Source organism: Kryptolebias marmoratus, linkage group LG12, assembly GCF_001649575.2.
Source record: "Kryptolebias marmoratus isolate JLee-2015 linkage group LG12, ASM164957v2, whole genome shotgun sequence".
Classification (NCBI taxonomy): domain Eukaryota; kingdom Metazoa; phylum Chordata; class Actinopteri; order Cyprinodontiformes; family Rivulidae; genus Kryptolebias; species Kryptolebias marmoratus.
In genome coordinates, this window is record NC_051441.1 from 6,377,056 (window position 1) to 6,520,634 (window position 143,579).

At 38.4% G+C, this 143,579-nt stretch overlaps 6 protein-coding genes and 1 long non-coding RNA gene across 12 annotated transcripts; 5 read left to right on the forward strand and 2 right to left on the reverse strand.

Moving 5' to 3' along the window:
* Positions 1-26,257: 26,257 nt before the first annotated feature.
* Positions 26,258-26,488, reverse strand: LOC112451245. The gene is made up of 2 exons (XR_003040028.2): positions 26,407-26,488; positions 26,258-26,330 (listed from the first exon to the last, which is right to left on the reverse strand). It is a non-coding gene; the product is annotated as an uncharacterized LOC112451245 (long non-coding RNA).
* Positions 26,489-35,478: 8,990 nt separating this feature from the next.
* Positions 35,479-38,112, forward strand: psmg3 (proteasome (prosome, macropain) assembly chaperone 3). Its single transcript, XM_017433511.3, has 3 exons — positions 35,479-35,614; positions 36,403-36,625; positions 37,428-38,112. The coding sequence occupies exons 2-3, from the start codon at positions 36,413-36,415 to the stop codon at positions 37,578-37,580; spliced, it is 366 nt and encodes a 121-aa protein (XP_017289000.1). The 5' UTR covers positions 35,479-35,614; positions 36,403-36,412; the 3' UTR covers positions 37,581-38,112.
* Positions 38,113-39,069: 957 nt separating this feature from the next.
* tmem184a (transmembrane protein 184a) lies at positions 39,070-58,360 on the forward strand. Its single transcript, XM_017433540.3, has 9 exons — positions 39,070-39,468; positions 39,632-39,820; positions 45,139-45,304; positions 46,139-46,229; positions 46,574-46,649; positions 50,030-50,121; positions 51,206-51,375; positions 51,475-51,672; positions 55,862-58,360. Exons 2-9 carry the CDS (start codon positions 39,632-39,634, stop codon positions 56,089-56,091), a joined length of 1,212 nt encoding a protein of 403 aa, XP_017289029.1. The 5' UTR covers positions 39,070-39,468; the 3' UTR covers positions 56,092-58,360.
* mafk (v-maf avian musculoaponeurotic fibrosarcoma oncogene homolog K) lies at positions 57,389-67,443 on the reverse strand. The gene is made up of 3 exons (XM_017433542.2): positions 67,211-67,443; positions 61,400-61,478; positions 57,389-61,317 (listed from the first exon to the last, which is right to left on the reverse strand). The coding sequence occupies exons 1-3, from the start codon at positions 67,255-67,257 to the stop codon at positions 60,880-60,882; spliced, it is 564 nt and encodes a 187-aa protein (XP_017289031.1). The 5' UTR covers positions 67,258-67,443; the 3' UTR covers positions 57,389-60,879.
* Positions 67,444-74,626: 7,183 nt separating this feature from the next.
* Positions 74,627-90,591, forward strand: ints1 (integrator complex subunit 1). 5 transcript variants are annotated; one of them, XM_017433549.3, is made up of 48 exons: positions 74,627-74,713; positions 75,074-75,187; positions 75,275-75,565; positions 75,655-75,851; positions 76,119-76,256; positions 76,351-76,510; positions 76,602-76,707; positions 76,830-77,016; positions 77,791-77,936; positions 78,020-78,161; positions 78,275-78,451; positions 78,552-78,660; positions 78,740-78,860; positions 78,945-79,022; positions 79,100-79,257; positions 79,447-79,543; positions 79,628-79,719; positions 79,817-79,877; positions 79,963-80,160; positions 80,271-80,400; positions 80,686-80,865; positions 81,012-81,161; positions 81,248-81,427; positions 81,517-81,621; positions 81,713-81,880; positions 82,029-82,140; positions 82,216-82,374; positions 82,463-82,609; positions 82,698-82,796; positions 82,947-83,071; positions 83,175-83,429; positions 83,594-83,753; positions 83,839-83,970; positions 84,360-84,528; positions 85,017-85,143; positions 85,230-85,345; positions 85,435-85,522; positions 85,652-85,902; positions 87,731-87,860; positions 88,165-88,298; positions 88,415-88,607; positions 88,729-88,853; positions 88,935-89,044; positions 89,291-89,404; positions 89,498-89,568; positions 89,660-89,751; positions 89,858-89,967; positions 90,082-90,591. In XM_017433549.3, the coding sequence occupies exons 2-48, from the start codon at positions 75,133-75,135 to the stop codon at positions 90,195-90,197; spliced, it is 6,561 nt and encodes a 2,186-aa protein (XP_017289038.1). In that variant the 5' UTR covers positions 74,627-74,713; positions 75,074-75,132; the 3' UTR covers positions 90,198-90,591. The 5 variants fall into 5 exon arrangements, with proteins under 5 accessions (XP_017289038.1, XP_017289040.1, XP_017289041.1 ...); XM_017433551.3 differs by having other exon boundaries at positions 85,020-85,143; XM_017433552.3 differs by having other exon boundaries at positions 75,290-75,565.
* Positions 90,592-97,764: 7,173 nt separating this feature from the next.
* si:dkey-43p13.5 (visual system homeobox 2) lies at positions 97,765-100,005 on the forward strand. The gene is made up of 3 exons (XM_017433513.3): positions 97,765-98,529; positions 98,798-98,955; positions 99,520-100,005. Exons 1-3 carry the CDS (start codon positions 98,295-98,297, stop codon positions 99,919-99,921), a joined length of 795 nt encoding a protein of 264 aa, XP_017289002.1. The 5' UTR covers positions 97,765-98,294; the 3' UTR covers positions 99,922-100,005.
* A 3,272-nt stretch (positions 100,006-103,277) lies between these two features.
* micall2a (mical-like 2a) lies at positions 103,278-114,731 on the forward strand. Of its 2 annotated transcripts, none has more exons than XM_025009926.2 (17): positions 103,278-104,014; positions 104,747-104,795; positions 105,695-105,836; positions 105,918-106,084; positions 106,570-106,700; positions 106,783-107,280; positions 107,364-107,545; positions 108,191-108,251; positions 108,707-108,894; positions 109,569-109,676; positions 109,827-109,891; positions 110,041-110,182; positions 112,110-112,212; positions 112,520-112,593; positions 113,266-113,380; positions 113,492-113,538; positions 113,626-114,731. In XM_025009926.2, the coding sequence occupies exons 1-17, from the start codon at positions 103,872-103,874 to the stop codon at positions 113,703-113,705; spliced, it is 2,295 nt and encodes a 764-aa protein (XP_024865694.1). In that variant the 5' UTR covers positions 103,278-103,871; the 3' UTR covers positions 113,706-114,731. The 2 variants fall into 2 exon arrangements, with proteins under 2 accessions (XP_024865694.1, XP_017288997.1); XM_017433508.3 differs by having other exon boundaries at positions 110,059-110,182.
* Positions 114,732-143,579: the final 28,848 nt, after the last annotated feature.

A 143,579-nucleotide genomic window follows, 5' to 3' on the forward strand; every position in this document is an offset into this window, starting at 1 on the left:
CTTCACCTACCATTGGCTTGGAAAAGCAGGAAACAAACCATTTCTGTAGAATATTTTAGACAATGTAAAGAAAAAATGCACAAAGATTCAAAGGTGGACTCTACCTTGTGGCTTTGTTTATTCATAAACTAACAAGTACAATAATTTGACTTGAAATTGAAGTTTGTGACCAGAAAGTAATGTCAGTTTTCCAAAACCAAGTTCTAAGTTTGCTATCTTCTCCACAACCATAAGTTTGCCTTTGATGCTACTGGTTTCACTGAAAACAGTGTAACCAGAAACCTTTTAGATGCCTCCTCAGTGTTTATAATGACTCTATATGAAAGAACAGCATCACAACATCTCGCATAAACTTACAACATCTCCATATGTGAATTATTCAAATTAGAAGCTTTGAATTCACCACAGCCCCCTCTTAAAGCTTTTTATTAACAAGCTTGGCTGCATGCCCATGAAGCCATGAGATCCTCTGACTCAATGCCATCGTTTATACAGTCAGCAATCCTCTCACCTGTCTGCACACATACTGGCAGCCACTTCATGCCCCAGAGGGGTAAAAATAACCGCTTAATTATTCATCTTGTGGAACTGATGCCTTCTTTCATCATACAAAATGTCTTTAGAAACATTTCAACTTGACAGCACAGACACACACACCGATGGAGCCATAGCAGAGAGGAAAACCTCTCAGTCGTGAAGGATGTGCTGCCCATTTAGGCTATTCAGTAGTTATTATAGTTAATGTAAGGAGAGCCAGGTAATATTAGCTGATACTTTACGTCAGACACAGAGCTTCCAAGAAAATGCTGCCTTTGTGCAAAATAAAAAAATGCTGACACTTTCACATTAACTTTCTGAGGTTAAAATACATTCAGAATACATGAGTGATATTCCCTGAACAACTGTGGCACATTCATTAGAACTCCATCCATCCATCCATCCATCCATCCATCCATCCATCCATCCATCCATCCATCCATCCATCCATCCATCCATCCATCCATCTATTCATATTGTAACGCTTTCTCTGGTTATGCGTGGTAACTCACCTAAATGGTGACACTCAGTAAAGTTGAACAGTTTTTTATTACACTAGCTGTTGTCGGCCACAGCCATGCCGTACCAACCAACACAGAGGTTTTTTCTTCCCCCTCCCTTTTCTTCCCCAGCCTTCTCTACCTCAGTGGAAGCACTGTTCATTTGCACAATTTACTTCCTGTTTCTGTCTCACAATAGTTTTCAGTTTCTAATTAGCTCTTATTATGTTGTTATCAAATACAGTATCTAAACATTTACAGGGTGTCAGTTGCACCTTTGCAAGATCATTCTTTACTTTACCTGTCTGGGCCTGGTTGAGCTGGAGGTACACCACAGACACGTCAGAATCGTTACTTTTAATACAGGATGGAGAATTTGCAGTTAACTTAAAATGCATGTATCTGGACCGAGACTGCAACAGAGCAAATCCTACTCAGGGGAGATCATATAAATCTACCCAGAAACACCCCATCAAATTGACAAGTTTGAATCCGATAAGGTCCAGCTGTGCAGCGTATGCACCACTGTGCCGCCTTTATTTGCATACCACTGATTTGATTGAACTAAGAAATAAATAAATGCTGACATTTACAGCAGCAAAGCTCATCAGGTCAGGTCTTATTGATGCAAAATGTCAAACAATTAGAAATTAGCTAAAATTTGTAAAATATTCACTTTCCTGATGAGATGACTGATCGCATGTTCTTGTGATATGCCACTTGCACCAATAGGAATATTGTTTCCTTACCTAATCTGCACATTTTGACCTTTATAAGTGTCATTATGTGTTAAATAAGGTTCTGTCACACTGTCAGAGTTTATTTTTTAATAAAAACAAGGATGTATGTGCAATTCTTGTTTAGCTCTATTTCTCTACTAAACTTTGTGACTGGTGCCAAGAGTTTTCTGTTTAACAGAAAATGACCAAAATTCTGTAATTTTAGATAATGACGCTATTCCAAAAAACAAACAAAAATCTAAAGGCAACAATCTATATGATTATGCTTTTATTTAGCTTCCTATGTATCTTACAGTAGGGTGATGTGTTTTTTCACACTAAACAAAGCAAAGAATTTCTCTAAGTAATGAGGTGTTCCTTTAAAAGAAAGAATCTGGTCATGTAAATCTGCAAAAGAAAGAAAAACTGTTATGGCAATAATGTATGCATAAAAACTAATGAGATATTCCTCAGCCTACACAGTATTGTTTGTTCATTCATAACATATGACTCATGATGTAAACAGACTGATAGCAGATCAGAGGTCAAAGAAGTGGACTGAGGCATGAATGTGCAGAATATGCGCTTCACTAAATGACCATGGTTTTAAATGGGAGGCCCCTTAGAACGAAAAAAACTATTCTTCCTCTCACATACACCATCAAACCCTCTTATATACACTATCAAACCCTTTTTACATACAATATCAAACCCTCTCATAGGATATTATGTATGTAATTCATAATTTAAAAGTCACAAGCATAAAGGAGGACACCACACCAACTTCATTTTTCTTCTGTATTCCAGAACTATTTACATCAAACATGGGTACAGGCACATGGGGAGCATTTCTTGTGTATGTGTGGGAATGTGTGGTTTCCTGTAAATAATAAACAAAAATCAAATATAAGTAAACTATCCCAGTGTGTCCCATAGACTGCACACTATGCTACATTACCATCCATTATATAAACATCTAACAATATGCAAGTAACATTATATCACATAAGTGATTAATATTAACAAGGAGAATAATGTGCAGCTGAGTTAACTACAGCAATTATCTATGTAAAAACACCAACAAGTTTCCTGAACTAAACATAAACAGCATAGTGACTCACAGTACACTTCAATGTAGAAAATAGTTGTAGATTAGCTGCCAATAAAAGGTAATGTCACACTGTGAATAAATCATTAAACTATACATGATGATTTAATATGTGATGGACTTGCAACCTGTCCAGGGTGTCCCATGCCTCTCGCACAGTGACTGCTGGAGATAGACACCAGTTCCTCCCCAGAAAGAAGACGTAGGTAAAAAGGATGGATGGATGTTGATTTAATGGTGCATGGGAGAGGGTTTGATAGTGTATGTGTTTTTTGTCCTAAGGGGCCTCCCATAGTTTCATGCTGAAAGTTGGTTCCCTGCCGCTGCTGTTTTTGCGTCTGTCTGCAGGCAGTTAGCAATGTGGCGCCCACCAGTCTGCATCTGTCAGACTGCAGCCGGGGAGCCTGTGTCTTCCAGTGCTCCATCCATAAGAGAGCTGAGGCCAGCAGGCAGCCCACACAGATGCTGTGCGTACCGACAAAAGGACATCCGCCCACACCGTGTTGTTGAAACGATTCCCCAGCTCACGTAATCATGAGAAAAAAGCCCCGGCATACTGTGAAGAGTATGATCAGTGGAGGTTGGAAAGTGTTTAGAGAAATGCTTGCCTGAGTTCATCTAGAACTTTTCATTACTGTACTGTAGAGCAGCTTCTATAGAGCAGAGGGGGTTAAAGGTCATGAGCTGGTCTGTGATTTCTGACAGTGGAGCACAGAAAAGGATTGTTCTGATAAACCCAAGCCAAGAACGTGTCATTCTTTTGAACAGTGTTGCTCTTGTGAAGGTGAGAAGAGGGTAAGTGAAGTGGGCTTGCACTCGCAGCAGGCACATGTTCAGCTCTTATTGCAGGTGGTGCTATTGAAGTTATAAAGCAATAAAAGAATGACATTCGCACACAAAAACATGCAGGAAAATATAGAAATAAACGCATAGAATTCTGTTAGGCTAACAGACAATGTTGTCAGCCTCTGAAGGAATTTATTTTACAAGATTTTGATCCCTCATAAGCTTGTTAGCTTGGCATGATGATCACAGCTCATTAGTGCTGGAATTTATTCATGAACTTATATTAGTCTGTGCATTATTTGTAATAACTTGGCTCAATTAGCAATTTGTAATATTACTAAAAGAATGATCCTGGGAGCTACGCTGTCAGGGGCAAATGGCCCCAATAGTGTCTCACAAGGCAGAGTAGTCTTGGGTGATAGGAACTATATATCCCTTGTCCGGATGTGGGGTCTTGGGGTCTTGTTCAAAAGTAAGGAAAGAATTAAGCATGAGATTGACAGGTGGATCAGTGCAGCTTCCGCAGTGTTGAGTACTCTGTTTTGGTCCCTTGTGGTGAAGTGGGGGCAGAGCTGCAAGGCAAATTTCTCTGTTTACCAGTCAGTCTATGTTCCTACCCTCACCTATGGATATGAACTTTGGGTAATGACCGAAAGAATGAGATTGTGGATACAGGCAGACAAAATGAGTTTTCTCCGCAGTGTAACTAGGCTCTTCCTTAGAGATAGCCTGAGAAGTTCCATTATCTGGGAGAGACTCGATGTAGATCCACTGTCCCTGGACATTAAGAGAGGAGCCAGTTGAGGTGGTTCTGACATTTGGTAAGGATGCCCACTTAGGTAGGTGTTCTGAGCATATTTAACTGGGAAGAGACCCAGGACTCGCTGAAGAGACTATGTCTCTCGGCTGGGCTTGTAAAGCCATGGAATCGTCCTGGAAGAGGTGGCTATGAAATGAGATGTCTGAACCTCTCTGCTCAAGCTGCTGCCCCTCTGGAATAAGCGGTAAATAATGGGAGGATGGATGGAAAAAGAAGTCAAACCTGACTCATGTTGTCTAGTACAGACGTGCATCTTGCATAATTCTGTCACATCTGAACTTTATTTTGAATAAAGTTGTGGGTGGTGGAAATAATCATGTATCATTGTGTGAAAAAGCTGCTCTCAGAGGAGCTCGTTTTGAATCAGAAGACTACTTCAATGTTGGGTCCCTTAAAGGAGAGGGCTGTGAAGGTACAAGTAAAATAGATCAGAGAGTCTCTTCTGCAGATGTAAGATTTTAATAATTACTGCACATTTTATAAAAAATGCTTCAGTTCTCTGGTACCATTCAGTGTGCCAGGAAGAGCTGTGAATCATTCCACATGCAGTATTTACAAAAGCATCAAAAGCACAAATCTGCTCAGGGCAGCAGCTGCTGTTGCTACATGATGTCATTACAATCCTCTGTCAGCAAAACATGGTTCTAAAACGTACTTTTCCCAAGCAAACCTCTGAAAGTACTCTTCTGGAAGGGTGGAAAATTAGGAACAGTTTTAAAGCCATGTGTAATATTGGTATTGGGAGACCTAACTGACAGAGGTAATACTGTATAAGTTTGGTCTCATACACACAAACGTAGGAGACTGAGAAGCACAGCAGCTCGTCTGAGGGACCGCTGAGAACAGCTCCTGGCTTGTTTCCGGCCTGCAGCTCTTATGTGTGAGGCATGCAGCATATGGGGGCAGCCATCTGAAAAGCCCATTGGCTTTCTCAGCAAAGCCAGCATGAGACACCACTCTGCTCTGCATGCATGGAACTAAACCTTCAACTCAAGTCTTCATGATTTAAATAGAAGCTAATAGTTTATGGGGAATTATGTTCATTCACCTTTTCTGTGTCCAAAAAAACCCACTAACACCCAAGTCATGTTTGGATTTCTTTTAACGCCCACCACCAAAAAATAAGGAGGAGTGATAATGCTTTTGCCCATGTCTGTGTGTGTATTCGAATAAACTCTGTCTGTCTGTTAGCAAAATATTTCATGAACCATGTAACTGGTTTTAATGAAATCTTCAGAAACTAATTATTTGGTTGTCATTCACAACTATTTAACTTTTGGATTCAATCTAATTAAAGATGGTTGCCACAGCCAACTGACCATTAAAAACACAAACAAATGGCTATTTCTCAGCCAATATTACAGTTATTGAGCTAAAACTTGTGGAAGTAGCTAATCATTTTTAACTAATTCAAAATGACCACTATTGCTAATCATCGTTAGTCTTTACAAAAATGGCTATACCCCGATGAATTTTAGAAACATTATGCACATGGTGTGGTAGCAGCTGACAATCAGTCACAAAACATTCTTCTAAGCTAACAGAATATGCTAAATGGTGTGAGATATTGCAATATTGCATGAAACTGCAAACAATATTACGTTCAAGATTTGACCAAAATGGCCATAGTTCTCTCAACATAAGAAGATTTCAGTCTAAAATTCTGGCAAAAAAGGTGACAGGCAATATACTTTCCTTCAAGGAATGCTAGACCTTTATATTTACTGCAATAATAATTAATAATTGACAGACTTGAATTTGAGTTTTTAGAGGGATATATCAGAATTAGATGTTATAACAACAGCACACAATTACAGTTTTTAAACAAATATAATCTCAGCTTGTTAAACCATTAGTTGGATGCCTTAAGTTTAAAAACATGAAACTGTTTCTCAGTTTGTTTCCTTATGAAGGAGAAAAAAAAAGTTAAAATGACATCTCAAATGCCAAAGAGACTCCTCTCCCAATAGACTTAATTTTTGTTGCTGCTTTGTCAGATCCCACTGTGGCTTCCTCAGCCACAGACTTCTCTGACCCCATGATGCCCCCACACAGACAGACATCAGAGGACTGAGACAGATGCAATCTCAGTGATCTTTCCTTGTACGTCTGAGCCTCCACACGATGAAACTATTAAAATGATTCAGACTTCAAGTAGCTCGGAGCGGGTCAGAGCGGAGCAATGACAACCCAGATGACTGACTGCTTGAGATGAAGACGTCGACTCATTTCCAACCCCAAACCAACACCTGCATGGGTTTCACAAGCTCACCATGTGTGGGTGTGTCTGTGGGAATACGTGTGTAATTCAGGTCAAGGGCAAAAATATCAGTTGGTTGCCAACACAATGAAGAACAGATTGCTAATGGTAGCCATATGGCCAGGAAAAACTGGCACTGTATTGATGAATTGTAAAACTGGTTTAATTTAAACATTTTTGGCATGTTTTCTAAAGATAAGGTATCCTTTTGGTGTACTGACTGAGTACACAAAAAAGTCTATTTTATTTATAAATAAAGGTCAAGTGATTCTTGAAGGAATGATTAAGGCTGATCATACCATCATTTTAGACTACGATTAAATTTAAATTATGTTAAAAAATGAGAGTTGTAGCTTTTTTGGTCAAACAGGAAAAGAGGTGCTGTGAATGACTCTCAGCTACTACCACACCAACCTTTAGTTATATATCTCTAAAATGCACTAAGGTATAGTCATTTTTCAGTTTTCTAAGGTTGATTAGCGCTGGCACCCATCTTAAATTGAGTTGACTCCAAAGGTTAATCAGTTGTAGATGTACATCCAATAATTACTTTCTGAGAGTTATATTGAAATACATCCTGTGGTTCATAGGATGTTTTGCTAACAGACAAACAAGGCTGACTGCAACAGTTATGGCCAAGGTTTTAAGTAAATATATTGTGCATTGTATTGTGCTCTGAGTATGTGCTGGGGATGATGCTCATCTACTACCACATTAAAGTTTACCACAATATCTGTAAAATTGACTGAGTTATAATAATTTTTCTATGGGTATGTGTGTTATATTTAGGTCAAGGGCAAAAAAACACTTGTTTGCCAACAGTGAGGAGCAGACTACTAATGGCAGGCATATGGCTTTCAACAATATGTTTTTTTTAATAGAAAAATTACAAAACTTGTTTATATTCAACATTTCTGGTACATTTTCTAAAGATAGGGTCTCATTTCAGGCGTCCCTTGAGCAGAAAAGGTGACTGAGTACACAAACAAGGCCATTTTATTTAGAAATAAATGGTGGCTGATGGGTAATGTTAGCCATTTGTGCTCTTACCCATTAACAGATGATGCCTCCACATTTTCCAGCTGCATCGCTTGATGACACTCCAGGGGAACAGATGTGTTCAAATGAATTCACAGAGAACTCCAGTGTGAGGGACATGGCTTTTCATTATTTCCCTGTCATTTTGCTGAGAGCAAAGTCATCAGCTGTACAGCGAGAGGTTCAAAGCCCAGGAACAGAGCATTTCCAGGTCTTCACGTGGTTAAACAGCTTGTACCAGACTGCACAATAACACATGCTTATTCATTATTATGCAAATGACCGGGTCTCCTTGGTCGCTTCTTGATTTCATTTTCAATTATACAGTTTCCTCTGACACCTACAAGTTTTCTTTCCTCTCTCATTGTTTTTGAACATCAAATCTGTAACAGCCTCAGTATTAAATTAAAGTCCAAATGAAAAAAAAAAAATTGCAGAGGATCCCTGGGAGTGTTCAGTTGTGCAATGTCACACCAAATGAAAGACTTCTCATTAAAGGATTTGTATACATTTGTAATAAATTTGCAAATCAGCAAGTTACTTGTTAAAAAATCGGAATGAAAAAGCTTACAAGCATTAAAAGGGACGTTTTAGAATAAATAAATAATTTAAAGCTTTGTTTTACACTGTTATTGCCCACTGATGAAGGCAGACTAGTAATGTTTTTGCCTGTGCTTTTGTGCATGTGCTGGTTTGCCTGTAGCATTAGTAAAATATCTCTTGATCCACTGGACAGGTTAGAATGAAACTCATCTACAACTGATTATCTTTTGGAGGAAACCACATTCAAGTTGGGTTTCTCAACATAAGATGATCGTAGTCTAAAACTCATGAAAGGCGATAGTCAAAATGCATCATTTCAGCCTATGCTAGGCCTTTAATTTTGAGGTGTAATAAACTGCTTCTTCAGTCCCAAATATGAACATCTTCTAAAGAAAGGCAAGCAGCAGCACAAACATCATTAATACTTTCAAAGCAGTGGCTGCTCTTTACTGAGGCAACAAGCTGTTATCATGCAAGCAAACCTGACTGTCACTGTCGCTGTCTCCTGTGTTATCTGTGAAATTGGGCTGACATGAGGTAAATACAACTGTTTAGTTAGCTGACTATACAATAAGTGCCAAGATAATTATTTCAAGCAGACTGTTGGCTGCATCACCTGGCAAACGTGTTTGCAGTTTATTATGCTGCTGTGAGGCAAACTAAAGGCATCTGGTATGGATTAAAATTCATAAAAATAGTATAAAAATTAGAATTTTCTCCTTCTTCTAAAGCGCAAGGAGCTGCATCAAAAGCACATCTTGCAACTTAAGCAGGATTAGGAATGATTGCTACTTTCTTGGCACTAATGTTGTAAATGAAAAGTCTTATTGTAATTATGTTGATAAAAGCAAATCAAAATCTAAACTTTAAATGCTTAGGACAACTTTTGATAAAGCAATGTTTTGTATGTTTTGACCTTAAATTCAAACGTGTCTGTGTTACAGCTGCATCAGTGTTGGGTTCACCTTCAATTCAGTGTCCAGTGTTTTGATTTATGAGTCCTAGAACAACGCCGCTTCGGATATTACACACGTCTTCTCTAGGTTGTCTGCATTTACTGAATTCTTATAAAATTGATTGAATGCAACATGTTTTGGAGTTTTATTTCACTAAACATGTATCTATTTATTGTGTCAAAAAAGAAAAACAATAAAACTAAAAATTAGAAAATACTACATAATGCTTTTTTTAAGATCTGAGGTTAAATGTACCTTTTCAAATGAGAAAACTTTCAAAAAGGATGTTTCAATTGAGAGATCACAGCACTCAACCTTCCTGGGTATTAAAAAGGAGGCTCTGAACGATTGTTAAACCTCGGATTCAGGAGGTGCAGTGTGACTTTTGTCCTTGTTGTGAATCAGTGTACCAGATTCTTGTGGAGTTGTTAAGGGAGTCATGAGAGTTTATTGTTCAGTCTACGTAATGTTTTGTGGACCTGGCCAAGACTTAAGACTGTGTTCCCCAAAGGATTCTGAGAATGGGGTACCAGAGTAACTTCAAAGGGCTAACCGGTCCTTGAATCAAAGCAAGAGCTGTGTACGTATCCTAAGCACAAAGTCAAATGTGTACCCAGGGTGGGTTGAACCCTGCCATGGCTGTCTCTAATTCTGTTTGTGGTCTTTATGAATGGGATCTTAAGCTGCAGTTATGGAGAGGAGAGTGTCTGGTTTGGGAGCCTCAGGTTCTTGTCTCTGCTTTTTACACATGATGTGGTTCTGTTGGTGTCTTCAGACCATGATCTTCAACATGCACTGGGGCGATTCCCAGCCGCTGGGATGAGAGTCAGTAATGAGGACTTTGCTTCAGTTTGTTGTGTTGAAGAGAGTTGAGATGAAATGCAAAGCCCTCGATTTACTGGTCCATCCATGTTCCAGCTCTCACCTATGGTCATGAGATATGGATCATGACTGAAAGAATAAGACCCCAGATACAAATGGCTAAAAATGAGCTTCCTTTGTAGAGTGACCGAGCTCAGCCTTAGAGATAAGGTAAGGAGCGCCATCATCTGTTGGGGAGTCCTGCTCCTCCACATCAAAAGGTGTCAGCTGATGTTCAGGCAGTTGATTAGGATGCCTTTAGGCACCTTACTCTGGAGGCTTTCTGGGCACGTCTCACTGGAAGAGACCCTGTGGCAAACCAAGCTGGAGGGATCTTATACTCTCTCTGGCCTGTGAACACAACCAAATGGCAGCAGTTTGGGGGAATGAAAACATATTAAAACATGCTTGATTGTATTGAAATAATACAAAAAATTAAATTTTCAAGGTCAGAGATTAAAAACTACTTAGTTGATGTTAAGAAAACAACCTGTTTTGCATCAAGACATCCCTTTTTCAGATTACTGACTGACAAAGTTCTGTTCCACAGCAAAGTAACAGAAAACATCCTAAAAAACAGAAATGTTACTAAAATGTGCTTTTTTTAAACGTCATCCTGGATGACAGCAAAAAGAAAAAAAATATCTTCTAACACAAATTTATCTTATTTTAAATTCTTTGAAAACAGGCTGGACATAAAACTTGTTAGGTGGGTGCGAAGTGTTACTTTTTTAGTTAACAAATCCTGACACTTTTTTGATTTTTAAGAATAAAAAATGGGAAAACTGACTTTGACAACTGTTTTGTCAGTCCTCTCTTGTCAGCTGTTGAAACAAGCTGACACATGTAGTAGAATGTGAAAACAAGAATCCACTCCTTTGCCTTGATGCATGCATCAGTCAGTTAAAGCCATGCTAATTGTTCATGTCTTTCTGACAGCCCCATCTGGATGGTGAAATGTAAAAAATACCTGAAGTTTAGGTATTGTCTCGTGACCAGGAAAGTCATTTTACTTTTGATTTGACATAATTTATCTCAGAACTTGATACAGAGAATAAAAGAGTGAAGTGTTGAGAGTTGGCATTACTTGTAAAAGGCAACATAAGACAAGCTGGAGCAACAGATGGTTTCACAAATAATCACATTAGAAGCTCTGAGCCCTCTGTATCAACATAACTGTCACAAATGAAACATGCTCAGTAAAACTGTCGCTGAAAAGCTGGTCAGTGCTTTTGTTATGTCTTGGCTAGATTACTGCATTTCCATACTTGCTCGCCTACAAAAAAAAAAAGTCTATTGCAAATTTGCAAAGAGTTCAGAACACTGCTGCCACAGTTTTAACACAACCCAAGAGGGAGGGAGCACTTTGCTCCAGTACTTAACTCCCTCCACTGGCTTTGTGTAACTTTTTGAATTGATTTTACAATTTTATTATTACTTTTTAAAGGTCTACATGGTCTTGCCTCCCCATATCCTGGTGATATGATTGTCAGGTATGCTCCAGCCAGGTCATTAAGATGATATATTATTGATTCCTAAGACTCAGCTGCTTTTAGTTATGGTCCCATGATTTGGATGAACAAAGCTGAGAGCTGTTGATTTAAAAAAAGGGTCTTAAAACTGCTGCTTTCTGCTAATATGGCATATTCTGGTATTTTTAAAGCATTTATCTTTTTGTTGTTGCTTTTAGTTAGATTGCAGTTTATTACAATGTGCTATACAAATAAAGATACATTTATTTATTATAAATGTAATATTTGTTGGCCAATAAATTTTAAAAAATGTTCCTTTGCAAAAACTAGGATTTGTTAGCACTCTAATGTGCTATGGTGGAGGATGTGGTTAAGATTACGTTTGACCAACAATCATATTTGGCACACAGTAGCATGCTGACTAACATTTAGTTCAGATCCTTGAGAAAAATGTTAACATGGCTGTAGGAGGTCAGTATTTGCTTGATGTTAAGACTACAGCCATGAAAGCAGCCTCCCAGAAATCATTTAAGGCCGCTTGCTATTTAAATAGTTCTGCTCAAAATGTCCACTAGTTCACCATATAGTGCCCACATAGTGAGTCAAACATTTTGTGGTGGTATTTGAAATTTTAACTGCAGTATTTCAACTACTAGAAACTGGTCATGTGGTTCAGTAAAAATAGTGTACAGAAGTTGTATCAAGATGTAGACCACAATGCTTTGCAACCTGAGCCTACACAGCAGGCTAATTGAGGCTAATGCTGACATCTGCAGCTTATTATTGTGATTTACAGACTCGCTGAAAAGGCTTTTAATTATCTAGACATCTCTAATATAAAGTGTTTTGTTTCCTCCTCTGTCTGAGCTTCAGGGCTAAATAAATTATTTTTAAAAATGTGAACTAAAACTATATTTAAAGTCTTAAATCTAAATATGAAACATGTTAAAGATGTGTTGTAAAAAATCACTGTAAAGCAAAGCACATTTCAACCATTACAATGCTGTGAGGCTCAGTTTTATTCAGACCTTCTACAGAAATATTTTGGAGGTGATATTACTTTATAATTTTAACATAAAGGTTCATATATAGTAACAACTATAGTCCATGGTTGCTTAAAAAGATACAATACAACTAAAAAGTGTAAGAGATAGCCTGTGTAAATCAATTTTATGTCAGTGTTACGGACACAGATGGTGTTAAAGGCATTCATTGCAAAGTCATGAGGTCCGAACCAAAAAAAGTCAACATAATAAACTGAAATCACACATATTTTTTACTTATATTGATGATTAATGTGATCTAAAATTATTATTCTGTATGCAAACTTTGTGACCAGACACCAGTGACCATGTGCGTTTGTTTACCTGACAACAATAGTCATAATCAGGGAAAAAAAGATTACAACATAAGTTTATTTTATTTGTGTTATGATTATTTCCTTTATCGTTTACTTTTTAGCAGTGTTTGAGTAGTTACACCAAGGATACTTTGGGATTGCAAGTCTTTGACTTTGTTATTTCTGAGGGTAAGAAACTAAAACGTTTGGTTACCCCTGGTCTAATATAAAATGGCCCTGATGTAGTGAGTGAACAAGTTAACATCTCTAACGCAGGCATTATTTGACCTACACTGCCTCAACTGTTTACCTTTGTATTTTTTTATGTACCATTAGAATTGATTTCTGAGGACGTGCACACAAATGCTCTAAATAAACAGAAGATTTGTGAGGCAACCATCATATCTTTTTTAACCTAAAGGTTCAAATTGTGTTTTGTAGCATCAAGGAAATCGCAAGTTAATTTGGGAAGAAAGCAGATATTGATTAGAGACACAAAACAAAAAGACCTAATTAGAAACTGGATACATTCCCTTTCTGATTTACTACAAGCAGATGCAATTACATTAAATCTGCTATTCAATACAACCACTGAATGGCTATTATTCAGTCTCATGCACCATGCCAGAAGGCCCTTTTATTTAAAACCCAGCAAGGGCTTCAGTCTGACCATTCGCTCCAGCCCTCCTCTAGACAGCAAAAATAAAATACCTATTAACCTTTTATATTGCTCGGTGCATATGTAAGAGTTGGAGTCCCAGAAATCATTAATAAGTTGCACTCGAGTGGCAGATCTAAGACCCTGCAGTTATGCATGTGCACAAAAACTGACCTCATCAGGTTCCCTCATCTGCATACAATCAAACTGTGCGGTGAACCATTAAGAAAAATGAAGACAAGGAGGGGCACTTATGAAGAGGTCTCCAGAGTCCTGACCAACAAAGGCAGGCTTCACCGCAGCTCAGGGTGCCCGTTGGTGCTAAAAGCTTCCCCTTTCTCCTTTCAGGCGGCTGACAATCTTACTCAGGTCCTGAAAACCTCAGGCTGTATTGTCAGGAAACGGCATATCAGTGAAAAGAAACTGAGGCAGAGCTTTCAGCATCCGAATAAGATGGATAATTTTCATCATAATAGAAAAACAGACTCATTATTTTGATGAGAAACAGCTGGTGTGCAGCCAATTAGGAGCTGAATTTACATTATTAGGGAAATTTGCTGTTGGCAGGGATTCTTTTATATATATATAATTTCATGAAGAAGGTTGGCTCTCGACAGGCAGTCTTCTTTGTCCACTTTGAGTCACAAAAAGAAATTATTTTGGCAAAAGTTTGAATTTGCAGGATAATGTGTTTGCGCAAAGGAAAGAAAAAAAAAACAAGCCAGTGTATAAAAGCTGGCAACACAACATGGCAGATGGAGTGAAAAAAATATAGGATGTGATTGTTCTCTTCAAAGACTTGGGAATGTTTTATTTCCTTTTTTTTAAATCAATAAATCATTAAAGTTTTTTTGCACAGATGGCATTTTCATCCCATTCTAAAAAAAAGAAAAAATCATGAATTTCAATGAATATTTAAAATGACACTCAAAAGTTTAATGTCATCAGATGCATTGAGACAGACAGTGGTCCGGGCTGAGAGTTAGTCTGCTAATGATTTTGTAACGTGGTAGTCAGTGACAGTCTCAGAGGCTAAATGAAAAATGAGACCTCGTGACCTTTTCGCGGTAAGAATCGTTCTATCTCTGATTTAAAATTCAAGGGGGCATCTTTGCTCGTGGAGGAGGTCATGAAGGCGAGAGGGGTACTGAATAGGAAGACATTTAAAATGATAATTTTTATCCAGCAAACAGCGTTGTTGTCATTCAAATTCATCACTGTGATAAACTTTGCTCAATTAGCATTCACCTCGTGCTCCAGAGCGATAAGTGCGTTTTTCAACATGCTTCTTGTGTCAGAATGGGATTGTCACAACTCATTGTGCAGATCTCTTATCAGATGCTCAGTGGGGAGAAAAATGTTCGCATGTCTCTTCAAGACCTTTTAAAGGTGAGTGTGAAAAAATACTGAGTCAAAGTTATCAGTTAAATTAAACAAAATAACAATCATCAGTTTTTGGTTTTGTAAACAAAAAGTTAATAGTTTAGAATGAAAAAGGACCTTTCTGTAGCCTTTAAAAATATATATATTTTTCTAATTCTTGTGATGTTTAACAGCTAAAAGTGGAATCTTCTTTGCAGGGTGGTATAAAATCAGGTATTCTCACAAAACAATATATATATTTAGACTCTTTCTGAAGTGACATACCTTTACAGACCAGGCTCTCTGTGAGAAATATTTCTCACCAACCGCAGAATATGAAAACAAACAAATATGTCTTTACCTTTGTTTATGTCTGTGCATGCATGTGTGTCTGTTACCAAAATATCTCATGAACCACTAGAGAGATTAAACTTACAGAAAGTAATCATTTATTTACATCTAAAACAGATAAACTTCTGGAGTCTAACCAATTCAAGATGGTCATCATTTCCAACTGAACTTAAAAACACAGAAGTGTCTGTAACTGTTTTACAGATATTGAGCTGACATTTGATGTGGATGTAGCCTCTGATTCATTCACAACACATATAAGATCTTGCAAGATCTCACAATATTGCATGAGATCGTGCATAATGTCATTTGAGAAAAACAACTATAATTCTATATGCATTCTTTCAAGAAATGCTAAGCCTTTAATTATGTATCATTTCTGCTACAATGTGGGATTATAGAAGTTTAAGCATACATTCCAGCAAAACAAAAATACTAAATGTAATTATTTGAAAAAAATTATTACAGAGCTACCGAGTTAGGCATTAGAAGAACAGGGAACATTTTGGGGAACGTGATCTCTTGATAATAGCTGGATTTATTAGCTTGTATCAAAGTAAGTTAACATGATTTTCTGAAGATTAAAATTCAAGAAAAGCTCTGCTGACCAGCATTTGTGCACTTACTAACTGTACTGGGTCTTGTTTCTGTAATCCATCGAAAGGACTATTTGTAAAGATGCATTTTTAATGTTCTTATTTCTTGATGACATATGCACTTGTTCATACATACAGGACAAACTGCTGTTTTTGAAACGTAAATGCAGGTTGCATGTTGAAAAAACGGCTCAGTGTTGTTGTATCATGACATCTTTTTGTGTTTTTTTATTTGTACCTTATCTGCATGAGCCTCATGACCTTCTTGGTTGTTTCTTTCTGCAAAGATCAGCCACAAGGACATTAATATTTTTATTTCTTTCTGCTCATTTACACATTCGACAATGCCTGATAATTTCAGTTATTAAAGTTTTACACAAAAGAAACTCATTATGTGTCAACAGCATGCAATAGGGCAAATGTTTGTCAGTATAAATTGTAATTAGTCACTCTGTGGTAGATATATTCTTAAGGTTTTGCAGCCAGGAAAGAGCAGAAAAGGCTTCTAACATAAAGAAGAGATGCAGACTTGGCTGCTGCACTATGTGCCATGGGAGGCTTTATGGATATCAAACAGTGGAGTCCTTGTTTTGAGAAATAATAGAAACAACTTCCAATCTCCCGTTCTGGTGTCTCTGTCCTACTAAATCACTTTCTGCACAAAATTGAAGGTCTATTCGCAGGTTGTTGCTCAGGATAGTCACTTGCTTACTTGAATATCAATTGGCAGGTTGATAAACTTGAATGCTGAAACTCCCTCTTACCTTATATGACTCTTTACTGTGAGCCCTCTTACAACATTTGCTCCAGAAAACAGTGTAACAAAACATATTGTTCCTAAAAATCTAAGTGCCTGAGGCCTTGAGCATGTTTTGCCATATTTAGACCTTCACCATGTGCCCTACTTCAACATGGAAAATCAAGCACAGGCTTCTCAGATTGTCCTCAAATCTCTCTTAGACCTGCCAAATTCCCTGACCTCCCCCAACCTTACCCACTTCATTCCTCTCACACTCGTCTTCGATCTGCCCTCTTTGATCAATTGTGTTCCTTTTTGGTCAAAGGCCTCCAGGTTTTTCAGACCTCAGCGTTAAATGTGTCTCTTGAACATTTTATATCTATCCTTTATGTCCTTTCTTTTTAAACTTTTAAATAGCTTCCCACTCTGCAGCCCCTTCAAAAAGTACCATGCTCAATTAGGACCTTTCTTTTTTGATCTGAAGACTTGGTGACATTTTGTGACTTCGATGTGATACTTCAGAGGTTCAGCTTTTGTTAGATATAAGAAAGAAAACCATTAAGGTTCAATGAATTATTATAGTTTGGACTGGAGAAAACTTAGTGAAGTATTGTTAGATTTTAAATGACAACCTCACAAAAGAAAAAATTGTTTTTTGGTTTTGTAATCATGATAAAAACATATTTTTAAAGTCACAAAATGTGGTCATTTTTGGAAATATTTGAGCAATCAGTTTGATATTGTCAAAGTTCAAGGCTTAGCTGAGCTTCTTGTTCAGTCTTTTAACATCTTGTTACTTTATACAAATACCCACCCATCTACTCCATTGTTTGCTTTGCAACCATAATAGGATTTTTTCATCTGAAGTGAAACACACTCTGAGATCTTTTTTACTATTTAAAGCTTGAAGTCTCCCAAAAAAGATTTAATAAATTCTCTAATTTTGCTCTTAAATTCTAACTTTAGCCAATTGTTCATTTATTGTGGTTTTTGCTTAGAATGATGCCATTTATAGACCATGTGCTCTGCAGTATCCATCCATCCATTTTCTTTACCTACTTTTTCCTCTTCATTGGGCTCTGTAGGACACACACACACACACACACACACACACACACACACACATATATATATATATATATATATATATATATATATATATACATATTCTTAACTATGATTTTGGTTGAATATGCAAAATGCAAGCCATATCCCAAACTAAATATTTAACAAAATGTTAGGTTTCCAAAAATAAATATTTAACTAAATCTTGCAAATTGCCAAACTAAATTTTTAACTAAATCATAATCCAGTGGAAGCTGAACTAAATATTTAATGAATGTTAAATGTAGAAATTACTAAGCTAAATATTTTATTAAATGTTAAATGTAGAAATTGCTTTTGATTTTTCAATTCTCCCTTGTTATTTACATGTTTTTAAATCGGGTTTTACAATTTTTTAATTGAAATAGTCGAATTACTTTTACTTTTCAAGAAATGTTTCCTGCCTCCTGGACTTCTGTGTGGAGTCTTCATGTTCTCCCCGTATTTGAGTGGGTTTTCTCTCCTCCTGCAGACCAAAATCATTTATGTTAGGTTCACTGGTAACTCTTAATTGTCCCTGGTTGGGAGTGAGAGTGTGTTTGTTTCGTTTGTGTCTCTATGTCCTTGTGATGGACTTGTGATCTGTCCAAGGTGTCCCCTTCCTCTCACGCAATGACTGTTGGAGACAGACATCAGCTTCTTCACGACCCGGAAAAAAGAAGCGGGTAAAGAAAATGGAGAGATGGAAGAACCCAAATAAAGGTTAAAAACAAAAACAACTGGACTTCTAGTTTGTAGCTGAAGGCGTTTTGCTTCTCATCCGAGTAGCTGTCTCAATTCAAACGTCTTCATCCACAGAATAGAAGTCCAGTTGTTTCTGTTTTTAACCTTTTTTTGGATTTACCATGTCCTGGTGAAGCTACTCCAGCACAAGGATGGAAGAAATGTTGCAGGTCTGAATAAAACTGTTTGAGAGACTGAATAAAGCTGTTCTAACAAAACACCAAACAAGATTTTTTTTCATATCTAACAAATATAATCAGTTTAAAACAAAAACAAGTAATGCAGTTTTTACAATTGGGATATAAACCTTAACAGAAAATATAAATTTGACCTAAGGACATTAGCAGGATACTTTAATTGAAACTTTTTATGAGCTGTGTTTCTTCTTCTGATTCAATTCTGTTCATTTTCCTTTGTTAACCAAAGAAGAACAGATGCAAAATATTAAATACAAGTATGAAAACCCAATGTAAGACCAGCTGAAGTATTGTTTAAGGCTGGTTTGCTATATAAAATCCCCATGAAATGCTTTTTTTTAAAAATGAAAATGAAAAAGCAGGATTTTTTGCATAGTTTTATGCAACTGATCCTCCTTTGAAAATCAGAAATTATGTTATTTCATATTTCCTGATGTGTTCTCTAAGTGACAATAATGCACCCTTTGAAAGTCTCCACTCTGCTGTTTCACAAAATGTAAATGAGCTCTTAAATACTTTGAGTTTAAATGATAGCTCACCTTTGAAAAATGTCATTTTGTTCTTGAAGCTGGGATGGCAGCGCTGTAATTCTACAAGTAGCTGCAGCATTAAAGCTTTTTGTTTTGTGAAATGAGTGTGCTTGTTCTGATGTGGCGGCACAGATGGTGCCACAGCGTTTTAATATTTATGCTCAGACTCTGTCCATCAGCTCAGGCCCGAACTTTATCCAGCACAGCAGGTCAGTCAGGGCTTTCCCAGAGGAAAACAGCACTCGTACACATTGCTTCATTCATCCGTTTGTGACCACACAGCACATTTTCAGTCTATTATAATTAAACTGATGGGACAATAGACTAAAAACAGAGTTTTCATTGGCTTAAAAAACTTAAGCCAGACTAAGAGCAGCAGCCTTTTCTTTCGGAGTTTTTCTAGTATTTTATGTGCAAAAGTTTTATAGTCGGTAGTTTAATGGAGTTTTTAAAGATGAATGAAGTCAGTTGTTTTTGAGCCCTGAGGGCATATTGGAGTCAGATTTCTGAGGAAGTCTGTTCCAGCTTTAAATCAGCAATTGGACATTAGTTGTCGAATGAAAGCTCAGTGTAAGAAATACATGTTTGTTTGTTGTTGTCTTTTTTTACAGGTCACTTTCTTCACATTCTTTCATCGTCAGATGTTTTCAGCTGCTCTCCTATGAATGATCATTGATAAAAAATTGTGACACAGATGCTTTGCAGCAGATGCAGAAAAAGTAAAAAATGCAACAAATTCGTCTTACCCCAAATAATTTGTGCTTTTTAAATGAACTGAAATCTAATCAAGAGTCTGCTGTTTTTTGTGTAATGGTGATTTTTTTTTTTCAGTATCAGCCCACACTGTGGACACACAACTCACTTATCATGAGCACAACAGAATCACAGCGTATAAAGCAACACTCAGCGGTCCTCCTAAAAGAAACATCCGGTTCACTTGGTCACCATGTAACCACTGAAAGCTGTTTCCTGATACACCTGTGGTTAGGATTACAGGTAGGATGTATTTTCTGCTGTAACAAACTGCTTTAATTGACTTCCATGGGTGGAATGGTATCTTGACAGCTTATTGTGGCTCCAGTAATTCTCCTAAATTGTTCTTTTGGACAACAGCCCGAGCCCAGTGATGCCCAAACTTCATTAAAACTGGGCTCTAACCCTGGCACTGTTTCAGGTTATGCAATAGCTAATCATCCTGAGTGCTTAAGAGTGCTTAAAATAACATGACAAGGCCACACTGGCTCGCACAGCTGGTTTACCAGTTGGGTGTGCGAGAGAACTCTCAGCATCTAACAAAAAAGGTGGCTTGAAAGACCTTATTAAATCCTTGTTAACAAGCTTTTTGTGGTTTTAAAAAAACTCAGAGACAAATCAGATCATGTAAAAGGAACTGAGAGACAGTTTGAGAATGAGATCTCTGCGAATGACTGACATTTCAGACAAATGTGTGTAATTATATCACTGTCTCTGGATAGTGAAAGGAGAGTCAAGACAGGTGAAAATCATTTTAATTTAGACCCTGTCATGATCCTGTCTCACTCTGTGGAAATGCAGGAGAATAAAGGCATTGTGGGAAGAACTTTTATAGGTTGCAGCCATGAAAGTTAGAATGAAACTACAGCTTGAGCTGCACTGTATCAAGTTTATGTAATTAACTTTTTTTGTATTTATCCTCAAATGTGTTCTGCGTCTGTTAAAACAGGCTTTTTACCTCTATTACTTCTTACTTTACTGTGCAGCCTAAAATACAGTATGTCCTTAGTTTTGCATGAATATAAAGCATATATTAAAACTAAAGGTCTAGCATTCCTTGAAGGAACGCACACAGCCCTGTTCAGTGTTTCAAAAGATATTTTGCCAGCAGACTGATGGAGCTGACACCAAATAGGTAATGGTAATGTTTTTTACAAAGACCTGAATTCTGTTTGTGCTCAAAATACGGAAACCTCTTATTTTACTGATAAAGTAAATCTAACAGACATAAAATGTATTTAGTTTGGCTTAAGTGCTTAATTCTTTCTTTCTTTTTGTGGCAGAGCTTACCAGCTTCATATTTTTGCACATAGATTCTCCTCATTTGTATTTTACTCATCAGATTCAAATACCACAGCATCTTAGAAAATATTCAGTGAATTTGATCCATTTTCACTCCTTTATCAGGGCCCACTGCTCTGATTTATCTCAAGACATTATATTGGAGATCAAATGGAGCACAGAGAAATGTGACATGAGCTGGGAGGTCGGAAGGATGACAACTGCACAGACTTTGCCCACGCAAGTCTGATATCTTGAAACACTTTGAAATCCAACGCCATAGCAACACACTCCTGCTTCTGCTTACCTGTTCTACCCACACATGACTCAGGCTTTCTTGTCCACAGCATTATTCTTCGTGGAATATTGGTGCTTTCAAACGAAACAATGTAAACACAACAGACTAACAAAACAAGATTTGAAAAAAAAGAAAGTTCACTGTGTTTATATATTTGAAGTGACTGTTAGTTGATCTCGTCAGTGTTTGCCTTCAGCACTGAAATCAGTCTATAACAATCAGATTTTATAAGATTTGTATAAGTTTTATGCAAGGGTTGGTAAATGAATACATAAAATAGGAAAGCAATAAGCTTGCTTTCTAATCTCCATGAAGGTTGCACTTACCCCTGTGGTTTGAGACATGATGATTCATAAGCATATTTATAATATCAGAAACCACTTATTTGTTATTAAGAAACTCTAGAGCCTGAAGCCACTTTCAGCAGAGGAAAAGTAAATATTTTCCCCCAGCTTCCTATGGATGAAATGCTTTAAAGATGAGTTGGAAGAATTATTGGCATTTACCTTTTGGCAGTTTTAAATTAATCATAAATTCAAATTTCATTGCCAGACCTTTTATTGTTTTACACAGATAATGTTTCCAGCGTACAGATTGTCTGGAAATTGCTGAATACTGACTTTATTGCAATTAAAATGGTTAGGTCTCCTGGCAAACATAAAACTGACAGTGAATCATTCAGAACTGTGATTTACATATAGTTTTATACTTATTCTTACAGTTTCATGACAAACTGCAGTTCAGTTAAGTGTTGCAAAATGACAGCATGAATCTTGTGCAAAATGTCAAATAGGCTATAACTAAAGACGTTTTCATTTTCTGCACAAATAGCTAAAGCTAAAGGCTTTAATTTGCTAACTAGAAGCCAGAAGGTAAAATCAGCAAAGCAGTAGCTAAAAACTAAAACTAACACAACCATAGCTGAAAGCTAAAAGTAGCCAAACAGAAGGTAAAAACTAAAATTAGTAAAACTGTTGTTAAATGAAAAAGAAAAGAATTGAAGAGCTCTAAGTGTATTTATGTGGGTAAATATTTTGTAAATAAAGTTTATTAAGTCAGTAAGTATCAACTTTACAAATACTAAAAGTCATAGCGCACTATTCCTGATTGAGCCAAACATTATGGATGATTAAAATAGCACAAAGTGTAGAAGTATTTTGATTTAAAAACACGTATAGAAGAAACTAACAGGAACATAATAGTGCAGAATCATCATTCACACAAAAGAGATTCCATAAAAAAATCAGTATATATATATATTCTTTGTCCTTTTATGTCGCAGGTGTTGCAATAACCTGTCAAAAGGTCTGCTTTGTTGTTGTGCTTTTATGTTTTTTGGCTCAGGACAGCGCAGAACTTCACACTTCAAAATGACAGCAGGTACCTGGTTATAAAAAGCCCAACTGTACCTTCACATGATGTGATGCTCTGTTCTGTCACTTTCTACGAAAGAGATTGAAATTCTCTGCACTGGTCCAGTCCAGATGTTAGCTTTTGGCGAGCTACGCATTTAGACTGAAGCAAATTTATTGCATCATTACCCTGCATGAATCAATATCAAGGTGTCTGGTCCACTAAGTATTTAAGATGATAATATCCTTTGTGCCTTTAAGTAACACTCCACTAATAATGTATTCCTGTAGCTGAATCCTGACCTCGTGTTGAGAAATTACTTCAAAGTTTGGTTCAATTTTCATGTCTTATTCAAAGCTCTGCAGTATCAACAAGAAAAAAAAGTAAAAAGTAAAACTATTTTATTTATTTTTGTTGCTCCCTATCATGCTGTTATTTCTGAACATATTAGTGACCAAGTGTAGCTGTAGAAAAATATGCCTTTCTCCACATCGAGAGGAGCCAGCTGAGGTGGTTCAGACATCTGGTAAGGATGCCCCTTGAAGGCCTTCCTAGGGAGATGATCCTAGCATGTCCAACTGGGAGGAGACCTGAGGGAAGACCCAGGACACCCAGGTCCTGTCTCTCAGCTGGCCTGGGAGCATCTTGGAATCCTCCTGAAGAGGTGACGGTAGAGAAAGATGTCTGGGCTTCGCTGCTCAAGCTGCTGCCCTCATGACCAGATAATGGATGGATGGATGGATGGATGGATGGATGGATGGATGGATGGATGGATGGATGGATGTTGATCTTTTATTGGAAAATAAGAAGCTACCATTATTCCTTGAAGTAAACTTTTAACCCATGTTTTTTTAAGTTTATTCCATACAATGTGATTTTCTTAAAGCATGAATCCCCCACAGTATGAACTAAATGCCAACAGCTCTTTCATTTCTCAAAATAAGATGATCTTACTGTAAAATTCAGGCATCAAAGGTGGAAGGAATGCTAATCCTTTAATTCGTGTTTGTATTTGTCATAAAAAGGTCTGGTGCTATTTAATCCAATTAATTGTGAGTTCTTTGACAATATTGTGCCACAGTGGTTAGCTCTGTCACCTCACAGTTTGAAACCTCTGCCTCAGCTTCACTGTGTGGCGTTTGCATGTTCTTCTTGGGTTCAGCTTTCTGTCTTTACAGGAAATCAGAACAATTGCTGCAGCAGCCAGTCATTACACAGATATTCATCCCAAATCAGAAAAAAATGAACCCCAAACATAATTACTTTTTGTAGAAGGGAGAAAAACAAAAACAGCCTTAAAGTTCCTGAAGTAAATTTAAGTTCCCAGTCTTCACTCATTTCTGTGAATATCACCTCATATATTTTAAAGTTCTAATCATTAATGTAATCATACGGTAATGTTTGGTAATCAAAAATTTTAAATGGGGAATTAATAATTTATTTAGCCTATTTTATTTCTCATCCCCTTGAGGAGATGAAACAAATAATTTGTCTGAGAGTTGAAAAGACCTAAACAAAATTCACATAGTAAAAGTATATTCCTTAAATACAGCTCACATTGTTCTCTTGGTTTGGTGCAAGGGGTAACAAATAGCAACAAAGACCAGTAATGTGGTGGAGAGGCAATTTGCTGCAGTTATCCATCTTTCTGTGTGACCTTTTCTCAGGTGTGTGTGTGTGTGTGGTGTATGTAACTGTAAGCCTTTTGCTGTTCTAAATAATGCCAGCGCCAAATCACAGGCGTGCCACCACACCTGCAGTCAGTCCCAACCAAATGCCAGCCAGTCATAAAACACAGGGACTCTGATTGATGATTGAATTTAGGGAGGCCCGCCTACAAAGACAGTGCCATGTCACCATAAAATATTGTGCCCATTAAGTCTCATGAAAAAAAAGGGAAAAAAAAAGCGGTTTCTTATATTTATCAAACAAAAACTGAATACCAGCCAAATGGGAGATTGATACTTCTTCTGAAATTAGTGATGGTTGGCAAAATGTAAAGGCTGGTGTTTCATAATGACCATCTTCATTTCAAATTAGATAAATGTCATAAGCTGAAGACGTAAGCCCATTTTGGTTTGTTTCCTTCCTGACACAGCTTTCACTGGATGTGAAAAGTCAATGCAAAGGTGATAAATCATACAAAAAGGGCCACACAAACAGCACAACAGCTCGAACAGAAGGTTTGTGCTAAAATAAAGAATGTTTTATCTGACTGCTCACGGCTAACTGATTTTATTTCCTTTGCTCTGTCTGAAAACTGCCAACCAGGTTTTTCCACCTTTAAGAATTTCAGATGAGGATCTTCAACACTGCGCATGTTGTGAACCTGCTTCTGTCTTCTGAGACCACGTCAGATTAAAAAGTTTCCTCGTCTGCTGACAAAACCATTTCCAGATGCTCCGCCATCTCACACAAGGACAGGCGACAGACAGAGGAGCCTGTGAAAAGATTCCTCCCAGGCAGCAATAATGATAGACTCCTGAAAAATTGAGTGCTATGCAGAGGCTGTTCTGGGCAGAAAAATTAAGGCACCAATTTTCATAGAAGCCACGAGTGTTGTTTTATTCATTGATTGTTATGAGGTTCAGCTCAAGGAAGCAGAACTTCAGACTGCCAGTGCATGTGTGATCAATCCGTTGTTTCAAATCAGCTTTTAAAACCATTGAATGAGTGACAGTTCACAGATCTTATGCACCATATGCATATAGTCTTATTTGACAAAAAAAAAATGAATTTAAACTGTTCTCCTGTTTGGATTTGAAAAATCTTCAGATTAACTCTGTTTGGAATAATGTAAACCATTAACTCACATAATTATAGTTTGTTTATGTGATGTGGAGTTAATTCATCTCAGCAAATTACTCCTCTACACTTTAAAGCCCTTTCTTTTAGGTAGCCAAAAACTCTTTAAGTTCAAAGAAAGGCCTAGCTGTTAAAAAAAAAAAAAAAAAAAAAAACCCTGCTTTTAAAATATACACAAACAAATGTTACTACATTAATTGTTCAGGCTGAAAATTTCCAGCAGCATGTGAAAATATTTTAGCCTTTGGGAGTTGGAGCCCAAAGTGGGAAAATGGAGACTAATTAGAATATAAAAATCCTAAATGAATCAAACCAAAAATTAAAGCTGAGTGAAAGTGAGACTACTGTGATTTACCTAAATCACAAAAAGATAAGGATTGTAATCAATGAATTTCATGATAAATGTGGAAAAAAATTATATACTGTATAACAAACGGGCAGTACATAATGAAATGATTTCAGTCAAGAGAAGCAGATCAGCTCCTCCTTGTGTGAAGCACCTGATATAAAGCAACAACATTGACAAGAGTCGGATTGCGAACCCGAAATTTCAACCCAAACACAGGAGTCGACAGTTAACTTGTCTTTATTGAACAGCGTGGAGAATGCTAAGCGTAGCAGGAGGGCCTCTGATCGCCGCACTGAGAAGAGACAAGATGGATTTGTTATCCTCACGTAAACCAGGAAGTAACCACAGACTGAGAAGGTTACACTGACCTGGATGATGGTGTGGGGAGAACCGAGACACGATCCTTGCAGGGTAGCGGCAGAACGAAGCCCAGGAACGGATGTGAGAACTGGTGTCTCCGAAAGGTAGGCCGCGGGAGCAGAACTTAACTCTTGGTCAGACAGGCGGGGGNGTCACAGGCAGGGGTCGATGTCCAGAAATCCGAAAACCAGCAAGTATCCGACAGGGGCAAGGCGTGGGGAAAAATCCGAAGGGCAAGAGCAGGGTCGAGGCACAAGAAGTCAGTCCGTGAACGCTGGAGAATTACTTGCTGATAGGCTTTTCTTAATCTGGCACTGGAGAAGAGCAGAGAAGGAGAATATATAGGGCCCAGCCCAGGTGTAGGGGAGGTAATTAGCAGAGGACACAGGTGACGAGAATGATGATGATTGGCAAGAGGCATGGCATGGCAAAACACAGGCAAGATTATCACAAACATACAACATTTTATATAAATAGGAATATTTTCTGAGTTATGTGCTGTGTGCACATGTGGGTTTCTCCCTGGGTTTTTTCTGGGTTTCCTCTAACAGTCCACAAACATTATTTAGAATGTACTTAATTCTTTTTTTTTATATATAGATTGCTAATTCACAACAAAAGTCATCTCAAGTCACTGTACAAAAACATCCCCTTACATCATAAAATGCCAATTAGTAAAAGCGATCTATCTAAGGAAGCCAGCAGATTGTGTAGAATCTTCCCTTTGTTACATTTTCCCATCCCGAGCAGCACATTGGTGACAGCGGAAAGGAACGACTACCTTCAAACAGAAAGAAACATCCAGCAAGACCAGGACCAGGCTCAGGATGAGCGGCCATCAGCCTCGACTGACTGGGGTTTGAGAGAACAGGAAAGGGACGCAGACAAACATAGGTGCCCTGGTCCTGTAAAAAAGTAGGTTTCTGATGTTTCAAGTTGAAAACTAAAGTTTTAAAACTAAACTTTCATTGGGTACAGTTTTTTTCTTATTCATGGCTCTTGCTGAAAGTAACCTTTGGAGTGTTATAAATTGTGTACACACTTGGAAGCAGAATTTGTTTCACAAACTGAGGACATACCTGGAAGAAACAGACTCTATTGTGTCTCTGTCTACTGTTTCTGCAGGAGGGCTTGAGTTTCCTGGTATCTCTATGGGTTTAAAGGTGTGGGGTGATTTCTCCATGGGACTACACAACAACAACAAAGAAAAATAATGGAGGCCAGTTGAGACCAGTTCCTAAGGCACTGAGGAAAAAATAACTCTTCTCCATTCCCATCTGTGAAAATACATGAAATGTACTTTTTTATACTTTGTCCTCTGCAATTTATCTAGTGTCCTTTAGAAAAAGTCAAGAACATTTCATCACTTCAGCAAAGTTGGCTCGACCGTCAAACATGTGCATCAGTGCAGATTCAACAAATGCATACTTTATTTATTGCTGCACATCATTCTTTTGAATATCAAAATTAATTGTTTGGAAATTTCAATTTCTTATGGAACCTGCTATGAATGCCTTTGGGGCCCTTCTGATCTAATGAGGTGCTGCATCACAGACTGGGCAGATAATCTGTAGCACAAATTAACACAGTTATTTGAATTAAACAGCTAATACATTTGAGTGGAAATTTAAACAACACTATAGGGCACGCTAGTTATGTTTCATTTTGATATACGTGTCAAAAGCCAATGGAAACTGATTACCATTAATGAACTCATCAACTAAATATGTTCAACTATTTATACAGCCTCACTGAAACCCATCGATATCTCCTGCCTTCAATTCTATCTTCTATTAGCCATTATATTTTCTTAATTAGCCAAGACTGGCTCTCAGTTGGTACAATAAACATGCGTGGACATAGACAAACTAAGTTAAAACCTAATGAAGGTCATTAGTAATGATTAATGACCACAAACACAGCACGAAGAACTGAGTACTAAGGCTTAATATGTGAGAACAAAGAAAATGTGGAGAGCCTAATACGTTAAGTACCCTAGAGATGAGAGCAATTAGTGAGAAGCAGAGCTTCTAAGCAGCTAAATATCCACGTAATCTTGTTCAAAAGTGACTTCATGGTCTTCTGTTTTAGATGTTTGTAAAATGATGTAGGTGCAACAAAGTAAGTTTGTGGATGTGATCTCCAGACAAGAACAAGCACTGTGCCTCAGAGTTTTAAATACAGAGGTATCTGGAAGTTCATAAGAAGAGGTGCCAGTTATGTAACGTCTTGAGGCTTTTAATCGAAAGTTGAAGCTGGAATTTCTTGTCCAGGTCATGTTTGTAAATGAGAACTGGTTCTCAAACAGTTTACCTCGTAAAATAAAGATCAGATAAAGAAGTAAAAAACATCAAAAGTTCAAGTTTCACATTGATGGTCCACAACAGGCCTGCAGGTTATGGCATTTAAGGTCTCTATAAATCACAGTTTTCCAGTTATTTCCACATTGTCTAAAATCAGAGAAATCAGCAGCATTTCTGAAACTTGTGTTTATGTATTTTGTATATAGGTGGGTCTTTTTTTAAAATTTAGGTAAGTGATACAATAAATCATTTGCAATAGCTGAACTCTTTTTGAGTCTATGCAGTAATTTCCCCACAGGATTGCGAGTGTTGCAGGCTTGAAGATCACAATCATTTGCTGTTGGTTTGGTCATTCAATAATCCTTTGCCTCATCCCTTGTGTGCAGAGATTTTTTCTGGATTAAATGATTAAATTATTGAACCATTTGCTTTTGCAGTCTTTCATGCATTGGCCAGACCATTCCTGTACAGTAGTCTGTGGTATTTTTTGATTCCAATCACAGAGATGCTTCTCAGATACTTTGCAATTGCAAAACACTTTCAGTCTTTTGTTGCAACTGTTACAGCTTTTTTTTTAAAAAAAAGACTAATTATTGCATCAATAATAACTAGGGAAACTGAACTTGGATATGCAGTGTGAGTGCTGAGAGCTGAACGCCTTTGCTGAAATTTGCAGAGCAAGCTAAACCTGAGTTGTTAAAATTAAACCAAGTAGAAAAGAGGCTAAAATTAAGGAAAACATGAGCTAAAAGCATTAGAACAGTATGAAGAAGCTGAAAACAGCAAAACAGGAGCAAAACGCATCAATAAACTAGCTAAAAGCTATAACAGCAAAACCATAGCTATGAGCTCAAGAAAGCAGAACAGTGGCAATAATGAGCAAAATGGGTGCTATAATTAGCAAAACAGTCACAAAAATAAGTGAAATAGATACTAAAAGCAAAACAGAGGCTAAAGCTAAAATAAGCAACAACAAAAAAAGCAGCTAAAAGTAGTACAACAAATGCTAAAACCACAATCAGCAAAACAGTAGGTAAAGGTCACATAACAGCTAAAAAGGTAAAAGTAGGACAGTAGTAGCTAAATAAAAATACACCAAGTGAAATGTTTACAAAAGGAAAAGGAAAAAGAACTACAAAGATTAGATTTCTGTGACACTAAAAGTAGCAGAACGGTTGCTGAAAGTTAAAAGTAACCGAGGAAGACAGAAAGGAGCAAATATGCTAAAGCAGATTTCAAAGAGAACAATGTTTTTGAAGGAATTAAAGAGAGTTCAATGTATATCTATCTTTTATTTTTAATAAAGTAAAATATTTGGAAACAAAAGGAAAACCTGTTTATTATCACGATGAGGAACTCTTGTGATAAAGATCAACACTTTAATAACACTTAAATCCGCCATAAAACAGGTCGTTTTGCTATTGTTGGAAATGTAAGTTTCTCATGTCACCTCTGCTTCTGTGTCGATATGATTTGATGAGTGTGCAGACATTTGAGAGCAATCAAACATGGAGTCAAAACCGTTTACTGGCTGAAAGATGTTCCTGTCAGAATTTGATGTGTGCATTTCTGGAGCAGAGTCAGGAGCTGTGATGAGACTGTGAGTATCTCTGATTTCTGTTTTCCTCTTGAAAGTATTTGAATCTCACCTCTGTCAGCCACAAAGAGGAAACATGGAGTCTTTGACAAGAACATGTGAAAGATAAAAAATGAGTAACCTCTTTTACAGTCATGACTTTGTCGTGATGTTTTTGTCACGTTGCCGCATTGCTGAATTACTGAGCAGTTGGTGTATTGCATTCCACAGTCTCCCGTCCACTTTCTATTTATAGAAAGTGGACGGGAGACTGGTCAAGCATAGGATTGCTACCACAGAATCACCAGTTTTTTAATATATTTTTTATTTATTTAGTTATTTTAAAGTAAAGCTTCTGGGGAAAAAATGTTTAAAAGTTTCAAGAAATCATGAGTTGGTGAAGAAATAGTTAATTATTTATGAGCATTTCCCAGTCTGGTAAATATGGCCATTTTCTGCTGCTCATACAAATTTGAAAAAGGTCGATTTTTCAAATAATTTAAATCAAAAGGAAATTGCAAGAACAAAACCATAATGCTGAGGTCTTCAAAAAGAAATGTAAAATTTAATTCATTGTCACACCTTGCTAAGCATAATTGTTTTTTTTTATTATTATTTCTACCTTTGGTTTCTATGCCTGCATTATAGGCACACTTAATGGAAACTATGAGCTCAACCTTAAGCTGTCACGGTGAAGTCACTTTTGAGCTCTATCTGTAATGCAGCACAGCACTCTAGTGGCCACCAGGGTAATATCTGTGTGTGTTTTATAGCTATCTTTGTGAGGACCAGTCTGAGTTACAGAACACTGGAGTAAGAACATTTTGACACTTTTATTCCAGTACCTAATTTTGGAGCTGTTTGAAGATTTAGAATAGATTTATGTTGCACTTTAAGATGAGTTTTAGGGTAAGACTTTTACCAGGTGTGATTTAGGGCTGAAGAATGCAAAAGAGCAATGTGTCCTCACAAAGATAGATAAAGAAACTAACAATGTAAGTGTGTAAATTTGAGAATTGGTGACTTGGTGCTATGAGAGAATATGTTGTTTTTCTGTTTAAGTGATCTTACTGGTGAATTATTGTTAAACAAAACAAAAGTCTTACTGAAACTTGAGGAGTTGATGAGCTATGACTCATCAACTTTTGGAGTTCAAGATGGCTGCTACTCCAAATTGACCTTAGCAAACATATAAATAGCTAAAATTCTGTCTATTTTTGAGCTAATACTTGATGAGGTAGCAGTGGAGAGTCATTACAATACATATTCGGAGAGTTAGAGCTTGACCAGAATTTTAACTCCTCTAAAATTCTAGCATGGAAAGCAGCAGGCGATGTGCATTCCTTAAGAAAGAAAGCCTTTAATTAACTCTGTCTTGCTCTGACAAACATATGCAGCTTATCTGAATGTAAAAATGAAAGAAGGATCATCCATCTTCTTTATCCGCCTCTCCATTCCAGGTCGCAGGGAGCTGGTGCCTATCTCCAGGTCACTGTGCGAGAGGGGGAGAACACCCTGGACAGGTCACAAGTCCATCACAGGGACACATATAGAGACAAACAACCACTCACATGCTGTCTAATGGACAATTTAGAGTTTTCAGTTAACCTAACGTGCATGTTTTGGGTCTGTGGGAGAAAACCAGGGTATCTGGAGAAAACCCACACATGCACAGAGAGAACTCCATCCAGAAAGGCCCCAGGCCAGGAGGCAATCCTGCGACCCTCTCGCTGGGAGGTGACAGCTCTAACTACTGCACCGCGGTGGCTAATAACGTCTTCATGCTGCAAATGAGTGATTTCATGTTCATCTTGACTGAAAAAAAAGAAAAGCCAAACAGACAGATTGCTGTAAAAGTCATAGTTGGAAATGTTTATTGAACCCTTATGTGTCATCAGCTCTTTTCAAATATGTCACAGTGATTTCTTTTTTCTCTGCAAGCTAAACTTTTAGGTAACACCTGGTGCTTATCCCATCACAAGTATGTCTTTAAAACAAATGCATCCAGTTTTTCCTTTTAACATGCCCACATACGTATCTTTTTTTGGTGCAATTACTGCAGGTGCAAGGTAACTTCAGCTGAGATGTGAAATACCCAAAGCAGTAAACAAAAAACATGGACAGAAAATGACTGAAATCTCCAGACTGGAACAAAAAAAAATCTATAACTAGTGCTATCTTCACAAAAATCATAATGAATTAAAGTTCTCCACATTTTCTCTGGAAACAGCAAGCACCCCTGAAGCCCTGCAGCCGCTCCACATAGTCATTAGTGTGAGTCTACATCTATTCATTATGCAAAGCAAAGCCTAAGTAATTCACAATTTAACATTACACGGACTAAGTGATTTGAGACCAGAACTCCTTTCAAAGTCTCAGTGGTATTTTCTACCACAAAAATTTCCATATGAACAGCTAGATGCCTTGTGTCGGCTGCTGTTCTCCGCTCCCTGGGCAGCAGCTAACATTTGGAAATGTTAAGCCAAAATCAATGAGTTTAGAAATAACAAATTTTAAAGATCTTAGGAAAATTGACAAATCTTATCTGTGCTGTCATGCATAGGCTTGATTCAATAAACTCCACTGACACTGCTGAGTTTAAAAACTAAATGAATTAAAGGTCACTGGCATTCTCACACACATACACACAGTAACACAAACAAAAACGTTTTCACCATTTCACTATTGGCGGTGGGCAATCAAGATACAAATAGTTAAAACATCAGTGCAAAAACAAAATGGCCGTTCATTATCATTTTTGATAAGAACTGTTGCCAGAGCCTTTTAGATTAATGGAAGACTTTTCAAACCTTGATTACACAGAATTTCAGTAGTCCAAATTGTAAGTAAAAAAATCCATTTAACAGTTTTTTTTCTGCATTTTGGCAACATTTTGCAGGTGGAAATTGGAACTCCTGAAACATCTCTCAGTCATGAATAAAGTAATTTCACAATCTTCATTGTAGTTTTGGAGGCCAGGCTAATGTCAACAAGAGTAACTAACTGAGGTGTCCATAAGGTCCAAAACAAACAATTTTCTAAACCTGGCTAAAATAAAAATACAAAAAAAGAAGAAGTCACACAGGCTTTAACAGTTTGAAGACATGTATTTTTCCATCTTAGTTATGGAAAAATATACAGCAGCAGATGAAATTGCTGTGTTGTCAAATAATGTTACCAAATGGCAGCATGCATAACATGAAAAGAACTGGTTCAAGAACAGAACCCTTAAGAACACCATGATTAAATCTGGTGCTTAAAAATGGAATCAAAATACAATCTAAACTTATAGAACAATTCTTTCAATCCCAATGAAGAACCTGTGTGCTGTCTGTCTTTTTAAAAATGTGAATATGTTAAGTCTTATGGTGATGGAAGATGTTATTTTGTTGATATTAACATATTCCTCTGCCTTTCTGTTTTGTTTTTAAATCTTAAGTATCACATTTAAGGCTCAGCCATTTAACCTTTAATGAGTGATTTTGCTGAGACAGTGTAGAAAGTTCCTTTCAAGTCAAAGAGATTTTAAGCCAGGCATTTTTCCCCCCATTAATGCAAAACTCCTACTTATTGATATTTGCATTACAATTTTGTTTAGTTCAGAATGGTAATTCAAGGACAGACATGACAGTAAGTAAAAGGAGTGGTTCAACCAATTTCAGCTCTTCTGCTGCCTGCTCAGAATGAATAACAAATCAGCTGAGCCCATTTTATTTGACATTGTGAAAGTGCCATGTTCATATGGATGGCATTTTATTTTTTTATTTATTTAATGAAATCCTAATGCAAAACTCACAGACTTCAGTGGAGCTTCACAATCTCATGGAAAAAAATAAAATAAAATAAAGTAATGCAAGCATTTTTGCCAAACAGGGAAAAATTCTCAACTGCCCATCCTAAAAAGTCAGCTAAATCTTTGCATGCACGATTTATTTTAGTTTCTATCAGGATATGTTGTTTGACTGCCACATTAAAAATGTTACAGAACCTACTTCTTCCATCAGTATGACTAAAAGTAGAAACATCTTGTCCCAAAATGATGCATAAAAACTGATCCATGCATTTCACTTCTAGGCTGGACCGCTGTAATTCTTTATTGTTAGGCTTTTCAAACAAATAAAAAATGTAAAGGCTTCAGTTGGTCCAAAATGTTGAGTTCTGCTGAGTGTTTGAAGAGAACGTCTGTCTCTCATTCAGCTTTTGTCCCTGTAAAATAAAGAATAGAAGAAAAAAAATTTACTGATTTTCTTGCTCAATATCTTAATTTGATTTTCATATCATAGTAAAGAATTAGACATATGTTCTGTTTTACTATGTCATTTCATTTTCAAGTCTCACTTTGACAGGGATTTCTGAGGAATTTACAAGCTAAATTATGCATAATAGCAGATAACAATGATGGATGCTTAAGTAGTCTTTGTCAAAAGAGCTCAGGGGAAATTTAAAGTGACAAATCAAAAACAGTTTTCTGCTCCATTTTTGTACTTAAAAAAATAAAGACATTTAGGAGCAACTGTATAATAAAAGAGAGAGTGAATATTCTATAAATGTAAAAAAAAATGAAAACAGTTTTCCTGTCATACTTTTTGCATTTTTATTTTTACAAATGTGTTAAAAGCCTTATTTAGAAAAAAAAAAAAACTCCTCCTTTTTTGTTTAAAGGTCCTCAGTCTTTGGAATAAAAGCACTAAAAAAGCATTAACTGATTAAAAAGTTTCTAATTCCTGACTGAAACAATCATTTAAACAAAAACAAAATTACATGCAACAGTTTATGTATTCCATATTGTTTCACACTTTACTTATTTTTCTAAAGTTCTTATTTGTATCTAATGCTGTATATGTGTGTATTCCTAATCATTACTTTAAAAAATTAGTCAGTTTGTATTAGTTGTTTTAGACATTTTAGAAATAAATAAACACAAAACCGTAAGACTCAAGCTTTTATTGTGAAAGTCGTGAATACTCTTTGCTATTAACTTTTTGAGAATACAAAATTTTCCTCAACTTTAACATTATAACTGTTTACATATTTAATACATTATTAGGCTGGATGTTCAATTATAAAGAGAGTTTAGAAGAAATAAATAAATAGTTGTTTTAATTAAATTTTTCCAGTAATATAATATAACTCAATAATATATTCATACTGTCTGGAAAAAAACAAGAGCTGTTTCAGACGTCACGCAGCGTCTTAGCCTGAACGTTTAGTCTGACGTCACTACGCAGCGTACGTCCCTTCGACAAAGTGACGGTGGAGGAAGGTTAGCGAAGCTGTACGGAAGTTATCGAAAGTCTGTTAATTTAAGATTACACTTCGGAACGACTAGGATATATGGTAAGTAGAATTTATATGAAAGTGCAGAACAAACTTTTGCGCTATTTCTATCATTAATTTAACTGTCCTTAAAGCCAGAGTTTACTGTTAGCTATGAGGCTGAGGCTAACGTTAGCCTCCACGCTGCAGCGTCACTTTAGTGGAGTTGCTGGAGAAAATGAAACAAAACGAGATATTTTACTTTTACTTTGCCTGTGGTGGCATGTTGAGTTTGCTGAGGACACAATGCACAACGCTGTCTTTCGTCTGCTCTCCAGTTAGTCGTCATTAATGTGTAGAGTTTCGTAATTTTACTCAATTTTAGTCATTTTGTAATAATTTGGGTTTAAACTCTGCCTTGTTTTTCATCGCAGTGGTTCAACACAATACAAACCTTGTTTTGTTTTAGTCACAAAGTTGGCACAAAGCTTCTAGCAATGAATGTGAATGATAATTGTAGTAATTGTTGCAGAATATCAGCAAATTTCAGACTTTAAATACGCAGTGCTTGAACCTATAATCTTAAATTTTTGATTCTTAAATAATTACTAGTTGCCCAAGTAAAAAAGTTATTTGTTACAAGCGTGTTTTCTGTGTCGGTAAATATTATTTCTTGAGAAGCCTAATCTTCAAAAGTGTTGTTTTTATGACTGATAAGATGAAATGGTAAACAAAATGAATGGCAAAAATCACAATAAACTAATTTTTGCCAAGTTCAGTATTCTTTCTAAGATAAAAAACAAGTCAGAATAGTGTCTTTTTGAATTGTCTTCATTTACTACATTGTGTCCTTCTGCTTTCTCCCCCAGGATTAACAAAATGGCTGAGCCTATCATTAAATCAAAACAAGCCCAGAAAGAAGTCAATGGAATTTCAACAGAAATCGTCTGCACAGAGTTCAGTAATTACATATTTGTGCTTCTCACTCAGTATGGCAAAATCGGGACTCTGATTTCAGTCACACCTGACTCCAGATCTAACGATATCAGCACCCCAGCGTTCTCCACTAAAGTACTGCTGGGCAAAGACGAGGTAGGCAGGATGAAACTGTTCAGATTAATATTGTATCAGCGTGATTATACACTTCTTGTCACTTGGGGTAACTCGTTTCATGCGGAGAATGGGCAGATGAGATTGGCTCTGAACTACTTTGGCAGGTCGTGGAAAAAAATTAGATCTGTGCTGCTGGCTTGGAGTTCAGTGATCTTTTAAAATTTACACAAGAAAACTCATTTCGTCTCTGCGTGGGGTTGTCACTGTTACAGGCACATGGAGCAGGAGATGTCATTAACGGAAAAGTGAATTAATACAAAGTTTGCTGCGAAGCCTGTGAGACTTAATTTAAAGAACATTCGTTGTTTAGTCAATTATAAAGGTTTTTTCATTGTCACCGTGTTCTGCATTGCTTAGCATTCACATGATCAACAACCTCCATGATTCATTTAACTGAAACTGAATCAAGTTATGTTATAATCACATTCGAATTTAAAATTTCAGATTGTTTCTGGAAAAGTTCAGAGTTGTGTATGTTTGACAAGATGCACGAGAAAAAGAAATTGTTTAATCCAATCACTGCTGAATGGCAAAGAACATGAATAAATTATTTATGTGCTGTATATTATAGCTGGTGAGTAATTTGATTTTAAAAAAGTATGTTTCAGGTTCTGGTTCTACCCAAACACAGTGAATTTTAACCGTCTCTGTTTAAAGTGGTTACTGTTTTTATGCCCAGATTTTAGAGGGTTGTTTATTGATTGATCTCCTGACGTAGAACTTTTATTTGCAGCACTTTGCTTTTCATAACTTCATACCTGATTTGTGTTTCTATTTGCAGCCTCTGACTCACGTCTGTGCCAAAAACCTGGCTTTGTTCGTGTCACAGGAAGCTGGAAACAGGCCTGTTTTACTGGGGCTGGCTCTGAAGGATTCCTCCTTAGATACAATCAAACAAATTAAGGAGCTGGTCAAAGACTGTAAGGTGTGGTGAGAAGTCAACATGAAGACTTGTCAACATGAATATGTTGAGGGTTACTTCTGTCACATTTTCACTTCATTTTTTCAAATTAGAGCTCCTATGTGTGATCTACTATTCTTTTATATATTTATCTGTTTCTGTATTTTAATTTAGAAACGTATAAATTCCAAACCTGTTTTTTGTTAGTTTGATCTTTGCTCACAATAATAATGGGAGATATTTTCTAGTTTATTATGAGTGAAAGATGTACCATTACACTGTATATAACTGTGTTTTGTATTTCAGAATGCATATAGTTAAACTTGTGTCAAATAAATTTCTCAAAATGCACTTTGGAGAGGCCATTTTAAGTCTTTGTTCTGCTTTATTTGTCCTTTTATAGTTCTGTAACACAAGCAACAATGTATATGAGTGATTCCTTCTGCACTTTATAGAATTGTGTAATGATTGTGTTTTTGTTTTCCATGACATTCCTTTATTACTGACCTTTTCTGTGTTTGTCAGCAAACAAAATAAAAGGTTAGCAGGTCTCTGTATGTCCAGATTTGAAGATTTGCACCTGCTCCCTTTGATATTTCTTTTTTATTATCCCAAAGTTTGTAGTTTTGTAAAAATTAGGCACAATAGGTTGGTGGTTCCCAATTATTTTTAAGCTATCAACCCACAAAACAACATTGGAAGCGATTTATGACCCCAATTATCACAGTCTGAAGCATATCAGCATCTCTAAGCCAATTAAACAAAAACTGCAGATTGATATATCAATATAATGTGTCCATGTGGTGTAATGATTCAAACAGCAAACAGCTCCTATTTAGTCATGACTGTTTTTTTATTTTTTTATTTTAAATGTTGTAAGTTTATTTTTATTACTAAAGATAATCTCAAGAGCCCTGCTTGGCATTTTGCAGACCCCAGATCTGGGAACCTTGTAAATATTATGCATAAATATTTTCATTAGCTTGGTGAAACGTGGTGTGAAGTAGATTTTGTTTTGGTTTTTGTTTCCTGTAATCATCTTTTATTATTACACTTACAAGAAAAGTTGAGTTTAGAAGTTGTTGCTGTTTTGTCTATTTTATAAAATGCAAAAACGTGCTGAAAATAACGCGCGATGACGTCAGATCTGTCAACATGAGTTTTCTGTTCATATAGAAACAAGAAGCCAGAATTAACATTTAGATCCTAATCTCATAACCAAAAGTTACGTAAAAATTACTAATACAGCTGCAGCTGGTTATGTTGTGGCAGTTGCATGTATTAGTCAGAGAGGACAGGTAAAATGACGTGAAGCAGGTGCTGAAGCTGCCTGCTGGCTGTTCCTGCTCCTGCAGCTGATTTCTGATTCACCTTGCTGTCTTACCTCAGTAAAACTAGGACATGGGAGGCTTTAGGAGTGGGACGAACCCTGATTTTCAGCGTTCGTGTCACGCCAAACGCTGAAACACGTTTGCGCATCGTGAGGAGGAAACGCGGTGACGTCACCAGCGCACCCGAAGCCACGTGACGTCTTTACCTGTGCCCAACCTATATTCATACCGGAGGTTCGAGCCGTCGAAGGATAAATTAAATCTTTGTTGTTTATAAACAGGATTTTAAGTTTTTTTTTTTTTAGTTTTGCAGAATAAATGCAGCGTTCAGCTGGTTTACTCTGACTGTTCAGTTTTCTTTCGTTTACTTTTCGGACTGCGTGGACTTCGACCTCCAGGCACCTGTTTCGAACGAGGAAGTCGAATCCCGTCGCTTGATGTAGAGAAAATACCTTTCCTGGTGTCTTTCGGACGTAAATGCTGAATTCCCGCGGCTCGGTGTCCTGAAAGCGGGGATTTTATTCTCGATGCTGATCCTTTTGTTGACAGCCAGAGACATCTAAACTGGGTAAAGCTGTTCTCAGAACAAGGTGAGCCTTTTGTTGACAGCAGAGAAGAGGCTCCACACAGGAAGTGGCTCATTTCTTTGACGTATTATAAGTTTTTTAATCTGTTGTCCATCTTGCATTAAATAAATAACACAAATCATAACCCGGCTTTATTTGACCTGTAGTGTTTTGTGTTTTGTTTCAGATGAACTCTACTGAGAATATCTCAATCGTCCACCTGGACGCCCCGATATTGCCCGACCAGGACAACATGACGATCATTCGGACGAGAAACGGCTCGATCATCGAGGGCCAGATGTTCCTGAACACCACGGTCGCCCAGGCCCTGTCGGGGTTCTTCGTCTGGTCTGCCCTGCTCATCACATGCCACCAGGTGCGTTCACGACAAGCCCCAGACGAAGGAATTTGAATGCCAGTGCCAGAAAAAAAGAATGAAACAAAGAGAGATCGCATCATTGAGTCACACCTGTGGGTAACACCCTTTAAAGCACTGCAGCCACTGTTATGGAAATGTGCTGTTCCAAGATGTGGCAGATCTCTGTGCTCCTCCCATGCCTGGGGTCAGAAACACATTGTTAGAAAGCCTCACGCCGCTTACTTTCACACTCCCAAACTTTCCTATCTGCTCTGAAAGCATTAATTTGCTTTCAGGCAGGTATTCGTGCATCTGGCTCCCTCGCGAGCCGTTACTGCATTGTGTGAAAGTTTTGCTTACTTTATGGGCACCAGGGAGCTGAGATTAAAGTGGGCAAACCCCCCCACCACCCGGCTGATTGCGGTGGAAAACCCAGCGAGCCCTGTATCTACATGATGGCCAAGAGGAGGAAACGGCTCAACGCAGACCACCTTTTATCCACAACTGTTTCACCACTGTTGTAGAAATGAGCATTTCCTCCCCGTGTGCAGGAGTTGCCTGCTGTGCAGAGATGATAGCTTATCATTACAGTTTTATCATTTGCAGAGACTGCAGAGAAGTGCTGTTTTATCAGCAGGGAAATCAGTTGATAGAGAGATAATACGTTCAGCTTTGTAATGGATGAGGTTGTTATTTTCTTGTTCTGCTATAATAGTCTCCCTTTATTTAAAAAATGTTGCATCAATATTATTGATTATACATCCATGCTGCATCATTTAAAGGCCGACTAATATTTATATGAACATGTATTTGTATGCTATGTGGTGGAAATAATTATTGAGTAATCTGTACATCGGAGGGAAAACAACAACAGCAGCCCCCGTTTAGGGATTTGTAACTCAATATGCAGCAAATTGGTTTCTATCTTTTTAATATAGTACGTGTTTGGTCAAACGTTTGCCAGCAAGACATTTTAATTAAACAAATAAATAGCGGGTTTTCCGCTGGGAGGGTGGAGCAGGTTTGCAACAGGCATCTTTTGTGTCACACTTGGGGAATATAACTGTCTGCAGGATTCGTGTTATAATGCTGCTAGTGTTTCATCGGACTTTTGCTCAGGAGAATTGCTATAGACTCTTAAATGCACTTTCTGAATACTAAGCACAGATAAAGAATGACCTTAGATCTTTTTTTGCTGTGATGTTGCCAATGCTTTTCGAACTTGTAGTCCACGGAGGGTTGCTTAGTTTTCATGATGGTCTTATTAGTCTTTTTGCAACTTGAAGCATTGTGGATGAGAAGCATTAGATCAGTTTTAGTCTCTCCCAGATGACTGCACGTTGTTTGCACATGGCACGCATCTTTAGTGACTATATGCAGATAAATTTCAGTTTTAGATTGCCTGCGACGTGTTTTTGCTTTTTTTGTTTCCCTTTAATCTACCGTCACTGCAGAAACTGTAGAAACAAGTCATAGCTGGAAGCAGTCGTTCAGTCGTCTTCAGAGGTTAGTCTTACAGACGCAGCAAGAACATTGATTTTTATTTCATTTTATTTATTTATTTTTTTGTATTTTCAACCATATAGAGGACATCAATCTGCTTGAAGAAATGCATTACACCCCCCTCCTCATAGTAAGCAGGATTTATTGTGAATTCTCTACTGCACAATTATTCTTGCTGTATGTGCTGAGGGGAGAGTCTGGATGTGACTTTTAGTTTACTCCAACTAAAAGACAAGTTTTACTTTAAAGTCAGCCAAAACATAACAAAAATGTTTGATTTTCCAGATCTGATTGAGTTAATTGAGTCCTAATTAATACAATGAATGTGGGTTTTTTTGGCACATTTTTACAAATTCTTTTTCAAATTCGTATTAAATGCATATTGCACCGACACCTTTCATGTCAGACTTTTAAACTAAACCTTGTGAATGACGTCACGCGAGATGTCATCTACAACCACGCCAACAATAAGCTCGTTTTCTGTAAAACTGACTGACTTGCAGCCATCTTTGTGTTGGTTGATATTGATCAGCGGTGGCAGCCTTTTTGAATCGAGTTGACTCTAAAAGTTAAGAAGTTGTAGACGATAATGCCAAAGTTTTAAGCGAAAATATTTTGCAATGTGTAGAGCTGACATAAAATATACTGCTTTACATGACAGTACAAGGGTAGACTTTATGTTTTTAATATAGTGATTACAGTTAGGCATTTATGTGGTCATTGTTTAAATATCGAAATGAGTTTTTGATATTTTTTTGTTTGTTTTTTTCATGACAGATAGTTGTTAGTCTAAAGTGACTGTAATTATTTTGATTGCCCGACCAAAACAGTTAAATAATTAACATTTTGCATCAAACTCGGAGCCTTTTTCTTGGTTCTTTTAAATTAGTTTATTTTTTCCTTTCATGCCGAATGAGCCATCATTCATCATAAGAATGTGATGCAATGATCTCCGGCGCCACAATAATCCTCTCAAATATGTTGTAATCTCTAAGAAAAAACACAATTTTAAGAGGGTTTTATTCACAGCTTTATTCATCTTTAGAGTGAAAGCACTGCTAAAGCTAAATTAAATTTCTTCGTTGAAAAGATCCTAGTATCTGTCCAATAAGAATGTTATTTATTTGATCATAGATTTAATTTGCGATTACAACACGCAGTGAGGCACCTCTCTTCAATATATATTTCTTTTAACACTAGCATTGCTCCTTTGTCAACTTTGATTGCATTAAACAATCTCATTGTCACATTTTATTACCTGCGAGCCCTGAAAGGAACAATTTACCTGAACTCTTTTCTCTCTGCTTATCAATTTTTTCCTTCCTTCTAAGAAACGCATTGTTCCGTGTTCTATTTGCGTGAAACCAGGATCGAAAAGCTGTCACCTTTTAGGAACAGTTTCTTATTCTCACCACATCTTTATGTAACTGATATAGAAAACCGTTTTCCCCAAATGTTAACCATCTGAAGTTGTGTCTACAGCCTAAAGGTCACTGTAAAGTCTTGTGACTGGATTTCCTGCCATGCGGTGTGTGTGTATTTCCCAAAGTTCTCCGATTCACGACGCTCCCTTTATGGGGGCCATGTGGGAGAGCTGTGTATCTGTAAAGGGTGGAGACATTTATCAGCTCCAGGAAGCAACTCGAACCCGCTGTTAATATCTGCTTCTGCATGAACAGAAAGCCAGCTGTGCGTTACACAAGGTGTGGTCTCTAAGTTTAAAGCAGGGATGTTCTGGGAGGTTATTAAGTGGACGTTGGGCAATATCTCTTTATTTGAGACAGTCCTGTGGCTGTGTTTCATAATGGCAGACTAAACGGTCGGTGCAAGATAAAATGGCTGTAAAGTATTTCAGATGTAAAGAAAATGGATCTCCTGGAGAGGATTTTTTTTCATTAAGGTCACAGTCTTATGATGTATATAACTTTAGAGCTGCTGTACCGAAGAACTGCTAACTTAGTTACTATTTGTATTTTTTCTCTTGCGTAACCAAGAGTGTTTGGGGAAAAGTAGTTAACGCTTAAGTAGACTAAATGTCATATAATAATTGAGAATTACAGTTGTAATATGTTCAATATTCCTACACATTTGCAAGAAAATATATTGTAAACCCTCAGGAAAAAGCAGATTGTGGCAATAAGTGGTCATAAAATGTGATCTGTGATCGTCATACAAGTCAGTAATAGACAGCCATAATGTCAGCTGAATCAGCAGTACCTGTGGAGGGATATTTATTTACGGACTGAATCTGGATAGAGAGGCATTGATGGGAAAACAACTCCCAAGTGCAGCCGGTAATTTTTAGTAGGGAGCTGCTCACTTTTTCTTCATAAAAACATGGACTTTTAAACCAATAGGAACCAATCACAGACAAAAAGAATCCGAATCTGGTGGTTTTTGTTGTGTTAGGATGCACCAAACATTTGAGTCGTCCACTTTTTGTTCTTTATGGTGCAAAAAAATGTATGTGAAGTTTAATAAATGAAAAAGCAACAGCTTTATGTTCACAAAAACAGAAGTAAATACAGGAATAATAAAATATTGATTCCTGTGTGCACATGGAAGTGTTCACAAATTGATATTTTCAAAAGTTATACACAGAAATTAAACAAGACTTGCACTCTCCCGGCTGGACGCCTATACATACTCTGTATGACATGATTTGTTTTCCTTTAATGACGCTGGCTGACACTCAGGTTTAACAGCCTGTAAAGCTTCACTTTTCCATGACTGCTTACAAACACAACAATGAAACCTGGCCTCTGCCTTCCAGCTCTGCTGGTCGTCATGTTCAAACACTGCACTGCGCAACTCAACTTGACCAGAAAATAGGAGAAATATACCGTGTTTTTTTTTTGTCCCTCGACTGATTCACAGCTCTTATGTTCTAAAATGAGAGCAACAACTGATCCACCTAATTATTTTTCTCAGACACACAGAGGGAGAACATGATACATGAAAGCTGACCAGACAGCTAAGTAACAATAAGAGGTGGGGTGGAAATGCATGGTGTTCGAACAGATTGGAAATTAAATGCGATATCTGAGGCAGGATTGTCTTTTCTGTATTAATGTAGAGTCAGTACTCTGTTATGGTAAATTTATATCACTTTTAGTTCATTCAAATAAATAAAAAAATAATCTTGAGAGCTTTGAATTACAATGACTTTTAAAATAGTTTTGAACAAACATTTTGTTATGCTTAATATCTATGCAATAAACCAATCCAAATTAAAAAAAAAAAATCCTATTTAATGTGGATTTTATTTATATTAACCCGACCGTGGCCTTTGGGTCAAATGGACCTGAAGTTCCGAGGGCTTCTCTTCCTCTTCAGTTACAAGGACTCCAATACAGGCCAAAAAGTTAAAAAGGAAATATTTTCCTACAGAACTGAATGAATATTGTCATTGTGCTTGCATATGTGTGACTCACATCACACAGAACTTTACTCTAACATTAGGATGGCTGATGAGCTCAAATTCCAAATAAACTGTAAACCAAACATGTATGAGTCAGGATGCTGGTGGGTTCAGCACATTATCAGTTAATTACACCACTACTGTTGATGGTGCCATCATGAATAATTTTTGTCCGCTAATTGGAGCCAATTCTAGTTGAGATTAGTGGACCAGATTTATATATTTATAAAGCACGGCGTTTAGAGTGCTTTTCACAATTTGTTTTCTACTCTCACAAACACACAAATCGCCCCAGTTTTAATCTTGTACAAGACTCACAACATGTATTATTCAGAACTGTGTTTTACAAATCTGCTCACCAGGATTGTTCTTGTTGACTTATGTTTTCTTATTCTTTGTGTTTTGGTTACAGATCTATACACACCTCCGTTCCTACACTGTCCCCAATGAGCAGCGTTACATTATCCGCATCCTGTTCATCGTCCCAGTTTATGCCTTTGATTCCTGGCTCAGTCTCCTTTTCATCAGCAACGACCAGTACTACGTGTATTTTGATTCCATTCGGGACTGCTACGAAGGTACGTGTCACAAGCGGTAAACAATCCGCGTCTCTTTCGTAGACAGCCATTGTTCTTCCGTAGGCAGCCTTAGCTGTTATCCTGCCCTCATATTTCAGGTGGCTGCTACGAACAGAAAGACGAGAAAGTGACCAAACACGTTTCTCATTCCAGTCTTTGTTCTCATGAACGTAGACTTCATTATCTGAGGCATTTTCATTTCTAGGAGTAATTTTAGTAGCATTCTTTCTGTGTACTTGCAAACGCACATAATGTTTTGCACAATTTGTCAACTTCCACAATGATTTCTCCACATTCTGCTATAATGTAAACCCTGTTCTTCAGAAAGTATTTCACCAATTGCAAGGGTGAATCATATGCAAATTGGATTATAAGCAATTTGTACAATTAAATTGGACCGATTACAGTATGTTTGCAGGTTTGTAGCTGATTGATAGTGCAGAGCATCAGGAGTCAGGGTAACTGGAAAACCATTAGCAGCTGAGGCTAAAGCATAATGAACCTTCTCTTGACTGGACACCATCTGCATTTGCTTCATTTAATCCTCCCTTAAATAGCAACAAAGGATTAGGAAGGGATTTCTGAGACACAGAACCCTTGGAAGCTTCTTAATGTAAGGACTAAAACATTCACTGTTCCAAAATGTTGGGCTAATTATTATTTTTTTGATCATGGGGAAGTTGATTTCCTTCTAAAAGTATTTGACCTTCACAGTAAAGGAAGACTTATTATTGAGAAAAAGAAAAAAAATAATAATTTAGCAGTTGAAATCCTGCACTGAAACATGTTTGATGTGAAATAAAAATGAAAAAATAACTTTTTTTTTTGTTACAGCTTTTGTCATTTACAATTTCCTGAGCCTTTCCTTTGAGTATCTTGGAGGAGAGAGTGCAATCATGTCAGAGATTCGAGGGAAATCCATACAGTGAGTGGACTTTATCCACATTACACATGTTTACAGTGTATTCAAAGAGGTTTATTATGCACATGTAACACAACACACATTTCCTTGATTTGGACTAATTTCTGGCCCACCAATCACAACTTAGTTCCTTGACTTGGTTAACTTAGACTGGTCATAATGTTATGGCAGGTCGTTTTCTGTATTTGCATATCATAGAATAAGATTCTCATGTAGCTATGACACGTGTGTTTCCGTTTCGTTAGACTCTTAGTTTATGCATGTCGTGTCCCTGCCTCTGCTGTCTAGTAAACATGTTTCAGCTTTGGCGTGACAACATGACTCATTACTTCCTGCTGCCTGCACAGGTCAAGTTGTCTGTATGGAACGTGCTGCCTTGTTGGAATGAGCTACTCCATCGGCTTTTTAAGATTCTGCAAACAGGTGAGCTTCGAGCCATTTTTCTCTGCTCCAGAGATTATTTCTCTGATCTCTGAAATTAACTGTCGCTCGCACACACACACACACACACACACACATCCACACACACTGACAACACACAGTGCAGAGAAAAGTAAATTTAATTTGTCATTAAAAAAAATAATAATTAAGTTGTAAATTAGCTTTCGTACAGGTTTCCAGATTGCTCACAGATGACAGTAGCTGTAATTGGATGCACACTTTTCCGCGGATGACATGCATTGGTTAAAAACAAAACAGGAAAGCAAAAGAAGCAAGGGCAGGTGAAAGCAGCTCGATAATATACGCCGAGACATGATATAAACTGTCAGCACAGAGCTCTTTTTCGGTGTCTTGGGATGCTGCGCAACCTTCCACTGTAACGTTGATGGATATTGAATCTGAGCGTTATGTCTTTACAACAAAATGGATAGTGAAAAGCTTTTTTTTTTTAGAGGCAGGTGATAAGCTTTGTGCTTTGATAAGAATATTTGGTGAACTATTTTAAAAGAAGCCTCTAAACGTAGCTGGAGGCTTTAATAATTTTGTCCTAATTAGTTTTTTTTTGTTTTTTTTTAATTTGCAATCTCAATGATTTTTATCAGGTAAAACTATATGTCAAGTTTTCATATTACTAATTAAGGATTGTTTTGGTGGTCAGGACCAAAGTGAAGTGCAGGACAAAGATTTTCATATTGATTTCCTCTGACTGAGTACTCCATATATTTGCATTTATTGATCACATGCTGAGTCTTCAGCAGCTCCTTGAAACAAACTACTTGCCAGAGAGCAAGATCTGATGGGCCTTCCTGCCTCTTTTCGAAGAGGATTAAAATCATTATAATTCTTTTCACATTTTGCGGAAGCTTTAGCGTCATTAGAGTAAGGTTTAACGAATCAATCACTGATATGGAAAAGCAGGTTGGAGTTACGGTGGTGTTTGACGATAAGGTTAGGAGGATAAACTGCTCTTGCACCCTAACCTGTTTTTGACGTGTCACTGTGAAGTCATTCATCATGGTGTTGGTTGCTTGCGGGAAATTTTTATGCTCAGAAGTGAGAACAGCAACACCAGGGTTTACTCGATCCAAGTTGGTGTATTATTCATAAAGATCTTTGTTGCTTAAACCAGTTTAACACTTTATTCTATTTATACATATAGTTGGATATATAATAACTAAAATTCACTCTTCATGCCAGTGTTTTAAACTAAGATCATCTTACGTTTAGAATTGAGTTATAGCCATTTTGGTCAAACCTTGAAAATAACATTATGCACAGTTTAAATGTGCATAAAGGTTTTCCTGCTCAGGCTGCTGCCCCCTCGACCCGACTCCGGAACAAACGGCAGATGATGAATGGGTGGGTGAATAAGTGGACAATATAAAAGTGACACCTCACATGTTGGAGTATAAACGAGAAATGTAAATGATTACTTCCTGAAATTTTCATTAATATTTATTCAGTGATTCCAGATATAAGTTTGATTCCAATAATTAGTGGTATAAAAAGCTTAAACAGTTTAATCAGTAAGTGCCATTTTTGACTCCAAAATCTAATTAGTTGTAGATGACTGCTTTTTGGAAGTTTGATTAAAATCCATTCAGTGATTCATGTGTTATTTCGCAAACGGTGCGGACAAACAAACACATGCACACACGCGCACACACACACGCACACACACAAAGACACGGGTAAAAACCATTATCGCTCCGACTTCGACTCCGATGATCCTGTAATGTCACTGAAGCCACAATGGAAAATATTTGTGATAATAAACCAGCTGAGAAATAAAAGAAATCTGCAGCTTTACTTGGAGACGTACTTGGTGCATAACTCAGTGTTTTCTCTTATGAATGCTGTAAAAGTGATCAGCCCCCGACAAGTAACATGTCAGTCAGTGAGCAGCTGGTTTGGCTGGTTGGGCAGTTGTCATTTAAAACACATGGTCTTCTCCTCAGGTGTTTGTTCTTCAGTATTCACTTTGATAAGATGAGACTTTGTTTTTTATTTCCATGTTTGGAAATTTACAGTTTACAGCGGCACTGAAGGCAAACAATAAAAACCTAATATAGTTTTAAATTATGCATTCACATTCTAGAAGTAAACACTGAAAAATAATAAATGTAGATTGTGATCTGGACGAGTTGGAACGACTCGAATGGTTGCACTTGCATACAGATATAATCTGCGATTTGGTACAAACTGTAACAGAGGAACAAAAAGCCTCAGGATATGTCTTCTTATCACAAATTTGAATCATGCAGTGTACTTTGATACATAACTTAGCTTTGCGTTACAATTTGTTGCTTGATCTGTAAAGAGTTTAAACTGCTGCCTTAACTTGAGGCAGAGAACTGCTGTCGACTTTTACCTCTCTGCCAGGAACCTGTAATTGTGTTTTGAATATCAAATAATGTCAGGTAGTATGTTAAATTGTTTGCTTTGAGGATATTCAGAGTGACAAACTCATAGTAGAACAATAAAAACTGTCAGTGCTGGAACCTTCAAAGTAAATCAGTTAAATAGTATTATAAATACTGATGCCAGTTTGACAAACTTGTCACCACCTCCAGTCCTTTCAGAGCCTTGAACGCTGCTGGCCTGTTGCTTTAATGCGTGGCAGCCTTTAACAGATCGGTTGGTTCAAGCATCATTGCACCACTCAGACACCTGTCCAGCCGTTTCTCCATCCTCAGCATCTTCCTTTGTACTGCATCAGCATCCCAGAGGTTCCTTTAATGGTTTGAAGGAGAGTCTTTAATAAAGGTTACATCTGTTTTAAGTTGGGGATTAGCTTTTTAATTAAAGGACACATCTAACATATAAAGAAATGCACTTTTTTAAATGTAAGGCTACGGCCAGAATGGTGTCCTGAAATTGAAGTTTAAGAAAGATGGATTCGTACAGAAATCTGACTTTAATGAAACAATTTTTCACCTCTTGGCAATTGTCAGTTTACCAGAGAGACCACCAGGTTGCTGCTCGGTGCCAAGAGGTGATCAAACACAGAACCTCACAACAAAACAAGCTATCTTTTACCCGGTAGTTGTTCCAGTAAATGGATTTGTTTTCTTTTTCCTTAATCAATAAAATGGAGATGTTAATTGTGTGTATTTTGTAGCTCAGCTTAATGCAAAATGCTGCATTGTTTTGATAATCCGTATGCGTGTGTAGACAGAAAATTAAACGCATTAGCTCTTACGAAAGCGGAATCATCTGAAAACAGAGACACCTTGTTGTCAATGAGCAGTTTCTCCATCTCATTTAATGTACACACTGACTCTGATGTCCTCGTCCTCCTCTGTGGTGTCCTTTCTTGTTGTCACTTGGTGTCTCATTCTGGGCTGTCATGTATCCTGCAGGCGACTCTCCAGTTCTGTGTTGTTAAACCCATCATGGCAGTCATCACCATCATCCTGCAGGCCTTTGGCAAATATCATGACGGAGATTTTAAGTGAGCGGCATTTTTTTTTTCCATTTTGCTCTTTGTGTATTTTACTCATGCATGTTGTTCCCAGGGGGCTCGGATGCTGTTTAGGTGCACATGAAAACTGTGGAAATGGAGATAATCATATCACCCTTTCACAGGAGACATAATGAAAATGTTTAAAATAAGTTCTGGGTTTGAATTTTGCAGCTGTGTCTTTTTTCACAGCCACTTTAACAGCTTCTTCCACATTTTTGATATTATAATGTTACAGAAGTTTATAAGTTTGAACTAAATATAGTAGATTGCTGCTTTTCATCTGAATAATAGTGCTTTCTTATAAAAGTTTGTAATTGTCACCACATGTGACACTTGAAAACGAACAGTATTGTCAGATGAGTTCCTCTACTTCATTTAATACTTTGTTTCAAGTGATTTAAAGGTTGGAGATCCGTTGCACACTTAGTTTAATTAAACTGCATTTTAGAACTTCAGAGGAACCTCTAAGAGTCTCAGTGGAGTAAGGAGAGTTAATGTGCTCAATAAAATTGTCTTTAGCGTATAATCGGAGTTATGAAATCTGCAGCTCTTAAATTCTCCTTGAATTATTTTCCTGTGCCTCTCCAGCTCTGTCTGTCTGAAGAGTCAGCTGTGGCAATGCTTGTTTCAGAGGGAAACAGACCTCAATGAGGGCTTCATGCCGAAGTTTCCAGCGAGCTTCTTATCATCGCCCTCTTACTGCCACATAAAAGGACAATCTCGACTCGTATCTTCATCTTAGTCCTCCATTTACTTCAATAACAAAATGATGGAGAAGAAAGAGCCGTCTTTAAGCTCTGCTACGAGTCCAAGATGACTTACAGATTGTTTACTGATGTGCTTTCAGTCAACCATGCACTCTACTGCATGGGAGTAATTAGCGTAGTCACATCTGAGTCCTCAGAGAGGCTCTCTATAATGGAGAATGGATGATAAAATGTTGAAATGTGCCTGTTTTTTTGATAAGTTTATGAATTGGAAAGGCTAAGTAGAAACGATGGGTACGTCATGGTGTTTGCAAATGCTGGTGAGATTTGTAAATGGAATAAATAATTCCTCTTTTCCTGTTCAGTGTGAATGGAGGATACCTGTACATCACAATCATCTACAACCTCTCAGTGAGCCTGGCCCTCTACGCGCTCTTCCTCTTCTTCTTTGCCACCAGCGACCTGCTCCGGCCGTATGAACCTGTGCTCAAGTTTCTCACAATTAAATCTGTCATCTTCTTGTCCTTCTGGCAAGGTGAGTTCATCCCTCCTGTTGATTGATTTTTATTTATTTTGAGTGACCCCCAACACAAAGAAGTGTAAATCAACAGAGATATTTATGCTGCATTTGTAGGAATGGTCCTAGCCATCCTGGAACGATGCGGCGTCATTCCCAATGCCCTTTTCATCAATGGACACGAAGTCGGTGCCGGCACGGTCGCAGCAGGCTGGCAGAACTTCATCATCTGCATAGAAATGTTCTTTGCTGCCATCGCTCTCCGATACGCCTTCACCTGCACCGTCTATCAGGAGAAGAAAAGTGAAGTGCCAGGTGAGATTGGTTTGTACAGGAAGCTGGGAAAATAACGTGGACTGTTACATCTTGCCCTTTTCTCTAAAATATGTTGACATGTTCTCAGGCTAATTGCCCTTCTCACTTGCACAATAATGACAGTCTTGAAAGTGTTCAAAGTTACATGGCTGTAGCTGCAGCCGCCCTGTTCTGTTGAACCAGCATACTGACATTTAACTCATCAAGTCCTGCAGTGCCCTTTAAGAAGTGTTGTAAAGCCACAGCTTTCTCTAAAACCTGACTAAGTTTTGACAGTAACTGATGATATAGATAGAAACATAATATCATACGAATGATTAAATCTTTTTGTATTTAGTTATAAATTATTACCTTTGCTCCAACATCCATCAAGAATGTAAAAGATTAAATTCTCATTTGTTCTGAAAAAGACGTAGAAACTCCCTTTTTTTTCTAGAGCAACAGGTGAGGGTGCCGGGATTAAAAATGAAAAGAAAATCGACCAAAGGCTTAATCTGTCCAAGAAAATAATGGATCACTACTCAGTACTTTTCACTAAACTCTGTCTGAGAACCATTGATCATTTCATTATTTCAAACATCTTAATGTAAGACTTAAAAAAATATATATGATCATTTAATATTTACTGATGTTAAAATATTTAGATCTTGCAGAATTGTCATTAAATGAAAGTCAAAGTGGTTTGATGTAAGTGACCTTCAAGTCCTCAAGTGTCACTGAAGGAGAAACTGTTATGCATCATGATTTATATGGTGACAAAGGTTCAAGATTACCTCAGACAACCACTGTCACTTATAGTTTTCTGCTGCAGCCAGAGATGTCAGCTAACACTTTTCTGCACACAGATAAAAGCTAGTTAACACAGAAACACTGCTTCAGTGCCCAAACTCCTCTAAAATAAACAGAAAAACAGTGGAAATCTGGCCTGTGGTTGTATAAAATCACATTTCAGCTTAATTTTGGTTTAAAAAAAAAAAAAAAAAGTAATTTTCTAGGAACCAAAGATAAGAAAGACCATCCAGGCCGTTATCACCAAATTGTTGGAAAGCTGGTGTTTCTCATGGTAGAGGGGTTCATCAGTGCTCAAGGATTGAGTGTTTTAAGGCTTGGTTGGTTTGTTTGTTTAAATTGGAACTGTGCTTCACACTTGTATGCCTTTTTTTTATTTTAAAGTTCTACTAACCAATTTACAAAGTTTTTCTCATTCACCCAGATGCAAGACTTTGCTGTTGTAAAATTTGACTATATTTGTGTAGTTTTTTTTGTTTAGTTTTTTTTTAAATCCTCAGTATATCATAAGCAGTGGTTTGCGGGGAGGTTGCAGGGCTGGGAATCTAATTACCAAGTTTATCGCTGAACTCTGTCACTTCCTCTGAACGCACCCAGCTGAGCTGAAATTGTGTTGGATACCAGAAACTGGATGAACAATGGCCTGACTCGAAACAAACATTGTTTGGTTTGCATTATTTAACAATAAAAACAAGTCAGTACATTCTGCAAAGCAAAGTTGAAGCTTTTTTTTGTACAGATAACGCTTCTCTTTGTGCCGTGCGTGTTTTCCCTCCTGATACTGGTGATGGGAGGATAGACATTGCAGAAGTCTAAAGAGGAATTTTTAGAAACTATGTCAGTAATGATGGTTCTGCACCAGGTTTTGGTTATTGACAAAGGAGTTGAGGCTAGTTGGTTCATCTACGTCGGAGTCTCATCTAGGATTTGTGTCACGATTGAGAGAACCGAATCCCCGATAAAACAGCTGAAACGAGTTTCCTTTGGAGGATGTCTGGACCTCAGATTGCAAATGAACATGGACGGACATCAAAGCAATGTATTCCTTTAAGGTCCGTGGATTGTGTGCAACTTGATTTGTTGCCTAATAGCCTTTACTTAACAGTGGGAAGTAGACAGGAGAGAGAGGGCCGAGATGTGCAGCAGCGAATCGAACCTGGGATGATTGAAGCGAGGGCTTCAGCCGTGGGGAGGACGCTCAACTGGCTGCACAGTCAACTAAAAACAAGCTCAGAAATGAACGAGCAATAATAGGTAACACAAACCCAGTAAAGCAAACGGAATTGTTTAAATTTTCTCTACAAGCTGCCAGAGCCTGACTCCCTCGGAGCAATCACACCGAGGTGACAGTAACAAGGAAGAAGCTCTAATTTAACTTCCTCTATCTAGTCAAAACCTTGATTAGAAACGGGTTTATAGGCTAGAACCTTTTTCCCTGAGGAGAGGGGGAGGAAAGAGATAAAGCAAATTACCATCTAAACTGTGCACTGCCAAGACGGTGTGTGAAAGTGAGAAATGGTGCATACAAGATTAACAGTGGATAAAATGGAAGAAAATCTTGTATTTAAGGTAGTAATTATAGAAAAGCTTTGAAGGTGTTCTCATAAGGATTACTGTTTTAATCCTGAAAATAGTCGTTATTACTGTCTGTGCTAATTGTCAGTTATATTACAGCTGAGTGGGCTGGCATGACAATGAAAATAGGATGTGTCAAAGCAGAGAGGGATATTGCATGTGACAGTTTTTGGAAGTAATGGTCCGTTGAGACAGATGAATGATGGAAAGGCTGGATGGGCTGTCAGTCACAGATCAGGAACAAGCAGCTCCAGGGCCAGAAATGACCAGCAACTGCAGACCGGAACATAAAGGTTCAGCTTTCAACGTACACTCGGAAAAGCACTGAGGGAAAAGGGGGTGAAAGAGAGTCAGAAACTAAAGAAAAGCACAGACGAAGGGGAAGGAAAGTTAATGATGAGCAAAAAATATACGTAAGAATCCTTTAAGGGAATGTCATGGCTTACAAAAAGATCTTAATGCACAAAATAATATCAACACAAATATTTTTTTTTCTTTCTACAGTGAGACACTGTCTAATATTTTAACTAATTGTTAAAGTTGAGTTAGGGAGGAATAAAAGTCCTTACCAAGAGTATGTTTTGAAGATTAATTAAAAGTATGCAAGTTTTCTAACCCAACTTCTTCTAATAAAGATTTCCACTGCCTACGGGGCTAATTTGCCTTCGTGGCAAGAAGGTCTGAGGGGACGTTGGAAAGGTTTCACCTCAGGAGCAAAGGAAGGAGCTCAGCTCAAGGTGCAAGGAAATCAATAATGTAGACGAGCACAGAGCACTTTAGAGCTGTAAAGGTAATTAATAAGTTTAAACTCACTTCTTTATGTAACAAGCAGCCAGAGTAGTGCTTTTATATTTCCTTTTATCCCTTTTTAACCAAAACAAAGTAAAAATGACAAATTTGTGCGTGTGCTGGTAAGAGCCCTGTACGCATCAGGAAGCTGACTGAAAGGCACACATTGATACAAATGGCTCACAGGGCAATTATCATTAAAGAGAAGAGAAGGAAGATGGAACGATTAAAAGCTACAATATGTTACTGAGCACAGAAGAGGTGTCACGGTCTGACATCGGGGCTCTTTGCGAGAAAGATTCAAAGGAAATCAGAGGCAAATGAGTTATTTCATTTTCTTTTCCACATTCTTTTCACTGAGTACCATACAGGAGTGCTTTACTTTACTTTTATTCAGTCAAGATGACACTAAAGAGTGTGGAGATGAATAAATTGTTCCAATCTTCAGCCTTTTTAGTAGCTACACAGAATAAGTCACTTCAGTTTTATTGTTTTTCATCCTCGTCTTTGCTCTGTGGAAGAATATCAGGTTTTACTTCTGCTTGTTTCAATATTCCCTTTAGTCGTGGGTGAAATGATTGGGTTTGGTGCTCAGGGACCATGAGTGCACACCGTAACTAAACGGTTTGTGATCAAGCTGAATGTTAAAATACGGATGGTTACAAAAGCACAAAGTATATGGAAGTAGTTGGATTGCAAAAACTGTGGAAGAAACTATAAACAGGAAAATGATCATGTATATGCTGACTCAGCATTCCCACAAATAATTGGCTTTCAGATTAATTCATTTTTTAAAACCAGTGTGCTGTGAGGATTTAGACAAGCATTTTTTAAGATTTGTCTTGAGATTTTTAATAAGTGACACTCTGTAGAAAAACAGGGCTTCTGTTGAAACTCATTTTCATGTCCTTCATATTCTCATGACCTAATTTGAACCCTGCATAAAGTGTTGCTTTCGTTTGGTGTTTCAAAGCTGCAGCATCTCCGTCACCGTCTGACCGTTAAAGCACCGACTCCCCTTTTTTTGTTTTTGCAGAAATCATCCCCCCAATGCACAGCATCTCCAGCGGTTTGAAGGAAACCATAAACCCAGGGGATATGGTGCAGGATGCGATCCACAACTTCTCCCCAGCCTATCAGCAGTACACTCAGCAATCCACTCAGGAGGTCACCCAGCCCAGCACTAACGGAAAAGTGGCCACCAGCAACAAGAGCTCTCGCAAGGCTGACAAAATCATGCTGATTACATCTGATGATGAGTTGTAGGCATTTTCCCGGCAAGATCCAGGTGCTGGTGCCCTTTCCACCCGTACCTCCGACCTTCTTTCATCTCTCACAGAGCTGGTTTGATTCCAGGTGTTTAATTTTCATCATCCCAGTATTTAAAATGGACTGCCTGCTTCTGCCTCGTCTCAGTGATAATTTAAGCCGAAGATGTGGATGAAATTTTTTTTTTTGTTTAATTTGTAGCTGAGTAGTCAGAGGGCTGATGTGTCTCCATCTTGCTGTGATAATCTGGAAAATGACATGTCATCTTCACTTCATCACAGAAGTCTGGGGCCGTGCGTTCGCTTTAAATCAAGCCGCCAGATTTTCAGCTGCGTCCCCCGTGCCGATTTTTGTTTTGTCAGGGCGCCACGGCGGCTCTCTGGCTGTCTGAAGTGCATTTTCTCTGAGTCACGTCAGTTTCAAAGAGGAGATGATTAATGTTCGGCTCCAGGTGGGAGGCAGGGAAGCCAGCGATGGCGGAGAATGGCACTTCATGGACCGTTTCTCACATCTGCTCGTTTGAAGTATTTGCTGAGCATTCCTCTGCATGGTTTCCTGACAAATGAAAGGATTTGTTCAAAGACACATTAGTTTTGAAGCAGGCAATTCAAACTGCAGACTGCACTTCACAATCCTTTGTATCCACCTGAACTGGGACAAATTAGATAAAACCCGTCTCCTACAGAGTGGGAGTTTTGGACATTCTCATTATTTTTTTCCTCCATGCAAAAAAGTAAATTTAGTCAAACTAAATGTTTATTTAACAGACGCTAGGAATTATATTTCTTTCAAAATATTCATTATGGTGTTTTTTTAATTTAGTTTTATGTGATAACTTTGTATCACCACCCCAGGGATTATAAAACATGTAAAAAAAAATGTTTAGTGTTAATTGTGCTTAATATTTTGCATTTGTGTTTAAAATGTTAAAATTGTGAATGTATTTATTGTGTGAAGTCCGGAATTTTCAGAGATGAGAAACGCCAACTTTACTTTGTACTTTCAGGTCTGTAGCTTTATACAAACACGTTATCAGGGGCCTGTTTTTGTCTAATAAATCCAAACTGTTTCCATTTTATACCCTTTGGTGCCAATGATAGTTGTCTTTCTGGAAGGGCAGGCAGTTGGGTACAAAAATGTCACAGTAGTTTATTCTTGTTTTAATTTTGCTCAGCTTGAATTCAAAATAAAAAATATGTACAAGTACTGAGCTTAGCTGACTTTTTAATGAAATAGTGTATATTTAAAGGTACAAAAACAGATGTGGCAATAAATAACTATACCATACTCAAAATCAGAGCAGAAAAATACAGCTTTATTTGTACATGAGGGTAGTTCATTGAGGAAAAATGTAAATAAAAGAATGGAAAATAAAAATAATTTAGGTGGTTTATTTCATAATCTTCCACAAATCCATAAAATAATAAATAGAAACTATATGTGAGCAGAGTAATGACATGTTGCAAGAATACTCAGTTTCTAAGTCACTTTTTAGGCCTCTACATGTTACAATAAAACTGGGAAAAGTAAATTCTCTTTTACATACAGACTCTATGCAGCTATTAACCTAACATTCAGTTTATTTAATCTTTTATTCAACACTCCGTCCCTTCTACAATAACAGGAGACGTTTTACTCAGCTGAAGTGGAACACAGTAGCTTGTAGGACTGGCAAAGCTTGTGTGTGACAGCTTATTTATTTTTTTAAAAAAAGGAAAATTCTTGACAAAGAATTAAGTTTTTTCTTCACATATTTACATTTTTTGTGACTCATGAAAGTATTAACTTAACATATTCTCATACAAGTCCGTCACAGCTCCCGGATATATAAAAAGAAACTGTAGGAGGAAAAAAGAAGTGTCTGGACCAGATTGAATAAAGATTTATGACAGGAAATTCTTGTCTACATGTTTGTGGAACACCTCCTGAAAGTATTTTTGTTGATTTGCCTAAAAGGAAAGTTTCCGAGCATCAACGGACCTCTGCATATTTTTTTTTCACCCAGAGAAAAGGTTTGTCATTCATTTGGCACTATACAGACAGATTTAATTTACATTTTAATAAAGAGAATTATTATTTAGGTGTGCTTTTAGAAATCAATCACCTCAGTCTTAAATTTAGTAGTAAGTGCTTAAAAAATGTACTTTTTTTTGCCAGAAGAGGTCACTGTGGTGCTTTGCAGAAAACACTTGTAGACATTATCTGTTACCTGAATGTTTGAAGTTAAATTATGTAAACAAACACATGTTCTGATCTGGTTAACAAATTTGAATACGTAAAAAAGTTCTCAGGTAACAGTTGCAGAAACATAAAAAGGCTTAAAAGTTTAAATGTGTCAGGTAAATGTCAGGCTCTGCAGGCCGAACATTTGGTCCACAATAGACTTAAAGCCTTTGGACACCACTTTTTTCTGTGAAAAAGTAAATGATTCAAAAAGGATTTTTACATTTCATTGCTGCTTTTCATTTGATCACATTCCAGTCGATTTTCTTACTACATTACAAACCTAACAGTTGTCGCTCATCACTGACACTGTTAACTGTTTACAACAGTACAGATAATTAGCTGCAGCCTGCATGTAAGCCCAGTCACCGTTTGTCCAATTTGACTAACAATTCTGCAAAGATTAACCATTTACTGGACTTAAATACTCAAAATAAAAGACTTAAGTTATGAAATTAGTTGTCCCATTGTAAATGTGAATACAACTTTTGTCACTTGAAATACATGTTTAGACTTCAAAGACTGATTACATAATCACACCGGTTCAAGGATAGTACAAGACATAAATATAGAAAAATATGTAACATTTATATGCCGTATATGCAGACTGTATAAAACTAATATTTGAAAAGGAACGAGGGACATATCGACAGAAATCAGGTGAAAATACAAAACGAGAGTAAGAACACAGCAACGCCCCTGCTTTAAAACGTCACAGCAGGTTGTACAGCAGCAAAGTTCCCCAAACTGTAATTTATTTGCAGCTATGGAACAGGGGAAGAACAGTCATGTCCTCTTTAGCCAAGAGAAAAATCCTGACATGAACGATCTCCGCTGACTTCACTCCAAATTAGGAATGGATCCTCTGCAAGAAGAGCTTCAAGTTCATCTCAAATTTAAATATTACAAAAACAAGAGTTAAATATTTACTGCATTTAGTTGTCATGACACCACTTTTTTTATTTTTTTCATTTTTTCTTTTAAGGAGACGGGTGTCAGGAGTTCTCTTGTAGAAGAGTGTGTCAAAAGCAAGGCTGTTTGTGAAACACCAACACCAGCGGCGGCAGTGACCCGGCAGAAGGAATGACTTCTTTAAGGACGGAGTTTATCAACACAATCTGTAATATACAGGAAGTGGATGGACTATTTGTTTAAAAAACTGCTCTTATTATGTTATCCAATATGGATTACCCACCAAACATCAGGTGCTACAGTACAAAACGCTTTATTCCATCCTTAGTTGCATTAGGTCTAACGCAGTCGCACCACATTTAATCAGAACGCTAATAACTCCCAGCAGCTTCAGAAACACAAGAACAGCTTCCGTCATCTTTATCAGTTTCTACAAATAAGTTGCTGTGGGAATTATGTTCCTTTATACTGTATCTTTACAGTTTTAAGTGCTTTAAGATGAATCCCCAAAAGCCAAACTAATCCCGCTCCATCTCTTCCTTAATCACGTTCCAATTTTTTTACATTTAAGTTAATCCAAAATCATGAAACCAGTTTTATCTTTAGATAAAACAAAGGAACACACTAACAGAATCACATTAACACCTCCCAAACAGCCCTCTTTGTCTGACAGAAACACGTTTCTGCCACACTGAACAGTTCCACAAATACCTCAGCTCAAATTGCCCTCATGATGAATCTGTGAAATGGATCTAAAGTACCTGATGCAGACAACCTGTAGCTGAGAGACCTGTCCTAATCTTTGTGCAAGTGTCAACTGAAAAAAGGCAATTTTATCTTGAGTGCAAGTCATTTCAGTCCAGCAAAGGCCTGCAAACAAGTTCTGTTCTAATGACGGAATTTAAAACATTTCAAGCTACGAAGTTACCTCTAAAAATCTAAATTAAACCACCTCCAAGAGTTATATGAAACCTTTACTGAAGCGTATTGACTGCTATTTTCAGGCAACTTTTGTAAACATTGTATAACCATAAAGGTCCATTACTATTAAACCTCTCATTTTTCTCTCTTGAAGGCAGAGCTCTGGTTGGAGAACAGCTCTAACCATGAAAAACAATCCTCCTGACCTTAAACCTAGCAATTATAAAACCTCAGTGTGCTTAACCACATGTCAGATATAGGTCACTTTAAAGCAATAGCTTCAAAAGTTTTATGTAAATTTATACAAAAAAACAAAGATTTGACAATGACTCAACAAATCACTGTCCCGTGGTTAAACCACTCAGATTTGATGTCCTGTAGCATTAAGGATCAGAGCGGTCCTAGACTGTGTTTTTGCTTCTTAAAAGGACGTCACAGTGGAGTAAAAGCAAGTTTCTGCCATCAGTCATGGGTCAGAGAGGTCTGAACCCTGCCGGTGCTGGGGGGGTGTCGGGGACGGGGTGTGAACAGTGTGCAGACAGTGTAGGTTGTGTTAGAGACAGAAGGAGGAAGACATAACTGTGAATGCAGCATAACGTCACATAGAGCTTGCCATCCCACCCCATCCCTCAGTCTAACGAACTACTGAGCGTCCTCTCAGTACAGGATGAGTGGGTCAGAACCAGGAAGGACCAGGCAGGAGACAGAGGAGCCCAGTCCTGTCAGGCACTAGGAGGGAGCCGAGAACGGGGTTGGGCTGGTGTTGTTGTGGTTAGCCGACTTGACGATGGTGATGACACTGGTGGTGGCCACCTTCCCCGGTGACATTGGCCCTCGGGTCACAGTTCTGGCGAAACACTGCAAGGCCTCATACTTGGCTCGCAGGGCGTCCAGCTCCAACCTCATGCTGGCGTTCTCCCGAGCCAGCTTCTCCACCTCCTGCTGCAGCTCTATCTTTTGTCTTTCCAGCTCCTCCTTCTGGGTGACGCGCTTGATGCGACAGCTGGCGGCGTAGCCTCGGTTTTTGAGGGTCCGTCGCCGCTGCTTCAACCGTACTACATCTTCCTTGGTCAGCCCACGCAGGTGCTGGTTGAGCTCCCGCACAGACATGGCCACCAGCTCATCGTCGCTGAGAGCCGGTGCATTCTCGCCCACCTCCTTCTTGACCTGCAGGGCGTGAGGAATAAATGAGGAACAACTCCACGTGGAAACACCGGTCTATGAAACGTCTGAGACTCCTCACACTTACCTTTAAAGCTTTGTGTGGCTTGAAAGGAGTCGTCATTCCCTGCATGCAGAAAACTGACCAGAATCTCACAGAAGAAGCACTGAGAATAAAACAGAAAAAAGACAATTTAATAAAAGCATGTCATTCATTGGTGAGAAAACATTTCCCCAAACATGGCACTTAGTTTCCCACTTCAACTTATTTATTGTGCGTCTTATTACACTAAGGAAGAAATTCATAAAAAATGACTTTGTTTAATAAATAATAAAGGTGTCAGAGGTTCTCTTGACCATGCTGCTCAAACATGACTGTATCATGAATAGTAATCCAAAAATGTGTCATAACAATATAATTCAGGAAAAAAAAAAATTGTTGGACAATTATTTCAGATGAAGGACTCAAACTAGTGAATATTTTTGGCATTAATATTTATACTCAGTCTTAATATCTAATTACTTCTTCTAGTACTTATGAATCTGTGCATGTGGTAAATATAAAGTAAAACAGATCAGCAAAAATTACTTCCTCTCTCTCTCTCTATCTAAGGGTTACTTACATCAGACACATTATGTCAGTGTTTTGGAGAGCGAGTCCCACAGACACCAGCAGATGGCAGTGTAAAATCATTAAACACAAACTGAACAGTGTTTGTATTTATCTAACAGAAGAAGGTGGGCCAAAATAGTTCACTAGACCACTAGACTAAAAATACAAATGTGTGATCCTTCTCATATTTATTATAGAGCAGCTTTCTGCCAGGGCAGTTTTTTTCATTAAACAATCCTCTTGGTGCTCACCATCACAGTGAGACACATGCTTCTCAGGCTGCTGCTATGACCATACAAAAAAAAAGAAAGAAAGATGAAACAAAAACAAACACCCAGAGCTCTAAGCTGTGATTCAATGTGCGGCAAACATCCCTCAAGCTTGACTTGTAGTCCACTGTTCCGTGCTGAACAGCTACCATGGAAACGCCCTGAAAATGGGCGTGGGAGCATGAGTCACATGGTCACTAAAAGGGTAAACAAGTCTCATTCATAACAGCAGCACAGCCCTTATATAGTACAAAGAAGAAAACCTTATTTGCTGATAACTTTCCTGTTGTTTATGTGCTCCCTCCCTACCTTCTGCCTGTTATCTTGAATCCAGCGTTATGTAGCGTTTGATCCTCTAATCTGACACAGACACCCCTCTCTGCCTCCCCATCACGCATTAAAACATCACTACAACATTTACAGTTATGTTGAACTTTACAGAGCAGGATGCCTGTGGAAAATTCCAGGAGCTGCAGTGTCAAAGGGAAATAGTTTCCTTTATAGTCACGGATGTATTTTCACTGTTAGACAATGCAGACCATCGATTTAAGGCCGTCTCTCTCCGCTCGGATCCTCTTACGCTGGGCTTCCCTGAGCTGCTCAATGCCCTTATTTAACTCTGCTGGATATATTTAGCTCACGCTGACGACAAATTTCTGCCAACTAATCAATTTAGGTGAGAGTGCGACAAGTGATACCACAGTGAGAGGACAAATATTCTCTCTGAGCTGAAAGCTTTCGTGGACAACTCTGGGTGTGGCCGTCCAATTTGTGATTTTTATCATGTTTTTCACTTTTTAGGCTCTATACATAGCTCTGTGCTCATTCAGGACTTTGTAGAATTTGTCTGAAAGTGAAAAAAAGAACCATGTTACGCTCAAGTATCAGGAACTGCCCGTAAAATAGCTCAAATGGAAAATAAACAGAGGCAAAACACGTGAAAGGTGCTAAACCAGCGATGCATAAAGTTCTGGTTAGACATTTAAAGGACATCTGGTGCACTCCGGTGTCTTTACTCATGTGTGCTGCAGAGAACTGCATAAGATTTCAGAAGCTTTAAATAAATATGAAGAAGTGAAATAAAAGCATTTCCTGACAGCAAGTTGGCCCCCAAAAAAGGCTATTTTTGAGTGGCTTTTGCATCAGAGGGGGTCCCTGGGTATGTTCTTTGAGAAAAAGTGGTGTGAGGCCTCCTCCTCTTCATACATGGGGGCCTCCGGCCGGAATCAAGAGGCCAGGTTGTTTCCTTTAAATTCTTTAAGCATGTGCTTATGTTTTGGCAGCTCGCACAAACGCAAGGTTTTCATGATCGAGATTCGACCGTTTCAAAAAGTTTTAAGTCCTCTCACACAGACGAGACGAGACAGTCGGGATTTCTCAACACAGCCAAGAAAACAACTCGGGCTGATTTTTTCACTGGGGTAAGAAAGGCAGTCTGGGTGAGTACTTCAAAGACAAGCCGCAGATGGCGGGTAAAAGAACAAAACCACATTCCTGAGTGAACACATGTGCAGAGACTCACGTGGACGCGAGCAAGTCTTCTGAGGGCAGAAGACGTGCGTTCTGAGCATGTCCATTCTACCAGCTGTGGGGGTGGGATTCAGATTATCCCCTCTTGCAAAAAAAATGGACGCAAAAGTTACAAAATGTCTGGAATTCAGAAGCGTCTGACATCCACTGCTTGTCCAATCAAATCTAAAGCAGCTTGTGTGCACGTGTGTAAGTAAGGAATTCACCATCAGTCTTTAAGGGAGGAATCATAAACAACATATAACACTTCTACTCTGTGTTCTGGGTTTTATTTGTATGGTAAAATACTGTTTCTGTATTAAGGATGATGATGAATAACTGAAACCGAAAGCTATTTTGGAGTGAACCTTTGATTCCCATTTTAATGGATGTGCAAAAAGCTTTGAAGACGACTTGTAGCTCAGTATCTGTGAGGTAAACTCAGGTATCACCGTGTTTGTGTTATGATCATGGCTGCACCTCCGTTCCAGCAGGTTACTGAGAGTCCCAGTCTTCTAAAATAAACAGCTTATCAAAGACTTGTGTGTTCCTGCTTCAGGCGAAACACAGAGCCGACTTGTCTTTGTTTTCCTTTTTTTGTACGTGTGCGTCAGCTTGAAAGTATGAGTTCAGCAATAAAGCAGACTCGTAGGTACTTTGGCAGCCCGCTACATTCTTCTGAGAAAGCTTTTCTTGCACTTTTTTTAAAGAGGTGAGGAGATTTTTTTTCTCTCCTGACTGAGTTGTGCTTTTAGGCTGCTCTTTCTCCAGCACAGCACATTTGGTGGGATACTTTGCAGAGGAAATGGAGAGCATTTCTGTGGCGTGAGTCACGCTGTTTACGGGTAAAAGCGACGACCAGCGGCAGGGAATCACACCCTCCTGATCTGATGTTTCCTGGAAAATCCCGTTGTTTCACAGGAGAGGAAGGAAAAGTACAGAGAACCTTGGAAATGTTTGGCGTGATCAGCCGGAACCTTCGAACGGGAAGGGAGGAGGACCCACCAAAAAGATATTCTCCCAGTAGCCGGGAGTCACAAAAATGTCAAGAATGCGGGGAGTACATTAAAAAAAAAACATTACAGTTCACCTCTTACATTCAACATTAATAGCGACTGAATCAGAGGTGAAATGTCGACTGTTTCCTAAAACCCTGAATTATAGTTGGAGGTAACTGCATCAGTGTGAAAAACAAGCACTGCTGGCACAGTTACAGGCCGGGTGGAACAGCGTGACATGTTTGTTTGTCCTACTGATCACATTCAATTTGAGTCACACGGATTTGCCAAACTCCCATCAGCCCCACATTTCAAATCAAAGGCCTGGCAGTCCTGAAAGGAATGCATATCACCCGCTGCCTTTCATGCTGCAGTTTCAGACCAAGAACCTCCAATCTCACAGGATGCCTGTGCTCAGAGTGCGTGTTGAGAATGACTCTCAGCTACTACCATGTCAAGTTTGAGCTCTAGATTTTGGCTTAGAAGCATTTTTGTGTTGGTTAATGCCAATTAACTATGGCGGCCATCTTGAATTGAACTGACTCCAAACATTAATCAGGTGTAGATGTACATCCATTGATTAGTTTCAACACAATACATCCAGTGAGCCATGTGATATTTTGCCAACAGACAAACAAGCTTGACTTCAACAGTTAATGATAAAGTTTTAGGCAAATATCTTAAATGATTCTCAGCTACACACCAAATCTTAGCACAATATCTTTACAGTTGACTGAGTTATAGCCATTTTTGTGATTATTAGATCCAGTTGGCTATGGCGGCCATCTTAATCTGGGTTTGCTCCAAACAATAATCAGTTGTAGAGGTGCATTCAATGAATATTTCCTAAAGGTTTCATTAAAACGCATGTGGTTGTTAATGAGATATTTTGCTAACAGACAGATAAAGTCGCCTCCAAATTGTTAATGGCAAAATTCTAAACAAATATCTTTCACAAGCTACTGTAATGTGTTGAGGATCACTCTCAGCTACAACCACACCGCATTTTAGGTCAATAGCTGTGTGGTTGCCTGCAGTAGGCTATAACTATTTTCGTAGTTTTTTTTTTTTTTAGGGTCAGTTGGCTGCAACAGCCATCTTGAATCGAAGTGACTCCAAAAGTTAATGAGTTGTAGATGTACATCCAGTGATTTCTTTCGACATATTTTGTTCAAATCCGTCCAGTGGTTCATGAGATATTTTGCTAACAGACACACAATCAAATGGAGCTGTCTCAGACAGGAAGTAACCGAGGATGCAGAATCTGGTCACACACAAGCCTCCGACTGCCTGTTTACTCTCTCCGCATGCCAAATAAAATCACAGGTTTCCAAAGTCAATAATCAACACTTGACATCTTTTCTTTTTTCTTTTTTCCAGTAAGAACAAAAACTCATCACAGGGAACATGAGTCATCCAATCAGCAACCACAGCTATTTCACTTTCACAACATTTCACCACAAAATACTTTCTACCCCATGCTGTTTGCATATATCCACCAGAGCCCCGCAAAAAAATGGACAAACCAAACAAACGTGTTTCCTTTTGTTTGCTCGTTTGTTTGTTTGTTTGTTTGTTTGCAGAGGAGGGGGTTTCTCCCTGCGAGCTCTGGTGGTAGAATAATGAGTCAGCTGCTGCAACTTCTCCATCCAAAGAAGACATCATCACTTTGGTGACTGAGCCACATGTTAACCTCATGACAGAGGCGCACACGCTCCCTCCTCCGCGCGCCCACCAGGGACAAAACCTAATCAGACTCTAATCTGTGGCACCTCTAAATGGAACAAGTTGCTCAGAACCTAATATTTTCCACTGGCATTAAAAAAATAAAAAAAAAAGGAGCCACAAGATGAAGATCACCAGAGACTTTTCAGGACATGGCTTCCTTATCTTTAGCCCAGAGTCCTGTTGATTTAGAGGCGAACAAAGCGCGGAGATAAAGAGGCTTTCTTCCATCGGAGTGATTTATAGTTTAATGTGCTCCTTCCGAGCAGGCAGCCCCGGTGGTCTCTGCGGTGCCCTTTGTCCCACATGTCTAAAATGCAGACCACGTGTTGGTCCCAGTGTCAGCAGCAGGGCTGGGAGGTTTTTGCATAACAGCTATATCGAATGGAAGGTGACAGAATGAGCCTACAGGGATGCGAAAAGGACCGCTTCGCATTAATTAGTTTCAACAGAGAAAGCAGGAAATTCTTGGATTATTTCACTTCCATTTTTTACCCCCTCACCTCCCAAAAGCTCAATAAAAAAAAACTTATTACAATAAATAAATAAAACCCTTTTTGGTTCCAAGGCGCCAAAATGATGCGTTCAAATGCAATCTATACAGAGCCCTTGGCGCAAACTATAATTTATTTAATATTTTTATGACTTCTTAGCTGTCTAACAAATCAAATTAACACTAAAGTGCTTTAAAATTGCTGGATTTTGAAAAAATAAAATCTTAATAAAGAAACTCTAGCATTCTGTAGCTAATTATATATTGATTTAAAAAGAAAATAGCTACTCACTTTAAATCCGCGACAACTCCGTGGGTCTGAGCCACATTTTTGGACATTGTGTTATGTTTCTCCAGCACAACACGTGTCCGCACGAGCAAAACAAGATCTAAAAGTGAACTTTAAACCCCACCAAAACGCGCTAAAATCAACTTCATTAAAAAGGTCATGTGTGGCCCCAGCCTGCCTCCTGCTCGCCCGCCCGCCTGCGCCAATATGTCACCGTGAGAAACTCGAGCAATTCAGAGAGGAATGTCAAAACATCTTCCAGAGAGAGAAAAAAAAAGGCAAAAAAAAAAAAAAAGGAAAAGGAACCTCACCTCAGTGAACGCGGGTATTTGTGTTAAAGCCAGAAGCAAAGAAAGTGTCGGAGTATGTCCCCGGTCCGGGCGCGGAGGAGACAGAGTTGGTCAAAAGGCGGCAGGCGCGCAGCGGCCGATCCTCGTACTAAATTAACTACAAAACAACAACAATGTACCAACATTCCACGCTCTGCTTCCGCAAGCGCTGACGTCACCGATTCCTCGTGACCGCCCCCTCCATTCATGAAAATAACTTTCTGCTGACGTCAGTCTGGGACGGAGGAGGGGGGCGCGCGGGGGGCCATAAATAGAAGCGGCTTCTGCTTACTTTACAAAACTAATCGGTTCATGTTGGGAAAAACTGCGCGTTTCTAAATGTCTTCAGTTGTGACACTCCTGGTTTCCTGTTTTTACTTTTCCACACTTTTGTTTTTTGTTTTGTTTTTTTGCAGTCTACCTTCTGAACACTTTGTTGCCTTCATGTCTGCAAAATGTCCAGCTCATTTAGGAGACAGGAGCTGTGACTTCTGGTTTTTGTAACTTCTATATTTCCTAAAATATTTAACTTTATTTACACATATTTCCCCACAGAAATACACCCAGATCATACACTTGGTCCCTTTAGCAATTCTCTAATTTTCTCTGATGCTTTTTAATCAACCTTTTGCTAATTTTAGCTTTTGGGTAGCATTTCAGAGGATTTAGCTGTTGACATTTTTGTTTTAGCTTTGAGCTAATGTTTGGCTCCTTTTTAACTACTGTTCTGCTTTTCTTACTTAGACACATTTAGCTTTAGGCTACTTTTTGGCTCCTTCTTAGCTTTAAACTAGTGTTTGCTTCTTTCAATTACCATTTGCTACTATTAGCTTTTAGCTAGCATTTAGCTTTTTACCCTTTAGACAATATTTTGCTCCTTTTTAGCTTTTAGCTAGCCTTTTGCTGCTTATAGCTTATAGCTACTGCTTTGCTATTACCGAGTGTTTTGCTTCATTTTAGCTTTTAGCTTATGTTGTGTTTCTTTTACCTTTTAGTTAGTTTTTTTGGTTTTAGCTTTTTTTCCTGCCTTTTTAGTTTTTAGCTACTTTTCAGCTTTTTTTTTTTTTTTGCTATTGCTTTGCTAGACCCTTTTTTAGCTTTTAGCTACTGTTTTGCTTCTGTCGGCTTTAACAACTCAGTTGCAGCTTCGTCATCAGTTTTCAGCTCAGTCACTCAGCCCTCAGACAGCTAGTCCTTCGTTACTTTTAGCTGATGTTTTGCTCATGACTAGAACCACTCAGTTTTAGCTTCTTCAGCAGAGTCAGTCTCGCTGCGCTTTGACAGAAAATGTAATTTCTCTCGTTGTTTTTGCTCTCTCTGTCGGCTCACCCCCTCCCCCTCCTGTGAGTGGACCCTTTTATAGCCAGGTCTGCACTGTAAGGTATTCAGAAATCTGCACCAACAGAAGGAAAACACAGACTTTCCTCCCCCTCCTCCTCTTCCTCCGTCTGACTTTGGAAGCAACAGCAACATTCCATTCCTGAGAAAAGTATGCAGAGTAGTAGCCCAGCAGTCACAGGATTTCTCCCATTTTAACTGCAGTTAGGAATGTCACAAGTTATTCTGGGTAATTAAGTGCTGGAGGAGAATCTTTTCAGCCTTATAAGGCCTCCGCTTTTATTGATTTCAGTTCAGAGTTTTAGTATGAGTAGTTTCAGAACAGCTGAACTTTAAAACTCAGGGTCACAGCAGTTCAAACAAGAAGTTTCCCTCTTAAAAAAGATCACAAACTAATATATTCCACAGGTCTGTTAATGGATTTTACAGAAATGTAAAATACATTCAGAATAGGATTCTGTGGAGGATTGTGTATCACCTGCCGCCTTTCATGCCAGAGTTTTAGACTAAAATCATCTTAAAATGAGAAATGACAGAGTGTAGCCGTTTTGTTTAAATCATGAAAATGTGTTTGTGCAATGTCATGATATCACAAGATGCTCCGCTCAGAGTATATGTTGTCAGTAACCCTCAGCCAGTATTGCATCAAATTAGCTGTTACAGCCTTCCTGAACTGGATCGACCAACATATTGACAGATTAATCTCAACTGGTTTGTGCTGACAAACCGAACACCATAAAGACAAATGTCAAATATATTTATCAAAACTCCAAACATAAACTTTATTTGAACTTTTGCTAAATAGTTCAGTTCACTCTAAGTCAGAGTGAATAGTCACTGTTTTTGTCATTGTCCATGTTAGGTCAAAAGTAGCCTCATTACTGAATCACTTTTGCTTTGTGATGCTTTATCTTTATGGTGCTATTTTTGGTTTGAATAGAGATTAGAAAAAAAAAAAAAGAAAACAGCATGAGAGGCGAAAGAGGAAGCCCACACACAGAAAAGCCCTCTCACTGTGTCAGATGATCTTTACATACTCCATTACTCGTGGTTGATTAGTAAGGTAATGATGACGTGGATTCTCTCACTGCAATGTTTTTGGATAATTAGAAATAAAACTTGTGTTGCAAGGAGGGTCTGCTTCGCTCAGAGCATGACATCAGATCAAACCACTGCTTACTGGAGACAGTGAGTCACTTTTATTCTCTTATGCAATTCATAAAGACCTCCTAGGAAAACCTACTACTCCTCAGATTTGTCTTTTTTTTTTACTCAGGTTTTGCACCGTTTTAGCAGGCTGTTAGGTTTGATGGTTCCGCTCAGGCAGCACTGGTGGAAAGTGACTCAGGAGATGAGCCTGTGAATCACATGTGGAACCAGTTGTTTACAAAAGATGGTGGGCCTGATTGTTTCATGTGCATTGCACCATGCTCTTGACCAAAAGAGCAAATAAACCCGATGAGTAAGTGGCTTTGGGTTCTGAGCTCATATCACTTCCACGGTGACCACAAACAGCAACACAGAATTTCTTCTGAACAATGATGCATGCAGCCTTCGGTGAACCCAAAGCTGTTTTCAAACAAAATCAAATGTGATGACATCAATCCAGAAAGAAGAGACGAGACTTTTATTGTCTTAGATTAAAATGATATCTGGATGATCAAGTTTTGATATGATTAAATGATGAATTGAGTCCATTTAGATTAAGATATGGATGATTTGATGAAATTAGCTTTTTTTTTTGAAGATGAGATAACATCAAATTAGAATAATTCAAAGTAAATTACCATTAGTAAAGCTGAGATTCCATAAAACGTGACTGCATTTAATTTGAAAGGAGCTGACTCAGAAAAAGATGGGATTCCATGTTTTTAAATTAAAGACCTAGAATTTATTATATTCCAGAGTTTTAGACTAAGATCATCTTATGGAGAGAACTGACATCTTCTGGATGTCGCACGATGTCAAGCTCAGAGCGTGTGCTGTGAATCACTCGCAGCTATTACCAAATTTTAGGTAATTTTAGCAGATTATCTGTAAATTTGACTGAATTGTAGCCGTTTTTTGTGTTTTTATGAGGTCGATTGACTGAGGTGGCCTCCAGAAGTTAATCAGTTTTAGACGTACAGCCACAGATTACTTTCTGAGTTTCATTAAAACTAGTCAGGTGGTTCAGGAAGTAGTTTGCTAACAGACAAACAGATTTGAGTCCAAATAGGTAATGGCAAATTTTGAAACAAAGATCCTGTAATCTGTTAGTGCTCCAAATATGGATGACTCTCAGCTACTACCACAACAAAAACATACAGTCAATATCTTTAAAACTGACAGAGTTCTAGCTATTTTTGTGGAGACAGGTTGGCTGTGGTAGCCATATTGAGTTCTTCTGTTTCGCAAATTTCATTAAAAGTGGTTCATGAGATATTGCTAACAGACATGCACACTCATACACAGACACGAGTTAAATATTTATCCTCACCGTTGGGCTTTTGGCGGCAGGTGATAAACGTGTTTCATTCTGTTTCCTGCACAGTCAGACTGACTAAGAAAAAGATGACACCCAACCTCTGCAGGGGCATCACTGATATTCTGAATTAGTCAGAGATCCAGCTGTTTCTACATTACCTCCAGTAATTACTGTCTCTCTGCCTGCAGCAGACTCACCACAGATTCTCTGATACCAACCTGTTGTGTCCAACACAACAGATCCTGCAGACAGCGTGCACCAGATTCACTGAGGTCTCTGTTAGATCCTCCTGCTGTGGGGTCTGCACTCTCTGCAGGCGGGCTTGGATTACAGGAAGTAACACTGAGTCACTCATCTTTTTTTTTTTTTTTTTTTTTTTCTTTCTGAGTCAGACTGTTGAATGCAGAAATCTGATCTGGCACAAAGAGGCCCCCTGTTGTAAGGGCATCGGTTTTTCTTCCAACTGCTTTCAGTTATTAGTGAGCAAAGTGCTGACACCGACGACACACGATGTCTAAAACCGATCTAAGAGCATTAAAGGCCTAGCATTCCTTGAAGGGATGCATATCACCCGCCATTTTTCATACCAGAGTTTTAAACTAAGATCATTTTAATGATGCAGCTGGCAGAGGGTGATAATGTTCACACAGAAAGTAAAAATACTCAACTCTAAATCAAGTTGTTTTCAGAAATAACTCCCAGCAGGCATCGCTGGGAGCCGTACGTCATCCTGAAAGTCCAAGAATTGTTTTTGCACATTTGTAGACTTCCCATGTGACACAGGATTTAATTCAGAGCTTTCACTGGACATTCCACTGACTTCACCAAAATGTGAAAACACTTTATGTAAGCAGCTGGCAGCTCTGAGCTGCATGGAGAGGCAACATGGAGGAGTTACAGCAGCAGCTGGAGCAGGTTACCCTGCAGCTGCACTAAACTAGATCCCTCTGACTGGGAAAACAAAAGTTAAAGAAACCAGTGATGAAAGTGGATTTGAGCTCTTTCTGTACTCGATCATCTCCTCACTGCTGAGTAATGTCCAAGGAATGAGCGGTTCACTGACACCAAGCAGGGTGGGACTAAATATGGACAGGATTAAAGCAAAAGAGGCTCAGAAGCTTTGATTTTCTTTGATTTTTGTTCAGAAATGGAAATCCTTTAAAAAGAACACACTTTGGTTGGAATCACTGCTGTTTCAATGTAACATGTACAGATAATAACAAAATGAACAGCACAGGTTTTCTTTAGCATCAGGGGTGGAAATCTTTAAGGGAAAATCAACATTTGAATTCATGAGGGCAACGATGTTTCTGGATGTTTGAAAGGAATTTTTCTTGTTGTCGTAGCATAATATCGTAGAGATTTTTACTTTCTTATGTGGAGCCTTGTTTGCTAAACGCTGAATGCATGTTTTTTACACAGTTCTGCCTGAGGACCATTCAGAAAACATTTTCAGCTTTGTCCCTTAATTACAGAGATTAGCTTAGATTCTCTGAATTATTTTCAGCGTGATTTATGAGCAGAATTCCTTCCTGTTATCTCCAAAAGTCTCCATGTGATGCTCTTTTTACTTGTGAAATGTTATACCCATTGTTTTTTGTCTTTAAGCATTTTATAACTTTTTGAGTTTTTCATTCCGTCAAATAAAGACATTCCTCATATAAATGTTATTCATTTGATTCATCCATTGTTTTCTAATACTGTTTTTAATAAAATAGGATTTAGATGAGTTGGCAATGTTTGGCATGAGATTTTCTGAGTTAAATTATGATCGTAGTAATCCTGTTGAGACACATCGCTCAGTCCTAATGTTGTGATTGTCAGTAATGCTGCTTGTAATACATCACACAAACATTATTGCAACAGCAAAGGTCAAGAATGTGCGCAGTGGCATTAGATCAGGGAGTTGTGACGTTCACAAAGGGGTGAGAAAATAAAACAAAAGATTTAGTTTAATAAAAAAAAATCCCACAGTATCAGCACAAACTGAAACCAGAGATGAGTAAAAAGCTTTCCCAAGCACTCAATGAACCTTTTAAACAATACTTTTTCTTTGTTTTTTTTAAATAATGAGGGTTTTAAGTGCAGATGCCTCCAAAATGATAAAAAGCATTTCTACATAATAGTAATAAAAACTATGTAACAATGTCCTGAGTCAATTTATGATTCAGTCAGTCATCATAAATTGTGTTTAGTTTTGTGCAATTAATTTTATTTGACTCCAAACATTAATCAGGAAAAAAAGAAGAAAAAAGTGAGATTCTTACATTGCATATTTTATTTAAGGCAGTGTAAACCCGAGATATTCCCCAATTTTTTCCCCTTATAATACATAAATACTTGTGCTTCAGTCCTAGAAGGAATTTCCAAAAGGTTGAGATGGTAAACCACAAAGCATGTTTCCACTGTGTGTCAGTTCACGCCAGATGCCTTCAAGCCCAAAGAAGTCACCTCAAAATAACATTAACATTCTTCAGAGCAAAGCTGGGTTTTAGATGGCATTTGTGATAGTACCTCTGTCTTGACAAAAGTTTCACAAACTAATCGCCTGCCTGTCTGCTTATATCAGGTACTGTTAAATTATCTTTTTTTTCACTCTGAAATCGGTCTTCTGTGGTTTGATGAAATTTCCTTACTATTTCATGTGCAACACTTTAGCCAACGGTAGTTGTTTTAAAATATTTAAATGTATTTTATATTTGAATTTGACTTCGAACCTAATATTTCTTAATTTTTAAAAACTAGTTTACATATATATTTTTACCAATCCAATTAAATAAAATACATACTGTACATATATAAAATAAAATTAGGTTTTATTGTCCTCTAGCGGCTGAAACAAGTACTTCCTGTATGAATCATATTTTGAAGTCAGTGACCGGAAATAAGATTACAATTCAAGTTTAACTTGACAAAGGCGTCAAAACATCGCAAGCACAAAGCTGCCTTTAAGATTGTAAATACGTACAAAAGTATAGAATAAGTTATCGGTAACATGGTAAAAATTTCATCAGATTTTGTTGGGGAACATGTACTTTTTTTGGCCATAAGAGTGTGTATATTACTGCAAACAGCGTTTCCAGTACAGAATTTCAACATAAAATCTTCAGCGTATGGGAAAAAAATAAATGTGTTAAACACATGAATAATACATTCGCGAACAACCAGGCAAGACAGTGAACAATAATCGTACTAAAACATAAAGCACGCAAAGTGTCGCTTAATAAAAGACAAGCAGAAAAAAAAGTTGTTTCGCACCGGTTTTTATTTGCAGTGACGCCACCCCGGCACAAGATGGCGGTATGATACTTTCACTGTACAGTAAGCAGAGGAAGAAGCACCACAGTGGTTCTGCGTTTTTCTCACAAGACTGTAAATATTATTTTTACTGTGGAATGATTCGTTCATGTGTGACTCGGTCAGTTATAAACCGTATACATTTATGAAAGTATGCTTATGCGCTGACGTTACAGAAAAAAATACGTCGGAAACTGTTAAAAGTTAAGCCTTTATCGCGTAAAGTTAGCTCACGTTGCTAACAGCCGGACACAGCAGCTGCTAGCATGGTTTTGTTGTTTATCTAGTCTGTTGTTTTTGTTCTGTGCGTTATACAGATGTAATGGCTTTCTAATGACACTGAATATACTTCCCTGTAATTTTTGGTCTAAGATATTAAAATCGTTTCAAACTAGTGTGCGGTGTTTTTTTTGTTTTGTTCTTTATCATTAACAGGCTCTTCTCTCAGCCAGTAATGTCACTTGTTTTTTAATCAACTGCGTCTGCCTGTAAAGATGAATCGAACAAAACCTACGACTCTGAGACGTCCCAGTACTGCTAAACCATCAGGTTTGACCATTTGACAAAACACCCTTTGTTTTTAATTTTCCTGTGACCCTTAAACTCAGTATAAACTGTGACATCTGTCTGACTCAGGTCATCCTCCCCCAGGAGATTTCATCGCTCTTGGATCTAAGAACCAGGCTGCAGAGCCCAAAGCACCCCCTGTCCTCCTGAAGCCAGCATCCACAGGTTTACCTGCTGACCGGAAGAGAGAGACCACCTCTACTCTGCCGTCCTCATCGGGTCTGTCCAACCTCTCCAAACGGTCCAAACTATCCACCACCCCTCCTGTCAGTGCTCTGGGACGCCTCGCTGATGTTGCAGCAGTGGACAAGAGGGCGATATCACCCTCAATTAAGGAGCCATCAGTAGTGCCTATTGAAGGTAAATTAGCAGTTTTGTGTCTGCAATTCTCAGTTTAGAGGCTTATATTGCTACAAACCATCAGTTTCTGACAGATTACTCTTTAACAGTGTCTCCAGCAGTTCTGCTAGATGAGATCGAAGCTGCAGAGTCAGAGGGAAACGACGATCGCATCGAGGGTTTGCTGTGTGGAGCAGTGAAACAACTGAAGATGAACAGAGCCAAACCTGATACCACACTGTACCTCAGCCTCATGTTTTTGGCCAAAATAAAACCTAATGTCTTTGCAACTGAAGGGATTATTGAGGTAAGAACTTCAGTACAGTGAGGTTCTGATTACAATAGAATAACACAAATTTGTCTTATTTTACTCAGATTTGGTTGTCAGAATTTAGTAGATACACTTTAAAAGTTGTTCAGTTATACAGTCATCCAACTTTTAAATACTTATCATTTAACATTATCAATCACTGTATGCATTACAATAAAGTTTTGATGTTAATTAATGCTAGTTTAGTCTTGCAGATTAAATTTGAGTATATGTTTTTAATTTTCAACCTGTGTTGCTCTAAAGGCTTTGTGCAGCCTGCTGCGTCGGGACGCTTCCATCAACTTTAAAGCAAAGGGCAACAGCCTGGTGTCGGTTCTGACTTGCAATCTGCTCATGGCAGCCTACGAAGAGGACGAGAACTGGCCAGAAATCTTTGTCAAAGTGAGAATGTCCAGAAAATTAAACTAGATATCTGTTTGTTCAGAATAATACTTCTAGCAAGTGTGAGATTTTATTACAAATAATTTTTCTTTAGGTTTACATTGAGGACTCACTGGGTGAACGGATCTGGGTTGACAGCTCTCACTGCAAGAATTTTGTCGACAACATCCAGACTGCTTTTGGCACAAAGATGCCACCAAAGAGTATGCTGCTGCAGGCCGATACCGGCCGGTCTGCTGGAGATCTCAGTGCAGGTGGAGCTCTTTGTTTACTTATTATGGATTGTTTGAATTTGTGGCATTTCAAACAAGTGCTTATTGGTTATTTTCTTGTTGGATTCTCTAGGTAACAGCCCTCATCCCTCAATCCCAGATGAAGATGACAGTCAGACTGAACTGCTGATAGCAGAAGAGAAACTAAGCCCTGAGGATGAAGGGCAGGTTATGCCAAGGTATGGATGTAACAGCAGCTGTAGGGTGTCTGTGCAATGTTTTTTTATATAAAATAATTTTTTACAGTTGTAAAAATGTTTTAAATTTCTTTGTTTTTTCTTTATCCGCTGGCCAACTGTAGGTACGAGGAGCTGGCAGAGAGTGTGGAGGACTACGTGCTCGACGTCCTCAAGGATCAGTTGAACCGCAGGCAGCCGATGGACAACGTGTCTCGTAACCTGCTTCGTCTGCTCACAGCCACGTGTGGCTACAAGGAGGCACGCTACCTGGCCGTGCAGAGGCTCGAGATGTGGCTCCAGAACCCAAAGGTGAGCGCTGCAACAATAATGCCAAACACAGAATTTGATGTATTCAACAAAGAAAAAAAGTCTCTTAGAATCAAACATTTGTTCCTGATTTATATTTGGTTATTAACACCACTGAAGTTGTTTGTGCCACATTTGGAATGCTCTGGTTATAATATAGCTGTGGGAATCTAACTTGTGCAGAAAACAAACATTAAAAGTTACTCTCAGACAGAACCATTCTTCATGTTGTAATTCATCACTTGGGACAAATATGGATTTCTGGCTTTGTGACAAGAGACCAAACAGCAGTTTTTAGTGGAAAATCGAATAAGGCGTCTCGGGTCAAGGTTCCAGTCAAGAGCATACTCACCCTGATTTCAAATTCCAGCTTTAAACACAGTCAATAATTTTCAGTGTGAGGACATGAACTCTTTCCTGTAGCTTGTAAAAATTTAACCTCCAAGAAGTATTTCAAGCCTAGTTAAAATATTGGGAGCGATGTGTCAGCACACAAGTGTTTTTAAGTGAAAAGCAGCCAAAAATAATAAGGCTTTGCTTTTACAGCTATACTTTTTGATTTAACCTTATATATGACATGTTTACTGCCCAGAACATGTAGAAAATACTGTTACTGACAGTCTCACACTGTTTTTTATAGATAAAATGTTAAATGTATTCTTTTACTGCAAAACATTTAGAAAAAACTTTGATTTTAATGCAGTGGTTGATACCACAATACATGTTTTTGCATGACAAGTAGCTGTAGTGATTATAAAGCACTTTTTGTGTCCACAGCTGACTCGACCGGCTCAGGACCTCCTCATGTCGTTATGCATGAACTGCAACACCCACGGGGCAGATGACATGGAGGTGATCTCCAGCTTGATCAAGATCCGACTGAAACCTAAAGTTCTTCTCAACCACTACATGCTGTGTGTCAGGTGTGTGGCGTCATACTCGTTGTGCTGCAGGTTTTAAAACTCTCTGACCTTCGTTAACTCGTGCTTTGAATGCTGTTCTTCAGGGAGCTGCTAAATGCTCACAGAGACAACCTGGGCACAATGGTGAAGCTGGTGATCTTTAATGAGCTGTCTAATGCCAGGAACCCCAACAACATGCAGGTCCTGCACACAGTGCTGCAGCACAGCCCCGAACAAGCACCAAAGGTGAAACTAGACCCCTTTTAACCATTTTTTCAGATATAGATTTAATTTGTTTTTTTAAACAGTTATTTTTCTCCCTCTAAAGTAACTTTCCCCTTGTATCTTTGTATCTGTAGTTCTTGGCAATGGTGTTCCAGGACTTGCTCACGAATAAAGACGATTACCTCCGAGCCTCCCGAGCTTTGCTGAGAGAGATCATCAAGCAGACCAAACATGAGATCAACTTCCAGTCATTTTGTTTTGGTTTGATGCAGGAGAGAAAAGAGACCAGCTATGTGGAAATGGAGTTCAAAGTAAGCAGACATTGACAAAGCCCAGTCCTGCATTACCTCATTTGTCGTCTTTATGTGTTTAAACTCAATGCGTCGTTGTTTATTATAATCTGTCCTGCAGGAACGCTTTGTGATCCAGGTGACAGATTTGCTCACTGTCTCCATGATGCTGGGCATCACGGCTCAAGTTAAAGAAGCTGGCATCGCATGGGACAAAGGAGAGAAGAAGAGTATGTGCTGTTTGTTTTCAATCATGATGTATTTAGGATTTATTTTTATTTTTTTCTTAAGCTGAGGTCTTTTTTCCAGACCTGGAGGTCCTGAGGTCGTTTCAGAACCAGATTGCTTCCATCCAGAGAGACGCTGTGTGGTGGCTTCACACCGTGGTTCCTACAATCAGCAAAACCGGCGCAAAAGACTACATTCACTGGTGACTATCTGAGTGGGATTAATTACAGATTAATTAGTTTTACACACTAGTTATGTTTATGCTGCTTTATTTTCATGTCTGCAGCCTTCACAAAGTGCTTTTCACAGAGCAGCCCGAGACTTATTACAAGTGGGACAACTGGCCTCCAGAAAGCGACAGAAAGTAAGTTTATTTTTATTTAAAAATCTCTGTTAACTTTACTTCATGGATCTGATTATTATTTTTTTCTTGTTCCTTAGTTTCTTCCTTCGCCTCTGTTCTGAAGTCCCGCTGCTCGAAGACACGCTGATGCGGATTCTGGTTATCGGGCTGTCGCGTGATTTGCCCCTGGGTCCGGCAGACGCCATGGAGCTCGCTGATCACCTGGTCAAAAGAGCCGCCGCGGTTCAGTCAGACGGTGTGTGAAAATCCGCTCCGGCTGTTTCTGTTTACGGTTGCAGTCACAGATGTTTATTTTACTCTCTGGCAGAATGTTTGGACATTTTTATAAACTTCTCATTCATGTTTTATCTTTGCTGGTTAGTTAAATAATGATAGGAAAGTATGAACAGAGCTGATGGGATTTGTTTTGTTTCCTGTTAAACAGATCTCGAGGTCCTGAAAGTGGAGAGGATCCAACTCATTGATGCGGTGCTGAATCTGTGTACATACCACCACCCCGAGAACATTCAGCTGCCAGCAGGGTAAGCTGGTATTCTTTATTGGCTTTTAAAAAACACAAATGGGTTGTACAGACTAAAAATAACGAGTAACTTTTATGTTTTAAGATACCAACCACCAAATTTGGCAATTTCCACACTTTATTGGAAGGCATGGCTCTTGTTGCTGGTGGTGGCTGCCTTTAATCCTCAGAAAATAGGTACTAAACCACATTTATCTACTCATTTATACATAAAATAAACCTTTTTGTGTATTAAGGCCATCAGTATTACATTCTGACATTTTCTTTCCTTTAGGCTTGGCTGCTTGGGATGGCTATCCTACTCTGAAAATGCTCATGGAGATGGTTATGACAAAGTAAGTAGAAGTTATGAAAGGGAATTAAACTTTTTTTTTTTTTAATTTGAACATCTAACACCATCTTGTTTTTGTGCATTTACAGTAACTATACTTACCCCCCATGTACCATCACTGATGAGGACACAAAGACTGAGATGATCAACAGGGAGCTTCAGATTTCCCAAAGGGAGAAACAAGAAATCTTGGCTTTTGAGAGTCATCTGGCTGCTGCCTCCACCAAACAGACCATCACAGAGAGCAACAGCTTGCTGCTGTCTCAGCTGACCAGCCTGGATCCGCAGTAAGATACCAAAAGAGATTCATCTTCAAAGAAACCATCCTCATTTTAAAAGCACATAGTTGGACATTTATTGTGTTTTAAGAAGAATGATAGATATTGTTTGGGTTTAGGGGTCCACCTCGACGACCTCCTCCTCAGGTTCAGGAGCAGATCAAAAGCCTCAACCAGTCTCTGCGTCTCGGTCATCTCCTGTGTCGCAGCCGGAACCCGGACTTTCTTCTCAACATCATCCAGAGACAGGTGAGGATCATGTTCGCAACTGCTTGACTCTAACATGCCTCTGCTGCTCATACTAAAACCTCCTGGCCTTAAATATTTTCTTAATCATAGTAGCTCAGTACAGCTGTTTACATGTTTGTAAAACAAACAAAAAAAATAGATAAGCTGTTAATGCTCAAGGTCTGATTCAAACTTTTTGTCTTTGTCCCACAAAAGCAACACTTAAAGCATTCATATTTGGGATTCTGAGCCTTTAAAGTGTTTATGTGGATCTTATAATTGTTACACATCTTCTCTTTTTGACAGGCCTCTTCTCAGTCCATGCCTTGGTTGGCTGACTTAGTTCAGTCCAGTGAGGGGTCCCTGGATGTGCTTCCTGTGCAGTGCCTGTGTGAGTTTCTTCTGCATGATGCTGCCGACGACAGCTTGCTTGTTGAGGATGATGAGGAGGGAGAGAGCAAAGAGCAAAAGGCCAAGAAGAGACAAGTACATGTTTTCTTTTTCTTTATTCATTTTTGTTTCATCTCCAGTGGCTACAGTACATGCTATGCTTGTGCACATGTTAAATTAATTCATCCATGTACGAAATGACACTTACGGACTGATCCTGTTTTTTTGTCTGTTTCTGTTAGAGACAGCAAAAGCAAAGGCAGCTGCTCGGACGGCTCCAGGATCTTCTGTTGGGCCCTACAGCTGACGAACAGACAACATGTGAAGTTTTGGATTACTTCCTGCGTCGTCTCAGCTCTTCCCAAGTAGCATCACGAGTTCTGGCTATGAAGGTACTGTAATAACTGTAAAAAAAAAAAAATCTTGTTGCATTGTATTGTGGGTTCATGGAACATATGTGAACTTGTTTCATGTTTAGGGTTTGTCGTTGGTGCTCAGCGAAGGAGGCTTGAAAGATGGGGAGGAGCGAGACCAGCCCATGGAGGAGGACTCAGCAGATGCAGAGCTCTTGCCAGGTTACCAGTGGCTGCTGCAGGACCTCCCAAAGCTCCCTCTGTTCGACAGTGTCAGGGGGATGACGTCCACTGCTCTGCAGCAGGTTAGTCTGTGTCAGCAGTGAGCTGTCACTAACACAAGTTTTATATAAAACCTCTAAGATAATTCCAAAGTTTATCTGCTCGTTTAAAGGCCATTCACATGGAAACAGATCCACAGACGATCAGTGCCTACCTCATCTACCTTTCCCAGCATGCACCAGTGGAGGAGCAGGCTGCTCATAATGATCTTTCTCTGGTAACCACAGCAAGTTGCAGTTTCAGCACACCAGTTTTACTTTCAGAAAGCAGACCTGACAGAATTCTTTCCTTTTCTCTTTTCCCTGTAGGACATTGCCCGGCTGATTGTGGAGCGCTCCACCATCATGAATAGTTTGTTTTCTAAACACTCCAGCAGGCCTGAGTCTGATGCTGTGCTCTCTGCTTTCCTCACCATCTTTTCCACCTACATCAGGAGGATGAGGAAGACGAAGGAGGGCGAGGATCTGTACAGCTGGGTGAGCAAAGGAGAGACAAGTGTTCACTTCTCTAAGTCTTTACTGTTTATGAGTGAACTAACGTTTACAGCATGAGAAGCTTGTCATGTAACTCCCTCACTATGTTTCAAACTTTAAAAATAAGCTTGAAATTATTATTTTTTTTCAGTCAGAATCTCAGGACCAAGTGTTTCTGCGCTGGACTACAGGAGAAACGGCTACGATGCACATTCTTGTGGTCCATGCAATGGTCATCTTGCTGACTCTGGGACCACCCAAAGGTAGTCCAGTTCATTCTAGTGTTTGCCTTGTTAAAGAGACTGGAAGAACTTGTTTATCACTTTGTTTTTTTTCAGGAGAGAGTGATTTTCACGCTCTCTTGGACATTTGGTTTCCTGAAAAGAAACCCCTGCCCACTGCCTTTCTGGTGGACACGTCAGAGGAGGCGCTTCTGCTGCCCGACTGGCTGAAACTGAGGATGATCCGATCAGAGGTCTCTCGATTAGTGGATGCAGGTACAATTTCTCACCATGTATAAAATATATATGATGCAAGTAGGTTTTTATTTAATTAATAACTGACCAGTGAATGTGTTTGCTTCAGCTTTACAAGACCTGGAACCTCAGCAGCTGCTGCTGTTTGTTCAGTCTTTTGGTATTCCTGTCTCCAGCATGAGTAAACTTCTGCAGTACCTGGATCAGGCGGTCTCTCATGATCCAGAGACACTGGAGCAAAACATCATGGACAAACGTAAGATTTACACTCAAATCTTTTCAACCATTAGCACTATTTATTTTAGGTAAAACCCTAATCTTCCTGTGTGTTTTCTCTGCACCAGACTACATGGCTCACTTGGTTGAGGTGCAGCATGAGCGAGGTGCCACCGGGGGGCACACTTTCCACTCTTTACTCAGCTCATCTCTTCCTCCTCACAGAGGTCAGTGACTTGTTAATATGCTGTTTCAATTTATAAGATACTCATAAGGGTTGGATTTCCATTAATTTCATCGTGTTTATTCTTGTAATTAGATGGCACAGAGTTTAAATGTAAAGTAGATGACAAGGAGTTTAAATTCCCTCTTGACAGATTCACTGGAAACTACTAAAGCCAAAGCTAGAGTGGAAACGCCCCACAGCTCTGTGAAGATGAGAACAGCCACTCAGCTTCCTGCCGTTGGACCTGAGGATGATCTCACTGGCATGCTGCTTCAGGTAGTTTCTTAATAATATTTATAACAAATTTTAAAATCTCATTGAACAACAATTGATTCAAGCATCTGCAAATATACCTTACAATTATTCCTTTTTTTCCTAGATTTTCCCCCCTAAAGTAGACCCTCGCTGGCACGGCCCTCCCCCCAGCCAGCTGGCCCTGGCCCTGCAGCAGTCCTTGGCTAAAGAACTGATGCGAGCCAAGCAAAGCCAGATTCAACAGGGGGGTCTGGCCTTCCGCCTGCTGCAGGCTATCACTGCCCTGCTCACCTCTACCCACGCAGGGCCCATTGTCATGGCAATGCACCGCAGCCATGCACTCTCCTGCCCTCTGATGCGTCAGCTTCACCTCTACCAGGTTAAACGTGCTAACAGTCGGTGCAAAAGCATTTATCCTGCTTTAATTAACACCTGGATATAATATTTTTGTCTGTGCTTTTGTTTTGCTTCGGTTCTTTTTTTTTTTTTTTTTCTTCTAATTTTTCCCTCTTTTTTTTTTTCTACTTTTTTTTTTTTTTTTAGCGTCTTGTATCCCAGGATGTTGCTTTCTCCTCCCTGTTCCTCAAAGTCATTGTTGAGATGTTAATGTGGTTAGACAACCCAACCGTGGAGGTGTCACCGCTGAAGACGCTGCTCAAATCCTTTGCTGGTCAGAGCACTCTCAAACACAGACACAGTGATGGTGAGCGCCCAGCAGTTTGGTTCTTTTAGGTGCATTTATTTTTGCATGAATAAGAAGTGATATAACGAGCGTGTCTCTGCTTCAGTGCGTACAGGTTTCATCCACCTGGCTGAGGCTTTGGCGTATCGCAGAGACACTGAGGTCCCACTGAGAGCTGTGATAGGGATGCTTAAAGCTGGAGAGAGATGCAATGCTGAAGCTGAGCTCGTTGGCAAAGGTATTCATGGAGTCAAGAAATGATTATTCTCTCTGGTATTGTCGAAACAGAATAGGATTTTGACACAACTGTGGATTAATTGAGACATTTTATGAGTGTGAATACCTGCTTAATTCAGGATGAACTGAGTTTAGAATCAGGTGTTTCTAAAACTACAAATTATTTATTTAATCACCCTAAAACAACAGATTTCTTTGATCATTATTCAAGGTATTTTTAGTTGTGAAGCAGAAACAGATTGTTTTTAATAAAATAGAACAAAATTGGAGTTGTGACAGCGCACAAAACTTAACTCATTAAGGCTGATTCCTAATGTCTGTTTGAGGCAAAACATACTAAACTGAGATGCAGAAGCTGCTCTCAGGTTTAAAAAAATATATTTTTTTCAGTGTTACAAGGCCTGATGGAGGTGAAGTCACCGTATTTGGAGGAGCTCCTGTCGCTGCTGATGACTGTCGGTACCCAGAACGGGACAGCCGGCCCCGTTGCCATGGTGATATCCTTGCTCCTTCAGGAAAGCGAGGAGCGAGCAGTAAAGAAGGAGGTGGATGCGAAGAGGTGAGTGTTGCAAATCTTTTAGGAAATGTTTCTACTTTAGCAGACCTAAAAATAAACAGGCGTGGCTGGGACTGATATCAAAACTGCACTTGCTGTCTGTGCTCTTTTTTGTAAACTGTTGTTGGATTCTGTTGGTCTTGCAGCTTTATATTGTCAGATTCACATGTTGTGAAAATCACAGGACTCCTGCCAGTGTAGGCAGGTGCAAACTGAGAAGCTGCTTCTTTTAAGCATTTATTTTGAAGAGTACCCACAGACAGAGTTACAGTACTTTACTGTGTAAAATAATGCCTATAAATAAGAAAAGGAGTGACTTATTTTTAATTTTCTTACTCCAAAGGGGCTAAAATGAAGGAATTGGTACAATATTCTGAACATAAAACATTTTTAACAAAACTGTGTGCAGTTATTGTTTAGAGGCTGTTTGAAATCAAAAAATACTGACTTAGATTTCTGAAGAGATAATTCTTCAGTTGAATTTTTTCCAGTAGCTCTGAGGTGACAAAGTCAGGCCTGAACTCTGGTCTGCTGGTTGATTGGCTGGAGCACCTTGACCCTGAGGTTACCTCAGTTTGCTCAGACCTTCAGCAGAAGCTGCTGTTTGCCCTCAACAAGGTGAGATTTTAGTTAATCTCTTATTTTGTTGCCTAAAGAATTGCTCCAGTAGTGATCTCTCCTTTCTTACTGTTTATTTGTTTCAGGCGCGGGGCTCCCCGTCCTACAGACCTTATCTTTTGGCTTTGCTCACGCATCAGTCCAACTGGTCCACGCTGCTGCAGTGTATCAGCGCTCTTCTCAGCAAGCACAGAGAATACAAGTACTTGATTTCATAAAAGGAAAAACTGACATTTTGTCAATTTGTCATCCACTGAAACAGATTAAAATGTTTGGTCGCTCTTTCATCAGACTCGATCCATCATCAGCTCTGGACTTCCTGTGGGCGTGCAGCCACATCCCTCGTATCTGGCAAGGACGAGACCAGAAGATCCCCCAGGTACGATCAAAACCCTGCTTTCTCTTGTCACATCGTCTGCTTTTTTGCTTTTCTGAGGAGAACAAAGTCCAAAAGAGTCAGATTTGCAGAAGCTGATAACTCTGGTGTTTTCATTTTCCGCCCGTGCAGAAGAAAACAGAGAAATTTGTTCTGCGACTGAGCTCGGAGGAGCTCATCAGCCTGGTGGATCTGATCTTGTCAGAGTCGGAGCTCAACAGTTGTAACTCCCCCCACGATGATAAAAGCGGCCCGGACCAGGCTTCCTGTTCCCTCATCCAGTCCAGACTGCCCCTCCTTCACTCGTACTGTGATGGAGCTCTGGAAAACATCAAGAAAGTAACAGAATACCTCATCAACTGCACAAAGAAGTGGGAGGACAGGTAAAGTTTGACTTGGCATCTGTTTATACCCCGTTTTAGGATTTTTCTTTTCACATCCGTTGTTTAAGAAACAGATCATTGTCTTCTACAGAATTGGATTCTACTTGAGGATGGGTGTGGTATTTAACTTTCATACAAATAATCTCAAGACAATGACTGTACTATTTTGTTTTAGCTATGTTTACTTTAGCTGTGGCTCTGTTTTGTTTCATTTCTGCAACTGTGAATGAAGACGGAGGTCAAGTCCCTTCCTACATCTGCATGATCAAACAGCCATAATTACACTTAAAGTTTGCAAACATTCTTACATTTCTTGAAAGTGAACCTTGTGCTTGCAGCTTAATAATGAAGACTCGCATCAAAAAAAAAAAAAATTAAGGTTTATTTAAAGTAAAACAATTAATTTACTGTGGAGAAAAAGGAGAAAAAAAAGCTGAATCAGTGTGTAGCATGCAGTTGTGAGGTGGGAAAATAAAAATGAGCAACAAGTTTGGAGGATTATTCTTTCAAAAGTAAAAGTCCAACACTGTTGGGAGAAACTGGAAATGTTTATCCTGTTTTGTTGTTAGTGATGTTTATAACTGTGCTCAACCGTGCCACCCAGATGCATTTTATTGTTCCCTTTAAATACCACAAAACACTCAAAGTATTTTGTTTTTTTATGTTATGTTGATAGGCTTCAGCTAACCAGTAGCAGATTTTCCTTCCCAGCACAGATGAACTTTTTAGACTTCCCGTCACCCACAATGCTTTGGACCAGGGAAAACTCGATAATTAGGTCTATTGGTGTGAAATTAAAACCAGCAGAAGTTGTCTGTGCTGTGATCTCTTTAAAAGCTCAGTGTATTATAATGAAGGCAAGAGGATTAAGGCTGAAGCTCTAAACTTGCCTGTGTTGTGAATTCCTGCTCTGCCTTAGCTGTCAGAGATCAGGGTGCAACTCTTTGTGGAGGCAAACCCTCCTTTCATGAATATGTCTCTGCTTATTAAACCATTTTAATGAGGAAACTTTGGCCAAGGTCAAGCAAAATTAGCTCCAGAATTACAGTATTTTAAGTACCGCTAAGCTTTCTGGTAAAATAGTTGCGGGAGAAAACATGGCAGGATAAAAAACACGTTGAAAGTAAAGGGTTTCGGCCTTGTGTTGAATAAACATTCGGGTGTTAGTTAAGCTTTCTTGTTGCGAGAGCTTGCTGGCAGATAAGCTGGTGTTTATTCCAATTACACACAAACTATTGAACAAGCAGCAAACTCTTTACTCTTGTTCAAGGTCGCTCTGATTTGCTTTAAAAGGAAAACTATAATAAACTCTTCATTTTCTAGAGAGAGTCTGACAAGAGCCTTAACCAGTAAGAGGATTTTGAGAAGCTGCAGTGACTTAAATGCAAATACCTCTGAATTACATTATGCTACTCACATATCTAGTTTGTATTAATGGACATTAATTAATGTTGCTTGTGGACAGAAACAATAGAGGACAGCTTTAATCTCTGATTACACATCAGCTTTGGTAATGTTTAGTTTAAGACAAATTTGTGTAAAATTGATAAAAGAAAAATAGCTTCTTTTTTTCTGAAACTGTTTAATAGTGTCAGTACAACAATAAGATAAAGCTCACTTGAGTTGATCAGCTTTGGGAGGGTTACTATGGCAACATAAAACCTGTCAACCAGCTGCTGGCAGTTAAACAGCTTCCAGCTTCGTAACCCAAAACATCAGAGATGGAAGTTTAGATTATTTTCCTATTAATCTTGTGTCATTGGGATGAAGATGGCATAGCGCAGCATACAGTACGCTCAGTTTTGTTTTATTTTAATTCGTCCCACAGTGCAATGAGCAAGCGGTGCCAGAACCTGCTGCTGCAGATTTATCTGCACTTTCCGGAGGTCATCCAGCACGTTACCCTGCCTGCGGGCACTTTCAGCAGCGGAGGGGCTGCAGATGGCAGCAGCTGCAAGGTAAAGATGCCTTACCTGTCTCAAACTAGGCTGCCTCTTTGATAAACTTGTGTTTCTTTCTAAATACAGCAGAGATGTCATTAAAGGCTGTAGCTGCCATTGTGTTCATACAGTATGTACAGAAATGTGAATTTATAAGTGTTACATAGTTCAAATCTTACTGTGATAACTCACAGCTTTCAGTGATTCGCTCTGTTAACTAATAATGAAAAACAGAAAGACCTTTTAATGGAAATGATTTGTCTTCTATGATAAACACTGCATGAAAAGAATTATATACATGTTACAACTTCTTGTTTGTCAGCTTGACGTCCTGGTCCATCGCCTTGTCACTCTGCTCGCTGATGTCGGAGACTCGAAGTCTGCTGAGGGTCGTGTGTCTGACGCCAACCTTGCCTGTAGGAAGTTGGCTGTGTCGCATCCAGTCCTCCTACTCAGGTTATTAAAAAAAGAACTGAAAAACATTTTCCAAGCTTCTAAATTTACTTCTGCTATAAAGAAGTGTTCAACCAGATGATACATGATTTTTTTTTTGTTCCCCTTTTCCCCTTCAGACACTTGCCCATGATCGCAGGGCTCCTTCACGGCCGCATGCACCTCAACATGCAAGAGTTTCGGCAGCAAAACCACATGACGTTCTTTAGCAACGTGCTCACCATCCTGGAGCTGCTGCAGCTTCTTGTTTTCCACAGCAACCACCAGAGGGCGCTTCAGGACTGCCTCTTGTCCTTTATGAAAGTCCTTCAGGTGCTCACATGGTCTCAAATCCCCTCCAGGGGATTTAGGTTTAACTTCAAACATAGCAATTTGTTTAATAAGCCACAAATCAGAGTTTAACTTTAATATCTGCACATATTTTATGTTGTAGAACTTTCAGAGGAGCCGTTCTCCGCTGGTCTTTATTAACAAGTTTCTGCAGTTCACACAGAACTACATAACGCATGACGCAGCGGCGGCCGTGCCTTTTCTACAGAAACATTCTGACATTTTACAGTAAGTCTGAGTGCTGTCTTATCAATGCAGTTTGTTGTGGTGTGTACAGAAAATAAAAATGTAAAAAATTGCTCCTTTTAGGAGTTTGTGCGCAGAAAATCCAGACCTGGTTCAGTTGAAATCTCTGCTTGCCGGACTCACTTTGCCCGTAAAAAGCTCTTCTGCAGAGGTTACAACAGAGGAGAGAGACGGTAAGCTTTTGTTATTGTTAGCTTTTATTCCTATTAGTACACGGAGGTCTATAAAAAGCCTCCTATTTTAAAATATAATGAAATTTTACGACAGTAAAGCGAAAGCACTTCTGTAGCATCCACTTGTGTCCTGTATATTTAAATTTAAGGTTTCTTTTGCATCTTTTAGAGCAGCTTTGATTTTCTTCTCTTGAGAACTACCGATCCTACAAGAATATCTTTTTTCCTAAATAAATATTTTTGCAGATGACTTGTCGACTGGTTCTCTGCCTCTGGTCAACATATCGGCCTCATTCTCTCTGAGTGCTGCAGATATGACGATGTACTCAAAGAAGATGTCTAAAGGAGAGGCCGTGGAGGGTAAGAGACATATGCTGCAGCAGTCTCACCTGTATATGATTTGTTTTTTTATCTATATGACTAATATGCCGACTTTCTCCCCATCTGCTGTAGATGTGTTGGAAGTGTTGACAGAAGTGGATGAGAAGTCAAGGAGGAGCCCAGAAATCATACAGTACTTCACCGTGAGTCACAAGAAAAAGTTGAGGATAATACATGTTGGTGTGTGACGCTTCCATCACCGGTGTGTGTGTGTGTGTGTGTGTGTGTGTGTAGAATGATCTGCAGAGACTCATGACTTCGTCTGAGGAGCTGAGTCGGAACATGGCCTTCAGTTTGGCTCTGCGCTGCATCCAGAATAATCCCAGGTAGACTTCATTTTAAAAACGTTTGACAAGTTCTAATTAAAGCACAGTTGCTGTGGATTATTTGTTTCATTCTTTATTAAGATTGTTTTTTTTCCTTCTGCTGCAGCCTGGCGACAGACTTCCTGCCAACGTTCATGTACTGTATGGGGAGTGGGAACTTCGACGTGGTGCAGACTGCTCTAAGAAATCTCCCAGAATATGTACTGCTGTGTCAGGGTAAGAGTCTAATAGGTGATATTCTTCTTACAGACAAGCTGCTACTTTCATTCAATCAGAATACTGAATCATTCATAATTTTTCTACAATATTGCTTTTTTTTTTCCTCTGCAGAGCATGCCGACATCTTGCTCCACAAGGCGTTTTTGGTTGGTATCTACGGACAAATCGACACCAGTTCAGTGATCTCAGAGTCCATGAAAGTTCTTCATATGGAAGCAACAACATGATGGCGTCTCCGTGTCTCACTCACACTTCTGTCAATCACTCAATGTTATTCTTTACACTTTAACTATTTCATTCATTAAAAGATTTCCTCTGTAGTGTTGTCACAAAAGGATTGTAATAATTCTAGGAAAATACCTCAGAAGAACCGAGTTTCATTTTTATTCTAATCACTCTAAAATACAATTAAATTGTATACAGTATAAATAAACTTTAATTTGTAATTTAATGACAACATCAAGAATGAGAACTGAATGATTTAATGAGGTTATCTTAGTGTTTCAGTTTTAAAAAATATATTAAAAAAGATTCACATTATTTAAAAGTAAAATAAGAGTTTAGAGGGGTGCATTTGGATTTCTGCAGTTAAGAAATTAAAAGCATTATTTTTGCATTTCATTTTGGCTTCTTAGTTTTGAATTTTTAAAAAGAAATTGCATTTGTAACCCAACTGTACACATACTGCACCACATTGTGTGTAAAATTACTAATCTAGTAATTAACTCTTATGTTTTATTTGATCTTTTTTTTTTATTTTAAATTAGACAGATTAAAAAAAAAAATCCCAGACTATTTCCCAAAAAGGTTTTCTGGATTAAAAAACAAAATACATTTCTGCTCAAAACAGGATCACAAAATCCTGTAAAAGAAAACAACATGATTTGTGAGCTGGCTTAGCAGGGCATAAATAAAAAAAGTTTTAGTAAATTCATTTTTTCTTCTTTTCACCCTGCTTTTCCTTGTCTAGCAGAGTGTGGTTTTACGTTTCAGAAGTTAATTTCTGCTGTTTGGAAACTCGGTGGAGACGCCAGAAATCAGTTTAATAATGGAACTGTAAAAACAGAAAACTCACAAGAACTCATAATTGTCTTTCAGAATAATATTCCAGCACCTCAAATAGGATTGTGAGGAGAGAAAAAAAAAAGTCAAACAGTAAAAGGTTTCATTTTGTTCCAATAATACCTGGATTGAGATAAACCTGAGACGTCTGTCACCCGCCCGCTCTTCACCGGACGGCTGACGGAAAGCAGGGCTGTGATGGAAACCATTTTGCCATGAAAGTGTGACTTGTTTTGTCGAGCAATTGACTTCAACTAAAACTGTCTTGATGGAGCCAAAGGAATAAATCAAATACTGTGCAGGCATGCTGGTAAACAAGGAAAGTGGATGACTGCATGGATGGTAAACTAACCGTGGTGATAATTGTCGATTAGTCGGACCAAAGCGTTCTTTGAAGGCCTGATGTGGGCAGGACATTTTCCAGGACTCAGCGCTGCTGGTGTTTTGTTACATAGCAGGATGTGGAGATGAAGCCGCAGCACAAAAAAGATGATGAAGGCATGCCCACACTGGTGGGTCAGTGGAATCTGTCATTCAGGAAAAAACTGACGTCCTTTCAGTAACACGGGCTACGACTGAAAGCAGGTCGTCTTTAAATACAAAATGTCACAGTTCACATTTTACTTAAAACCTCCGTCTTTAAGGAAGAAACTGACAAAAGTAATATTAATAAAAATAATAATACTGAAAATCATCTAATTGAAATCAGTGGTTCGACAGGATTATTTAAAAAACTAGTGAAAGTGACCTTGATAAAAAGGATGATGCCCATAACTTAAAGTTTTATTGCTCAACCTTTTGAGACAGACGCTGTAAGTGATTTCAAACTTCTGGCCCACTCCTCCTGAGTAAACTGCTCCATCTGTCTCAGGTTTGAAGGCTTCCTTCTCCAGATGTTTCAGCTCCTTCCACAGATGTTCAGCAGGATTCAGATCAGGGCTCAGAAGGCCACTTCAGATTGGTCCAGTGTTTGGTTCTGAGCCATTCTGGAGTGTTTTTAGTTGTGTTTTGGGTCGTTATCCTGTTGGAGGAAACATGACCTGCGGCTGAGACCATGCTGAGTGTACACACAATGATACCAAACAGCACTGTGACTACTTTTCACCTTTAAATACAGGCAGGATGAGTCATTACAAGACATGTGCTGCTAATAAACAGAACACCTTAGTTTAACTTAGTTCCTGTGCTGAAATATTTAAAAAAAAATTTTTTAGGGGTACCATCCTTTTGTCAAGTCCAGTTCATCAGCTTATTTTATTTATTTATTTATTTTGTTTGTTTATTCTATTGAACCACAATTCAAAAGCAATGACTGATTTTCATTATAATTAACTGAATATATTTTTTAATTATTACTTTTGTCAGTTTCAAGTTATTTCAGTGACCTTTGTGGGTTTTTCATTCTTTAGCAAAAGGGTACAAACTAATGCATCCATGTCTGAATCACCATAGCTGTGGCAGTTGCAGTGTTCAAACTAATTGTTCTTCTAAATGCCCTTTTATGAATGAAAATTCATGCATTCATTGCTGCAATTAGCCTGTTCATATCCTGCATGGCTGGATCTGCTCATCTCTCAGAGCTGCTTGTCTTTGATGTGTTAATTGCACCTGTATGGTGTCCTATAACCAGCCAAAAGCTCTGTTTATGGTTATCAATCAACAAACTTCACAAGTTGTAGCAGCTTGGGCTCTTGGTTGGGCGCCAGCATCCTATTGGCTGGACAGCAGTGAGGCGGAACAGGGATGAGTGACAGCTAACAAGGAAGTGGTGGGAGGGAGAGCGGAGACCGGACCACTGACAAGTCAACAACCCCTGTCTTTATTCATCGCACTCGGGTGGATGCCTTCAAATACAGCTGCTTAAAGCTGACACCTAACGTGTTTATTCATGATAATAAATGTTTTCATAATGCGTATTTCCTGAGATGAAAACCTATGCAATACAAGTCAGTACCATTTTGATGATAGGAATTCTCATACAAAGAGGTAAATATTTAAAATCCTAGCATTCTTGAAGGAATGCATATCGCCCGCCACCCTTTCATGCCCGAGTTTTGGACTAAAATCATCTTTTATTGAAAGAGTTGTTGCTGTTTTGATGAAAATAATATGCCTGATCTTATAAGACATGAAACGATAGGGCTCAGAGTATTAGTCAGGAATGACTCTCAGCTACTGCCACATCAAATTTTAGCTCAATATCTCAACATATTTCATAAACCAATGAATGGATATTAATGAAACGTTCAGAAAGTGATCACTGAATAGTATGTTTATAACTGACTAATGTTTGAAGTCACCAATTGAAGAGGTCCACCACAGCTAATCAACATTAACAACACAAAAATGGCAATAACTTGGTCAGTCTTACAGATCTTGAGCTAAAATTTGACGTGATATGTCCAACACATACTCCAAGCACTACACATTGTGCAATATCTTGTCCTAAAACTTAGGGATTAATAATAGCAGTAATCCCTGCCATCATATCTACAACTCATTAATACTTGGAGTCAACCTAATACAAGATGGCCACCACAACGAGTTGACATCAGCCAACACAAAAATGCCTATAAGTCAGCATTACAGATATTGGGCTAAATTATGTGTGGTAGAAGCTGAAAGTCATCCTCACGATATACACTGAACTCTAACACATCTTGCAAGATCTGACAATATTGAGATAAATCAGACATTTATGACCAAACATCAAATGTTTCAAACAATGGTTTGCAAGTAGAGCTTTTCTCTGCAATGTGAAAATGGACAGTGAGGGAGCAGCAAGCAGGAATGCGACCAGCGAAGCCTTCTTGATGTCTCCAGAAGGGGCCCCGATGTGCCGCTACCTGCCCGTGCACATCTGTCTGCTCTTCGTCTTCCTCTCAATGGCACCCTGGTCTTAGATCATCTCCTCTTCCTCCACGCTTCAGTTGCACTTGGCTTGCATGGGAAGGAAAGGAATAAAAAAGAAAAGCGGACTGGCTCTCGCCTCTCTCTTCTCCCTGGCACTTTGATGTCTCAAGTGTGATTGCTCTTGGATTGTGGCCGCTTTCCCTTGAAGGTTTTGACATGAAAAGCAGGCTGGGCTCTCAGGTTTATCCCCTGGTCAGTGATCCAGGACTAAAACAATCAACCTGCTCACTGTGGGATACTATTACCAGGGAGAGTGAGGCACCAACCATAGGGGCTTCCTCAGCCATGAAATACACTTTTTGTCCAACTTACAAACACATTTTAGGTGTGTTGATTGAATTATACCAATCCATTCAGCAATTAATAGATGCTTTTCTGCACACATTCGACAGTAAGATAAATATTCAAGCAGCTAGAGGATACAATGCCAATGTTTTTGCAGAGAAATTGACTAATCCCATATTTGCAATGAATTAAAAAGAAATGAGACTGGTGATTGGAGTTCAGATTGACCCAATCTGATAACTATAATGTGACGTGTCATTAACAGCAGAAGCATAAGTGACAACCCTCAAGCCTCACTTATACTTTCATTAAATATTGAATATGTGCTCATTGCTGTTCCAGCCTGAAAATTACACCACATAGATAAATTCCCATGACAGCGGCGCTGACGATAATCATCCATCTTTGTGTGACATTTGGCAGAACGCTTGTTTTATGAGCTTGAGTGTCATAGCAGTAGATGAGAAAGAATAATAATCTGCAGTGTTCATGATCACCATTAGATGAGATCTTATCACACTGAGGGCAGATAGTTAATCCACTTCAGCCATGTCTGTCAAAGAGGGAGAGAGAGAAAAAAGCAGGATAAATAGCTCACATAATTTAATTAAAAATTCAGCTCACTGAGTGTTTTTTGCCTAGAACAAAGTCCAACACTGAAAGGTTTGAACATGTGGAATATATACGTTCTTTAAAATTCCAGATGCACTTGCTATCATAACCAGTAGGTGTATTTTTTAAAATAGTTGATAAACTAAACTTGTGATCCATAAAGTTGTACAGTCTAATTAAAATAATATTTATAATTTATAGCATTACAAAGTCCTGTTTGGCCTCATTAAGCAGACATTTTTTTCTAAACTAGGAACACCAGGCATCTATATGACACAACAGTCAATGCAAAAACTGATTCCCTTTCTGGTGGCAGCTCTCCAAAACATCCCATATTGAAGAAATTTTGCTCGTCTGCATCGAAGGAGAACAAGTTCAAACAAGTTCATTTCAAGTTAAAGACATGTGAGGGACATCATGTTTGTGTCTTGTTAACACCACAGATAATGCACCTTCTGTGGCTGCAGACGAGGGACTGTGAGTGATTCAATGATTGCCATTTTAGCCGTGGAGCTCCAGTGTTGTCATTAGGAGAGAAGAAATACCAACACAGCCCTGCATTAGCTGCTAACAATGTTGTCCTAATGCCTCCTTCAATTATCCACAAGGAGGTCTTTTGAGCAACTACTGTCAAAACCTCCCCCACTGGTTTCCATCAATTTTGTCCCTGATTATCTGGATCAATGGGTATTAAAGGCTCCGGGCCCAGACAAACACAGCAGTTTGGTGAAAAAGTGGGGGTCTATAGTTTCAGAGAAATCCCTTTAACAATCTGTGTGACAGGGACAAACAGATGGCTAATCAGTCATCTGTCACACCACACCAGGCGTTTATTTAGCTACAGCTCAAACTAGACAGTTAAATCATTTTTCCATTTGCCTAAAATCCCACAAAATTATTTATCTCAATCAGTGTGACTCTTTTACTCACACATGCAGGCGAAAATTTGATTACAAAACAAAAAGATTATTTTAACTACACACAAATGTGATGTTGGGACATATTTATTAGTCACTCAATGTGCAGAGTCAACTCTGCTTGTTAGCTAAATATCTTTCAGAAAGTAATCACTTGGTTGACTTTGAGAAGTGTGTAGAGTTTGTTTTTGTTTTTTTGCTACAGTTAACTGACCTTAGAAAACACAAAAATGGCTATAACTCAGCCAATATTTGCTGATGTTGAGCTAATCTTTGATGTGGTAGTAGCTGAGCATCGTCCCCATCAAACTGCATGACATTTGTTTCCTAAAACAATGACATTAACTGTTGGAGTCAGCCTTGGCTGTCTGTTAGCAAAATATCTTATGAACCAGTAGACTGATTGTAGTGAAACTCTCAGGAAGTGATTATTGGCTGTACAACTACAGTCTATCAACTTTTGGATTCAGCCCAAGATGGCTGCCACAGCTAATTGACCTACACAAAAATGGCTGTAATTCAGCAAATTTTAGAGATTTTTGAGCGCAAATTTGGTGTGGTAGTAGCTGAGAGTCTTTTCCAGCACATACTTCAGGTGCTAACAGATCACTTATTGCAGTATCACATGAGATTGCACATAATGTTGTTTTCAAGATTAGACCACAAAGGCTTCAGCTTCATCACTTCTTAAAATAAGATAAGCTAAGTGTAAAACTCTGGCATGAAGGAATGCAAGGCATTAAATAATTTTATATTTGCAGAATTGTTTATTTTAGGAGAAGAGCTTTTTCTTGAAGAGCTCCTAAATAAATCAATGTGAAGAGTTTCATCGCAGCCAAGCTTCTGTCTTTTCTCATTTTTATCAGAAAAATTGTGAATCTCTGTCCACAAATCACGCCGTTTTAGGTTTCAGCTTAGGATTTACAAAAATACAAATTGCTTACCGGCTTATTGGCTCCTTAAGAGTTTGGTGTTTGAACAGGTGCGGATGAAAGGGCCACACAGGTGATGGAGCTGTGTGCGGAGGAATGACCATCCTGTGACTCACCTGAGCTGAGGCCAGCTGCCTCCTGATCAAAGCCACCTCCGCCTGCCCGCTCACTGGTGACAACACACACACAGCTGGATGTTTTCACCACCATCTGAACTGATGAGACGTCAGAGAGATGTGTTGCTGGGGTGATATGTATCTCTGGATTAATTGACACACCTGGGTTTAATTCCCACAGTGTTGATCGTCTCATCAGAGATCCGTCAGCGCTAAGCTGCAGCTGTCTCACTCACATGGAGCAAAAAAAAAAGTGTTAATAATCTTCCTGTCTTGACTGTTAATGTGTTGATGTGCATGCTTCAATCTGACATGGAAAAATCCTCGAAATGCTCGGTAACTCGTTCCCTAAATCAAAACTTTATTAGGAAAAGATTGGTAGAATGGAAATATCTGCTTGAGGGTTTGTCATTATTTTATTTTGGTGCTTTTGGTAAAAGTGTTAAAGTTTTGTTTTGTGTCAAGAATGTCAACATATGGTACTTCATGAACTAATAACACTATAAAGAAACTTGTAAAGAAAGTCACACCATGTGTTTCAGTGCCTGAAATTTATTAGCAATTGCTGCACTTGATGAAATGAAAAGACCCCCAAGAGCTGCCATGAATAAAATATTAAAACTTACAACCAACTAAAGCAAAAGTTAAAACAAACATTAATGACATTAACTTGTAAAAACAACTTAACAGCTCTTTATCTATATATCAGATGTTACAAATCAGTATTACAGAAAATATACACGATTTTTACAATTTTATTGTCATGTCAGACAGATTGATGAAGTACTGCCAATGTTACCAAGTAGCCACCAATATGAAAAACAAAACATTTCTTCTTTAAAACAAATAAAGATAAATTAATCACATAAAGCAGCCACCAAGTTATTCAAAGGAACGAAAAACACAAATAAACCTACAGCTTTGTGACACTGTGTTTGAGTTAGGATCTGTTTTCCAGGGTCTGTTGCCTTTTTGTTTGTTTTCCAAGCATCTGTTTTCATGACATCTGTTTCTGTGATACTTGTCAACTTTTAAACTGGTCAGGCTGTCGAAAGACTTACTCGTTGGTGTTTCAGAGGCCTAAAGATGTTACAACTTGTCTTAGAACTTCTGGGGACATGTCTTATGACAAATTCAGTTATGATGATGATGATGCAATACCATTGCCTAAATATTAGGAGGAATTTTCTCTGCATTCCCATTCTGTGGTGTGTTTGGATGTGTTTGGACCAGGTAGGAGGAGGGAACTAAGGTGAGACCACCTCCTACCTAAGCACAGGCTTCACTTTTCAGGCAACCTCTTGTACCTGTGCTTAGTGCCTCAGAAACATAAAGCAGCTCCAGAAGGGGTCTACTATTTTTAAATTTGTTTATTTTTTTTCCCCGTCACGGATGGTAGGATGCATTTTGCCACTCTAATACAATCCCTTTAGAATTCCACTCTTCAGCGAACGAACGTTAAACATTGGACTCTTTATCTCGTGGACATGTTTGGCCCGGGGCAAATGGTTTCCACCCTCCTTCCTGCAGTTTTTCATTCACCTGCAGCCCACTTTTTCCCTGCGTTCCCAACCAGACTGGGCTCACCGCCTCAAATCCTGATCCCAGGGCCGTTTTTCAGCTACGAATCACTAAGGAACTTTCTCCAGCCAGAGCCATGCAAGGACGCTTTGCTGTTGGCCACACAGTCCATTGGAATTGGGCCACCAACCGAAAGCACAGGTGAGTTCAAACTCTGGCAACTAATGACTAATAATACTGGGATTGTTCAGGTAGAGTTCAGTCAAACTGGTACTTACAGCTTTGAAGTCTCTGAGCATCAGTGTAAATGTTTACAAAAGGCTGACTAACAGCTCGTAACTAACAATCAATTATCACATGGTGTTAAAATGGGTTTAACGATTGCGGTGCTAATTATCCAATTTAGAGCCATTAGTTTCCTGTCACCCATTGGCGATTGTTTAATTGGTGCTTGTGCTGCGCTTTCCAGATGAACAGAGGCCAGTGAAGCAGCGGCGTGCACGAGCCAACTACAGCAGCTGGCAGCTGGAGGAGCTGGAGAAGGCGTTTGAAACCACCCATTACCCGGACGTCTTCATGAGGGAGGCCCTGGCCCTCAGACTGGATCTGATCGAGGCCAGAGTTCAGGTAGGTGGTGCACGGGGTTCCTGCTGGATCTGCTGTCTTCATTCAGCCGGTGTTCAGGTTTCAGCTAAAGTCTAAACGAAGCTGTTCAGCTCAGCTTTCTCTGTTCCATCCCAACAAACGCAAGATGAGGAAAATGAATGTCGTGTTGTCAATTTGAAATTTGGTTTCTCTTTTTTTGGTTTTTAAATGGATGTTATATAAATCTGTAAGGAAACATGGATACATTTTTCTAAGCTTGCTTAATACAATATACCATTAATTTTCAAATAAAAGGCCTTATATTAGACACTTGAGAGAATAAAAGCAAACAAAAACAGGTAAAAAAATAAAGCTTATTTAGCCAACGTCATTGTGTTATTTTATGTTGAATGTTTTTACTTATGTGACACTTTTTCTTGCAAACTTATAAAAAATTCAACATAAATATACACATTTTATTTTTAAGTTGACTACAATTTATCAGATCATGCCAACTAATGTTTAAATTGGATAATTTTTAGCATAAATACCAGAAGTAAATACCTGATTATTTATGTTAACATGTTCTTTTTACATTGTTTTAAGGTTTGGTTTCAAAACCGTCGAGCCAAGATGAGGCGGCAGCTGAAACTTCAAGGCCAGCTTTTGCATAAAAAGAACAACAATGATATTTATGACAAAAGGAGCAAACAGACAGAAGGCTCTGACGGCGAGGCCTGGGAGAAGCAACAGGAAGGAGAGAACTACCCATGGACAAAAGCTCCAGCTTCTCTGCTGAGCGTGCGGAAGCAGCCCCTGACCCTGAGGCTGGGGAAGTGGGAGAGGCCGGAGGGCTCGGAGGGGCTGAGCTCAGAGCAGCTTCGCTCCTGCAGCATCGCCGAGCTGCGAGCCAAAGCCAGAGAGCACGAGGCTGAGATCCACAGCACTGTTAACGTGACAGGCGCTGACCTACAGTCACAAACACAGGAAACTGATGCCAGTGATTGATCATGCGCCTTCTTCCTGTTTGTACAGAAAAAAAAAAGGAAAGACATTGTAGTCTGCTGGTATTGTTTCCACTTTTGAGGATGAGTTTTATCATTTAACCTTTCTTAACTGAATACTTCTATGTATATATTCTGTATACTTTTTTTCTGAATTATTAAAAAAGTGTTTTCCTTTTGGATAAAAAATGTTTTAGATTTTTAAAGTTAAAGAAGTTTTAAATGTACACACAATTTACCAATTGTTTTAAACCTCATAGGATGTTTTTCTATTTTAGATTGAATTTAAAACTACTAATACTTTTCATTTAAAGTATTGGAATTGTACTGAAATAGATTTGGTAACAACTGAAATATAGAGAGCAACATTAGTTAAATGTGAAGTTTGTTTATCAATACCTACAAAATGGAATGAAAAAAAAAACCCCTCAAAGTATTGTTTTGCATTGAATTTAAATCCTCTCTGTGACCTCAAATAGAATTAAGCAGATGGAGAAAATTAGTGATGGGTGAGGAGTAATATTTAATCATTTATATTTTTATTAAATTTGACAATTAGCAGTGGATACATTGCAGTCTACTAAGTATCAGAAAGCTTTTAAGCTGCTTGTAATAACCATCAAACTCACATTATCAAAACTAGTGGTTATCTTTTATCTTTAATTGTTGCTATAGAAACAATAAATTTTTACCTTCATATTATATTTTGGCAGCATGATGGATTAGTGGTTAAAACTGTTGCCTCACAGCAAGAAGGTCCTGGGTTGGACTTTCTGTGCATTAGTTTCCTCCCACAGTCTAAAAACATAGATGTTAGGCTGCCTTCAGGTCCAGGCCTCCCTTGACAGAGAGATCTATGATCTTATTGGGATTTGCTTGGTTAAACAAAGGATAATAAATATTAGCTTGAACAAGACCCAGACATTCCTTATTTCTCCACCCTAGCCATTAGGAAACAATATAATGTAAAGACTTTTAAAAATATATTGGCTATGTCACGTAAAATCTAAATTAAACTGTTTTCTGTGTGTTTTAACAGTTAAATTTAGTAAGACTTAAAGTAATATTCTGAGTTGGTTTTCTTGACTAAAAATGGGTATGTTTTATTTTAAAAAGGCTTGTAGTCTATTTTTAAAAAACTACTGTTACATTAAGTTTATTGGTTTAATTCTTCTCTTTTTTTAGTGTAACACATGTCACCATTTTGCTTTTTTTATGTATAAGGAAATTCTTAAGACCTGGCCATCTTATAAACAGTATTCAGGCTGCTTGTGTCTCTGAATACAGTTTTCAACACATCTTAAACGTGATTGATGGTGTTCTCCTCACGCCGAGGCTTCCATCAGATAACAATGACAAATGTTGACATCGGGGCACAGCTAAAATGGGATACAGTCAAGTAATTTCCAAATGAGTTCACTAATGACAGCCCTGACCTTTTGGGTTACAGTCACATAGAGGCAGGATGTGTGCATGTAGACACACGTCCGCACAGGAAACAATGGGAATAGTTGAAAAATGAAATCATGAACACTGACTCTACTGTAGATTATGTGAAAATAGTCCACTCTTTGTGGGGCACCAAGCATAAAAAGAGGTGTAAATCTACAGAGGAGACATGTGATTTAAGCCGCTTAATGTATACAAAAGAATCAACTCTTTATTAAATTAATGGCCTCACATTCCTTGAAGGAATGCATATCGCCCGCTGCCTTTATTGCAAGAATTCTGTTTTTAATCAAACCTCAAAAGTAATAATAGTAATCTCATACAGTATTTGAGATTTCCTGCTCAGACTGTTTGCTTGGATGACTCTCAGCTACTACCACATCAAATTTTTCTCAATATCTTTAAAACTGACTGAGTTGCAGCCATTTTTGTTTCATTTAAAGTCAGCTGTCTGTGGCAGCTGTCATGTGTTAATCAGTTGTAGAAGTTCAACCAATGATGATTTTCTGAGAGTTTCATTACAACTCCTTTTTGTGTTTCCTAACAGACAGACCCACAGACACAGGCAAATATATTATCATCCTCCTTTGCCTTTTGCTGGTGGACAATCATATCTGTGATAATAAATGTAATAAATAATAAAATTACCATTCAAAGCTGCTGTATTCCATCAATTTTGGGGTAATATTTTTCATTCATTGTGTGGTATTATATAAAACAGCCGTCAACTGATTTTATTAAAAAAAGGACATTTTACCAATTATCCTAAATCACCACAAATTTAATCTGAGTTTGTAGTAATAAGTAATTGTATGTGGATATTCTGGTTCTCGTTAACATCCCGTATAAAAGGTTTCTCCAGTCAAAGTGTCCCCACACAGCAGTGTGACACTGCCCCCTTCTGGGTATGAAGACGTCCCCGAGGACAGAAGCGATGAGACTGTCAGATGCACAGGATCTGTAATTTTTTCAACAAACTTAATAAAATCCCACATGTCCAACACTTTTAGACTTTCAAACGGTTCTTCTTCCGTCATCCGAACTTAAACAATAAACAATTCACCAGCGCTGTGACCTGGTTTAATGAAAGAGGTCAGTGTGGGTTGCTTACATTTCAGGGACTCAATTTCAGCTCCGGTCTCTCACTAATTACACTCTCTGTGTCAGAGACGTGAACTCCAACTGATGAGGTCAGCGGGTTAAATTTTATATGGGGATACTTTTCAAAATAAGACGCGCACTGAGCTATTTTGTTTCCTGATGGACTTTACGATCCTTCGTCTTGTAAAAAATATAGAATTCTTCTTTATAAACTTGACACATTGCTGGAAAATAAAGTTTTTCTCAGCATTTCCTGAAACACTGAGATATGGCTGGCCTCAATTAGTTCCTGTTGTGTCTTAGCAAAAGAACAGTGAAGTAAAATGATTGCATGTCTTCAACTCTGTTAGTTATTCTAACATATAAGCTGATTCAGATAGCAAATTTTGTTTTATACTTCAAAAATCTTTCAAAAGATGTCTAAGAGAATGCTCATGGGTGGGTTTAGTTAAAAAAATGACAAATCACTCCGTCATATTAGGCCTGCAATATATCCTGGCTTATTAATGAGCTGTTGTATTTGTCTGCAAAATCGTCACCAACCATCCATTTTCCTACCTGAGAACAGTACAGTTACTCTTCAGCTCTTAAAAGCTATGTTTGTGTTTTCTAAGGCCAGTTGGCTGTGGTGACCATCTTGAATTAAGTTGGCTCCAAAAGTTATTCAGGGGTGGAGGTATATCCAATGATTACCTTCTTTAAGTTTCATTAAAATTCATTCAGTAGTTCATGAAATATGCATGTAAGATCAGGCCAGGGGGGTCAGTGGGGGACTAATAAGGGAATTGTCCCCCACTAGCCCCCCTTTGGTGGCACCCTTGGATGGGTTCTGAAGACAAAATCATTTTATAAAACCAAATAAAACTAGTAAATGTAACACAGTTATCAATAGTTGTTCCAAGTTTGAATTGGAAATTCATCAAGAAAATCCCTAAAGCTGTTAAATCAGCTGCGTGCGGGTTTGATGGTTTGATAATGTTGGACAAACTACATTTAAAGTGGCAGGTAAATAAATTAAAATGTTCGGCAATAGCTACATGAAAGACTACATGAATAATAAATCCCCAAAAATTGCTCTTTTAGTCCACTCTTTAGGACCAGTTTTAATCAACTGTCGTGAAAGACGAATTAGCAGTCGGTGCCAATTAGTGTAATGAGCTGGGAAACACACCCACACACACACGCGCGCGCACACGCACCCCCACTCACCAGCTGGTCCCTGTGAGAGCCGGCTCTCACAATCAGGTGAAAAGAAGGAAACAGGACGCAGCTGCAGCTCTGTAGTTCAGGGACAAATCCTGACAGTGGCTACTTTGTTGGTGTTTACTCGTCATCCCTCTGACTCCTGATCTGCCTGTTGAACACTCTGTTTCCCTCTGAGAGGATCTTTGTGGCGCAGCGAGCATGGCTGCCATCAAGGCTCTGGAGCAGTGGTGTAAAGTTCAGTGTGAGGACTACAGAGATGTGGCCATCACCAACATGACGACTTCTTTCAGGAACGGACTGGCTTTCTGTGCCCTCATACACAAATACAGACCGGATCTGATGTAAGTATTCCATTAATTTTGTTTGGTCAAGGCATGTTTGTATTGTAATGCTTTTGTTTTCCACATCTTGTAAAATTAAGGGGGTTTCTTAAAGGACTGCATGTCGCCCGCAACCTTTCATGACAGAGTTTTAGTCTAAGATCATCTTACGATGAGAAACGATGGAATTATAGACACAATGTTGCTCAGAGTTGTGAATGACTCTCAGCAACTACCACACCACATTTTAGTTCAATTCTAGACCGAGTTACTGAAGGTTTTATTTTGGCTAATGTCAATTGGTTGTAGCAGCTATCTTGAACTGTACAGCTTCCAAAGTTAGTGATTTGAGTCCAAATGGGAAGATCTTGATCAGTCTGGTAGTGCTTGGAATGTGTCTGGGATCAGTTTCAGCTACTACCACACTGAATTTTAGGTTAATATATGTAAAACAGGCTGAATTCTTGCTATTTTTGGTGTCCTTTTTTAAAGTATTTGATGGCCATCTTGAATTTGGCTGATTCTAAAAGTTAAATTGTAGCTGTGCATGGAATGATTACTTCCTGTGGTTAAAGAGATCTTTTGGTAACAGACACGACCCTAAACGTAATCATCTGTTGTCACCTTTTATAGTTGGGCAATGACAAAGATGCACCTTTTTAAAAATGTGACTTTCATATTTCATATCCTGAAGACATTTTGATTTTACACGTTTTCACTCTGCCTGCTCTATATGTGTGTGTGTTTTTCCAGAAACTATGACTCACTCAGAAAGGAGGATGTGTTTGAGAACAACAGGCTGGTAAGATGTCAGGTTATTTTAACCTTTAGCTTACAGAAAAGAACAGACTTTATTCTCAAGCTGCATAAGTTAGATTTATCACTAAACCCACACATTAACTGTAATGTATGATGCTACAAGAAGCTACACAGAGTATTTATTCTTTTTTATGGCATGTATGTAGCCACCTACTATAATAATTTCCACGCTTCTTGTTTTACTCACTAAACTCTCATTTCAGACTCTACTAAAGCTGTAACTCTTTGCTTTTGTTCATGCTAACTCATTTATTTAGCTAACCCCTCCATTATTTAGTCCTGTACCAATATGCCTGCTTCCTCCTGGAGGTTCGGGCCCCTGCAGAGAGCTTCCTTGTCCTGGATGATCCTGTCGGCATCAAACCTGATCTCAGAGAGGCTCTCTAGCCTATTCATTTTGAATGAGGCCTGCTGCCATCTGCTATTCGATCCACATCCTGGTGGTTCACTTGAGCACACACCTGATGTGCACTTCTTGAAGAAGACAAACAGATTTGGGCCCAGAGAGGAGCGTGTTTGATCAGGTTTTGCTGCTGCTAAATGCCACCCTCAGCTGAAATCTGAGAATGTAGCAATTCACACCCTTCTATATTTTATGAATAGGATCTTGTTTCATACAGGTGGTTATTTCCTGGGCTGAAAATTTGCTTTTGTTGTGTGGTAAAACCAGCTTCTATGGCAGTAAAATATATTTAAAAAGTTTAATGTTTCCCTGATGTCTTCCTTTCTATACAAGCTCGCAGGAAATCTTATTCATTAATTCTCCCCTATTTATTTATTTACATTCTGTTATGCCATGGTATTTAATGCTTTAGACTGCACTTTTTTTGCCATCTACAACAGAAGGATGGTGATCAATTAAACTTGTGAATTTTCCTTCAGGCTTTTCAGATTGCAGAAGAGAAGTTGGGCATTCCAGCTTTATTGGATGCAGAAGACATGGTAGCTTTAAGGATCCCTGACAGGCTGAGCATTCTGACCTATGTGTCCCAGTACTACAACTACTTCAAGGGACGGCCTCCAAGTGAGAATGCGGCTCAGAGACACTTGTCATTTAATCTTGTGCAGTGTATATGTGCCAGCAATGGTTGGTTTTTATCTTCAGTGGGAGGTGTGAAAAGGCCAGCAGAGGGCTCCAAGGAGGAGCCATCGGAGAAGAAAAATCACCCAGTTGTTGCCAAAACCTTTCAGCCTAAAAAGGCCATTGAGAAGTGTTCACCTTCCGTTCACTCAGTTCGGCCCTCATCGAACACTGAAAAACCTGCTGCAGAGGTCAGTTATGTCGAGAATGAGCACCATGATTTGCTCACTTTTGAGGTGATGTTCTGTCAAATAGTTATTACTTTATCAGCTGTGACATCAGTCATGGAGGAGAGGGGTAAAAGGGCAGAAGTCTTTGTCCAGGCTAGGCTAATGGCTAGCCGAATGAGGGCCTGTTTAGATTTTTTTTTTTCAAAATGTAAACTTTTTTTTAGAAATGACTTGCTGTTGTGAAAGAATGCTGCATTAGCTAATGTTAAACTTAGACACTTTTGCATGATGCTGTTAGTTTCCTCAACCAAATGTTTGTGTTCCTACATGAATGTATGTGCTGAGCACAGATTGTGTAAATCCTTGATGTTGATAAGGTACTAATCTGACAGAACACCACTTCAAAAATGACTAGATTATCTCTTTTTAAACAAAGTGAAATTGTTTTCATTCTTTTGGGTGAATATTGATGAAAATGACTTATTTGGATGGTTTATGTTTCACAGAAGGTGGTTTTGACTGACACTGCAAACAAAAGTGGGACTCTGAACAGCAAATGTGTTGCCTGTAAGAACCATGTCCATCTGGTTCAGAGGCACTTTGTGGAAGGAAAGCTTTATCACAGAAGCTGCTTCAAGTAAGACATTACATTTATTTATTTTTTTTAACAAAATGATGGTTTGATTCATTAGTCGTTAAATAAAATAAAATTCCATCAGGTGCATTGAGTGCTCCAGCGTACTTCATGCAGGAGGCTACAAACCTGGAAGGAACCCAGACACATTTGTCTGTAACTCCCACCAGAACAGTTCCAAAACTTCCTCCTCGGCTGCAGAGATCAAATATGGAGGTGCTAGTTCAGTTGTTCAACCAGCCAGTGTCACTCAGAAACAGCAGGCATCACATTTCCCCTCAGTGCTGTCAGCCCCAGTTCATACTGTTCTGAAGCCATTAAGTCCCAATCCACAGTCCCAGTCCTGGACGGCCTCGGCTCAGAAGACGCAGGCAGCTCGGCAGAAGTTTTTCCAGACTGCGCCACATGTTACCGAAGCCTCAACAGGACTCAGAAAACCTGTGGTGCAGTTAGAAAATCCAAAGGTCCCTTTGAGTTCTGATGAGAAGAACTGTGCCAGACTGAAGATTGGGAGGAAGCTAGCAGAGGAAAACTGCAACAATAACAACGGACACCTGTTTACCATCCGATCTGCAGAGAGGCGGTAAGCATTGTGCCATCAAATCACTGGATACTCATTATGTATACATCGCTGAAAGTTTGATAGTGAAGGCTCTCTTTGTGCAGGTTTTTTGTTGACCCAGTTTCAGCTGACTTCCCCAGTTTGAGGAAGGATAAATGCAGCCAAGACCCAGCAGGAAACGGTGAAGGACCAAGCAGCACCAGCCAGACAAACAAGAAGAAATCACAATGTCAGACTATCAACAAGGACAACACCAGGCCAACAACTGTACACAAAACTGCCAAAGGTAAACTGCACTGAATTCATTTTACTTGTTCTTGATCCACTGTTTGACATCTTGTCATCCCCTCCTCCCTGACCCTATTCTTCCTGTCTGCCTCACACATTCATCAAAAAAACAAAGCTCCTTTGTCCTTTTTGTCCCATTTATTCAGCGAGTGTGTTTGGCATGTGGTTAGCTGACATTTTAATTTCTGCCTCGAACTAATGAACATTTCTAGAGCTGTCATTCTTCTGAAATAGATGTGATGGATATGAATGAATGTTGGTGGGTTTGAAGACAGACACGCAATTATTGGTGGTCTTATTGTGAAGGATATCAGGGCACCCCCCCCCCCACACACACACACACCACCACCACTGATGAGCCTGAAATTACCTCTTGCTTGATATTATAGACTGTGCCACAGGTTGCAGAACAATGTTCTTATCTTTAAAACGGTCACAAAGGGAAAAAAAAAAGAATGAAAAATGGATAAACAAAGTTAAGAGTATAACAAATTCATAAGAACACAACATGGATGTTAGTTTTTGTTTGTTTTTTGGCTTCAAAGATTGAATTTTAATCAACTCATACAAATATTGGGGGGCGGGTGCAAGATTGCAACCCTAACTACATTTTCACCATGTTTGTTTTATTTTAATTCTTCAGAATCATCCATCCAGGAGTGGCAAACGAAGCTCAAACCTGTGAAAACTGATCCCAAATTACAGTAAGAGTGCACAAGTACATTTAATAATTACTAATGCCAAACAGCTCACTCAGCTCAAAGTGTGATGGTCACACTATCATTAAAAACTATTTTTTTATTTTACCTGTCTGAACTCTGAGTTTATTCATTCTCCAGAATGCAGACTCCTCGAGTTTCCTCCCTTCCTGTTTCTCCTGGTTGGCTCAGAGTGCCTCTGCTAGCTCTGTCTCCCATCCTAACAAGCCCCAAGGAGTGCCCTGCCTGACTTTGTCTAAATCTAACACTAGATTTTCTCATTCTAATCAATCTTGATGACTACTTCCTCACCTTTTCATGACTTTAATGTTACAAAATACAAGGTGAGGCAATCTCCAACCTATGTTTTCATACTTTAAAACCTTTTCTGTTTGTGTTGGATCAACAAAGTGCAGCTAGAGAGAGCATTTTAAACTGCTTATTTTATTGTTTACTTGCAGAGATTCTGAGCCTGTCTTGACTGAAGACCACACAGCTAGTTTCATGTCCACAACTCCATGCCACGTCTCCATCAGTACAAGGACTCCCTCAGCTCCAACACCTGCTGTACTTGGCTTTGCTCTGTTTGATCCTGTGAGCTTTAGGGAAATCAATCCCCAGAAACCTCCGCCTGCCTCTGAAAACCATGGTGAGATGTTTCTTTGCATTTTAATAAGAGCCTGCCAGTAATGTAAATTTTGAGTATTTCATATTAAACTGGACTGTGATTTGCTTTAATATTTAGTCTGAAAGGTACATTATACTAAGGATTGGTGCTAGAAATTAATTTAAGAAATAAAATGCAATACTTTTTTAATGGACACCTTTGCACAGGGCCTGGAAAGTACCAGGTCTTAAAGTCAAAATAAAAGGTGAGGAAATCTATTTTAGTGAACTCATGTAGTTTATTAAATTATCTCCATGCTTCTCAGGTCTTTCAAAAGTTTTTTTTTTCCTTGGACTTTGGCTGCTTTTTCTTTTTTCTCATTTTAAAAAAGGTTTTACTCACTCCTTTTTATGCCTTTTTAACAAAACTACTTTACACTGAGGTTCAGCATTAAAAACATTCTGAGTTGGCTCTAAAAACAAATTTAACTATGTACATGGTTAATAGAACGGATTTTTTTTTTTTTTTTTTTTTGTGCGAAAGGAACGTGACTGCAACAACTTTCATGATAACTTTACTAAAGACCAGATCTGTGTGAACCAAATGATGGTTCTAGAGGAACAGATGAACAGATTTATGTTGGCATGCATCTACAGGTTGAAGTCCTGAACGGCCTATGTAGAGGTCATAAAGCTTTCTTTTTACTCCTTTTTTAGGCTTTAAACATAGATGTTCTTCACCTGTGAAATCTCCACTGAGACCACTAACTCTGGAATCTATCAGCTCCTCAACGACTGTTTCAGGCAATCCTGAAAACCAGACAGGTGAGTTTTCTACCCATTTAAAAAAAAAAGCTCATCATGCATGATCTCAACCATGTGCTTTATATATATTTATTACTAAGATTTTATAGGGAAAGTCAAATTTGACAACACTTTTCACAACTATCTAATCCTATTTTATCTACCTCTTAGCTGCTAAAAAAGGAAAGTATTTGTCACCCACCAACGCCTTCAGGACTGAAATGAGGTCACCCTCCGTAAGTTCCCTCCATTAAGTCTCTTAAGAGATTAATTAACAGTTCTTCAAATGTGCTTTCATTACATTCCCAGAGAAAAATGAATTACCTTCTTTACATTAAAGTCTCTACAGTCTGAATTTTAATTCAAAATCATGTTTGATTTTAAGTTCTTGTTTTTACATCAGGTAAAGTCTTATCATATTCCAGTGGAGCAGATCGAGAAGGAGTTGGAGGATATTGAGATAAACCTTGGTCAGCTGGAGAAGGAGGGGGTTGAACTGGAAAAGAAACTCCGCAGCTGTGAGGACCGTAGGTTTCATTTTAATTCTTATCATCCAACTTGCTGTTTACTTCCACTTGTCTTTGTTTGGACACCAAAGAGGAGTTTTTGTTGAATGACGTTGGTTGAGGTGAATGGTTTTATAATTTTAAACCGCATGTTACTCAACTGCACTGGAGCCAATCACAGGTTAGCTTTTGGCATTGATAGAGAGCTTCCTGAAACTCCAAAATATTAAAGTAACTATAAAAGCATTCAACAATTATGAGGTGAATTAGGTTTCAGAGAACATGGATATGGACAAAAAGATTAACCAGAGTCCATGATTTCTTTCTTTAATCTTTGTCATCTGTTAAAGGAACTCTTTCCCCTTTTTATTTGTTCAATCCTGGTCAAGTGTTGGCTGGCCCCTGCAGCCCTGTTGGTCCAAAAAAAAAGTGACCAACTTGAAGCAAAAGCTGTCAGCCCAGTGGTCACTTGGTGCTCAGTTGCAGCAAATAATTTCTACACAAATTTAATTATATTCATATGGACTTCAGAAGTCCTCTAGGTGTCGCAGAGTTGAGTCCTGGTTGCTTCACACGTCCATTCACCATCAGCCCAAGGGGTGGTGTGTGTGTGTGTGTGTGTGTGTGTGTAGGGTAAATTACCTGCCATTTCTGTTACAGTTACTGCTGCCAAATGAGGTGAGAGGCACAGCCAGCCCACAGAGATGTTGCCTCTCCTTTGTGGTAGTAGGAGTAGGGGGTCTGATTGCTTTGCTCAAGGTCAACATGCCTTGGGTATAATAATGTGTGTGTATATATTCGGATAGATTTTTACCTAATTTAAATATACTGTGTATTTTTTATTCTTTCTGTGTGGTACACAGAAGCCACACAATGCAGAAGTGTTGGTCATCAGTTGCATGTCATCCCATCATCCTCTGCTTTTCTGCAGAAAACATGAAAACTAAACTGTTGAGCTCAAGTAATAAAGAATGCAGTTTTTTTGTTTTTTTGTTTTTTTTAAATGGGTTTGTTAAACTTTGTGGAGTCAAGTATTCACCCTAATTTTTTTTTCATATCAAGGTTATTGTAGAATAATTGATCTGTTCACTGTGGCGTTATAATTTTTGATTTGCAATAATCTGTGGCTAAAATTTCAACTTTTAACAAACATTTTTTGTTGAATCTCTGAGTGATAAAGTGGAAAAATGGCTTTATTTGGTGGATGAAGGCAGTCTTCACATTGCCTTTCCTACATCAGTTTGTAATATACAAACTATGCTTTATTCAACACTTTATTTATTTTTATTATATATTTGAGTAAAAGGTGAATTTTAGTGTTTAGTCATAGTTCTTATAAACCTCACTGTAGTTTATTAAATTAAATGTAATCTTCTGGAATCCAACATATGACCAAATATGCAGTGAATCAGCTTTATAATATTATTTGACTGAAAATGGGTTAACTTGGTTAAATTTTTAATGTTGCTGTAAAACTGACTTTTAAACAGGGTAAAAAAGTCTACTACCTTCCTAAATACTGGTCATCTCCAAGACCTTATTTAAATTTTATTTATTTTTTTTAAATGTTTTTAATCATGAAGTCTATAAAAGAGCTAGACCATCCAGTGAAATTTAAAATGAGCCATGACTGATGAAGTTAATTTTTTTGGATTTATTTAAATTATTCTTGCATGCTGCCTTTTTTGATATTTGAAGAGCACAGATCCAAAATTGTATGTAAATGTTTCATTTGGAATGCTAAATGTATTCCTGCAGGACTTCATTTACTCAACACATTTAAATGAGTTATTTCAGCCACCCAGAACAGATAAAAAAATGATAATAGTAAAAAATTAACTGGTTCAAATCACTTTAGTGCTGATAAATTATGCTGCCTCAGATTCTAGGATCTTGATATACAGTATATCATGTAAAACCTAATTTTATCTAAATGACTGGTTTCCAGAGGAGGATGGGGACGTATTGATGGACCCACTGATGGTCGACTGGTTTAACCTCATCCGAAAAAAGCAGATGTACATCAGGAAGGAATCAGAGCTTGTTTACATGTGAGTACTGATTGTGTTTGAAACAGAAGAAAGATGCTAAGAATATTACATGGATCAACTGATGTCTCAAGAGAATAAAAATGCTGCCTGTTGTACTCGAATGAGGCATTTTATTTTAGAAAACTTCAAGACAATTGATTTAGATAACATTTTATTCCCACACTTGTGGCATTTCTGCAAAAAATATCAAAGCTTTTGTTTTCCTGTCTGAAAAATATTATAGGACTTTTTAGATATTGAGATTTTCTTTTCTCCCAATCCTTAATGTAGTATTTTATTTTATTTTTTCCTTTTCAAACTAACACAGAGCCAGGACTCAGGAGCTGGAGCAGCAGCAGCCAGGAGTGGAGGGAGAACTTCGCAGACTGCTGGAGAAACCAGGTAAGACTGGTTCAAACTAGGAGGTTTAAAACTCATTTTTTTAAATGTTGCAACAATTGCTGAGAGATCGAGACTTGAAGGAAATTTGGTTCTGTCAGCTGCTACAAAAGTTACTGTGTGAATGCTTCAAAGATAAGATTTCTGAAGTTCATGGACATGTCTCCGTTCCCAACTAAATATTTAGCTTCCAAAATGGTTTGTGGAGGAGGTGAAAGTATTTGTGGCTGTTTGAATAGATGTTGTGATGAGACAAAACTCCAGAAGAATGCAACAAGCGTGACTGAGAGCATGGTGGAGAAAACATGATCTGTTTGGATTCTGGAAAATATTTCTGGTGTTGTGATATCAAAAATCTGAAGTGCAGAGATGAATTAATTGTCAAGTTTTCAACAGGGAGGGGGACATGCTTGTCTGCAGCTGCTTGATATGATTAAAAATGAGTCGGGACAAAGTTTAGTGAAAAACCTTGCAGTTTGAAATGCCTTTTGGCCCCCGCTACTGATTATTTTACCCTCTAGAGCTCCAGAACACCTGATTCCTACAAACATGGCCGTTTTAGTGTGACCAGTGGAGTGATAACAGAAATGGTGCAGCCTGAAACTGGCTCAAAAGGGACAAGTTATTTACCCTTTCCATATTTTTCTTAAAGAACGCATCTTCTCAATACCACAGATCATTTAAAATCCAGAGAAGAGCAACAGCAGGAGAAGAAGTTGATGCAGCGGCTGATGGAGATCGTTGACGGTAGAAATGAGATTGTGGAGGTTCTTGATGAGGACAGGCTGAGGTAAAACAATCCACCCTGGGTTTAAGTTTCTTGTTACACATTTGGAACTTTATTCAGCTTTGTCCAAACATGAAACAAAAACTTACCTGGAAGCTAATTATTTAATTTCAGGGAAGTGGAAGAGGACCAGCAGTTGAATAAAATGATGCAAGATCTTGGTAAGCATTATTTTTATTTAAAAAAATTCTAAATTTGTCTTTGTTATCTAAACATTTATTTATATATTTTATTTTATGGGAAAACAGGAGTGAAGAAGACTAAAAACAGAAGAAAATCTTCCTTTTCAAAAATGTTCAGGCGAAGAAGTAAAAGGCAAGTTGAATGATGCTCAAAGGATTTTTATTTCACTAAAATGTCGTTTTAATTTTTTAAACCATTTATTGGTTTTATACTGATGCAGTACATAATGTGGAAATGTAAAAATGCAAGAAGAAATCGGGGGCTGACAAAATGTTTGAGTAAAATTTTTAGATTCACCTTTTTTAGTTTGTCTTATTTAGTGTGAGGTTTCTGTTGGATTAATTTCTTTTTTTTTTCTGCAACAAAGTTCTCCCCACAAGCTTTTTGTTTCACTGTTTGAAAAAGATGTAAACACTCACAAGTTTGACATGACACCACTGGAGTCTTAAAAAAACATGTCTCTTGTTGAACACAGTTTATGAAATATTTGGAATGATATTTTATTATTAAATGTATTTATTCAAACAGATGTTCAGTTTAAAAAAAGTTCCTAAACTCCGGCTGCTTCACATGGAAATGCTCAAAAAAAAAAAAGTTGTGTAATCTTTTAAGTCTTGATCTGAAATTAAAATATTTCATTATTTATTAAATGGATTTTGAATCTTCAGCGAGGATGTCGGAGGGCGATGTGACCCAAAGTTTTGTATAAAATGGGAGCAGCAGCAGCGACGACGGCTCCTCCCACGCTGTACTGTAGGTGGCAGCCTGGGTATGCCGTTTCACCACGCAGGAACTTGGAAATCCAATTTGCCACAGTGCAGACAGTTAATTTCTTTGCTAATTTTATAAATGCCGCAGAAATGTTCAGCTGTGCTGATGCAATAACGTTATGTGAAAGAGGATTAGGAAGAGCTGGAGCTCCTCGCTGAGAAAAGCTTACAAACTATAGGTTGTATTAAGCATTTTATCTTCAAACCTGCTTTAATTAAACATTACTCTTTACAAATATCTGCACCACCTGAGCTGTTAAAATGTATGGAGCCACTTGTTTGTGGGAATGTTTTGTAATTTTACACTGTAAAAGTTTTTAAAGGTTATGTACTCCTTCTCTATTTATGATTTAAAACTTGAAATTTGTTGTTCAATAAATCGTTTTAAAATTTACAATGAATGACTGGCTTTTCAACTCGTATTTCTTTTGTAAACATCTAGTTATTCTAAATCGTTTTATTATTACAAACCTTCACTCAGTTTTGAACTGCTTTTAGAAAACTTTACATTAAAACCCTGATCACTGAATCGAATTATACTTTTAATTAGGCCCCTTTTAAAGACAGTGTTAGGAATTCTCTGGCATCAATGCGCTGCAGCCACTTATAAAACGACACATCCCTCATTTTGAGATGCATGAAATTTGTGATCATGAACTTGGAACAAAATCTTTCTAGCTGAGCAGAGTTGGGGACGCGTTTTGGTACAAAATGCCACGCGTGATGTGGGTGACAGTCGAGACTGAATGTGTGATATTAGAGTTAATTAAAGCTTTGCGCCCCATCTACTGCAAATGCTTGCACTTCTGCAATTAAGAATCAAAGGCGAGGGCTTAGTGTCAGGGGGGGTGCAGTGTCTAATACATGGGTTTTAACAGGAATGGGACCCGATTTGCCAAGCTCCTAGCGACAAGCATTAACAACAGCCTCAAATTAGAGGTACATTAATATTCATAAGTAAAACAATTCATCCTGTGAATGTGTGATGAAATGGAATCCTCAGAGGTGAGCTCTTGTGTCCAGGCTGCCATCGTTCATTAAAATATGCCATTACCCATGAAGTGCTTAATTTTTATGAAAGGGTGGTAAAAATCAGTTTGAGCTGCTCTGACAGAAAAGGTGGGATTTGCAATCCAGATTGGTATCCTTCATAATTATTTTCATTTTCTTAAATCTGATGTCAAACAATGACTTTCTATGCATCTATTTAATGACTTGTAAACCAATGTTAGGCAGTTGTGATTATTTAACTGTTGTTTGCTGCCTCTTGCTCCTAAATTCTCTCTGTGTGTGAGTGTGTGTGTGTGTGTTTCCTCTTATTCAAGCCTCTGCCACTAGCCTGTAATTATGATCCTCGAGGTAATTTTATCAGCCTCATTAGCTCTGATGAGTAAACGAGAAGCGTGCTTCTAATTTATTGGCCATTCAGGCTGGAGATTTTATTCTCATCAGAGAGATCATAATATTTGTACAGAGGGGGAGAGAGATGCTGTACACACAACAGTCAGTTACAAAGCTATACTAACTATGAGGCCAAGACATTGACTTGAAATCAGTGATTATGCTCTGAATTGATAGATGTGCATTTGTTAACATTATTTTTATTGCTGTTTTTGGAACGAGAAGGCATAAAAAACACTATCTTTCTGATTTAAGCAGGATTTCAAATGAGAGCTATTGTTTGAGAGTTTATTTTCCTGCACAAAATTAGATTCTCACACCTCTGCGAACCAAATTGCATTGTTTTGTTCCCTGTTCAGCGGAGATTATCCATTTACTGTGTCAGAGAATGTGTTAAGGGAGCAGCGTAAATGCACTCACAATATTCAGTGTGTTTGAAATTTGCATTGAGGGGAAATTATGCATGCCGGCTAGTGGAAATGAAATGTATAAAGTCCATGACTGGTAGACTTTGACAAGTGCAGCTTTCATCCATCTCAAATGAATAATTTTCACTTCCCTTAAACATCCTTAATCCATCCATGTTATCAGCGGGCATGCAGGATTCTGCCAGACTTTCTCCTTAACCGCACAGCAACTTTCAACTTGCCAGAGATTCTGCACTGCAGTTGCTTACCGCTTGGTCTTAGGGACTCACTCTTATCCTTTCCCTGCTGGTTTTGTGGATCAGTAAAATTCCTTCCAAACACAATATATACATAACGTAAGTCTTAATAGATAGGGGAATGTCTCACTCTACCCTCCTCTGTGCTGCCTCAGAGCTCAACTTAATGCACTGTATTTTACCTCAGATTCACATTGGCAGAGAACTCCGAGGATGGCAGCTAAAAAACCTATTTGCTCGGTGGCCCTTTGTCCTCTATTTCAAATTTCAGTGACAGACTCTTCCATGCTTGTATAATGTGGTTTGGAATTTCATTTGGCTGTAAAAGGGATAGAGAAGGATATTCATGGTAAATTACTCATTTACAACCCAGCTTTCAGCATTTTGACTTATTTTGGGGGATATTTTCTTGTCTTCTTTGCAGAAATGCATACTTGTGGTGATACTTTGTTGTGGCAAATACCCTGCTCAGCATCCCAATCCTTTTAATTTATGCACTGTAGCATGTTTTCTAAAAGGGAATAAACAATGAAATATGTAATTGGTGTTTATACTACTAATCCGTGTGATAGCCTTCAGTGTGAAGGGTTACCTGGCTATTTTCAACATCCACTCTCTCAGAAGCCTCAGTTTGCGATAAGAATATTAACCTCATCAATTTCAGGTAACTTTCAACGCTTTAACATCTTGTCTTTAAGACCTACGTGTTAGCAGGAGCCTCAGCCTTGGCATTTAGTGACATTTTAAGCCTTTTAACAGAATCCAGACAGGGATTTGCCGTTTCCACCAAAGGAAAATAATTTATATCCTCCGTTTCTGAGAAACTGTGGGTAGAAGGATTAAATGCACCAGAGAGATTTGTATGTGGTGCAAGTAAAACAATATTGTGACTCAGTTAATACATTTCCTTCCATCTACTTATGCACTTTTGAGGAAGTCAGGAGTTGTTACTCATCGGGCTGAAGTTGGCTTTGATTGTTTTCCCTTTTAATTTTCTCTTTTTTTTCTCCATTTTAAAGCTTTAAGCGTTTAGGTCTGAGGGAAGACGGTGCTCTGTACTTGAACTTCTTTTGTAACTGGGCTATAAAAACAATTTTGAGAGAGAATAGCATTCCTGTCAATTGCTTCTAAAACCTCTGACATAGCTCTCTGAATTGTATTTAAAACATAATGCCGTATTTCTACACACACGCACACTAAAAAAGAAACATCTGAATGACAGTTTGGAACACAAAGGGGCTTTTCTGAGTGTTGGATGCGGGTTGTGGTCTGTGTATCCGCCTGTGTGCGTGATGATGGCTGCTGTGTAGTGGAGACATGCCGGGCTCTGTTCTCTCTGTGGGCAGGCAGCTTTGATGCACTGCCTCTCTTATCTCATGCCTGGCAAGGTTAATGAAGTGGTGGCACTTTTGGAGGAAGTAGAAATGGGATGAGTAGCAAAGACCAGAGGAAGCTTGGAGATGAAACGTCCAGCTCTTAGTGACTGTAAGTGGCAATTTTTGTTGAATTACTTGGACAATAACAAAAAAGAGGTTGTCATCCTCTTCAAGCCCTACAGTCTTCTGAATCAGAAGTGGCTGATTGCATCTCTTGCAGCCTGCATGGTGCATATGAAATTACATTAGCATTTAGTCATCACATTAAACTTGATCTATTAAAGATCTTATTAGCTCATGTTAGTGTTCCTATACAAAAATTTAAAAAGTACTTAATGAAATGTCATAAAGACCAATCAGTAAAAAACAATAAAGAAACAAAACCCATAGTTTGCTTTTCCAAATATGGATGGTAAATGTGTCTTTTAAATAAAAAAGTGAACAGCTGCCAGCTACCATGTGTGTTTGCTTACATATGGAAATAGCCGAAGTGACTGAAAACGGGTCAATAATAGTGACTTCAATGGAAGAGCCTTTTGGGATTGAGAAATCAAACAATTTAAAATCCACTGCCTTTGTCTACGGCAACAAGTCTCATTTAAGGTGGTATCTCACAGATCTGTAACTAGTTGGCGAGGAACATTCAGCAGGACGTCTCCAGAATGTCTTGAGAGTCAATCAAGGTTCTCTATTTTCTCATGACTTGCAGCCCTGCAGTCCTGTTGCTTAAGTTTTAAACATGTTCTAAATATCTAAGTGACAACTTTTCTCCAAACACTCAGTCAACACAGGCATCATCAACCTATCTTAGAAGCACAGGTGCTGTAGTTTGACACCTGTACAGGAGCTCTGCTCTGACAGTAAACATCTGAGGCGAATGTCCAGCCACTCTGATAATACATATTTTCAAAAGTGTACTCCAGTGGAATAAATCATGTACCTACCTTGGGGCTGCTAAGGTGATGTGGGTGGAAGTGAGGGACAAAATAATGTGCATGAACAAGAATTAAGTTTTGCAAGCGGTGCACACGCAAATAGGCTGTGATTTTCAAAATCTGAGATCTTGCAGAACGTGGCCTCGTGGCTCACTGGTCGCATGGCTGCAAACACTCAGTATTTGGTGACACTGCAGTGGAAAGTTTTGAGTTACCAACTAGTCTATCTACAGTCACAGCCCAGTGAGATACCACCTTCAAAGAGTTCTGATTTTTCCAAGTGCAAAATTTACTTACAAACATCCTAGTTGTTGTAGATTGCTCTTTGAACTACCTCAGTTTGGAAAAATAGGGTTTAATTTTGACCAAACTGACAAGCTAATGGCTAGTCTGAGCAGGGCCAAGACCAAAGTGGATTGCTACTAACTTTAAACACCTCAAATCTCAAATATTTCATTGCATTTCATGCAAATGTTATTTTATAAACCTTTACATTGCAATTACTTTGGAATTATATGGTCATTTACATAGAATGTTATGGTTATTTGCAAAAAGAAATTGTGTCAGCAGCAACAAGCTGTAACACCTCTGGTGCAGCCTGGGCACGTCCTGCAGGAATATCAGAATCAGTAAAACTGACAGCAGTGTAAACATTTGTGATGGTGTAAGCTGCTATAATATCGTTTGAGATAGGGGTTGGTAATAATAACATTAATCCATTTTGGTCTTGGCTCCACTTGGACTAGCCTTTAGTTTGTCAACTTAGGTCAAAATTAAACTCCTCCAAAATCAGAATCAAGTTTCTTACCTACAACAGGTAAGAAACTTGATTGGTCACTACCTCTCCATAGAATCCCACTTCAACAATCTGAACTTTCCCTCTAAATAAAAAGTGAGCTCATTGTATTTGTGAAATGTCACAGAAATTGGCTTGTGGTTACATCTTAAAGGCCATAAATGCTACTCTAATACAAATACAATAACAGCTGATGTACTGCTAATGCTCTTTTATTCCTTAGCTTCTTGGTTTTAACATCTCAATTGCCTTTGCATCTGTAAGAACTAATAGGTAAACAGTCTTGAATGGAAGAAATGAGGCAGGTCTACATGCCAATGAATTAGCATATAGATGAGTTCATCTCGTACAAATACTGCTCTTTTGCCCAGAACTCCCTGTGCTGAGCAAAGATCATGTATGTAAAGTATGCATGCAGAAAATGTAAATTAATCCATTTCAATCATCATTCCATCTAATAAGATTTTTTTTTTTCTTTTTCATCACATCCCTCATTTGTCCCCCGATGCTCAAATGTCCAGAAATATTGAGAGGGCAGTCAAACTGTTTCCCCCCAAGCAGTTTTAATTGTTTTACCAGAATTAAAGCACAAAAAACCAACACAAATTCTTGGATAAAACACAGTAAATTGATGTCACCTACACAAATTAGCATGTGGCTCATTGCTCGTTGATCAAAGACTGACTGCTTTACATGAATAAAACACCTCTGTGTTTTGTTTTAAAAATCCATTCATTTTTGTGAAGCAGAAATTCCATTACAGAAGTGCCATTGACAGGATGCTGCGTATTTTATCCTTATTATTGTAATTCCATAAACAAACACCCCCTCTGTGAAACATAACTATTTTATTACATAGCTCCTGTTAATATGCTAAAAGGAGCTTATAGAATTGGGTCAGCTAATTAAGCAATTAGCTTATTTCAGCTCCTTGGTCAGGCTGTGGCTAATCTTTGGCATTGTGAGCTCAGATCTGTGGAAACTGAGAGCTCGTGTGTCTGTCTGTATCTCATCCAGGCTGACAAAGGATCATGTTTGAAGCCTTCCTTCCTCTCAGCAGAAAGGCAGAAGACTTGTCTCTGCTCACTAATGCTCACGTTTCTCATGCAAATCCTCAGCGATGAATAGGTTGTTTATTGTCTGCTGAAGATATGGAGACATTTATGTAGTGTTGTTGAAGTGTTTGCTCTGTGCATTTGTAGCTGTGTTAACACACATGAAATCCCAGACAGATTAGAGTTTGGTCCTGTCAAAGCCTGCGATGACTGCTGGTGGCTTTTAGCAGAGCCCACCACATGGCTTCAGACAGACATCTGACAACTGACTTGAGAGGCAAAATTAGACAGCATGATAGTGAACAGCTAAATAAATTACTCCATCTCTGACCACATGACGTTATTTTGATGCGTTTCATTGAACCTGCAGCAAACGCAAGTTGGAGCATCACTTCAGGACCCAGAGCAGATTTCACTGATATTTTTTTTTCTTTTTTGTGTGTGTTCACTCAGTTTAGGTGTTAATGTTTCATTTTTGTTGTGCAGCTTCTATAATCAAGCTATGTCACCTCTTTGTTGTAACACTGTTATCTCCCTCCTTTTGCTTTAGATCATCTTCCAGTTTTGTTTACAGTTCTCCAAATTTTAATCGCAGCAGTCAGGAAGCAACCTGAGTCTTCGACCAGACTAAGAGTTGAATTTCTTTTTCCATTGATTTTACAATCCTTTATATAGTTTCAGCTGACAGCTCTCTTGTTGGGAGGCATGTTTCCTGTCAGTGAGTCTGCTGCAACTGTTCCTCAAAGTCTGCAACACTTTCTTTAAACTGCAGGCTAACTTGTGTAGGTTAACTTGTCTCAGTATTTATTTTGAATTGCAAAATTCAATGTCATTCTATGTTTTTCCTCAGTTTAAAGGTAGCATTAATTACAACAATTTACTTTTTTAAATGTTTCACAATGATAGAATATTTACCTGTTATTCTTTTATTACATCTCTGCTGCTGTTGTTGTTTTCTACTAAATGAAACAATTGACTTACTGTTATGCTGAGTGGTGATTGGAGTTTTTTTTTTGTTATGGGTTTTACTTTGTGACTAGGACCAATAAACAGGAATGTAGCACTGATTAATGGGGCTCTGAAACTATTGTTTGGAATTCAAAAAGAAAGAAAGTCCACAGATTTTTGGCAGCTAAAACCTTGTTGGTGTCATCTAATTTGCATGTTTTCTTCCAGTTGACATACTGATACCGTGATGTATTTGTTGACATACTGCCATTGATTAGAAAATATTCTCAACATAAATCAATATTAATATTTTAAGATTTCATAATTTGTTGGTGCCTTTACCCTCAGGAGGTGAAATAATTGTTTTAGGGAGTTCCAGTATTTCCCTATTCCTCATTGTGATAAGACCCTCTTGTTTGTGAATGTTTTTTTTTTATTCTAAAGGCAGTAACTTGGGACAGTTTTTATATTTGGGGGCCATAAATAATGCTATGTAAGAGGATGGATCTGAAAGTGATTCCAAGGACATCATCGCACAATTATAAGGTATAGTGCTGGATTGGAAATCTTTCCAAGTTAGGCACTGTGTGGGGCCACACATTAAAAAGAGGGTGAGCTGTATCTGTCCAGAGCAGGACACGCTCTGGACAGGTTGCCAGTCCATCACAGGGCCACATAAAGACGAGCAAAGCAGACAACCATTCACACTTGGTGACAATTTCGAGTAGTCAGTAAACCTTCTTGTTTTAAGACTGTGGTAGGAAACTAGAGAAGAGCTTCACATGCACAAATAGAATATGCAAATCCACACACAAAAAAAGCTCCAACCCAGTGTTGAACCTGCAATCTTCTTGCTGCAAGGGAACAGCGCTAAGCAGTTGCACCACTGTGCAAAACTCACTATAAGACTTCAGAAACAGAAATAGTGAATATGCTGCGAGGTTCTTTCCTCAGCCTCCCGCTGCCTTACAGTTCATTCAGAAATCCTGCTTATTTATAGTTTCTCAGGACATCAGCATCCAAAAATAATTTTTCTTTGTTTTATTGTTTTATTTCCTACAAAATACAAAGCGTCAGTAGAGTTGAAAGTGACGTTTAATTGACGTTTGTGGTTTTTTTGGGGGTGAAAAAGTCTAATCACCAGTTTACCTATGATAGAGAGGCAGCCAATCTGAGCTGCTCAGTTAAGTAGAGCAATGCTTGTATAATATTATAAACAACCATGTCTACAACACCCTTAGTCTTGTGATTAATTAATAATTTTATAATGATTTTAAAAAGCTTTACATATTAGTTTCAGTTTTCAGTTACATGTTTAAATACTCAAAAACTCTTTACAACAATATACAGCAGTAATCAAGCTATTCTGCTCATCATTACCAATTGCACTGCTAAATGAATAATAATTTAGTCATTTACAATAGTTAGAAGCTTGTGCTGCTCTATAAGGCTAGTATACTTCTAAACTATATGCTAATAGCATTTTGATGAGAAATCTGAGTGAGAAGTGTACCTAATTGAAGGAAAAGGCTTGAAATGCATTGTTAACGGGTCAGAGAGACACCACTTATGGTCATGATGATGATATGCAAGGTGTGAAAATGCATTTCCAATCTCCCTGGCCTGAGCCCATCAGTTTCCATTCAGAAGTGTGCGCACTTGTTCATTAAGCTTATGCATATCATCAACTGGTGCACTCATTCTATCAGGCAGATATGGCAGGGATAAAAACGATGTGAAGGATGGAAATTCAAACAACCATTCTCATTTGCAAAGGTCATTAAAGCCTGGCATACATTAGAAAATCTGCTAATTATGAAATGGCTTAACTTCACATTCAGTGGGATTATGTCTCCTCATTTAGAGTATGTTGATCCCCTCCCTTATTTGCCACAAGACAGTTGATGTATGGGACTTGTGGCACAGAACTAATGTTCCCAATGCTTGTCGGTCATCTTAACTGACTGTAAGAAGTCCATAAAAGTGGTCATCTAATGCTAAATGAGGATCCTCATCAACACTGGAAGACAGACACGAGTTCTGGAGCTGGTGAGAAATGTTGTTGCACTGACAAATGTGCTCAGCTTTCCTTTTTTATTTCACAATGTAAAGTATTTATCGAAGATATAATATGAAAAATTTAAAGCTGCTTTTACTATCAGCATTTCTACTGCTATATAAGTCAGTGACAGAGGTTGTCTGGATTTTTGTCAATCTAAATACAAGCTAAAAACCTTCCATTTTTAACTGAAACTAATATCAACTCTTTAGGATTCTGATAAGAAATAGTTGGCACAATAAAAGGATGTCTTTAAAAATAACTGAACATCTGATTTAAAGTCCAAAATGATACCAAAGACAGAGTAACCATGCTTGGTTGTGAAAAAAAAAGACTAAGTTCTTCTATAATTGCCTCATCATTGATAGGTCACTGCAGTAGCTGTTAGAAATGTAAAGCATGTGCATAAAATATATCTGTTACAGTCTGTTACATTCCTCCCCTGCATCACTTAAATCTGCTTTAGTGCTTTTAATTATGAGTCAATGCCGTTTTGTCTGAAATGGGCCAAGTTCCAGATTTAACATTTGTCTGGTTTTCCAGAGGCTGAGAGCTCGGACAAGAGGCTTCAAAGGCTTTACGTTGGTTTCCCCTTCAATTTTTTTTTTTTGATCTATCAGCTATAATAATCATTGATGTTTAAATTTACTGTGCCTTTACTATATTTAGTTGATTCTGAAAAATTGCTCAGTGGTACAATGTTTTATGCTTCTTTCAGCACCAAGAAAAAAAAATACTAGTAATATTAAATGGTATAGGCTAAATCTCAACATGACGTTTAGGCCTGAAATAGTTAGTCAAAAGGAGAATATTTAACTTGATGGTTAGCACATAAATTTTATTCAATGATTGTTAACTTATCTTTAAATAAAAAATAAAACAAGGCTAAGTTTTACTTAATTGCATACATACAGATGTAATTTAATGATGATGTAGTTTGCATATTTATAAAAATACTTTCATCTTGTGTCATTTTATTAAAAAAACAGCTTTTATTTTAAAACTAAAGACTTACAAAGACTCCTTTTCTTAACACAAGTTGTTGAACAGATTCCACCCTTCATCTGTTTTGATCTTGAAAACGATTCAGACGTAACTATTAAATGTCACAGTTAAACCTTTCCCTTCAGAAACACTTGTTACAGTAAAATAATTGAATATCTTCCCTTTGAGTTTACTTTTTGGTTGAACTTCTGTATGGCTCAAATGCAGGTCTGGTGTCAGACTGGACCTTCCAAAATAGCCCCCACACCGCCCACCTGGTTGGATCAAACCACTTTGAATTCGGTCTGTTGAATAACCCAATTGCCATTAAGACAGGCGGTAGTGCTTAGATCTTTAAAAGGTTAATAAGCTTCAGCTGCAGCGTGTTTCTCTTGGGTAAATGTCACTTAGACACAGGCCATCATGGGTCAAGATCTCCCACCAGATCTAAATTTAATCACATAGCATCACCTGGCCCTGTCCTCACCCTCATTAGTCCTTGGCTTGTGCAGGATCTGCCCTGTTTCAGCTCTGGCACTCATTCTTCCCAAGTCCTGACCCAGACGTACCAGCAGACACAAACTCAAAGCCAACATCAGGTCCAACTGTTTAATAGATCTACTGTAAATTTGCATCACACGTGGGTCTCCAGAAGCGTCTTGCACCAGGGGAATGCTATGAAATCTGCCATCTCGTCGTCTGACGTGTCCTGTTGGCTGAGTTGTCACCTGGTGCAGGATTGTGCCACCTGTCGGCCTGCCCCGGAAAATGACAAGATGACCGGAATGATTCAAGCAGCTGCCTCGTCTTAACTATCTCCTCTCAGTTTAATTAACTGGCTCATCTCTTGGCCAAACGGATGGAGGAAAAAAGAAAGGAAGAAAAGTCTCGAATCTCTTCAGATCACAGAAACAGAACAGATCACCATAAAATTATTGTGTTGTTTAAAGTTGTTCAAACGCATGAGCTGCATTATGACAAATAACTCCTGAGAGGCTGTCTATGATTGCACTGGATACATTTCCATATTGTTTGTGGGAGTACCGAAGGGAAGGCGCTGTCATACGCTCCGTATGAGTGTTACGAATCTGTCCCTTATTTTACCGCTGCATGCTGAAAAGATGTCACTGAGAAAGGAGCTCATACGGAACAAAATGCAAAATTTATTTAGTTCTGAATGTTAATACAAATTACGTACAAAATGGGTAATAATTCTTCTGCCCACAGAAATGATTAACATAATTCTGATAAATAGGCAGATGGCAGAATGTGTGAATTGAGGTAGATTTATCTTAATTAATATCTTGAACCTACTTGGCGAAAGGTAAATGGCTCCAGCGGGGCCGAGGATGTTCCTCTGTCTTGTGTGTGTATCTGTCTCCTGGCCTGACATGTAGTAGTGGCCCGAGGATATTAAGTTGCTCTCCAGGTATGCATCAAACCCAGGCAGCCTGCTGATAATGAACATATACCCAGGCAAGCAAGCAAATTCACTCTCAAATGCACACAAGATATACCCCCCCACACACACTTTTACTCCCTAAAAAAACACTTTACCATTTTTTTCCCCCCACTCTAAGCTGAGCTTTATGTGGCTAGCATTCATCATCATCATTTTCTTGTGAGCTCAAATTTCTTTCTTTATTACTGGTATCAAATAAACGCAGAATTTCTTTTACTCATCACAAATTAAAGCAATTAAAATGTTAATCATTACAAGTAGAAAAGGGACAAAGGAATTCAAATAAATTGATGTATTGACTTTTTTTTAATTAATTCATTCGGGTTCCTACTGTGTTGGGTAATTACGCTTAAGTGTTTAATTACATATTTTGATGGGATCCTCAATTACTCTGGCTTAATAAAATATCATTAGCCTGTCTCTCAGGTTTTAAGCTGTGCAGACACACAGTATCAGTTGATGTATTTAAATAAAGGGTTAGATTACAGCCTGGTTGGGATGTGCGGCGGGTCTCTCAATCTGTGCTAAATCTCTGTTAACCTGGAAGCCACTCTTCACATCAAAGTTTGACACAACGGCAAACAAACAATGTTAAATTTACATATTAATTAGTGGCATGGCTATCGGCGCGGGTGATGAATTCCAATGTGTGGCCCTTCGCTGCAAGCCACAGTGCCTCCTTGCGGGGAGGCTCGGCTCTCAACCCCGGCAGAACAATGAGAAATTACTCCGACCTGAAGGCCATCAAAACCCTCCCCACCGCAGACGTAATAGGTATTATTACCGGGCGAGTGTAAATATTCAATATCTTTTCGCCGACTGTGTGTCTTACAAATCAATTTGCAGGGTCACAACATCAACTGCAAATATATGCAAAGCACAGATAAGTACCTAGTTGTCACCCATCCAGTGTTGCTCAGTCAACCTCCTCTGTCAGAATGCACATAAGGAACGAAAGCTGCCATCTGGCTGCTGAATGAAATTATCTTGTTCAAATCCTCTAAAGGTTATTGCAGTTATGCAAGCGATCCGTCAGTTTTCCAGCTCGTCGTTACAGAGCACACTGAACACATTTACTCTCTGTGTTCTGTAGGCTTTAGCACCCTCAGCATGTATTTTTTTGAGCTTGTTTTACATCTTCTTGAAAGGAACATGGATCCTTGCAATGGCTCAAAGGAAAGATCCTATAATTAGAACAGAGTTCACTTGGTTAGCAGGTAATTTACCTTTAGGCTAGAAGTCTAATTATTGTCTTTGAAAAGCTAATTTAGCGTCAAACACTTCAGGTGTCTTTTCTCTTTAGCAAAGAGAAAGATATCCTGGAGCACTGTGAGGTAGGAGCCATCTCTTATCCCTGCTGCGTTATGAATCCTAACGGTAGGGGTATCTCACTGGGCTGCGACAAGTTGGCAAACGGCATTCATGAGGTATTCTTCAGAATGTCTTACAACTTTCTCCATGTTCTTAGGCCCCGTCCACACGGGAACATTGTTTTTCCAAAGTGATCTTTTGCCTCGCAAACACAACCTCGTTTTAAAAAATGTTTTCACCCATACGGAAACGAAGGAAATAAAACAAACTCTGCAGTAACTATACCATGTATACGTACCAACTTAAAGAAGAAGAAACTCAAAAAGAATGCAACAATGCTTCTCCCTTTGGTTTTTTCAGCAGGCATGCAGAGATTTTTCCTGAGAGAAAGGCGCCACTCTTGGACCCACTGATAAATGCTCTTAGCAGACACACCTGATTTCTGGCAGATGGTGTTTGTGAGTGACGCTGGTTCCCAGCAGAAGCAGGCCCAGGGAAACGATCACAGTCGAGTCTCTGTAGAGCAAAGCAGCTTGGTTACCTGACGGCATATGCTCTGCTGTGGCCTACACCTGCTGAAAGATGGCGTTTACACCCCAGTCCCTGGACTCCACCTCTGAGAGGGCTGTTAATCACAGCTCACCACTCGTTCAGCCACTTTTAAATCCGGTAAATAACTTACTAACAGAAGCAGAGGATATGTATGATCTCATATGAGAAGTATGAGATCATGTTTTTCGTGTCACATGTATTACACCATTTAGGAGAATCTGAAAGCTGTTATTCTACTACAGAATAAAGGCACCTGAAAAGGGCATGACCCACCTAATACAGCTTCACACAGCTGAAAAAAAAAACATGTTGTCTCAAAACCTATACAGCACAAGAGTTTAGCTTTTCTTGATTTTATAAGACTAAGCAAACAAAATAAGTGTAAAAAAGAAGAATGCTTTATACCAAATTTAAACCCATATTTATATTGTTCTAGATTCATGTAGGCTATGCTAACAGCTGCAAAATGAGAGTTGGAGTTGGAGCCTAAAATAAAATTATGTAAGATCTCATGCATACCACACCAAATTTGGGGTGACTAAAAGTTCATCAGTTGTAGACGGCCAACTAGTGATTTATTTCTGAAAATTTTATTGAAATCTGTTCAGTGGTTCATGAGATATTTTGCTAACAGACAAAACCATTATCACCTCTTATATTCTCTAGAGGCTTTTTTTTAAATTAAACACTTAAATTAAATAATGTGTATCCTAAAGTTTAGGTCTGAGGGCTTTTTTACATACTAGTGTTGTATGTAAATAAAAAGTAGTGCAGTAGTACAGCAGTATAAAGCAGAAAAACATGTTGATTTCTATTATAATAACTGCAAAAATTACACTTATTCACAATAGAATTACAGTGGGACAGTTAAATATCACCTGCTGTGATAAAGTTAATTAGATGGATTATTTTCTGGATATTCAAATAAAAACTAAAGCTCTTGTCTTGTTTGAGCTCTCATGATCCATATTTTAAGTTGGTTCTTATACATATTGTGATTAAAACACCCTCACTTATAGACTCTTCTCATTAGGTCAACTTGTGATTTCCATATAAAGTCGATTCCAATTTCAGGCACTAATTGTTCCTCAGCTTTCCAATTAGGCACCTTCTTTATGTTAATTATATGTTTACATTATGTTTGAGTGATAAATATAATCTAACAGGGGAGAAATTTAAACTTTTCTACAAAGCTGCAGACACTTTAACCCACCCCCACCCCCATCCCCCCCACTCCACTCTCTGGCTCTGAAAGAGTGTTTATTCCACACTGTGGTGTATTCCAGCCACACCAGCAGGGACTGAAGGACAACAGTGTCCACAGCCACAGAGATCAGTAACAGGTCTGCTGCTGAAATATGTGCAAAGTGTCAATAGTCTGGAGCCACTCTGTCCAACTGGAAGCCATCGAGCTGCTAAAATAGAACTGGTGATTAGGACGCAGTCACCCCAGTCAGTGCCAATTCAGATGTCTTAGCAACCCTGGGCACGGCGGTTTGATCTGCCTCGCTGTCATTGATTCACAAGGCTTCCAGCTGGAGCAAAGATCCCCACTGAAGCGTGAGATAGAAACCTTTCCATCTTGGCACATCTTGACTGGCTCAATCCCCTGCAGGCCATTAGGGATAGAATATGTTGTTTTCTATTTTTTTCTTCACTCCAGGAAGAGAAATACAGTCTGTCTTCATGCTATAACAGCCATTACTTAATTGTGCCGGATTTTCTGAGCAGAGTGTTGCTTTAATTAAGCAGCTAATTGCAATGTAGCTCTTGATTAGCTTTGGGGGATGGGAATGTTCAGACAGCCTGATATGTTGTGCACACTTCAGAATCATTTACAGAAATTGAAGCTAATTTCGCTCTCTGTCTATTGCTGCATTAATTTAATTTGGGTTGCTTTTAGCTCATTAACACTTCTAATTAATACGTTGACATCACTATTAAGATGTCTCTTTGAAACTGGTGTCTCCTGATAATCAGGATGGAGGAGGCTGACTGATGAAGTGAGAAGCTGACTGTGGAGACGGTAAAAAAAAAAAAAGAAAAAGAAAAAAATGTCAGACTGAAGGAGAGGAAGACACCATCCTCATTTATAACCCCCCTAATACTTTATGATAGTGGACACTAATAGGAGACTGTGGCAGGTGAGGTGACCTAATTGGAAATGAAAGGAATGCTGATTGTTTTAAAATTCGACTTGAGTTAGTCTGTGTGCATGTGTGTGTGTGTGTGCGTGTGTACGTGAGTGTGAGGCGCTCTTGGGAGTTGGGGGCGGAGGAGCATCAGGGCCAGATGCCATACACAGCTGAAGATCACGCCTGAGTAACTGTGTGTTTGGGTTTGTCATTTTAATGAGCTGAATTTAGTGACTATGGGATGGTAACGCTGGGTGAGAAGCCCCATTGCATTACCATCACTTTAACCAACCTCCTCTGTCTGGTACATGTGCAATTTTCTCCATGTGTGAGCTTAGAAATAAAAACTCTTTTTCAGGATAGTTATTTTTATTTCAACTGGATTCTATCTGTAATGCATAAAAGCATAACAATAACACAAATGAAGAACCAATGAGCTAAATTTCACTAATCTTTTTAGAAAGATGGATTTATTGTTACCTGATATCTGTTTAACAAACTGTCAAATGACCAAAAAAAAAAATTTAAGCTGAGGAACCAGAGCCAAAAGTCTCATTTACCCGAAGCAACATATCACCTCAGTGATTGACTTTATCTCACGTTGTCTTTTGCAAAAGTCAAGAAATAAGCATCGATCGCGGGAGGGTTCGGTTATTTGGAATGACAATCAATAGGGGACCTTGTTTTCCTGTGAAGTGCTTTTCTTTGCCGAGTATTCCTCAGGACAGGCCACATGGCAGGAAAGCCTTCTGTTTAGCACTTCATTAAAACTGCCTCTAATAGGAGCCACCGGGGAGACGCTCCCTGCATCATGTGTAAAAGCGATCAACATCTGCATCAATTAACCTCTTCGTTCCCTCGGGGCCCATTAGGAAGAGAAACACCCTTTAAAGCTGCATATGGTTTTAGCTCACAATAGAGAGTGAACAAATATAATTGCTTGTTTATTTTAGTTTTTGTGTGTATTCAAGGAATTTTTTTGTCTAATATTTCCTTTTCCAAATTAAACAATTCTACATGCAGATCTGGTTCCATTTTCGAAGATAAAACAATTTGAATCTCATAAAGAACAGTGCACGGAAACTTAAAGAACAAATATTTATTCATGCAAAACAATTTAATTTAGCAAATGTTATTGTTGTTTACATTACATTAAATGCATGATGACATGACTTATAAGTGCTGCTCTTAATCAACCTGAAGTTACAAAAACAAGACTTTTAAATGAAGTGTGTGCAGTGTTTTTACTCATAATATTTTGTGCAACAGATAAAAGTAAAACATGCGCTTTTATTTATGGGAACACTATGTTTTAAGGCTGTAAAAACATGTGCAACTTCAAATGCAACAAACCTTTTGGAAACATTTCCTTTGTGCACATAACATGAGTGCATAATGTATTTGATTTTTTTCCCAGTTTTATAAGTTAAGTGAAGTCATTGTTGACGTGAGCTAAATCTAAAGGTTTTAAACCATTCTGCTTCACTTTTATATTTTCTTTCAATTGAGCCAGCTTGCCTTGAATTTTTCAGTTGCATCCTGCGATAGTTCTTGAAGAAACATTTCAGGAGTGATCAGTGACTAAAAGGTGGCGGCAAAGGAAAAGGAAAGGTTTACAAGACAGCGGTGAGAGCAGCCATGTTGTATGGTTTGGAGACAAAAAGACAGGAGACAAAATAGGAAGTGGCAGAGCTGAAGATGTTGAGGTTCTCCTTGGGATTGACAAGGATGGAACGACTGGGAGCTAAAGCTAGAGAGGCCAGACTGAGATGGTTTGGACATGTCCAGAGGAGGGACAGTGGGTATATTGGTAGATAGATGGTAGAGACAAAGAGAACATATATGGATGCAGTTAGAGAGGACACGGAGGTCGTTGGAGTGAGGACAGAGGACACAGAAGACAGAGTTAGATGGAGGAGGATGACTCGCTGTGGCGACCCCTGAAAAGGGAACGGCCGAAAGAAAAAAAGATTGTGTGATAGTTTTTCAGAATTACTGAAATTTTTTTGATTGTTTGTTTTTCTGTACTTTTTTCTTGGAACAATGGCTGAGTTGTCTTTAATTTTTGTTTCAGTATTGAAGAAGCCTTTCTGGGAGGAGTTTGCTTGTTCTCCACATGAACGCATGGGTTTACTCCGGGTACTCCAGTTTCCTCCAACGGACCAAAAACAGGTTAGGTTAATTAGAGACTCTAAATCCTCCTTAGATGTGACTGAGAGTGTGAATGGTTGTTTGAACTTGTTTTTTCTTTCTTTTTCTTCTTTTTTTTTATAGTGCTCTGAGATGACCTTTGTTGTGAAATGGTGCTATATAACTGAACTAAATTGAATTAAACTTTATTTTGCAAACAAACAAAACACACACACTGAATTGTTTCTTATTGTGTAGTTAAATGTACTAAGTTATGTACACAAAAACATTCACTTACAGATATATATTTTTACACTAGCAAAAGGATTCCCAAGGAGCTTTTAGCCAAAAAGATGGTGTATTTTTATATTAAGTGCAGTGTGTTCTGAAAAATTTTTAGAAAACTGAAGATAGAAGAACAAATGGCAGGGTTACAAAAGAATTTAAAGCAGATGGAAATTTATGTGAAACATATGTCCTTAAGAAATGGTAAGATTATAGCAACAACCTGAGAGATTCATCAGATTCTAACTTTGTCATTTTCACAGAAATTTGTCATATTAGGGATATTATTTTCTCTTCCTAAACAAGTACTACTACTACTATAGCTTAAGATCTGAAAGTCTGGCTCCCTGCAAGCCAGATTTGTAAAATACTAAAGAATACACACTACTACTAAACATATGCATAGTACTATAAAAGAAAACATTGTTTATTGAAGGAATCCATTTAATGCCACTACACCAGTATTCAACAGACTTAGGAGTGACAACATATTTAAACAAATTTGAGACAATGGGATGTTTTTTCTCATCCACATCTGCCAGAAGTGTTTATCTGGAGTAAACAACGACAGCTGAGCCCTGATATGTTGAACAAACCCCAAACCAAATCAGGAGTAATAAAATCACTCATTTTGGTTAATGAGTATATTAACAGCAGAGGTAGTGTTTAAGCACAAACAAGAACAACAACATTAATAATTGCAACTCTCTAGTGGCTGGCTGATGTAAGCTTTAATAATTAACAAGTCTTTGTCTTTTCCCCGGGAGGCTCTTTTCCTATTATCCAACTAAGTTACAAACAAGTAATTACGCTGTCACCGAATGGTCACAACAGTTTACCTCCGAATATCCCCTGGTTCACATTTAATACCTGCTTCAGTCTGCACAACGTTTACAGCTTACCTGACAGATGCCTCCGTTAAAGGCACCGCATTTTAACTTATTTATTTCACTTTTTCCTCCTCTCATTAGAGGATTAGTCCTCTTACCTCCTGTGTTTACATATTAGTGCTAATCCAATTGAGTCAACAAGGGCACTTAGTGCAGGCTATGAACTGAGTCTGTGGGACTTAAAATGGGAGGGGAGAGGATATTAATTTACTTCTTCAGATTTTAGGCTTCCAGGGAAAATAGTTTGGAACATCTGCTATGACAAATGAAGCATTGCAAGAGAGCATGCTGTCAGTGAGACATGCTGTTGGAGTTAGCTGCTGGCCTGCAGAGGGAGCCCCTGGGTTTGAGTCCTTCTAGTGTAAAATGTAAATTGCATGGTGTGGATTTTACTGGATTCTTAAATACCCTTTGGGGAAACATGCACCAACTTTATTATATTTCAGCCCCTTTCCAAAGAATGCACACCAGAGGTTCAAGTGTTTTTGCACAAGCAGCTAAAAGTTTAGGTTTTTACATGTGTTAAAACAAGTGATTAGGAAGGGAAAATGTGTTCTGTTAGGTTTAGTCTGGAATTAGATATGAGAGCAACAATTTCTGCTTAATGAGGATTCAGATCCCTCCACTTTCCTCTCCCTCCCTCCGCCATCATCTCCATAACATCAGTCATGATCTTTGACCTGAGGGCCGTACCCCGTGTCCGCTGAAACTAATTAGCCTTTGATCGCTGGAGAGTGCACACAACACGAGTCGCACCCGGGAGCTGGTTGTACAGAGGGAGCTGGTTGCTGCACTGACATCAGCGCACCAAATCAAACTATGTTTTTACCTGGAACCTGAAACACGTGATCCTAATGTAATGATCCTAAAATCCTAAAATACCAGTTTAAAACACAGGTATCTGTAAAGAAACATCACTCTCACAAAGCGCTGTGGAACACATTTCAAGGTCTAATATGAAAGAATAGCCTCACATGCAGGAGTCAATTAAAACGTCTTGCTCAACACAGGCTCATTATAGAGCCTGTATTTGTATAGCTGAACCATTTATCTTCTCCTAATTAGTTATAGATCAATAACACAATTGATTTTGCAGTATGCTTAGAGATTTGGTGCAGAAGTTAAAGTGTAAAAAAAATGCAATACAGCCTCACCATCCAGACAGAAACATGACTCCTCAGATTTCCCAGCAGGCTTTGCACAGTCAACTCTAATGTGTGTCAAAAACACCTTATCAGTTATTGACTGGGAGGGAACAAAACCTGTACACATGCAAAGAGTCTCTTAAAAATCAGACACACATAAATTATTGAAGGAATGCATATCACCTACCACCTTTTATGCCAGAGTTTAAACTATGTTCATTTTAAAAGTTGTAGACATTTAGGTCAAACTTTGTAAATGATGTCATGTGGGATCCCATGCAAAATTGGGAGATCTTGCAAGATGTGTTTGTGCTCAGAGAATGTGTTGTTAATGCCTCTCAGCTACAACCACACCAAATGTTAGCTCAATATCTGCAAAACTGAAACCATTTTGTGCTAGCTAATGTTGATTAGCTGTGATGGTCATCTTGAATTGGTTTGCCTTACTATATACTTTACTTTACATTTATAGCATAAGCAGTTATAAATCTACATCCAAGGAGAGTTTCAATGAAATGTGTCCAGTGGTACATGAAAAGTTTTGCTAACAGACATACAGGTTTGATGCCAACAGTTATTATCAAAATTTTATTCAAAAATATTGCATAATGTGTGGCTTTAAAACTGTTTCTTCACAATAACACTCAGCTCCACACCAAATTTTAGCTCCATATGTGTAAAAAAAAGAGGTATAGCCATTTTTGTGTCTTTTAAAATAATGTGGCTAGGGCAGCCATCTTGAATCAGATTGACTCCAACCATTAATCAGCTGTAGATGTACATTCAATAATTATTTTTTGAGAGTTTAATTAAAATCCAACCACCGAATAATGCAATATTTTGCTAACAGTGCAGTCAAATGGAGACACGCACACAGACACAGGCAAAAGCATTATCGCCTCTTGGCTGTGGTGGCAGGCGATAGAAAGGAAATAACAACAGCACTTAGCATCTGTGGAGGACAGAGGATGTTGTGTTTTATCAGACTTTCTTGGAAGTGTTTTTTATGAGTAACCATAGCTTGTCGTTCTTCCTCCAGTGATCAGAGATGATGGCAGCTAATTAAGCAGTGGCTGGTGTCATGTGTGCAGAGAGACCATATATTAAGCAGATTGCTGCTCTCTAGAAACACGGACTTAAAATGAAATGATTCTCCTGGCTTTACTTCTCCTAAAGTGAATTTTTTTATATCAGCATTTTCTATAAAATGTTTGCGCAACTTCTTTTTTTTATTCTCAACACAATTTTTTAAGCTGCAAAACAGAAAGCATTAAACAAAACTGCATGAGCAAACATGCAAGTAAAATGGTTTGGCTCTGGTGAAAGACGAAATTTGGCAGCGTGACTTGAGGTATTACAAGTGTGAAGGGAAAAAAGTCAGAACATAATGTCAGAACAAAAGGAATACTCAGTTTTATTTTTTTCAAGAGTGAAGCTGCTATTGTTTGCATTTTGTTTTAGCATCGTTGAAATAGCAGCAAATTATATTATTTATTCGTTTTTTACAACAAAAAAAAAAGTTGCAGAAGCACCATGGAGGACAAGGGGCTTTGTGTGTGGTAGAACCAAGATGGTAAAGTAACACCCATTAAAACCTAATTTGCACCTTTAGGCAGTTCATTAATATAGCGAATGGTAGAATCACACCAATATAGTCCATCCTCACCTTAGGGCACCATCTCCATTCATCTACTCACACACGTTTCTCATTTTCACTAACATTAGTCACCATTTCTGAGCTAAGGAGCAGCACTTGTGAGACAATAGACACATGTAATGTCCTACAGTCAGTCAGCCACCCTGACAAAAAGATCCATCCCATGTTATTATTCCAACATTTAGATGCTAAACAGGATGTTCTATGGCAGCAGTATGTTAACTGTGACATATTCAATATTATTGTATGAATGCTGATTCAGCATTGATACTATTGTTTTCCTGTTTTTTATTTTTTCATGCATATTTTGTAATCTACTTCTGCATACTTTTGGCTATATTAGGCATTAATTTATCAAAACATTCAACTCATTCATGAGATGGCTTTTTTAATATTTATATTTTTCTGAATATTTTACTTTCTTTACAAATATTTCCCCCATAGAAATATATAGAAATCTCTTTAATTCCTTTGAAAACATTGTTTTTTTTTCTAAATCGGCTTCAGCATGCTTGCCTTGTTTTTGACTTCTTATGCTACTTTTGACTTTTAGCTAGCATTTTTCTACTTATTTTTGCTTTTAGTTAGCTTTTAGCTAGTGTTTTGCTTCTTTTAGTATTAACAGCTAAGTTTCAGCTTCACTTTCAGCAGTCGTTCAGCTTTCACACAGTTTGTTTTTACAGAAAAGGCTGTTTCTGTAGTTGAACATGAATCTCTCTCTTACCCACCAAGAGATGACATAAAGATACCAGAAAACATGTCTTCTTAATTCTATTGTTAATTTGTTAACATTTACTGTAAACCTTTTATGTCATATTTGGACTTAAATCTTTGTTCCAGGAAGGCTCTCACTTAAGTAACTTTCAAAAGCCTGACTGAACTTTATACTGTTTTGGCATTTTCTCAAGAAAAAACACACTTCCACAAATATATCTTGCATATAAACACACCCTGAGGCCAAACTAAAGGCTGCAGTTCTGCTCCCCACCAGCAGATAACCATGTCCTTTCCCCGGTGGACCGTCCTGTCTGGTTTCTCCATGAATTTCCTTTCTTTTCATCACTCTCTGATGTCCAGCTGCTCCTGTCAACACCTTCTTACAGCAAGCAATTCATTGCAACATACTGGCAGCTGAGACCCCTGTGATGAACTTCAATCTGCTGTTTGCAGTGGGGGCTTCACCCTGAGTTGGGCTAATCAAGGGAAACACCCCCTTCCAAGAGGGAGGGCGTCTACAGACAGATTGAGCCCAAGTTACCCCGTAATTAGCCTGCCACTGCCCCTCCGCTGCAAGCTGCTGCATCTGAACCCTCTCAGCAACGGAACAGACACTTTGGTGATTACTTTCCAATCTGTTTACCAGTGAACAACAACAACAACCAATGTGCTTCAATTATGCTTATAAACCACTTTTTTTTTTTGGTCCTGAAATGTTTTTAAAAGGGTCAGAGCACTTGGCATTTTGTCATGCCTCCCATGGTAACACAGTGCAAATGTCTTTTGCCTCGGGTTTCGATTATTTCCAACTTGGCACGGTCCCTGGAGGGAAGTTCTCGGGGCTTTCTGAATTTTATTAAAGCTTCTACAGCTGATTACTTGGAGTGAGGTGCACAGGTTGGCGCATTTTAGGAGTGGAGTGGAGGCCTGACAGGGTCATGTTTAACATGTCCACAGGCAATCAATTCACCTTAACCCCTCCTGGTTCTCCAGGCCTCTCCACCTAAGCTGTCCTTAATAACCAGGCAATGGCGAATTACTGATAAGGCACCAGGGTCTCTGACCTATATATCCCCCCCTGTATGTATTGGAAAAATTATTTATAACGTGTGGAAAGGGTAAAATTAAACAATCGCCCTCTGAAGAACTGTGAAATTCACTTTATCCTTTAGGTTTTTTTTTGTGCAAGGTGAATTTATTAGATTTTGGCTGTTAGGATGAAAAATGGGGTTAAATTTGTTAAATACATGCAGGATAAAATGGAATAAGTGAAAATCTGTGCACAAACACCTAATAAAATAATGGTATTATTTCTGACCGAAAGCTGGATTTCAGTGCTTATGATAATGAAAAAAAATCTCATTATGAGGTGAACAAAGCCACATGTAATTAGGAATGAAAACTATTTGTTTTATAACCGTGTTTGCTTTGCATTCATTATTTTCCCCACATAGTATAAGGTTGATCAGTATACTATTTAAATCAACATAGATTTATTGTAATGCTGAAGCTTATTTTATCCTGGAAGTCTTCTATAGCTCAGTGGTTACACTGCATTTCTCTTACATGTCAGTGACCTCTGTGTAAGTTTTTACTTAACAAGCATGCAAAGGGTTCTACATTTGCCCTCATATGACAGTGACTAATTGCCCTGAGGATGCGAGCTGCTTGTTAGGCTAAGAGAGGACTCACTTGCTCCTCAGCTGGCTAAATTCATTATTTCTCTATTTCAATTCACCCTGCCTCTCTTAAAAAGGTTAGAAAACCAGATGTGACAATTTTCTTTTCTGTAATTGTACTTTGCTATTTATTTCAGGGAGAAGTGTTTTTTTCTGGACAGAAATTGTACCTCAGATGATTTACGTGTTAGGGACTGGATCAGTTTGATGAAGCATTCATTTGCCATTTATATTTTTGTCGGTTTTCTGATAACACTGTCAGCTGTACAGTGTTAAAATGATAGTTCAGATCTTTTGAAGTGGGGTTCTGTAGAAAAGTTATGAATGATTAACATCGTACCTGTTGTGGGTAACTCTTTGAATGACCTCAGTTTAGAGAAATAGAGTTTTATTATGTTAAAAGAGACAAACTAGTGGCTACCTGGAGTTGGACTAAGACTGAAGTGAATTGTTGACATTTTAAAGCAATTCCAATTTAAAATAGTGTCTTGCAAACACTACTTTATAAATCTTTGCATTGCTGTCAGTGCAATTATTGTTTGCATGAAATGCTATAAAATTCTTGGGATCTGATTTGTTTTAAGAATCCACTTTGTCTCCTGGCTTGCTCAGCCTTGCCACTCAGTTGAGTCAACTTTATTTTCATTATTGCTTGCTGCTGAATGCAAAATGTAATAAGTAGTTAAAAAGTAGCTTCAAGTTATTCCCAACATATATTTTGAGCAATATTATGTTTCAGTGCCATCCTTTTCAGCATAAGATGAATTTAGTTTAAAACTTTTAGATAAAAGGTGGCGGGTGATTTGTATTCCTTTAAGGCCTTCTAGAGCTTTAATTCCAATTTGAGATCATTCAAAGTGCTATCTACAACAGGTAGGATATTAATCATTCATAACTTTTCCACAGAACACCATTTTAAAGGACGAGACCTATCCTTTTAAATTAGACCAAAGAGTGGCAATAAAATGTTTACTGCCATATGATTTAATTTATATTAAAAAAAATACCTTTAAAATGACAGTGTAAATATTCCTTTAAGCTGTCTCTTTTTCATGGAGATTTCAGTTGTTCTTGATTTGTCTGGTTTATTTATTTTTTGTTCCTTCGGGTCCCTGTGCAGCTGTCAGGGCCGAGGATGTTTAGACAATTAAGAATGTTAGACAGACGGGGTTAGTGAATCACAGAGAACATCAGTCTGGCTGGACATTGTGCTCTCTCTTTACCACCCTGCTGTTTTGGTATTTATGCTCACTGTTTACACAGAGAACACAGAGGGGGTTTTCTAGTCAATCCCATTAACTTTGCTGAGAATGCCGCTGAAGCTCGACCAGACCCTCCAGCCCCTAATGGTAAAAATTAGGTGAGCTGGAACTTTGCACATGTAAAGCATTTACCGCAAATCTATTCTGCCTCCTTCCTTTTGTGCTGTGATTTTCCGCATTTACCCATCTTCCTCTGTCCCCACATATATCGCCTCTCAACTACCCTTCCTTATGTTCAGCACCATTTCATCCCACCTTCCCCCAACCTTTGCCGCCCCTTGCCTGTCCCTGGATAGGTTTCAGCATATAAATTTGAAAATGATTTGTCCTGCCCTCTTAATAATAGATGAGAGAGCAGAGTCAGGGTCCCTTCAATAAACTCCTTCCTCGCTTTAATTAGTGAACAAAAAACGCCAGGCCTGCTGAGGACTCTGGCTTTGGCTCCGTGTTAGTAATTAAAACTGAAACCACCGAAAGGAGCGGAGAGGAGAAGGCTCTATTTTTAACGGGCAGGCTGTTTGGTGCTGAGTGCCCGTATAAGGTTCTGCAATAAAGAGTGATAATGAAGGTGTGAGACCTCTGGGGGCTGACTGGGCGTTCGCTACAATGGCTGCTCTCACACCAGACTGAAATACAGGGAGCAATTAGAGGAGGCAGCGTATAGACTGGCCACCAGAGATTAGTTAACACCTCAGGAGCTCCGCTTCAGGACAGGCACATGCTTGTTTTCTTTCGCACTCTTTTGCTTTCAAGATAAGGCTCAAATGATAAGATTTATTTTATTCACTTGTCAACTCACAGATTACGTTTCAAGTGGTCTTGTTGCCGCTCGTATTGATATAGATGTGGATCATTGATCTTCTCACAATTTGTGGTTTTGCTTTTGAATTATTCACATAAAATCTTTATCACAAGCCTTTTTTTAAACGGACTTTAACACTATGGCCAGCACCGCCTGAGATGGAGGAGACCTTAAGCCCAAGAACCAATCAAGAGGACATTGTTAATAGAGGCCACATATAAGCCGTTAAGCCAGTATATGCATAATGTTATTTAATTGGAGTCATAAAAAGCCAATTAACCCCCTCCCCTGTGCTCCATCTCCCCCACTCTCCTAATTCTCTGTCTCTTTCGCCGTCAAATCACCAGGACTGTGTGAGCACACGTGCCACAAATCTGAGCGTATGACGCTTTTGTACAACTGTATTATTTTGAAGTAATTTTAAAAGCAATAATTCCTGCAAAATTCTGATATGCAAGTCTCTAAAAATAGACAAAAAATTGGAGTCAAGTCCTGTTGAAAAAAAAGAGGAGTGCACAAAGGTGAGAAGCTGCATGTGATCACTCCTTTTTTTACCTTTTCATTCTCTGAATATACGGATTTTGACAATATATTTGCTCCCAGGAAAATAGCAACAGTGGGTCGCAATATTGGATCTGTCAGGCTAAGGCCATTTAAATTTCAATGCCAGTAAAGAGGGGGAAGCAGACACTGTTAAATATGATGCTTGAATGAAAATCTAAACCCTCCAATACCTCTAAGCAATGTAACTCAATGAGATGAATTAACTGTAAATGCCTCATTCTCTGTGTGAGTGTCTTCCAATTTAAAATCTCATTATTCATATAAGATCCTGAACAAGGTGACTCTTAGGATAGATCAAATAAGTGAAGATAATCTTACCGGACAGTTCTATGCAAATAGGAAATGTATTGAATCAACTCTGAGGAGAATGGGGAATCAAATAAGCTAATAAAGTAGAGTTAGGATGAAAAACACCGTGAGGAATGTTTCCTCCCTATCTCAGCTTGGTGCTTATACCGCTGCCTGTGAAGTTACGAAGTGTATTAATTCAAAGGATGCTGTCATTTAATGTGCATTCTCTTTAGTATTTTTGAATGGTATTAACAGTCGGGTTCAATAAGATTTTCGACGTTGCTAAATAACTCAGCTGTTTAATCTCTGTTGCCATAATCTCCAAATCATCACAATATCTTAATATTTATTCCCATGAATAGTAGAGCAATTTACTTCTTGAGTGTGGGTAATAATAGCTCCCTTTATTGTCGTGTATGGTTAGTTTTCCCAACCAAACCAGAGACAGCGAAACAACTAATAAATGTTTGTTGGAGAGGTCCATTTGACAAGGATTGATTACAAGCCAACCCATTCAGAGCTGCACAGGTCTGCACAAGTTCATCCATAATTCATAGTATAAATAATGCAGCATTCATTACACAAAAATATGAACTTTTTATGGTTTTGTATTGCAGACATTCCACACATAAAGCTAACATAGTCTCTGCTTTAATTTGTTCTTCACCTCAAGGGTGAAACCAAATGACAACTGCAATGATATAATAATATAATGGCCTCACAGACAAAGCTGGTAGATAAAGGAACTCCGACAAGGCCGTGTGTACTGTTAAGAGAGGGGCACGTAGTGTTTATTAACCTGCTGGATTAACCTTGTCCGCTAACTATGTGTTAGAAGTCAGACTTCTTTACTTATTAATATTCGGTCACACACATAATCCTAAAAGAACTGCTGGGTGTTAGTGTGGCTTTTTTCATTGGCTTGCTTAATAATTGCAAGTACAGATAGATTCTTGCTACTTTCAGACCTGAAACAATACAGTTTAGTTTACTTATTTAGCACCAATTCGCTACAAAAGTTGTCACAAGGCACTGCATAACAAAAACAACAAGCCAAGTCCAAATTCAGTTAAAAACTAATCCAAATTCAAATCTAATTACAGTCAATTTAATCCAATTACAATACAACACATTAGCATAGATTACATTATGAAATGCCGAATGTAAAAAAAAAAGTTATTTATCTAAAGAAGCTAGAAGATTGAGTCAAATCTTCACTTCATCAGAATCCTTCATCCTGAGCCGCATGTTGGCGACAGTAGAAAGGAATGATTCACTTTTAACAGACAGAAACCTCCAGGAGGACCAGGCTCAGGATGGGCGGCCATCTGCATCGTCTGGCTGTGATAGGAAGGTGACACAGACCAACACAGAAGGATTGGTCCAGGTGCTGTTTCTATGGGAAGCAAAACAAAGAAAACACAAGTTAATGACAGAAATCATTGTGAAAAACAAATATGGAGCGTAGAGCGAGGAAAGACAGCAGCAGAGTGAGGAAATGTGGTCAGTTCGTTTTCCATTAGTCTGAGTTTATAGCGACATAACTAAGGGATATCTCAAGAAACCAAAACCAACCATCACTATAGGATTTATCAAAAAGGAAAGACGTAAGCAACAGAGGTTCCACAAAAGAGGACCCTGAGAACTGAAAGCTCTGCCTCCCATTCTACTTTTAGAAACTCTATGAACCACAAGTAAGCCTGCAGTCTGAGAGCAAAGTGCTCTGTTAGGAAAATATGGATCAGTAAGATCTTTAGTATAATATTGAGCTTTTTGAGAGGTTTACATGTTAGGAACAAAATCTATTCTGAATTTTACAGGGAGCCAAAGGAGAAAAAAATGATCTCTCCTTGTAACTCCCATCCAAAGTCAGGCAGCAGCATTTTGGACCATATAAAGAATTTTAGAGAGTTTTTTTTTACCCCAGATAATAAAGAACTGTAATAGTAATTTCAGTAATTTTATGCAGTTGGAATAAGGCGGTCCTGGTAACATTTTAATGTGGGAGTCAAACAACACATCCTCATCAAAAGTCACATCAAGACTTCTTATATTAGTGCTGAAGGTCAAGTTAAGGTCATCCAGTGTAAGAGTAAAAAACCAAATATGTCTGAAAAAGAGTATTTGATTTTCTAACACAGGTGGTTTT

What these genes read in the sequence shown, in the direction of transcription:
- mafk (XM_017433542.2), bottom strand. Translation starts at nt 67,257, where the DNA reads ATGTCCAAAAATGTGGCTCAGACCCACGGAGTTGTCGCGGATTTAAA. An exon ending in GGAGTTGTCGCGGATTTAAA is followed by an intron (nt 61,479 to 67,210) that starts GTGAGTAGCTAT and finishes TTTTATTCTCAG; the next exon opens with TGCTTCTTCTGTGAGATTCT. An exon ending in AGCCACACAAAGCTTTAAAG is followed by an intron (nt 61,318 to 61,399) that starts GTAAGTGTGAGG and finishes CACGCCCTGCAG; the next exon opens with GTCAAGAAGGAGGTGGGCGA.
- si:dkey-43p13.5 (XM_017433513.3), top strand. Translation starts at nt 98,295, where the DNA reads ATGTTTGGCCCGGGGCAAATGGTTTCCACCCTCCTTCCTGCAGTTTTT. An exon ending in GCCACCAACCGAAAGCACAG is followed by an intron (nt 98,530 to 98,797) that starts GTGAGTTCAAAC and finishes TGCGCTTTCCAG; the next exon opens with ATGAACAGAGGCCAGTGAAG. An exon ending in TGATCGAGGCCAGAGTTCAG is followed by an intron (nt 98,956 to 99,519) that starts GTAGGTGGTGCA and finishes CATTGTTTTAAG; the next exon opens with GTTTGGTTTCAAAACCGTCG.
- psmg3 (XM_017433511.3), top strand. Translation starts at nt 36,413, where the DNA reads ATGGCTGAGCCTATCATTAAATCAAAACAAGCCCAGAAAGAAGTCAAT. An exon ending in TACTGCTGGGCAAAGACGAG is followed by an intron (nt 36,626 to 37,427) that starts GTAGGCAGGATG and finishes TTCTATTTGCAG; the next exon opens with CCTCTGACTCACGTCTGTGC.
- tmem184a (XM_017433540.3), top strand. Translation starts at nt 39,632, where the DNA reads ATGAACTCTACTGAGAATATCTCAATCGTCCACCTGGACGCCCCGATA. An exon ending in CTTCTTGTCCTTCTGGCAAG is followed by an intron (nt 51,376 to 51,474) that starts GTGAGTTCATCC and finishes CTGCATTTGTAG; the next exon opens with GAATGGTCCTAGCCATCCTG. An exon ending in GAAGAAAAGTGAAGTGCCAG is followed by an intron (nt 51,673 to 55,861) that starts GTGAGATTGGTT and finishes TTGTTTTTGCAG; the next exon opens with AAATCATCCCCCCAATGCAC.
- micall2a (XM_025009926.2), top strand. Translation starts at nt 103,872, where the DNA reads ATGGCTGCCATCAAGGCTCTGGAGCAGTGGTGTAAAGTTCAGTGTGAG. An exon ending in GCCTGCCTCTGAAAACCATG is followed by an intron (nt 108,895 to 109,568) that starts GTGAGATGTTTC and finishes CTCCTTTTTTAG; the next exon opens with GCTTTAAACATAGATGTTCT. An exon ending in CTTGATGAGGACAGGCTGAG is followed by an intron (nt 113,381 to 113,491) that starts GTAAAACAATCC and finishes ATTTAATTTCAG; the next exon opens with GGAAGTGGAAGAGGACCAGC.
- ints1 (XM_017433549.3), top strand. Translation starts at nt 75,133, where the DNA reads ATGAATCGAACAAAACCTACGACTCTGAGACGTCCCAGTACTGCTAAA. An exon ending in ATCTCTTCCTCCTCACAGAG is followed by an intron (nt 82,797 to 82,946) that starts GTCAGTGACTTG and finishes CCCTCTTGACAG; the next exon opens with ATTCACTGGAAACTACTAAA. An exon ending in AAACATTCTGACATTTTACA is followed by an intron (nt 88,854 to 88,934) that starts GTAAGTCTGAGT and finishes TGCTCCTTTTAG; the next exon opens with GAGTTTGTGCGCAGAAAATC.